Source organism: Anser anser (genome assembly GCF_964211835.1).
Source record: "Anser anser genome assembly, chromosome: Z".
In the NCBI taxonomy this organism is placed as follows: Eukaryota; Metazoa; Chordata; class Aves; order Anseriformes; family Anatidae; genus Anser; species Anser anser.
In genome coordinates, this window is record NC_139723.1 from 57,838,780 (window position 1) to 57,944,615 (window position 105,836).

General features: G+C 37.8%; 1 protein-coding gene across 6 annotated transcripts; it reads right to left on the reverse strand.

Annotated features, from left to right (window-relative positions):
* Positions 1-1,686: 1,686 nt before the first annotated feature.
* On the reverse strand, positions 1,687-94,710 carry JAK2 (Janus kinase 2). 6 transcript variants are annotated; one of them, XM_083819243.1, is made up of 26 exons: positions 94,544-94,695; positions 59,373-59,434; positions 53,112-53,256; positions 49,777-50,027; positions 39,310-39,433; positions 38,401-38,518; positions 37,753-37,898; positions 36,164-36,485; positions 33,980-34,099; positions 31,218-31,375; positions 29,685-29,796; positions 27,906-28,092; positions 27,070-27,197; positions 26,464-26,598; positions 24,840-24,927; positions 22,712-22,839; positions 21,710-21,848; positions 20,369-20,520; positions 19,158-19,308; positions 18,305-18,441; positions 16,357-16,546; positions 15,485-15,609; positions 10,633-10,805; positions 9,559-9,676; positions 7,619-7,732; positions 1,687-5,793 (listed from the first exon to the last, which is right to left on the reverse strand). In XM_083819243.1, the coding sequence occupies exons 4-26, from the start codon at positions 49,994-49,996 to the stop codon at positions 5,686-5,688; spliced, it is 3,393 nt and encodes a 1,130-aa protein (XP_083675369.1). In that variant the 5' UTR covers positions 49,997-50,027; positions 53,112-53,256; positions 59,373-59,434; positions 94,544-94,695; the 3' UTR covers positions 1,687-5,685. The 6 variants fall into 6 exon arrangements, with proteins under 6 accessions (XP_083675369.1, XP_083675367.1, XP_083675366.1 ...); XM_083819241.1 differs by lacking the exons at positions 59,373-59,434; positions 94,544-94,695 and adding exons at positions 53,340-53,459; positions 58,776-59,320; XM_083819240.1 differs by lacking the exon at positions 59,373-59,434 and having other exon boundaries at positions 94,544-94,710.
* Positions 94,711-105,836: the final 11,126 nt, after the last annotated feature.

Here is a 105,836-nt window from a genome sequence, read left to right on the forward strand (position 1 = left end):
AATTTACTGCCTATTACTAACAGCCTGAAACAGTGAGACACTAAAAGAAAACTAAAAACACCTTCACCTCCACCCACCCTCTTCTGTGTCCTCCCACCAAGTGGTGCATAGGAACAGGGAATGAGGACTGCGGTCAGTCCCTGACGCTTCGTCTCCGCTGCTCCTTCGCAGTCACTCTGCCCCTGCTCCACGCGGGGTCCCTCCCACGGGATGCCGTCCTGCCCGAACTGAGCCTGCGGGGGCTGCCCACAGGCAGCAGCTCTTCAAGAACTGCCCCAACATAGGTCTGTACCACTGCAGCACACTGGTCCAACACGGGTCCCCCATGGGCAGCAGTTCCCCCAGACCCGCCAGGGGCTCCTCCACGGGCTGCAGCGTGGAGATCTGCTCCGTGTGGGACCCATGGGCTGCAGGGGGACAGCCTGCTCCACCGGGGGCCTCTCCACAGGCCGCAGGGGAACTGCTGCTGCCTGCCTGGAGCACCTCCTGCCCTCCTGCTGCACTCACCTGGGGTCTGCAAGGGTTGTGTGCAGGTCTCGTGCTTTCCCACCACCCTTCCTTCAACCTGCTCTCCCAGAGGCCCACCCAGCACCGCTCCCTGTCCCGGCTCTGGCCAGCAGCAGGTCCCTTTTGGAGCCATCAGGAGCTGGCTCTGATGTGACATGGGGCAGCTGCTGGGCTCTGCTCACTGAGGCCACCTCTGCAGCACCTCCCGAACCCCCACCCCAGTTACCCAAACCTTGCCAAGTAAGCCCCAAATCATTATATTTATCACAAAGTACAGGCAGAACATCACACTATTTCAAGAGCATGAAGAGGAACTGAAGGCTATATCGTGCCACACTTACTACCATGCAATATATAATAATCACATGAGAACATCAGTATTTTCTTCTAACTTTTTGCTTAGCTAAAATTTGTTTCCTATAACAATTAAAGATCCTCAATGATCTTTAGTAGTTGTCAGGAGGAATGCTGCCTACAATAACCTTTAAAACTTCATTAGGGTGCTGTGAGTTGGAAGTGGTGACTGAAAAATGTTTTACTTCCACCACAGTATACCAGCTTAAGCATATATTTGTGTATTTATCTGCAGATTCTGTGTATTTATGTGTGTATTTTGTGTTTTGTCCATGCACTTCTCAAAATGTAATTAAAAAAAAATCTGCATCAGCTTTTTCCAAGATTAACTGGTGATAATCTTCATGTATCTCAGCAATTCAAAATTACAGGAAAATCCTATGATAAAGACAGTAAATTAATGAAACAATTTCTTGATTTGCATATTTGCATAATAGTTTACCAGTGTTAGAAATCCTGAAGAACTATACTCTGGCACCAGTCAGTCCGTTAGTTCTTCTTGGCTTACAGACTTGCCTCTCACTAAGTACTGAAGGTAAAGGGAAGTGCTTCTTCATCCCAAAATAACCAGTTTAATAAGAAGTAGATAAGATCAGTCTTGTTTAAAGGGCGCACCCAAAACTCAGCTTTTTCTTTGGTACATAAAGATTCCTTACAAAAACATAAACACTACAAACACTACATATAGCTAATTCTGCGAAAGTCACAAAGTTGTGTGTGCTCTATTATACCCCTTTAAACAGAGCAGTTCTCTTCAATAGCAACTTAAACACCAGAAAATAATTTTAAGTATTATATAAATGAAAATCTTGGCAGGCATATGCCTTTCATTGTATTTAGTTATTTTATTTTTACTAACCATACTCAAAAGAAATGCACAGTTTTCAGTTATTAATACACAGTTTGCTAGAAAATATCCCCTTCACGTTCTCTTCAATAAGCCATGTGCTCAAATGTTTGCAGTCCAACTACAAGTAGCACGTGTTTTCTTCTCCCTTCCCCCAAAGGGACTTTTTCTACTTTAATATAAAGTATTGTAAACCTCTTATTCAGAAAGCAAAATTCAGAAAAAAACCCTCCTTAGTCAAACATCTTTCAAAATTGCTGTCTGGCGTTGCATAACTTTATGCAGTTTCTTTTGGTATAGCAACCCTTGCATTTTTTCCAACAAGTTAGGTCTCTGTGAGTATTTTACATTTAAGGCAGACAATACACAGCCAAGAAATACATCATCAAATATTTGTCGTGATATGGCATTTTCAGTAGACGTTATCAGTTTTTCATAAATCATCGTGCATTTCTTATTTCAGAAAGCTTCTTTGTTGTGTAACATCAGCCTTTTTCTAACAGTCTTCTTGTTCTTCCGAACTTCCATTCTTAATCTCAGAAGTCTGTCCTCCAGGTCTATCCTCCAGATCATACATTCCTGAAAAGCTTGCTTTCTTTACACAAGAGTTACATTTCTTCATACCTTATGCAGCAACATCTTTTTTCACACATATCAAGACAGTTGGCCATATCTCAACCAAATGTAAAAATCAAAAACTTGATTTCTAAAAATAATTTTACATTTTTTTACAGTTATTTGTCTGTACGTATAATAATTATAATCTCAATTATGGAAGCTTTTAATCAATACCATGACTTGACAAAATTTGGGTTTCTTTTCTTGAAAATCCATTCCTCATCTGCCTTATTACATGACTGTTGCAAGGTTGTGGAATATGTTTAAAATGGATTTTGAAGCTTAGCATATTTATACCGATAGGCAACAAACCAATATTAGACAATACTTGTTTGCAGAGATTTTTTAAGATACATTGTGCACTTACTGAAAAATTCTTTCACTTCAAATATAAGTGCAAAGCAGTAGTTAGGATTTTAATTCTACATCATAGCAGCAGTCATGTATGCATAAAACAGCACTTTTCCTACAACAAATCACAGCATTTTGAGTAGCATATTGATTACACTAAAGTGTCACAAATGCAATGCCAACTGAAGAAAGATTCTAAAACAAAAACTGATTCCATTAATACAAAGACTATACAAAAATATGGCATTATACAACTCTACTGTAGATCTGAGAGCTTCTGAATTGCGTTTTTTTTTTTGTTTTTTGGTTTTTTTAAAAGGTTACATTTGGCGTTAGCAAATTCAGCAAATCACTGCATTTACATCTTCAACAGCTTTTTGAGAAAAACCATGATTCTGTCTGCACCAGGACCTAAACATTGACACTGCAGGTGATCACACATCCCCTGAGTCCTAAGCACTACTTGGTCCTATTCACCCAGCTGAGAATACTCATCCTGAATGATCAAGCCCTTTGCACAGACTTGTTACAATGGACTAAATATGTTCCTGACCAACAGCACACAATTATACTGCAGTGTAAAGATATGGCTTTCTCTAAAATTATAAAGTATTTAAGTAAAAAATCCACAAAAACACTTAAAAATTATCCTTGAGTTCCACACTATATCTAAGCAATCAAATAGACTATGTAATCAGTCATACTGTAGTAGAACAAGCAAAAGACTTTTTATTCACTTGAAAAAAGAGCAGACTGGAAGATCTCTTCATTGCATTACACAAACCTCCCTGAGATTTTTACATAAATTATGTTTAGTCTACTATATATTGGAAACCAATTGGCTATTCAGTGTCATACACTGCAAATTTTAGATAGTTCCTGCATATGTTATCCCAGCTAAAATGCTGTTTCAATGCTTTAAAGCTTCTTCTCTTGCTACCAAAAAAAAAAAAAACCACCACATACACACAACTGAGACTAAAAATTCAAAGACATTTCTTGCATGAAATTTTTAAATCATCTTGAAAGCAATGTATAGAAATAGAGAAAACATGTTAAATTGAACAAAGCACTTTAAAATTATTTGCAGCTTGAAAACTGCTTGTGAAATTAGTTTAAAAATTATCTATGCAAGTGTTTGGTGGCAAGAAAACCAACAGAAAATTTTATTAAATGCAATGGGCAGAAAGAGGGTTGATGTTGCCCCTTCACTACTTAGCAATCTCCCATATTATACAATCAGAATTTGGAACGAGTGATTGTGGGAGAGAAACATCATAGTGGTACAAAACTTTGCAATACTGGCACAATGTTAATTGAATAAGGAATTTTTACTTTTTCTTTTTAATTGAGGTACTTAAACTTCTGATAAGATGGATGTATTTAAATCATAAATCTTAAGGAGGCCTCACAGTGAAGTAACTCCTCTATTTCACATATTCACTGCCACAAATTTCAGAAATGAACACTTCATTTTAAATACAAATGTGCATTTCAAGAGTTTGCCAAGTTGTGTAGCTTTGATTGAGCCTCTCTCAGCAAACATCCAAGAAGAACCAGCATTGTTCTTTGCAACAATATCTAAGTAAAAAAAAAAAAAAGATTATTTGAATTTAAAATAAACAAAACCTGATGCCTTTACTGCTTTGAGATACGAAATTATTCCCCAAGTTTTATGCTTGGAGGCAAAAACCAAACAGTTGCCTTGTCTATAAATTTGTTAACTTATTTCAAAAGTGGAATTACACACAGTAATCTGTTCAAGTAGCTTTAACCTCCTTCCAGTTATCAATAACTGGGATCATGTTCTTGCCCCTAGCTGATTGTGGAGCAACTGCGCTTATATTTCCACCTTCCAAATGGTCTTACGTTGGGTTTCACCACAGAATAAAAATGAGATAACTTTGGGTCAATTCACTGGAAAATTGACCTAAGGTGTTTGCAACTGGCCATATCAAATACTGCGACATAAGCATTATTTTAGGGTACTGGAAGGAATGTATAAGATGATGATCATGACATCAAAGTGAGCAACTGGGAAAAGGAGGGCATTTTCTATATTTTTAATTCTGTTTTAAAGTTTCCAATTTATAGATACACTGAGAACTACATGAAAATTACAAAGATGGAAGGAATAAAAGTAGTATTTAAAAGCAATATGTTTGGCTTTTTAATACTCAGAAACAAACTGAAGACACTGTCTTGTATAAAATGGCTTCAGTTCTACTTGCTATATTACATCTTCAGATATGTAAAGGGTATCCAATATTTAATCAAGACAGGAAAAGAAGAGTAAGAAAAAAGAAGAATATTTGCTTTTTCATTTTAAATTAAAATTTTCACATGGATAAGTTTTCTGGCTGTCCAAATGAAAAACAATTTGCTCCCTTCCCCTAAAAATACTTACATCACACAGCCTATTCTGTCTCTTTGCATATATTGCTGACCAACAACTGATTCAGACAGGCACAGTAAAAGTTGCCAGATTACATAACCACTTCCATTTCATTATACAGAGAAGCCATTTCTGCATCAACAATGAAAGTTATAAAAGTGTATTAACAAACACAAGCCCTTGTGCAACACACAAAACAGGGTGCCAAGTCACTACAGACTCGTAGTGAGAAGACTAGGAGTCTTTTCTGTGCATCTCCGTTTCAACAAGGAAATACACTGTCTCTTCATTTCTTACTCACACCATATTTTCAGTCACCTCTTTTTTGCACTGCCAAGTAAGGCAAATAATGGTGTTGTAGACTGACCATATATTAGATTATTTTGTTTAGAAAAATAATTTCTCTCCCTATTGTTCTCATAGTAACAAATATATCCTGATAAAGAAAACCAGCAGGATTCCTCAGTTTGCAGATTCAGATAGGATATTTGCCACACAGATTTTACTCCCAGGAAAGATAGATGCACAAGTGCACATATGTCAATTATACACAGCAGACCAAGTACATTTTGTTCTGCATCACAATGCATCCTCTTAAGGAGGGACAGTTTTCTTATCCACCCATGTTGTCCCTTATATGATCCACTCGTTGAGCAAGATCCCTAAAGGTGGGGCGCTGGGTAACATTGTTGTTCCAGCATTCTTTCATGATAGCATAAATCTGGAGGAGAAACAAAGAAAATCAGTATTAGGCAACATTACAGTTAATAGTTACTCTGAACTGGTCCAAGAACTTTAACGTACATTTCTCCACATTCTTATATTAAATTCTTCATTATCCTTGATATCTAATCACAAAGACAGAACAAACTGAACCTACTTCTGGTAAAAATGGATTTGAGTGAACTTTTTAAAGATATTTCTATTACAACAGGCATTTGGCCACACTCTTTTCCTACATATGCAATTGATACCTGATCACAGAACAGGGTTTCTATGCCAGCCTCTTTATCTATACTCTTCTCACTAATTTAACCCAGATCATTACCAACTTCTCATACTTCCAACACTTTCTCAAGTATTGCTGAGGAACTCCCTGCAAGGCTCGCAAGACAAATGTAGCTTTCAGTTCTTTCGTTTTGAGCAAATCTGGAATTCCTGCATTGACCTGAAACTAAAGCAGCTTGTATGTTACAGACATCCAGAAGATTTAAGATCTGTTATGACTACCCTCTTAGGATCAAAATGGGAAGAGCAGTTTCTGAAAGAAGAGAGGCATTTCCATCTTGCTTTGATACCTGAAGTATTGCAAAGATTCCAGCGTCTGATATTTAGAGTATCAATAAAACACATTCTGTATTATCATATAAATACAACATTCAGGTTATCTATGAAAAGCTAAACAATTCAATAATTGTGATTCAACAATTGTTGTACTCATATGTATAATAGAAGAAAGGTTACTTCAGAGACTTCTCCTTTAATTTTCTGTATACTAGTTCTTTCCCAATGGCTTCTCTGCCCCATTTGAACCATTCTTTTTCTTCTAGATAACTTGACACTGATCTCTCTCCTGTCTCTAGGTTTGAATGAATTATTTCAGGACTTACTGCCAAGCGTGTCTGATCTTAAAGGGATGCAGGATTTGGTCTGAGCTAGAAGTTACACAAATAAAACATTCTTTCCTTACTGATTCACTTACCCAGCCCTACTAGTTTGACTCAAGCTGAAGTGCCCCCTCCTCTAAAGAACAGAGAATTAAAAGACTTAGAAATAGTAAGTATTTTTTAAAAATACCTGGAGTATTAGCAAAATAAAAGAACACTGAATTAATGTGTGTGCTGAAGATGACTTTACAGGCATATAAAATTCAATATCTATGAAAAACTTGCATACAAATCTAAAGGCCCTGACCATATAAAATCTGATTCATATACTTCATTGTGCCTACAGACTTCAGGTAGCTCCTGGCTGAGAAAGCTTGACAATGAATAATATACATGATAAACACGGGTTGTTTTCCTCTGCTTGAGGAGGAAAGAGCAAGAGAAAGAAAATAATCAAGATAAAGATTTTTTTAAATCTTGGAATTAAATGTGATTAATTAAATCTGAAGAAGCTTTTTTTTTTTTTTTGCTAAACTTTAAACATGTCAAAAAATCCACTGTGCACAATTTTCAACAAGAATGTTTATATGGAACTTCTATGGAAGAAATTCCATATGCTAGCTTCATTGCTTTAATAAATTTACATTTTTGCAGTAGAAGCCTGAGTGCTCCACTATAGCAGTCAGCCACAATAATCCTATTTTGTATATTTAGAAGGACTACATACTAGGCTCCTGAGGGAATACAATCTAAAGAATCATAAAAGAAATGTGATTATACTCATCATGTAACTGATAAAATAACAGCACAACCATTCAGGCTGTATAAATATTTCAGTAATCCGTGCAGAAGGAAACACAAGGTTCGCATTTACCATGTACTCACCCTTACTGAGCACCTTTCAGACTATAGTAATGCATTACTATAATAATACTTCACCTCATCAGGGCATCCATCTGGTCTTGGCAGTCGTCCATTATTCTTCAAAAGCTCTATCAAATGAAATACAATCATCTGCCCTTGTTTATCATTGCCAATCATGCGCATGAATTCCTGAAACAGAAGGCCAACTATTGTAAATAATATTTGAAGGGAAAAAAACAAGATCCTGAAAAATCATTACCAAGGCAAAACTCTTCATAAGAAAAAACTTAGAAATTCTATAAGTAGCATAGTATATAGCAATGATAAAATTATAAGTCCAGACAAATATTAATAATCACCACTTTTTTTGTGTGGAAGAAAATAGGTTTTACATGATACATGACTTAAAGCAATAAATGATACATGATTTAAAGCAATAAATTAAAATCTTCTTTAAAATATTGATCATCAACTGATGATTACCTACTTTTAAAAGGATAAATCTTACTGCTAATTTTAAAGAGCTTCCTGAAACATTAAAACAAAATCTTGATGCTTTAAAAATCCTTAACAAGCAGAAAACAGGCAATAACTTACTGATGTACTTAAAAAAAAAAGACAAACTGGATTAATCAGTGACTACAGGCCAGAAAGAATGGCATAATTAAAGCCAGCCAAAATGGTTTAGATAAATCTTGCTAGCCAAAATGAACGTAATCCTGAAAGTAGATAAAAATATTTCTCAGAATGTCAGAGATCAAAAGTAAATGAGCAAGTATATATAATATATATTATATAATTTCTAAATATTCTGAAAATAATTTCTAAGCATAATGTAATGGAACTGTTACTCATCCAATGCTACATATATTTCTTTAATTATGCTTGATATGAAAGTGTGAAATAACTGTTCGTAGAACATGCAAACAGACAACGTCAATAACACAATGAATAATCATAAAGATGATGAAAGACTGCTTTGGCTAATTGGTACAAATGATTTTTTGTTGATGCATAACAGAGCAACATAACCCAAAAAGTTGATTTATTCAAAGTACATTCCACCTGAGCCCATGACTTACTCCATTACTTTCCATAGTCCCTTTGAAGAACTCCAGATGTCTGCAATGTTTGTTCCTACCCAGGGAGAGCTGTCCTTGTTTTGAGAGCTCTTCCTTGATAGTTTAGTAATTGTATCAAATTACTGACAGGTCTGCTGAGGTCAATGCAGCAGTCTTCCAAGTACATTTTTACCTATAATCATTGTTGAGCTCTCAAAATTACATTTGCGATGACTGAGACACTAGCCAACAGTGAGGACAGCTCCACTACATATATAATACTCAACTCTCCTCTGTAATGCCTGCAGAGCAATGCTAGGTATAAGTAACATTGTGAATCTCACTTCCAACTGGAGAACTGTTCTGCAGTGCAGAAGTAATATTTTTCTGTTTAGTGTAAACTTGTCTTTAAAAGCATCTGTAAAGAGTCTGCAAAAATTATTCCCTTTCTTTCCTGAAATTCAATATATTATTAGCTTGGGTTTGAGTAACATAACAAAATAACTTTAAGAGTAACTACATTTAAAACAACTTAATGTTTAAGTAATTGTTTGGCTTAGCCTTCAATTAAAAAGCCTTTCATTAAAAATACTTGTCATGTTGCAAAGAAACAGTTGCATCTGGGATCACTCTCCATGATGGATAAGAAAGATGAATCTATACTTATGAGACTTTAAAATCTTTCCCAAACAGTTGGGAGTTACAGTGTGGATAAAATTTGCACAGACTATCAGGTGACTTTCCAGATCTCTTTTGCTTCTTATGCCTTGATAGTAACATTTCTCAGCATGCTACTGCTTCTGATTGGATGTGGTCTCAAACATGAAGGCGTCATCTGAAAAGGATCAGTAACTCTCAAGCTATTTAAGTACAGCAAAAATCTATATCTTTCATCTATCTTTCTGAAAAATTAAATAAACAAAAACCTCTGAGAACCATTCATTATGTACTTACAGCTGGTGGGCTTTTGCTCTTTTCAATATAAGTGAAGAGTTCATATAAGACTACACCAAAACTCCACACATCTGAGGCCACAGAAAATTTGCTCTCTGTCAGAGATTCTGGAGCATACCTGCAATACATAGTAAAAAAAAAAATATATATATACATATATATATATACACATATATACTGTTCTGTGTGACTTGTGGCTTTTTAGTTTTGAAGGTATTTCTTTTACTAAGACCAGTATTTTTCACAAGTATGTACCCTTTGTACACAGGCATTAGCATATTCTCGTTTCTTTCCATTACTTTCACTAGTAACTATATTGTTAATAGTAACTAAATGGTACTGAAAAACACAAACCAGCTTAAACTAACACAGCTAGTGATTACTATATCCAAGGCTGTTTTTTTGTTTGTTGAACAAGATTTTAATATGAAAAGGACTGGAAAGAAAGACAATTCTAGCCAGTAAGCACCCTTCCATCACTTTCAATAAGCTTTGAATTGTGTCCCAGGTACTTCTGAACTCTCAAAAACATCGACTGTGATGCCATTTTATATTATTTTATTCATCCTTTAAATATTACATTTTGACAGTGCCTACAGCAGCTATATAGACAAAAATCACAGGTATGAGATTGCATTTTCTTTCATTGTCAAGACAGAAGACGGTTTTATCACAATTATCTGTGAGAATATTTTCTAAGGTACTCCTGTGTCTTCAGTATATGTTCCGTATTCTGAATGTAGTTGTATAGGATTTACATGGCAAGGTTTTAGTAGCAGGGGGGTTGCAAGGGTGGCCTCTGTGAGAAGAGTCCAGAAGCTTCCCCTTGTTAGATAAGAGTCAGCTCCTAAGACATCTTTTAAATAACTGTTTAAGTATTTTTTTTTCATGAAAGTATGTTGAGAATTCCTACATTTATATGCTGTAGAGTCATATATCATGAGTGGGACCTTCGCAGTGCTTTCACAACTGACTTGGAGTTTGCGCTTCATAAGTCTACAATATGCAAAACTATTTGCTGAAAATACGAAGCTGAAAATGTGCCATTATTTCATATATCAAAAGGAAACTTACCAAAATATAGGGCTTTCACCAGGTTCTTTCACTTTGTAGTACTCCTTATCTTGTGGCAAGACTTTAGTCAATCCAAAGTCTCCAATTTTAACTCTGTTCTCATTCTCCACTAAGATATTTCTTGTTGCTAAATCCCGGTGAACGTATCTTTTTGTACCCAGATACTCCATACCCTAAGCATAAAGTTCACAGACACAATAGAAAAGAAAGTTACTTTTAGCATTAAGTGACTGCACTTCCCCTAAAGGGATGAATTAAGGACAAAGTTAAAACCAAAGACTGTTGAATATTTGTCCTCTCTAGTGAGTTACTCTTCCAAATGCAGGGTTGTTACTTAACTGATGGCAGCTACTTAGAGTACCTCTCAGAGACAATAGTTTATGATTACATAGCTAGATAGCTGTTACAGCTCCTTTCCATGTCCAAATGCAATTTGCCAGTAATAGGTAAAAGGGAACAAAATTTGGGCTAAGCTACATAATACAGGGCATATGAAAAGCCTTTGCTATTTCATTACCCATTTCTATTAATCTTCTTTCTTCGTTTTCCACATCCTGATTGCTTTATCAAACTTTATGATTCCTTGGATCTGACACCTGTTCTCTGGCTATATTTGCAGTTGCCTGAAGCCATGTCTTCTTTTACTGCTGTTGCTGTTCCCTTTTTACCAATACACATTCTTATTTTTGCTATCAATGAAGTGTAGAAGGCGGCAGTGAGTGAAGTGACTACCAGGCTAAAGTATTAGAGCATTACAAAAAAGAAAATCTTGCTTACACAGCTATAAATGGTGGACAGAGCACAGTGTTAAAAATGCCTGACTCTCACATGTGAAATAAAACACCAAGCAGACTGTCAATTTTACAAGACGACACGTCACTCCAGCAACCAAAAAGCAATAAATGATGCTGTAGTATTGCTAAACTCAAGTGTTTTGGACATCAATATTATAGATTTATTCTCTCCAAAAGATTTACCTCCCTTTTTGTTTTTTAAGTGAAAAACCTCAGAAAAATCATGAATCCAAGGTCTTAACTTTTCTCAGATTCTTGTACCTAGTACCTAGCCTAGTACCGCTAGATGGCATTGCTGTTTATTTAGAACATCTCATTCCAAAACAGGGTTCAAAACTGCCCTGTTCCCCATTAATCACCTATCTGCTGCCATCCTGAAAAATACCAAATCTAGCTTTTTTTCAAAGCCAGACTCCTGGGTTTCATATACAGTCAACGGAAATGCTATACCTTTTTATTACTATTAAATACTGCCCTGAAAACAGTCCTAAAATTTATCTGATACTAATAAGTTTCCTGTTACAACAGGTATTTTCCAGGCTCACAGAGATGGTTACTTGAAATGATGCAAATTTTGAGTGGTAGTCATAATCCTGTGGCATTACAGGAGTTGAGTTTAATTACACTGTTTCAAATGCTTCCATCTTTATTGTTTAAGAGCTAGCTGTGGGGCTCTTCAGTAAAGACACATGAAGTACTTTAAGCATTATGAGACGGAAAAATAAATTTATTCTTAGCTTCTTCCCCTATCAGCAAACATTAAAAAAAATGTGGGGCCAACAGAGCAAAAAAAAACCATCCCAAAAATCAGATGTACTGAGGGGAAAATATATATATATATATATATTTGCTGTTCTGTTGCCAAGATTCTTTGAAAATTTGACTGTAGAACCCTATTGCTTGCCATCAGACAAACAGCACTACTGACACAAGCCACACCCAACGATAGCTGTACTGATTTACATCTACAGAAATGTCACTACTAGCAAATGCCATCTCTGAAAACGCTGCTTTTCACAGTATGAGATGTGTACAAAAAATGTCATCTGTAAGTCAGGACAATTCTCACAGATTAGTAGTAAGGAACCAAAAATAAGCAACTACACTCAACTCAACCCTCAGGTATGGGCCATGCCTTCATTTCTCTCTCACATATTTGAGGCAAGAGCAACAAAGAAGAAGGAGAAACATTTTTATACAACAAAAAAAATGTAACAAATTCACAGCAGGAAAATAGATTTGAGATTCTGATAGTACCAAACATTGCAAAAGAAACAAATATCTAAAGGAAACAGGAAAAGATGTTAAGCTAAAAGAAGAAAAAGTATTCAGATTCCATTTTTGTAATATTAGGCACTCACTACATTTTTAATATATTGTCATAAATCATAACTTGAGTACTTTTGTCACAGTTCAACAACCAGCTTTGAAGATCCTTATTTTTTAATTCAGGATTCCAAATTAAGCACAGAACCACCAGCCCTCTAGATTTTATCGACAGTAAAATTTTGCATTAGATCCTATGAGGAAAAAGTTAAGATGTTTTGAATCACAGAATCATAGAACTGCCTGGGTTGGAAGGGACCTTAAAGATCACCTAGTTCCAACCCCCCTGCCATGGGCAGGGACACCACCCACTAGATCAGGTTGCTCAGGGCCACATTCAACCTGGTCTTGAACACCTCCAGGGATGGGGCATCCACAACCTCTCTGGGCTACCTGCTCTAGTGCCTCACCACCCTCTGAGTGAAGAATTTGAGGCAACAGAATACTGCAGAAATATTAGAGCAATCAATATAGCCTTTGCTTTACAGGTAGAACAGTGAAAAGAGGTCAAAGCAAAGTACATCCATTTTAACTCTTGGGCTTTGCCTCCCTTAGATGTTAGCTGCAGATACTTCTTTAAGAGTAAAAACTGCATGCGAACTTCCCAGTTTCTGGTACTGTGTGCGCCCATGCTTTGTCACACGAAAGCAGGAAGTTCTCACACTTAAGTATCTGCACAATGCATATTCTAGCTCCCTTCCTCCTGGTGTCTGCTACTTAGAAAAAAGTCATTCCATCTCCTTTCTGATTTTTCAGCACCATCCTGCAGACCTGTAGTACTTTAATGTTTCTCTTACGTATGTATTTATATATGCATACGTATATGTATGTACACACACACACAATGTTTTTCTTTATACCTTCTTGACCTTAATTCCTTTTCCAAAGTTTCCTGCCATACTTGCACTGCCTGCAAAAGCCAAAATCTACTTTTCAATCCACCTGTCTGATACATCTGTCTCAGAGGCCAGGGTCCCAAAAACTGTTGCCACTGTGGCGCTTTATTAAAAGCCTGAAGGCTTGCAAAATACAAGCTTTCACAGCTTCTTCTGGGAATGAACAGTGCAGATATCTTCTGATCCCTCAGGGTCTGCTGAGATGGCTACAGAATAAAACAAGTAAGCGGCTGCTGCCTTTGCCTGTTCAAAGATCCCTGATTATTCTATGAAAAATTCAGTCACCTTCTTCCTAGGTGGTGCTGAGTTTTAGACTTTTCCAGATCTTTGCTTGAAGGACAGTTGTTTAAGGTGATTTACCAGCACTGATACCAAGCTATTTTGTGGCAGAAATAGCGAGAGAATTTCTAATGCTTGAGACCTTTTACTAGAGAAAAACTTATTGTTTTGGACCCCTTGATCAGAGGACTTTTTGAACCCTCTTTCTGTGGATGGTCACATGTTCAACACTTCCTCTTTGTGAGAAGACTGACACTTGCCATAGACCAGAAAACATTTCCTGTTTTCAGCTATGTTGCAGACTGCTTGCCCATCTAGGTGGCTTTGCTGGAGACAACCCACCTAGCTTTATTTCAGTGAATACACGAATAGCTAGAATCGGCTGCTAAAGAAGCATGCAGCATCCACCTGTACATGCTCCAGGTTCAGTAGCTAAAAGGTTTACCAAGTCAGTCCAGTTACAAGAAGGAAACTATCAAGCTGTGTTCACCAGATGAAAAGTTTGAATGCCTGGAGAAGATCTTGCTTTTTGCAGAGACTCTCCTGCCTCGTTCTTGTCTAGGGATAGTGCAGACAGAAGATGCCCTGAATGTGACAGGATGCAAGTTTACTGTATGTAAAAATAGGTAGGGGCTACATACCCTGAAGAATACTCACTAAATAACCTATTCTTTCCATGCTTGATATGGAAAACAGGGAAAGGAAGTTTAAAAATATTTGTTACACACCTTGGGGAAGGGAAACAGGGAGGAGAAGAGTGTGTGTGGTGTGTGTGTGTGCACGCATGTCTATCTATTTGTCTGCTTTGCTCTTCTTTCTTTCTTCAAGCTACTGAACATGCAGAGAAATCTATAGTGTCCATAGTTCCTCATATCTCAAGCACAACAACAGAATAAAGCTAGGGCAGGTATATGCCCTGCTTCTGAGGAAACAAGGCATCTACAATGGAGATCAGATTTTTGCCTCCCTTTTCAGAATTTTATGAAGGATTTTCAGGGGCAATCTGTAAGACTAATTTATTACAGCTCTGGGGACTTCCATGGCCTCTATTTCTTCACACAAAAATCATATATTTTTGCTCCAGTAGATTAATAAGGTAATAGTATTTGCATTTTAAAGTAAATTCCTTAAGCGTATGCATGCTCTTAATAGATATTCAGCTATAAAACCACTAAGTCCTGAAAAATCAGTTACAGTATATCAAGAAGTGTTTGCTTGGACAAGTATACTAACTCTTTCAAAATTCTGTTCCAGCTCTCATTAGGGATAAAAGAGTTTTTAATTCTTCTGAATGAAAATATGAACTAAACAAACAGTAAAATAAACAAAAGTAAATGGCAAATATTCTCCCTCAGTTAGCAGATGGATGAGCCAATACCACTGAGATACTCAGAAATTTGTAAAGTTCTTGAATATATGAATGTGCATTGCTATTTTTTAGGGATATGTTTTGCTAGCAGCCCAACACTATTATAAGGGATACACCAAAACAATTAATTTCTGTACAAAATGGAGAGATATTGTTGAAAAATATTAATCATCTGAAAGCCCTCTTACTTTGCATATCTGAGATGCATACAGCAAAAGCTTCTTGTGGTCCAGTCTTTCCTTGTGTTTCTGCAGATAATCTCGTAAACTTCCATATGGTAAATATTCCATAATTAATCTCAGATTCCTACGACCTTTGACAACAGCAAAGAAAACATATAATTTTTCTGTCATTTTCCAATACAAAGTTTTTATTTCAGTGTGTTTACAAATGAATAAAAGTAATAGAGACGTCTTACTACCAAAACACACAATTTATTGTGTTCATCACTAAGCAATTTTTCATCTGTTAGTTAACTGCATTTGTTAAAGAAATGCCATTTATTTAAACATAGCAATTATGTGGATACACATCACCTCATCAGGACTTCATCTTCTATTGCTAAAGCTAAGCAGAAGTGCCACCCATATATGTCTGTGTTTTATATCATTCCTCTTCATTGCTGAGGTAAAACTCAGCATAGTAACTGACATCATCTGTTCAGCAATTTTGCCATCTTTAAAACTTAGTCAGATTTTGAACACAAGATTTTTTTTTCTTATAGTAAGACCTTGGGCAAAAAAAACATGTTATCACTCATTTTCAACACCATAAACAATTAACTCAAATACATCTGTTTCTGAAATTTCTTCCCGTCTTCTGTTATACAGGCTGTATGAGAAGTGGTATTATCCACTCTGGAACATCACATTAAGTGACAAAAAAGCAACCATTAAAAAATGGTTACATTTTCCTACTTAACCCCAAATTCACTTCTAGGAAGACTTTTGTACTTTAAGATAAAGAAAATGGGTTACTTTCATAAACAATTCTCTCTCTGAATTTCTCACAGTATGCATGCTTAGGTGCATAGCTGAAGGTGTATTCAGTAAGCACATACCTGCACTGTAGCATACTCCTTTGTATTTAACAATGTTATCATGCTGCAGAGATTTAAGTATTTCAATTTCTCTTTCGAAGTCCCTAAGGTGCTCTTCTGTGCTATGTTGCAGCTTTTTCACAGCCACCACCTCTCCAGTATTATCCTGTAGGGGGTCATATCGGCACATCTCAACACTGCCAAAATTTCCCTAGATCAGAAGTAGAAATACTTGAATTAAAAATGAGTCCACACCATTCTCTTTCTAATAGCCTCGGTGCTCAATGTACTAGCATTAAGTAATGCAATTATGTAATAAATTTCTTGTAATACCAGACAATTACTTAAGTGAAATACCACAAACCCTACCCGAAAAAAGGTAGGAGTGCAGGATCACAGGTCACAGCTCTGTAACAACTGTCTATAAGAAACATGCTCTATAAAAGGAAGCAAACAGCACTGGAGGAAAGGAGGGTGACCTACATGCATTTTCTCCCCCTTCTCCACAGATTTCTACCTACAATTCCATGATACCTTCTGAGATAGCTCTTTTCCTGAACTTGCAAAACCACATCAGATTAAGGCTTCTCCTGGCTGTTTTCTTTTTCTTTTTTTTTTTTTTTGTAGTTCTTCCCCAAGCTGTTTCTCTGTTTTACTTTCTTTCCTCTCTCTCTTCGTATTTTCTTTACCTTCTTTTTTGCAGTCATTACCTACAACTCTGTTCCTCTCCCTCTGCCATGTTGTTGTTTAAAGTCAACAATTACCCGCAAATAAAAGTAGTTCTGCTACTTTGCTTTCAGACTTGTTTTCTCTAGTACTTGGAGTTAAATGAATATGTAGCTATCATGTCAATAGCAATACAAAAAAGCAAGAGACCATTCCGGAAAAATGATACTTGGGTAACGCCGTCAGCTCCACTAAGTCATCTGTCTAGGCATGCTTTCCACAGCCAGCCTGCAATGACTTGCAAAACTAGCAATGAAATGATGATTTCTAAAGTCTAAAATGTTCAAGGTCTACTTATATCTCAAAGACACTACTGAGTTCAGAGACTGCATATGCAGATATCCCAGAATATGCACGTACAAAAAAAAATCTCACTAGTTCTATGCAAGAGTACTCTGGAACAATTTCAAATGAATCTCATCTGACAAAAAACAAGTTTCAGATGCAGCTGTCCTGGTTTGGGCTGGGATAGAGTTAATTTTTTTCCTAGTAGCTGATAGGGTGCCATGTTTTGGGTTTAGGACAAGAATAATGCTGATGTTTTAGTTATTGCAGAACAGTGCTTACACAGAGCCAAGGATTTTTCTGCTTCTCATGATGCCCTGCCAACAAGGATGCTGGGGGTGCATAAAAACACGGGAGAGGACACAGCCAGGACAGCTGGCCCCAACTGGCCAGAGGGATAGTCCATACCGTATGGTGTCATACTGAATAATAAGCTGAAGTGGTTGGCCAGGGGCTGGGGGCTGCTGCTCAGAGACAGGCTGTACATCAGTCAGTGGGTGGTAAGCAATTGCATTGTGCATCACCTGCCTTGTATATTATTATCATAATTATTTTCCTTTTCTGCTCTAATAAACTGTCTTTATCAGTTTTTCACACACATACACTCCACTTGTCTCCCCCATCCCACTGCAGGGGTGTGGAGTACACAAAAAGATGTATAGTGCTTAGCTGCCTGATGAGTTAAACCACAACAGTTCAGCATTATTAAGAAATAATTGGAGAAATTAGCCTTTCAGTGTGACTGGATTCATTGTAGAAGCCAGCCACATTTTTTCTATCTAATTACCTTGTGAAACTGAAAAAAAGACCTGAAAGGAACTTGAAAATTGCGTTGTGACTCAAAATTATTAATTTCTGTAATTGGAGTGTTCAACGTCACATGTATATGGGGTCATTAGAAGATAACTGAAAAAGATATCTCTTTTCTAGGCATTTAGAGAATTTCCAAACAACCTACCTTGCCAAGTTGCTGTAAAAACTTAAGATGTCTTTCTTCAAATTGTGTTGGGTCCCGATCTTCAAAAGCCCCAGAAAATCCAAGTGCTCCAATTCGCATATTTGGCAACATATCGTTTTCTGTCAATAACTCATAATCTGAGGGGAAGGAGGAAGAGAGAAAGGGAGAAGGAAGCACAGAGAAGCAAACAGGAGAATGAAAAAAGATATTACAATGCTGGCATGTTCTACCTCTGCTAGGCATACCCTGAGCTTAGTGGAATATTAACAATTCCCTTAATTTCTACATAGTAATTTCCAGTCATAAAGACAAAGAGCTATTACCAAACAGCCAAATAACTTCTCTTAACACATAATGAGTGTTGCTGTAATTTCCAAATACAATTTTTTACAGGCCCATTGTACTTCAAAGTTAGCAGCTATTGTGCAGTGACCCCACAGCTGTGGAGGAGAGAAATGAAAACCTTACAAGAGCTTGTGAGAATGCGCATCTTTCTCTTAGTAAAATAAAAAATGTCTATCTATTTTCAGAGACAAAACAGCTTCACAAGTATTCTTGGTTAGGAGATTAAACATTTATGATAGACACTAATCAAACCAAAAAAACTGTTTTGAATGTTTTGAAAAAAACATTCAAAAAACTGTTTGAACTGTTTTGAATGCTAACTTTTAATGTATTCTCTTAGAGCAAACTAAACAGTAGTAATATAATATTGTTAACTTAATGTGTTTGTGTTTGAAAGAGGTTGTAGATTAACATCCCAAAACTGAAGGCACTATGTGAAAATGAAACAACAGAAAGCAGGGTTCTTTTTCTCTAGTGCATTCTTGTTGTATCACAGACTTGGACTCACCTGGAGTGAACAAACTATTCAAGTCACGTATAATTGCTCTAAATGAAGGCCTGAAATCTGGCTCGTAATCCATACAGTTGTTTATAAGGTTTGCTAGCTCTGTCCAGTTTGGTGCAGGAAGTTGGTGTCTATCCTCATAAAACTGTAGTTTCTGGAATTAAAGAGATAAAAATCACTTTAATATATCACCACAAAGAGTTGCAGTAGCCATAACATTCTGACCAAAGCAGCCAAAAAATACAGCTCTCAACCTAGGCTTTTTATCTCACCAACATGCACTTCTGACCAATTTACGTCAAAAGCCAAGACTGACAATGTAGCAAAACTGGCAGAATTTAGAGTAATGAGTTGAAAAATTCCCAGGCAGTTACTGGTGGAAGGTAAGAGAGAAAGATAATGAGAAAGATGGAGTCTCCTTTGTTGGTAATTTCATGAAACCTAAATTGGATGAATCCAACAGAAAGATTTGTCCATCTTCGCGCTATGTGAGCTTCTTTAGATATAAAAAGCTTCATTGTTATTAAAAAAGCATGTGGATTAGTAGAAGAGAGGAGGGCAACTTCTGAAATACATAGATATCTAAAAGCTAGGTCTAAAGTAGACCTTGGAGTTTATTGTAAGAGCTGATTACAACACCTGAGAAATTGGATCAGACTTTGTAAGAAGTAGTAGTCCATTTATAATGATATTATAAATCATTTTAGAGAGTAGTAATAATCTTTTTCCTTCCATCTAAGGAGTAATTAAATACAGAAGTAGTAGTATTTTTTGTGGAATATGTTTCCCTCACACATCCCACCTCGTGTTGAGACAAAGTTAACAATTCTGGTTTAGATAAAATAGAATTGTCAGCAACACATACAATCTTACAGAATTTAAGGTGTTCAATTACAGCGTAACTAGAATAATGCCAATTAAAAGCCATGTACATTGTTAGGAATGCTTTTTCTTTAAAATTATATACTGTTGTAACAAAGCAACAGAAATGTGGGCAAGATAATAGTGGCAAAACTGTACTTGTTCCCATAAAAATCAAAAGCAACAACATAAAAACCATCCTCAAATCATCACTTCTGGTCACTGTCTACTAGCAAAAGTATACTTTTGCTTACAGTCATGGGCCACACCATTTTACATGCTGACTAGTTACAGCAGCAGATGTTTTAAATTATAAGTATCCAACTTACTACTGCAGATCCAGTAATATTTACCCTTGAAGAATCCAGTGCACTCAGAGGTTTGTCTCCTCCACTGCAGATTTCCCACAAAGTAGTACCAAAACTCCATTTATCTGTAGCCAGGCTTAATTGTTTGGGATTCTCAATACATTCAGGTGGAACCCATGGTATTCTTTCAAGAAGAACTGTGCAGTTGCACAATGGAAACATCATGTTAAGATCAACAATAAAACCAGAAAATTTTATAACGTATTTGATTCAGTAAAAATTATTTTAGTATACATAGATATTTCATTCTGTGAAATGTTTTTAATGCCTTTCCAAGTTTTTGTTCTTTCCTAGAAAATGCTACAGAATATCTATAAAAATAATACTTATGAACCCGAATAGAGAATGATTGATTTTATTGTCAAATTAGACTAATGTTCTAAAAATTTTTAAACCTTATTTTCAAATTATATTTTTGTTCTGAATTTAACGTTTTCCCCAATGTTATCAGGGTTTAGTAGCTGCCATGAAGTAACTAGATTGCAAAGAGCCAGAAGTACTTTACTAGTTGTCGATACATTATGGCACAGCAATATAAAGGAGCCATAGTGAGAAATTCCCTACTTTTTGATTTTTGAACTTTTGGTACTGAATCTAGTAACAGGCTAAAATATGCTGTAGCACTGATGAAGATTTAAAGCTTCTTAAAATGAGATCTTGTAAGATTAATGAAGGCTTCTTATATTAAAAGGGGGAAAATTCATTGGAAAATAATAGCACTATGCTGCTTATAGTATCTTAGATGCATTATTTCTTTTGGTATGTATAGAATCAACAAGTCCAAAGTATGTTCATCTTTCCATTAAAAAGACTATATAAAGAATAATGTTACTTCAATTTCATTAGCATAACAATCTTGCAAGCATAATGATTTGCACATACTACGTGTTTCTTTTAGACTGAATTAATTTTGCTGTTTATAAAGCAATGAAACAGCCTCAGTGGCAGAGGCTTACTTTTACCATTATCAGTGACTTCAGGTATTCGCCAAGAAATGCAGTGGAGATAATTTAACTTAATTTTCAATTTAATGCTGATCAATAATAGGATACCTACTCCAGCAGCAACCTGCACGCTTACTTGTGGTACATTATAGTATACTAATAGCACTACCAGTAAAAAAATACTTCTTCAGACTGAGGACAGCAGGAAACGCTTCCACAATGGGTAACTGTGTGACTGCTGACTAGAACTGCAGGGATTATTTTAAAGGGACAGAAGAATGAAGTGACTTATTATGACAGCAATGGTGACGAGAAAAAAAAACAACAAAGCTTAATTTTCAAGTCTTAAGCAATAAACAAGAAAGTTGACACAAAGACTTACTATCTCTTGGCAAAACTGTAATACTGATGCCAGGATCACTTAGTTTTATAAAAGGAAGGTTTCCAGACTTCCTGTCTTCCTCTCTGATAAGCAAGATGTTTTTTGCACAGACATTTCCGTGAACAAGGCCTTTATCCTCCTGATGAACAGAAATGCATCTTTTATATACAGACAAAAAAAATCAACCTTTGAAGAGGTATTTAAAAAAACAATCAGTACTTCACAGCATGAGGGAAACAAAACAAATAATGATCATAGATAAGGCAGATCAAATTTCAGAACTTTCCCCAGTTCCTCTCAAAGTTAACAGTTTCTAGCCAACTAACTTTCATTTTAATTATCTACATAAACTTTTGAGTTAATAGCTATCATTATGTACGATACGTATAAAATTATAAGGATTGGAAAGGACCTCCAAGATCCTCTGGTCCAACCGTCACCCTACTAGCAGTGACAGCCACTAAACCATGTCCCTAAAAGAACAGTTAAATTCCGTTAAAAGGAAAATTAATCTAATCACATATTCTGTTTCAAATAATGGTCTTTATGCTCAATTAAACAGATAGAAGACTGGTACCTAATGCACAAAAAGAATGTACTGGCCCTTTTAACAGGGAAATGCTTTTTCCTTCCAGTGGTTAGCTACTAACACTACCAGAAAAGAGTTTATATGTTCAGCATCATGAGCTGAGGTGGAAAATGCAGGAAGAAGATTATTGCTGGAGGAATAACTTTTCCAGAATTATTGCTGGAAAAGTGTTTTTATTTCACACTGAAAGTAAAAGTATTTTAAAAAATGAAAAAAAAACCAACTACATTTTGCATATGATACAAAGGTCTGTCCTTGGCTATTCACAAATGTCATCTTATTTTCATACACATCTTATTTTCAGAATACCCATTTGGTTTCAAGAAGTAGGGTAATGGCTTAGTCCCTCTATATACATTAACCTGGAACACTTGAATTCAACCACTAACAAAACTGAAGAATAAATTACCCACCAGGAAATGCATGGCTAATGCCAATTGTTTGGCTACTTCCAGCTTCCACACAATATTGATAACATTTTTGTTCTTTTTCAAATACGTGTCCAAGGATCCAAATTTCACATACTCTTGTACAAGGATATCTGATTTAAAATGTTAAAAGAGTAACAATTAACAGAAAATAAATGATATTTCAGGCAGACACATTACCCTAGTATTACACACCTCTTTCTTTGATACATATTGGTGAATTCACTATAAATTGAAGCTTATATGACATCTTAATATTGCCGTAAACGTTCTGTGCTATTTACATTTCTTCAGGGTGTGAAAGTTTGTCTAATTTCTTCTAAAATGCAAAATTACAAGACTTAATAAGTCCTTCTGTTGCAAAACAGGTTTCAGCGTTAACAAATCCGGTGAGCATCCATCCTCACTCCACAGGCACAATAAATAATGTAGCTTCTGATAAGCACAGTACTGCACAATAATATGAATGTAATAAGTCAAATAACATCCATTTCAAGTCACTCATTTCTTAGTTGCTTACAGTCCGCAATCTTACTGGAAAATGAGGTGTTTTTTTCTGAAACAAGATGGTCTTGAAAACAGACCAATAAAAATTTGCACTAAAAAACATGCGAATATGTATGACATATGTCTCCATGCAGTCATGCAGCAAATAACCCACAAAACAAGATCCTCTTCATACTGCTGCACAGTCTTCAACAGTTTCTATATAAAAAAAAACTTCAAATTGCATGACTGAACTCTTGTCTTCAGCTGCAAGATTAGGATAGAATCAGATACAACAGTTCATTTGGAAGGGACTGTCAAAGATCATCTAGTCCAACTGCCTGACCTCTTCAGGGCTGACCAAAAGGTAAAACATTAACAAGGGCATTATCCAAACGTCTCTTGAACACTGACAGGTATGGGGCACCTCTCTAGGAAGCATGTTCCAGAGTTTGGCCACCTCCCCTGAACCTCCCCTGGTGCTGCTTTGTGCCATCCCCACCTGTCTTGTCATCATTGACCAGGGAGTCTGGCACCTGCCTCTCTGCTTCCTCTCCTCAGGAAACTGTAGAGAGGATGCTCACATTGTCATGCTTTTTAGACTCTGAAGACACTAGAAACTACCAGTATTGTATTTAGTTAATGAAAATAAACTGATTTTCATAATGTTCATTTAATAGTTGGAAATTTTTTTAAAAAAGAACAACACAATTATATGAAGAAATTATTCTCAAATCTGTACATCAAATGTCTGACATGGGATAAAATATAACAGCTTCTCTTCCCATTTCTTAGTAACTGCCTCTTACTAAAACATAGCAAGCCTCTTGCCTTCAGAATTAAAACAGACTATGGAGGACAACTGTGATCTAAAGGAAAAATAAGCAACCACATCCATTCTTAGGTAACTGGTTTGTTCTTTTTGTTTGTTTCAAAACGATACACTCCTTATATCTGATTTTATATACTGTCCTTGTGCATGATTCCATGAATAAAGTAGGAAAGCAACTTATGTGTTTTTTTTTTTTTTAAAGAAAGTGGTATTTTAAGTTCTCAGCCACACACCATGCTGCCTTTTGCAACCTCCTAAGAGAAGTGACGTCCACTAAAACACCCCCTGCCTGCTTTGCAAATGCCCTCTCTCTGAATGGAGCCTGCTGTCTACATAATAAACAGTTACTGTAAAAATGCTTCAATTTGTTATAGATTGCTAAACACAGGAAAAAACGTGTTTTTACTGCAAACTGGCATCTCTGCCAAAGACTGAATTAAGACAGAAACCGTTAAAGTGAGATCCAGCAATGTGAATTCAAAGACAGCATACAAAAATTGGACAGCTGTCCAAAATTAAGATTTCATTATGACGACTGTTATTCCATCATCATATAGATGGATGTTCTACATCGGGTGTTTTTAGAAACATAGTAATAAATAGTTACAATGCAGTAGGTTAAACTAAACATTCTACTTCTGTAGAAAGTAGAAAGATTTTTACTATTATTAACGTTTGCAGAGTTTTTGTGCGGAACAGGTTGTTTTAATTTTTTCCTTGCTTTTACAAGGTTCCAACAGCAAACTAATGACAGCTGCATAAAATTACTGAAAAAGGCAAGTTATTTCTACTTACTCTCCTCTCCGCACACGCAGACTCCATAATTTAATACCAAATGCTTGTAAGAAAGTTGGCTCATCATACTTGCTGCCTCAAAGAAGGACTTAGAAAGAGAAAGTGAGAGAGAGAATAAATCAGTGAAAGCAAAACTGCAATACATTATTTCTAAAAACTTTGTTAAAACCATGTATATTTCAAAAACCATTTCAACTCCTACCTCATTGCAAAGACCCTGTGTTTTGTTTTTGTTTTCTTTTACATAACAATCCACACTCAGAGAGGTTAGCAATCTTTTTTTCTGCAGGCAGGTGTATCTCCACATTTTAAAGAGAATCATTTCTTCTACCTCAACTAAGTAAACAATGCACAAATCCATGATGCACTATTCAGTTTCCAATTTAATCTTTCATAATGCACTATTCAGTTTCCAATTTATTTCTTCAAAGAACATTATTAAGTTAAAAGACAAGAATTATTATATCATTCGTCCAATACCGTGAGACCTCACCTGACCTCGTCAGGAAAGTTTCAGACACTTTTATTTCTTTAGCCATTTTTTAATCTTTTCAGTTGTATCTCCAGCTAAGCTTGCTTGTGTACCGATTGTTTCCCCAGTAAGATGAGGTCAAAATTAGCTTGTTTTCCTTCAGGTGATTATATTTCTATATTCTTAAGGTACCTTTAACAACTGATTTTCACTTAACTTGAAAATGTTAACTTCTCTAAATTCAAATACAGGATATTGCTTATTATTTTCAAATGTTAAGTGTATGTCTATACATTGCTTATGAATATTAGCTATTGGAAATGTCTTTTCCTTTTTTGCTCACACTTTAATATAGAATTCGCGCTAAGCAGTTGAAAAGTTCACTGAATAAGAGATTGACTCTCTTGGCTTGCTGCAAATACTGCCAGGCTAATCAGGAATTTGAAACAATTATATAATCAAAATATATAATAAACAGATGTATAAAGTTACACTAATATAGTGAAAATTACCACATTTGTTAATTTCTTTAAAATTAAATTTTCCCATACAGAATCTTGAAATATTATATTACCAGAGTATTGGTTTATGCAGAAGAGCGTTTCAGGTTTGCTCACAGCTTCACTCAAACATTGAGAAGCCTAACTGAATATGGATGATTCTACAAACGTGTGTGTCATACATTAATATTTCTGATGTTTTATGACTTGATGTGAAATGTTTATTTTATTGGAGAATTTGTAAGATTCCAAAAACCTGAAGATAGTAAATCAAGAGAAAGTATTTTTTGTAAATGTTGGTACCTTGTCTGTATATAATAAATGTACTGATACAGGTAATTCTGTGGTCAAACTGTTTATCCTGTGCTACCTGCATGGTACAAAAAAACAAAAAAACAACAACAAAAAAAAACCAAGCAAACTACTCTCTGGCTGTCTGTGGCTAGCTATGAATTCTCTGAAAGTGAGGAGAGAGGAAACAAAGCACGCAGGTGTACTTCTCAAAGCAAGTCTCAATCCCAGCGTCTCAAGGCCAAGAATGAGCTTGGTTCAACAAACAACCCTCTACCACATAACATGTTCACGTTGTTTTTTGTAATAAAAGTAACACAGGATGGACAAATATTATACAGCAGCCAAAAATCACACCAACCTCAGAGTAGTTTCTATGCACTTTATCCAGCACCTTTAAAAGAACTTCAGTTTGATGGAGCTGGCCATAGTCTCCCACTTCTTTCCTTATACCTTTGAATATTTTAGTAAATGTGCCCTGTCCCAGACTCTCTTCCTGAAAGAAAAAAAAAAAAAAAAGACAGGGAAAATGAGAAATCTCTACCTGTTCTGTGAAAGGTGTACAACTTCCACTCTAAGTAACGCATATATGCAAAACTGTACAGGTAGCACACCTCTAGAGTCAGATTAAGGTGACAGAGAAGCAACCTAATCTTTGCTCTTTTTTTTTTAAAAAGTATTGACTTGTCCAGGGTCTCAGGAAATAAACTGCTGCAAGAATTGCTATTATGAAGATGTATTTAGACAGCCCTTGAAGTAAAGAAAACAACAAGCACTACCACAGTCAAAAGGACAAAATAATGTTAATAATAATAGAAAGGTTAAAAAATTCCTTTCCCCTTTAAGGAGAGATTACAGAAGAATCTCTTAGTTCAGATAATATTCTTTTAAATATATATTCAGTTCTAAAAATCTAGTATATACTAAACCAACCATCTGAAGTTAAAGAAGCAACTAACGGACTTACAAAAATCAAGTCCTCATTCCGGATTTTGTGAAAGACCATCTGGTTGACATTATTGTGCCTCTGTAGCGTTGGTGATGAAGGTACATCAGAGACACTATTACTTCTGAAGACTAGGAGATTTGACTTATCTGGGAGAAAAAAGAGGACAAAGAAAAGTTATACAACACAGAACTATTATATATTAATATATTGTTTCAGAAAGATTATTAATGAGAAGGTGTTATCTAACAAAAATAAGATATCTCACTAATACCAATTTATTCAAAAAGCCATATAATATAAAGGAAAACATTTAACATAAACTAAAGAAACATCCACTCCTCTGGCAGGGAGTATTCCATGTCTACTTTTCAGTGTTAAAGAGAAGATGAAATCACAGTGCAGCCTTGGCATTATTCAGCTAAGATGTCACCAGTCAGTTAAAGAAATTCACTGGAAACATGCCATTATTGTTTCTATTGCTTATGGATCTATCCACAGTGAGAAATGATACTTTTAGTAGTTCTTTCCCTTTGAAGACTTGAAAACACTTGATTGCAGAAGAAATGCTTTTGCACACAATCCACTGCAAATAAGAAACCAGTTTTACTTCTAATAATGAAACTGTGATAGTTACTACAATTTCTTCTGGAAGACCATAATGAAGTAAAATTTGGCAGACAGTATGACTGGAAACTCTGACCAAGAAGACGAACAAATAGTAAGTGAAATAATAAGAACCCATACAAGCCAATACATCTACATAACTGAGAGTCATTTATCTGTTGTTTCATTTTAAAATCTTTAACCAAAAACTTGAAAACACTCCTGTTTAGAAATAAGCTACGTTCTCTTACCTTTTGGTTTTGGTGGACAGCACTTGATGAACTGGAAAATTATGCTGTCTGAGCGGACAGTTTCTGTCTGGTAACAGGTCAACAGATCCTTAAGATTACCAAAACTTCTCTTGGTTCCACTAAGATTATATTCCCCATTCTCATTCTTTGTAATCAAGCAGTGTTTATAATCAGTGGCATTCTCACGCTGCACAGATTTTTTTCCCATTAAAAAGAAAATTGATCAATAGTTAGTACTTTAAAAAATATTTAAATGCACAGCTTTTTTCTAACTAAAGAAAGAATGCTTCAGCAAAATATTACCATGATTTGTTATTTTGTTCTCACAAGGTAATAGTGATTCTGAGAAAACTAGACTCTACTCCCATCACTGGAGTTAGTATGCTGATGCTAAGCACAAACATTACTGAATCTCCAGAGATGGAGCCGAGAAAACAGATAAAGAATCCTAGGAAGGTCCTTCAGACCTAGTAATGAAAATTTCTTCACCTTTTCAAGGTTGCAAGGGGTAATCTAAAAAAAAATTAAAATCATTGAAAAAATGTTGGAAGCAATAGCTTTTTCTGCTGTCTATACTGCATTTCTAAGGAATTAGTTCCTAGTACAAATTCTCAGTATGCACTGAGATGAATCTTGAAAAGATCCCATTAGGTATTTTTAAGCAAGAGGACCTCTTAATGGCACTTCCATGGTTCTTCCTGTTAATGCTGTGAAAAAATGTCCCAACAAATTCTGTATCTCAAATGCTTGCCCAGAAATAACAACAAGAAAAAAAAAAACACATGACCAGGTCAGTTAATGGCTGGCTTGATTCTCAGACTTTGACTCAAGGCATGCTCAAAGTGATATCTCAGCCTAAAAAAATCCTATCAAACACACTTCACTAACAGGCCATACAATTTTACTGAAACTGGTCTCAAAAGGGCTGTTTACTTCTCCATCCATGCATCAACATTATTTTGTCATTTTCAGAGATTTACATACTTCTGACAGTATTTAGTAAATTTTCTAGCTTGCTGCAAACAAGTAGGAAAATACATATATTTTTACCTTCCCTAGTTACAAACACAAGGTAGCTCTGTTAATTTAATTAAAAGAAGCCCATCCTTGGCACAAAATCAATACTGGAACAAGATCATGTAATTATGTAACAGCAAAATTAAAGTGCTGTATTTATCACTAACCGCAATCTCATAGAGCAGAAGTACATCTGGCTCTTTAGTAGCATGAGAAATGCAGGCATTTCAAGCATGGCTTCCACTCTAGCTTACACCAGATATCCCACAGGAGATCTGCCTTGATACAACAGTTGCCAGATAATCTGACTAGCCCAGCACAGGGGATGGGGGACAAGACCCAAACCTAGAAGAATCTCTGAAGGACAGACACCCTCAGATCACCACAGGAATCAACAGTGTCTACCTCAGTCTAACTATGGTGGAAAAAAAACCAAACCAACCCACCACCAGAAAACTACACACCACCACCTAAGCAATTACAACAGTACAGCAGTCCTAAGAGCCATGTCCCAAACCCAGAACTCCCTCTCCTGCTCTTCAGGGTGTATATTATGTGCCATTAGTGAATTCTTTACCATGAATGCATTTTCGTATGTTTCTCACACAACCCTGAAAGCTGGCCTGATACAACTAGCAGTAGAAGAAATACACACATCACACAAACATCTTGAACAGGACACACAATCATTTATTGCATGTCATGCTCCTTGTTGTAATGCAATAGACATTTTGCAAGTACTGTTTATGGCAGAATACAAACCTCTATAGCAAAGGTGAGGAAGTATTTTTTAAAATCTTTAGGACTGCAACGAAGAACGTAGAAGCCAGTCTGATTACCCGCTTTCTTCAGTTTACTGATAGCAAAGTCCATGCTATAGTAGAAAGAAAGTGTTTAATATTGCACAGTTTCAAAAAACAAGATTACATATTGACTGATGAACGCTATTATAAGATAACTAATATAAGGCCAATTCAAGTTCTTTGTTTTAGAATCTCCTTTAAGGTAATCTTTTTGTCCCTTTATCTTACAATAATCAGGGTGGGCTGCTTGCGTATAGAGGAATATTCTAAAAATTCTTAATACTGAAAACACCACAGTGATCTACCTGATGAGAAACTTTGCAGACTTAAAAAGTATTCTGCTAGGTTTATGATATGACTTTCGGCCTCTGTCATGGAAGAAGCTGTGGTAAAACTGCCTAACAACCAACCTAAAATTAGAGAAGTATTTGTGTGCACGGAAAATGACTAATTTAATTGGGAAAAGGCTAACAAGAAATAGGATATGAAAAAGAAAACTTCATTTATTACTACAAGAACTAATCTCGCCCTAACAAGTCTTTGCTAACTATTTTTATCCATCTCAGGGAATGAGGAACAGAATGGCTTGGAAAGGTCTACGCTCACTGCACATCCTTCTAAACAGCCCTAAATAAAGATCAATATACAGCATTAGTCTATGTTTGCAAGGTGCAAGAAACAGGATTTGAACTGTAGAAATCTCCATTCTTCTCTTTCTTCATCTCCTCCAAAAGGTACAGCACTTATTCTCTCACTGTCACTGGAAGAATTCCAGAAGCATTCTGTACTAGCAGAGTAGGACAGTGATAGCTTTATGGAATGTATCTTGCACTTATCTTTTCAAACTTCCTGCGGCTAAACCAAATACCCATTTTTTTCTATATAATAAAATATTTTTAAGTTCTCATGTGTGGCTCGGCAAAAAAAAAGGACAACATTATATGAACTGTTAAAAAATTTTATAAAGCTGTTAATTTCTTCCCTAAAAGTACAGCAAAAGTGAACAAGGAGACAATGAAACAAACCCTTCTAGTTACATGGTTAGCAGTTTACTGTAATCCTTGCTCAAACCCTGAAGAGAATGGTATTGAATTTGTCTTTTTCCCCTTTACTCCTCAAATACTGTAATTGCTCAAATACTGTAAATGCAGTGAAAATATAACATCCTCTATGACATTATACATTGCTGCCCTGGTTATAACTGTAATTTAGTAAAAATCAGCACCATGATTTTGCTGTCTGTCACATTTGAAGAAAAAAATGAATTCTAAGAGGAGAAATTAAAACTACAGTCTTTCATTTCATTTTTAATAATATATCTAGAAGGTATTGCATTCTGAAAAGTGAAAAACAAAAGCAAGAATGTAACGCATTTTATGTTACTTGAATGGAATAAATACGCATCTCAGGATGTCCATCATAGTTCACAATCAGCTAAAGTTAACCTTTCAAAAATCATAGCAACTTGTTATGCTGCTGAAAAAATGCTTACAAAATTGGTCCATGGCAGTTGCTTTGGATATTTTCAAGCACTGATGGTGGTGCCACTTCTTTACAGAGATAATGGTGGGCATCTGCAGTTAACCTGTAATATCCATCAATTAACGATACAAAGGAGAGAGCTTCTCTTAAAGACTGAAATTCAGCCTCCTGTTAAATTGCCAGGGGAGAAAAAAAAAAAAGAGAGAGAGAAAAAGAGTGGGAGAGAAAGAGAATGAGAGTTTAAATTCATAATAGGCAATGCAAAATTCCTGGATATGGCAATGGTATAACAGATACAAATGTGTGTACATTAAATATATCCAGAATGTTTTTAACTACTGTTTACATAGTTCTACGTCCCAGGTGCCCAAAACTTGTCAGCAATATTCAACGTTCAAAATTCAAACCCAAAACAAATCTGCCAAAAACACACACAAATAAAAAACCTTAGTCTAAATACATTGAATAGCAAGGGTTGCTGACAAGAGAGAACATTTGAAAAGGAAAAACTGAGGAGATACTGTTCAGCATGGCAAACACCTACTGTGCTGGCAGCACAGAATATTTTTTTTCCTAAAGGGAAGCCTCTACTTATCAAAGATCTATGGGGCTGCACTCGAGTAGTAAAGAAAAATTTCTAGAAAAGTATCTTTCTGAAAATTTATCTAGTCATCACCAAATCTAGTAACTTAAGCTGGACCACAGAGAGAAGCTGACCTTTGACCACTATGAAGAGAGGTGCAATGGAGGGAAGCAGAGAGGAGAATAACGTGGTCAAAGGAAAACCGGGTATGGTAAAGGTCTATACAGAATACTTTCATGGGTAAGAGCAGTACAAGATTAAATCCGTCACTACGTATTTATTACTACCAAATACATAAAAAACAAATAAAACAAAACTATTTTCCTTTAGTTACCCCTATTTCCTTAATCTTTTGACACTTGTATGAGAGCATTAAAGGCTCTCTTTACTTCAGCTGAGAAGTGTTATTTCATTATCTGCAAAGTTGAACTAGGTTTCATTCGGCAGCATAGCCAAATAGAATCAGCATTATTGGTACGTGCTGCACAAGCTTCCCCATGACTCTGGGGACAGACACACTTAGTGGCTGTGCATGAGTCCTCGGCAACTTCTTTGCTAGCCAGCAACAAAAAAGATGGTGCTCTTGATCCAGTGCCAAGAACTTGCTTGGAATCTTCGTATTCTATCTTAAAGTGGACCTGTAAACAACGGCCTTTCCAGTTGTTTCAACCGAATTGGAAAACCCCACAAACAACGTGTTTACAACTGCAGCGATTTTAATTGAGCCATCTATCCTAAAACTGTGTGAAATACATTTTTATAATGAATTTTAGTGATACAACAGGTAAAACTAAATCACAAAACGTAGTTTACACATCGGCTAATTCTGATGTGCAAAATGTCCACAGGAAAGTCATAAGCAACACAGAAGTTACTGCACTTCATTTTCCTACTCTGTCTTACTCTTCAGGAGCTGTTTTCGACAAGCTTTTAGAAAGTTACTTTTATCCTCAGAAACATATGCAGTCAAGAACCTTGCTCTATTGCTATTGAGAATTTAAGAGAACTTTCATGGCTCAAGGTTAAGGAATTCTCCTTCACCTATCCAAAATATTTTTATACTCCTGGCAACATAGATATATATCACTGATATCCTCTCTTTATCAATTAAAAACATTGAAAAGAATTTAAATTCTTAGTAGGTCATTAATTCTAAGCCATTAACACATGAAATGAATGTGAATCACAATTTGACCATAAATAAAACAAACCATATGCCTTCCTGTCCAAAGAATCATTAGAAATATATTTTTAAAAATGATTAATGCTCTTATTTTATTATTATTATTACTTTTACAATGAAGTGCATAAGCTGTACGCAGCTTTTTTACACACATAGCAGGAAGCCCTCTAGACACACAAAGTTAGAGATCGTAAGTCCTGGAGACCCATAAACCAGTCATGGAAGAAACAATTATGTAGCACTTGCACCTGCTGGAAAGTCTGATTCAAGAGCATTGCTGGAGTTCATACTGAAACAACTGACTTTTTTACACTCATGTATTCTGTTTTACACTCATGTACTCATTCTTTCCCAAGACCTTCTTCATATAATTTTAAACAGTGAAAGCAACAATGTTAATTTTGTGCCTATACTTATTTTCTATGTATAATCATTCCCTCAGAGCATCCTGAAGTCTTTTTCAATGTGTTGGTCACTGGCAGCTAGCTTACCATGACATCATACAAACAGTATGCTAGATAACTAAAAACACAGACTTGGGTTTAAGACTCTAAACGAAAGAGCCTATCTGTGTATCAGAAACCATCCTTAGCTGTAAGCATCTACTTCAGTCCATGCACAAGACCTTCAGTGTTCTAACTTCTGAACTTCATTGCAGTGAAGGCGACAGAGCACTGGAACAGGTTCTCAGAGAGATTGTGGAGTCTCCTTCTTTGGGGATATTCAAGACTCCCCTGGATGCTTTCTTGCTCAACCTACTGTAGGGAATCTGCTTTTAGCAGGAGGGATGGACTTGATGGTCTCCAGAGGTCCCTTCCAGCCCCTACGATTCTGTGCTTCTGAGTGATTTTGTAGTAGGCTGCTTATACTGCCAAAATGCATTTAGTTTTATCTCATGATTAATTAACACGGTGACTGGCTATATAATACCATAAATACTACAGCAATCAAACAGTCTGCTCAAAGCAACATCTATTTGAGAAAAATAGGCAAAGTATGTACATACCAGATTTTTGCTGTCTTGTTTGTGAATGGTCACAATTCTTCTCTCACTGGAGCCTTCTTGACTTGCTTGTTTAATGCTGACATCAATGATATCAGGAAAATCACAGTATGTTTGTAAATCCTACAATAAATGGTGGTTATATAAGGTTAACAACATCAACTTCAGCTGAAAAAAACCACACCTATCTGCAGCATTAGAATTCCTACAGCTCTAAACTTGTAAGCTAGCAATGAAGAGGGTCAAATAAACATGCTATTAAAACTTAAGAAAGGAGTCGTGTGTTTACAGGACCTTCACTAGAAGCACCAATAAAAAATGCACAATGATCTAGTAACTTTGAAGGGAAATATCCATATTTGCTCCGTAAAGTGGAATTTTGTGACAATTCACAATTTTTCTCTCACTTTTTTTTTTTTTTAAGCATTCTGACTGGATAGCCTGTTAACATTCCAAAACATCATGGCTTCATTCGCAGCGACACGAGCTGCAAAATCTGCTATCTGAGATGGATGTAGAATGGATGGAGAAAGGGTCTAAGAGAAGATTTTCCTCTCAGCCGCAGTCATCTCTGAGTAGGTAAAAAGGTTCAGGAAGAACCTGTCCTAACCACATGAGAAATCCACGACATTTTCCTTTAATGTCAAGTTCAGGTAGTTTTTGGTACTATGATATTCCATATCACTTGGACTGGTCCTTTTGTACGTCACGTAAGTCATATCTTATTTTGTTTTCTGTGGAACTTCAGATACTAAGTAACTGCCTTAAATAAAGATATATGTATCTATCTAAAATTATTCTTCCAAAGCAAGTATTTTATTCAAACCAGAATATCCCATTTATATGGCTGCAAGCATATCCTAATACATAAACAGGTATAATATCTCTACTGAGCCTTACAGCCATGATTATCTGCAGGCATAAATCAGCTCAAATGAATTGAAGTTCCTGAAGCTGTATTAATTTATCTGTTGGAAATGTGAACTGGCAAAACAAATTTCCTCATAACCTACCCTATGTATATCATTCAAACCTTCAAAAAAATTAAATTCTTGTTTCAATTCAGCATCTCAATAAACTTTCATCAGTACCATTTGCTGAAAGAAGAGTTATGATCACATTTACTGGCAGACACTCTTTTACTGAATTTTCACAACCAATTTTATAAATGGTGTCTGTACCAATGAAAATATAGTCAGCCTAGTCAGCCTACATCTTGTCAATAAGTGAGGATGCTAATACTATCAATTATGAAAAATAATTCTGAAATCTCTATACGAATAATGATCAATTTAAACACTATTCTGATTAAAGGTTTGGTTGCCATGCACAAACAGCACAGTATGCATAAATTCTGTACACCTACAACCAGAAGTTGCAGGAATATGGCATTTATATTAGCTCTTGCCCTCTGAAGCTACATTGCTGGTGCTTACAGGCAAATTAGGAAAGATAGAGGGCTGACACATAACGACTTTGAAGGAGGTAACTGGACCTAACATCAATCTACAAGTATTTTAAGAAAAAGAAACTTAGCAAATCTGGGAATGTAATCTTTTTTTTTTTTTTTTATGTTTTAGGAAAAGGTGGCGTTTTTGCAGATTATTACACACCATTAAAATGTCACTTATTTTGTAGTTTGGTCTTGAGTGCTACACATTATGCGTAAAAACAACCTATGTAACAGATGCAATTATTTTGGAAAACTGACATCTGCTTCACTTTGCCTTTAATTTTATCTTTAGAAAACTCCCACATTCTCAAGATATACAGCTGTGAGTTAGTACCAGGTTCTGGTAAATTTGACAAAAGAATAGTCATGCAGACAAACCATACACAAAAGAAACAATACAGATAAATAAAAATGCAATGGCATAAGGTTACCACAAGTTATTCATTCATTTAGTATATAATTCCTGAACAAAGAGTAAATAGACTGCAGTCATAGAAATGTCACTTTAAATTTGCTAGCTTAGATACTGGTAGGAGTCTAACTGCAGCAATAAAGAGGTACAGGGAAATTTATTCTTTTTTTTTTTTTGTAGCCCTTAGAACCCAGATTTCAAAGAGAATTTGAGGACACAATGCATTTCCATCTAACTAATTCTAACACAAGCTTATCAGTCTGTCATGTTATAAACTGCACAATTATTAAAATAATAAAGTGGATATACCCAAAGCAATTACCTGCTCTGCCAGGGTCTCACAGTCTTTCAGTTTTCCTCTTGAGCACTGAATTCCACCGTTTCCAGTTATTACAATAGTTGCAAAACTTTCCTCTCCAGAAGGATCTCCACCAGGTTCTTTTACTTCAAAAACTTCTGAATAGAAGGCGGACTGAAGGGTTTCCAGATTTATGAGATACTTAAGTTTCAAGTTTCTGGCAGTAGCTTTGCATTGGCCAAACTGTTGTATAAATTTGCGGAACCTGTATCTTATCCTCTTTCGGGTCAAAATGTGGTAGTCTTGGATTTTTGCTCGCACACATTTAGGCAAAAACATTTTGTAGCTGCGAATACATAACCGGCAAAAAAACCCTACTGATTTTACCCATTAAATCCAGCAAAGATATTTATTTCGGTGTTAAACAAGACAACATGAAAATATCTTCTCCACTAAATATTAAGACTTGCTTTTTAAACTCTAGGGCAAAAAGATCCTTTCTTCAGTCTGTAGTACATTCTTTCAAATACAGCCCCATCTCTTCTTTCATTTTCCTTTTCTCCCCCTTCAGCTTAGTTTCAACATATATTAAATAATGCATTATTTTCCATTAATCCAGACATGCCTGCTTTAGTCATTACTGAAGTTTGAGGCAAGGTAGCAGGAGAAAAGTCCAACTTACAGAGTTTCCTTGTTTAGCTCAGAAATTGTAAAGGGGATATTTCATAGACAGAGGCCAGATTTCCTTGCTGAAAATACATGTGGTAGAATACAACACTATGGCTGGTTCCTACTTAAGCTTCCTATTTCACAGTCCATATTCTATTACAGGGCAAAGGAGTAGTTTGACCAAGTCTATCTCATTCTATTTAACTCTTTCTGTTAGTTTTCATGAAAAGACAAACATTGAGCAATTAGTACCAAGTAGGGAGAGAATTTAACTCAGCTGGAGTGGAAACTGGTTATGTTGATAAATTGAAGTGAACTGCTAAACTGAAGGAAGTTTAGCAGAGAGCTGCTACAGATAGTTAGGAGCTTGATAAAAACAAAAAGATCTAAGAGAGCTTGATTTGTTCAGTGTGGAGAAAAGGCTCGAACAGGGTGTTCTAGTAATTGTCTCCAACTAACAAGTTATGGAAAAGACTGAATTAGACCCTTCTCAGACATGCACAGTAAAAGGACAAGAGGCAATGTACAAACAATATCACAGAGGGGAGACTGATGAGGTAACATTAAAATCCTCTTCAGTGAGGGTGATGTACAGGTCAAAGCTACCCAGAGATATGGTACAATCTCCATCCCTGGACATTTTTAGAACTTTGAAGGATGAGGCCCAGAATAACATCATCTAACTTTGAAGTTGACCCTGATCTGAGGCACACAAAATCCATGTATGGAAAAACATAAAGAATGGCTACTGTGATACAAGCTTTCTATTGATTTCAGTAGAAATCAATAACGATTCCATAATTATCATTGTAAAGTAAATTTATGGAATCATTATGCTAGACTAAATCAATTCTCAATAGTTGAATATCCCCACACAGATGCTAGTAAGTAAAATTATTGTCTTTAGATACCAGGTGTGACACAGTTATGAAGTATGGAGTTACCTGACCGAGTTGTAAATAGCCAGTGGGGTTTGGTCCCTTTCTTTTGCCACTCTCATCATATCCAGAACGGCCATTCCAAGGCATTCTTCCTGTGTTTCATGAGTAACAGGCATCTGTATCCATCCATTCAAAAAATCATCTCGCCACTAAAAAATAAAGATGCAAGAAATCTCTTTAAAATTGTAGCCATGCTGTTTAACAATACAGATTTTTTTTTTTTTTTAAGACAGTACTCTTCTGAATGAATCTTTTTTTCCCAGAAGATTGCATACATTCATATCGGATATCAGGTACCGTCACACTTAAAAACTGTTCTCAAAATATTTCATTTTCAAATCTTGACAATGTCTATATGTGGGAGATGTTATTCCACACTGTATCAGTCCAAAATGAAAAGTCACACTGAAAGAGTTCCACCTAGTAGTGTCAGCAGAATGGAGCTGCACAATCTCACTGCGCTCCCTACAAGTGCCATTTGAGCTTCACCTTTCCAAAACCAATATGACACACACTTTCATTTCCATCTTTAAAAGTAAGCTTCAAGCTGTCAAAAGAGCTTGCATAGCTACTATCAGAAGATGTGAAAGGGAGAAAATACTATCAACTTTTACTAATCTGCATTAAAAAAAAAAATCAAGCAAATCATACCTGTGCAAATAGGTAAGACATGACAAGATCATCAAGAACAGGGCTTTCTGCACCCCGAATAATGCCATACCGATATGCTCTGCTTGTGCCATTGCAATACCAGTGGGGAAAATAAAACCTATTAGGAAACATTTAAGCAAATATCAATAAAAAGATACTTTTTACCAACACAAAGACATTATTCCATTCATAGATATGTAATAGTTAGTGCTGACTGTTTTGGAGGACCAATATGAAGCCAACCAAGTGAACAGAAGGCTTTGGATCCAGTTCTTGATGTGTAGTACAACATTTAAGCAGGGTGAGAAGCTGAACTGGTAAGAATGAAGAGATCTTCAAATTTATCTTCACTAGTAAGAATACACAGAATCTTGTGTTACTCTTCCAGTTTCCTTTGAGACAATTCCTAAAGAAACACTCAGGCTACATTATGCAATAAATTGAATAAAAGAAATAAAAGTCTTTTCCTTAAGGAAAACTGTGACTCTAGCTTTAAAATTCCACATTCAAAAATCAGATCAAACAGAAGTGGTTCTGTTGCATACATCCTCCTGTCTACACAATTATTCTGAATTTCAGAACTCCTACTTACTCTAAATGGGCAAGCATGGAAGAGATGAGCTGTTTTATTATTAAGAAAAATATTATTTTAACTTTTGATAAATTTCATACATAATCGTTTCTTTCTTCAACCTGAAATGGCATATGTATGATATGTAGGCAACTGACAAAATAAGTCATTTAGGCCTACTCAATCAATTTTTATTCTTTTATCTATCCAAAATCTCACCCACAATCTGTCTGTAACTTCTGAGAGAAATTATGGTTCAAGTAAACACCTTATTGATTGTGTTTTCTCACATAATTTTGTATTAGCACGAAAACTGCATAATGTTTGCTTTAAATTACCTTATCCGGTACAGCAGGATGAGTCTGGTTGCTTCATCTACATGGAAGATGTGATTTGGGGGATACCAAATTCTCTCTGTTTCACTCATGAGTGCAAACATGTTATGATACACTGGCATGATACCTAAACACAGAACAGGGAAGCATACATTTATAAGAAATTGTTTCCATAGAGAATCAACTTTATTCTGAAAAAATAACTTGCAGGTTAAAAGTAACAGGTAGGCACATGTTCTCCAACTGTTCACTGCACTACTCTACCACTGTCAGCAATGTTGCAATGATGACCCCAAAACCTGCAGCATTTTTGCTGGTTTATTTTCTCATTCTTCCTTCATGTTCTCTGACTGATGACTGAATTCACTTGTTATCCCATATTTGGTTTAATTACAGGGCTTTATCTGTATGGTATTTAATACAATGTGTTCTTAGCCTCTCATTTCAATTAAGAAGTAACAGCCAACAACAGTACATTAACTTTTTCCTTACCTTGTCTAAAAACAGATGTAGGTATTGATTTCATTATTTTAGACTGATGAAAAATTAGAAGCCATCATGACTAGAACAACAACCTGACTTCCACGTTTTAGAAACTCAATTAAGAACAAAACCAAACATACACAAAACTGGAAAATACCCTCCTCCCTCTGCCAAAACAAAACAAAAACAACACCACCTATTTTAATGAGAACTGAGAAAGAATCTTACTTGATCACAAACTATGTAAACTATGTAATTCAGTTGAGCAGCAACTCTTCAGTAGCACAAGAATTATTATTTGGCTCAGGGGCTGCTAGCTGCAGGTACGGTCTAACACAAAAGACAGATGCTACAGCATTGTAATATGCCATAGCACTGTGCATCCAAGGAATGCCAATGGCATGATTTGGGGAACAGGTTAATTGTCTGAGACTTCACAGCATTAAGTGAAGAACTTCAACAACTGACAAAAAAAATTTGAAGACAAGGTGATACAGGTCTACAGGTCACATAGTAGGATGAAAATTTGCAGAGAGAAAGTCACAGTAGGTCATAAAGAAAGAAAACTATCTTTTTGTTAAAACTATATACTTTGGGGGAAGAACCCAAAAATATTTAAAGGAAGGAATAGATAATGACTACAAGAATAAATTAAAATGATGTTAAGAGACAAAAGAATTCTGGGGAAACGCTAAGTACTCACAATGCTCTCCTGAAGGCTTAGAATAAAATCACAGAAATTAACACAGAAAAACAGTAGAAAAAAATCCGTTACGTATTCCTATTCATAAAAACGTCTAAGTGTATATAACTGTTAGAGGAGGCAGACCTATATTTCTTTCCTCACGTCTAAAGCACCTGTAAGACAACTAACCAGTTAGGAACCAACTAATTGACTCCACATATAAAACAACATAAACTTGTACAACAAAAAGAAATTCACTCCTGAAGAACAGCAAGCTTAAACTTGTTACAAAACGGGGGTATGTCTCTGCAGGGAGCCAGCAACAGGGTTTAGAACAAGACCCCTATTGTGCAGCTGTCAGATTAAGCTGTTGAAGTCTACAGGTTAATCATCCGACACTTGTTTAAACTACAACTCACCAAAACATGCCAGAACTGCAGGTCCTGACACATGACTTTCAGAGAAAAGGAGTCATAGACTTACAGGAAAGTAAAGAAATGGAAAGAATTATGTAAAGTAATCAAAGAGAAACCAAAACTAAACAAAAACCCCACAGCAATAACCTCGAACGGATTAGTAATTGAAAGGTTGGCTGTAAATCAGGATGCTGCAAATTTAGTGCAGTAAGAAATATTAGATCCATCTGAGATTTGAGAAATACCAAACTAACTACATTTTATGGAGTTAAGAATACATCTATCCTATGCAACAAAATGTGGTCCTCGCTCAGCGTGTGAAATGGGATCAGCCAGATTACATGACAGATCAGTTGTCTCTAAAGCAACAGTAACTGCCTTAGCAGTTCTGAGGCTGTCTGGTGCCTGCACCCCAAATAATCTCAGAACAACTACGGTACAATGCATGTGAATCACCAACCTATTTCAGGATTCTAGCCAGATACCACTCAGGAAAGTGATGAATATTTACTTAGTCTCACTAATATATTAAAATATTAGTGACATAATATATTATCAAACTATTAAAATCCCATATAAGCACACTGAACAAGAAAAAAAACATGTAATTTTTAAATTCAAATGTTAAGGTGCTATATTTCATCAAATAAATTAGGGACAAAAAATAAATAATAATTAAAAAAACAACAAAACACCCACGAGTGCATTTCAATCATGCGTTTCAACTCATGATCACATCGCTGCCATTCTCAAAAGAAACTAACTGTTTTCGTAAGTAAGGAACAGGACTTTGGAACTCCTTCTACAAAGCAGAAATGTATTAACAAAATAACAAAAAAAATCCTCTTCAATTCCCTCCTATGCAGGAAAACTAAATTGTGCACTCAACCATTTATTATACTTTAGCATCTATAATTCCAGACGGAAACCAGCAGCTTTCACTACCGCTGCCTAATGACATACAGTTCACGCGTTTTTCAAGAAAAGGTGTTAATTGTCTTAATCCCCTCCCACCCACCACTTTTGTTTTCCTCCTTAAGAATTATGCATCAGTGCCAAAATATTGCCACACTTGAAGAAGTTCAATTGTTATACATATAGAGAAAATCCCCTTATTAAGGTCTTGAAAATTGTCCATACGGGGATGATGAAAACTGAGTGGTCAGAAACTCCCTTTTCACGTAAATTTTACCAGCAGTATTAATTGCAGGGACTTTTCAAGCACCTAATAACTGCAGCCTATAAGTGTTTTCTCCAGAAACAACGAAAACCAAAAGGGGTTGGAGGGAGGTGGGGTGTCAACACACTTCTGATGAAGCCTAGACAAGTAAACAATAGAGAACATTTCTGAGAAATATGTTTTCAATACAAGTAAAATCAGAAAAGGTCATTCACCAGAGGTACTAAAAACCTCCCCTGGATTTCTGCACTGCACTAATCATGTTAACAAATCAAACAATGAATAGTTAGGAGAAGCAACAATGACTCAGTAGACATAATAAATCAGAATTGTTCCCTGTTTTGCATGTCCAGCAAGGGCTATTAAAGAGATTTCCTGGACTACTGCAAAGGCAAAAACAGGATTGTCTCTTGGCAAAGCACTTCATTTAGTAGATAAGGCTAAATAAAAATGCCTCCTCACTCTATACGGTTTGTCAAGTAGCATCATGAAAGGCAGTAACACAGTTTTATTCCTTAAACATCTGCCTCAACCCAAAAAAAAATCCCACAATGATTTACATAGAGCTCCTTCCTTTCGTCTTTGTGCTTTTAGACCTCCACATCCACATTGGTCATGCTACTGCATTTACACTGAAACAGCCAAAGGAGTAGTGAAATACATATTAGTTATACACCTCCTTTGTTGGCATAAGGTACTTTTTCCCCCACACAGCACGATCTCATTTGGTAATTTCTCCCTGCAATGGGAAGAAAAAGAAAAAAAAAAGCTGTAAATCATAAAAAGCCATGACACCACCATACAATGTGGACAACACACTTAGTCCACAGCCAAAAGTGTCTTCTGACAGTGTCAAGCATATTAATAAAGCTTCTGTCTGTATATGTCTCACATTAGTTGCATGCAGAGTATCATTAAAAAATAATGCTATTTTCAAAGCCCAATACAAACATTAGTCTGTTCTCACACACAACGGTCAAGTAAACTATCTCAAACTTACAGAGTCTTACATGGAAAATTCCTTGGCTTTTCTTACCTAAAAATAGAATCTTACTCTTATTTTTTATACAATCTGGACACTTATCAAACTTTGACGTACCATTCAGTGTTGTTATCCCATCAACAAAATGTTTTCTCAATAGTTAATCAATCAAAGAACTTGTTTCCTTTCTTGCCAGAAACAGAAGAATGAGGGTGATGAGGCAGTGGCACAGGTTGCCCAGAGAAGCTGTGGATGCCCCATCCCTGAAGGTGTTCAAGGCCAGGTTCGATGGGGCTTTGGGCAACCTGGTCTGGTGGAAGGTGTCCCTGTCCATGGCAGGTGGGTTGGAACTGGGTGATCTTTAAAGTCTCTTCCAACCCAAGCCATTCTGTGATTGTAAGAATCATCTGGAGTTTCAACTACTGTATTTTCTCACTATATTTAAAAAAAAAAAAAGTGTTGGGAAAGGCTACCTAAAAAACACAACCAATGGGCAGATATGGTCAATGATAACTTTAAGGTATGTGAAAACACAGTGCTCTCAGCTTCCTTGTTTTCCTCTATGGCCATATGAATTCTGGAAATTTAATATGTTAAGGGTAAATCTGCTTAAAATTTTCCACCTACTAATAAGGAATATCCTCTGAACAATACAAGCAAAGAAAATACCATTACCTAAGGAGGTAAGACAGATCGCCACGATCATCCCATCACAAATACAAGTAGCTTCCTTGAAAACATTTGATTACAGATACTGTCAGTGTTTAGTCACACTAAATGTTTTGTAATGTTGCGTTTTTACTTTGATAAGGTTAAAAATTCTCTGCTATCTTATAGCTTTCTTCCCTTACAAACTGTGGTTGCCTACCAGAACCATGGAGCTTCCAATCAATTTGCAAATCAGATGGAAACGACTAAAAGGCTCCTGGGTGGAAGTTCAAGACAACTACATAAAACACACAGAAGCCAACAAACTCAAAGTCTTTTGGTAACTGCTAGCTGTCTGTAACCCAGCAACCCAGTCATGACTGTCTAATTGGTTCCCTCTTGGGATTTTAGATGCATTAAGAAGTTAAAACTTTGGGGTTTAATGATCCTAACAGAAGGGGAAAAAATAAATCAGAAAAAAGCCCTATCAGGAAGATGATAAAGTGAGATATGCCCTATAGAAACTGAGGGTTCATATACATTGGGGAAACAAGACACAGCAGAAATGCAGTAAGCTGAACAAAAAATTATGTTCCTTGGCTGATTTTGCCAAAACATTTTTTAGTACACTATATAAAAATTACAGTTACATTCCAAAGGTCCTATCTCTGCATACTTCACTAGTAATTTATTATTATTAAGTTTTTAGGAACAAAGATGTATTTGGCTAATGCTAAAGCAATGCTTTGCTTATAGTTGTAACTATTAAGCTATTTAAACTGTGATTTACAAACTTACTTGCCTACTGTAACATAAATATCCTCACTTTTTAACTTTAATTCAGTAACCACACAACTTGGATTATATGCATGTAATACACGCATTTTTTTACTCATACAATTCAGCTGATGGAATGAGTCAACAAAATGTTACTTTAAAATTTAAAAGAAAACTATTTTCCCATGAAATACTGATCTTGTGTATAATGTATCATCCTGGTTAATTACAGTGTACAGTCCATAGACTTTTGGAATTATTTTATCTGATAATAAAAAATCTAAAATCCATTTACAAGGAACTGGGTAATATCTTATTGAAAATCACAACTATTAAGTAATTATGCCAACATAGTATACAAAGCATCCCTATTTCCATATAAAAATAAATACTTCCATGATTCATATTTGAAGACTTCAGATGGTCCCAGCAGTCTGTATCTGATCTACCTGTACCACAAAAACATCAGTCCAATGATAGCTTCAACTACATCTTCCAATCTCTAAAGACAGATTTCTAGGTTTTTAACTTACATTTTGAGTAAAACAAACTATAAATGAAGTTTATAATTGTTCTTTAAACCACTCTTCTGTACAATGTCACATTGAGCTTTCCTTAATGCTGTCTCACAACATCTCTGGTGCTTTCTTCTGAACCATTACTACTTGTGTTTGTACAGTCTTGAATACTTGACTTTTTTTTTTTTTTAATAAAATGAATATAAATACACTAAAACAAATTAAAAGTAACTTCCTTTTAGATTGATTTGGAGGAAAGGAGAAAGTGAAAGGGTATAAAATGACTTATGAAAACAAGTCTCGGATACTGAATCTAGAAAATGAATCTAATACAACAATGCTATAACCTCTAGAACAATTTGTCTGTCACGTTTTGGGCTGGGACAGAGTTGATTTTTTTTCATACGGCTCACACAACGCTATCTATTGGATTTTTGAAGAAAGGAGTGGTGATAACACACTAATATTTTGTCACAGAGCAATGCTTACACAGAGTCTTTCCTGCTTCCCATGCTGCCCTGCCTGTGAGGAGCATGGAGGTGCAGCAGGAGCTGGGAGGGGACACAGCCAGGACAGCTGGCCCCAGCTGAGCAGAGGGTTAGTCCATACCATCATACTGGACAACATAAGCCAGGATAAAGAAAGAAGAAGGGGCGGTCGATGGGAGTGATGGTGTCTGTCTTCCCAAGAGATTGTTACACGTGATGAGCCCGGCTTTCCTGTCAGTGGTTGGACACCTGCCTGCTGATGGGAAGTACCAAATGAATTCCTTGTTTTGCTTTGCTTGCACGTGCACCTTCTGTTTTGCCTAGTCAACTGTCTGTATCTCAACCCAGGAGTTCTCACACTTTTACATCTCCGTTTCTCTTCCCCATCCCACCTGGGGAGGGTGAGCAAGCAGCTGTGTGGTGTTTAGCTGCCTCAGGGTTAAACCACAACACTGTCTCATTCTATTTCTACAGTCAGTTACTTCCTCTAATATTTTTTTTCTCAGGCTGAGGTCTGAGGCTTGTTTTTGGTGTGACATTTATAGCTCTTCAACATGGCAGACAACAAACATACTGGTACAGCTGATCCCTGAAAATGACTAATCAATTTAAACTTAAAATCAAGACACTTAATTATTCTTGCATTTCTGGTTAGAAAACTTAATTCTCAGTTTCATATTCTGACAGTATTTCATGTAAAAATCTGAACAACCTCTGAGAAGTACCTTATTTATTATATTTTTCCCAAAATGAAAAGTTTTTTTTGAATACAGCAAGGAAAGACTTAGCTTCTACATGCATGGCTCAAACTGGCAAGCAACTACAGAACAATATTTATGCAGACTAATATTTATATAGCCAATACATGCCACATACAACAGATCTAAAGCCAAGTCAGCAGAGATTGGAAAACCTTCAATTGTTTGAACTGTGTAAAAGGTACATAACCAGGTTGTCTCTCTGCTGTGTTTGCCTAAATCCAATCCTGCTTGTCACAAGTAACAGCCATACTTTGATGTAACCAGCTCAGCTGTCAAGAGATCTAGCAATTGCTCAAATCACGGAGAAAGTTCATTAACATTTACCAAGTTTATTGTATTTCAGACATTCCTACTACCTTCCTAAACCATTCGCATTTTTATGAAGTATACTGATTCACAGAAAATTCCTGAAAGAAGAGTCTTGCCAACATAAGCACTGTTGGAGTACATATGCTTTGCAGACCTACGTGTTCTGCCTTACAAGCATAAAAGCTCCTAGAAAAAAGAGAAAATAACAAGAAATGGTGGGTTGTGATTTAAGTACTAATGACTATTATGAAAGAGAACAAAAACCTACAGCCATCCTTTTCCAGCAACTCAGAAGGAAAAGTTACAAATTCCTCTGATAAAAAAAGGTTGTGTAATAATACCATAGCAGCAGCCAGGCAGAAACCACTCTTCAGAAGACTTTCTCGGCCTCAGCTCTACAAGGATAAAGCCTCAACATGATAAAACATTTTCATTTATAGAAATGAGTACAAAAGCACTACCAATGCAATTTACAACCTCTGGTGAATAATGATGGAACAATAGATAAAAAGTTAAGAAATGCTTAGTAAGGAGTACTACTCATACAAGATTATTTTTAAAAGAGTCAACTACAAAAGGATACATCTAGGAGCTAGGAACCATTCCTACAAAACAGGAGCAAGTACCCCAAAATGCTAGAAGACTTTAGAAAGTTTGATGAGGTCTGAGAATCTTCCTGAATTACCAGGAATTAGTTTTTATGTTTGTGATATGAGTGAGAAGAATATTGCACATTGCCTGGTCTGAACATTTTACTGGGAAATTGGAGATGGTGTGGGAGACAGACAAAAATGAAAACACTTAATACATTTAAGCTCAGGAAATCTACCAAAAAGCTTTAGCAAAAAGAAGATCTAAGGTAATTTGATGATGGTAATATAAGTATCTCCCGATATAGGTATTGGTGACAGGGAAAGACTGAAAAAAACACAACTAGAACAAATATCTGAAAATTAAGCAAGGCAAATTCAAACCTGAGAAAAAGGAAGAAAAAAACTGTGCAGACCAGCAATAACAGTAAGAACTGCTAGTCAAACTACCAAGGTAGTTACTATTCCAGTGAATTCAGACTAGGTTGGGAGCTTTTCTGGAAGGTGAGAGTTTTAATTAACTCGTTCATCAGAAAAGTTAGAAAGATTTGTGATTTTTCTTTTTATTCCCCTAAGACAAAACAACAACACACCATCGCAGGATAAAAAGCACAGGAAGCAAGGTACCTGATGTCATGGATGTTGATGCAGTATATTCCTTCAAGACCATGGTATTTTGAACATACTAAGTTTGATAGATATAAGACCTCATTGATTTAATATCCTGGCAAGTTAGTACATGAACATCAAAGTTAAAGAAGCATTTTTTCTCACAAGTATCTAGCAAAATTGTTCTCCAGTTCACTCCCTCAGCAATGCCTCATCACTACACCAGTATTTATTTTCACAAAAATATTTAACTAGCTAATGTAAAATCAATACCATTCTAACACTCAAAAAGTGAAGAACCTTCACACACACACACGCAGCACCAGCCTTACATACTTTTAGATGCTGTACCTGAGGGTCTGACATGCAACAGAGGCAAAACTGAAGCCCAAAAAGTGTTGTCATCAATGCCAAGCAATGTATTCTTACTACAGAACTCACGACAGTGGGGAAGTCTCTGAGGGCATGTTTTCCGAAGTGGGGGAGACAATACTTTTTTTTTTTTTTTTTCCTTCTAGTGGAGGAAAGATACTATAGCAGCTTGGGGAAACACTGAAAGATACCTGGAAGATATTGATCCAAGATACCATCAAAACGATACTTCAGTTTCCAGAACACTCTCAGGTCTATCTGTCATTAAAGCAACAGAATCTCACACTGCTACTAAAACTTTGCAAATCTTTAAATACCATACTACCTCATCATGGGTGTCCCAAAATGAATCCCAGTCAATGCTTCTGCCAAACTCATTAAAATGTGCCTATCTGCACAAAGCTCTTGGGCTTATAAAGATATCACAAGAACAACAACTGTACCGACTCAGCTCTTAGTTCGACTCCATCATGCCTAAACAATTCCAAGGAGCAGTGGGGCTTAAATGCAGAAGAAACTTTGTGAAAACTACAACATGCAAAAAAATCACCAACTCACAGCATGCAACTCAGTCAGTACAAGACATTCAACAGCACAGGAAAAACAAACAGACCACTGCCAAAAAAAAAAAATAAAAATCAGTAAAACCATGCTTAAATACAGTACAGCAATCAGAAGACAAAACCACCGAAGTATAAGACACTTTGAGACAACAAAATGTACAGAGTCAGCAGCTTGTGACTCACTGGAAAAGAAATATTTGGAATTATGATCCTTTCTTTTAAATTCACTTACACCTGAAACACAGCACCTGTAAAGCTAAAAGACAAGTCCAGCCTCATACCACTGACAGCCCATAAAAGATGTATAATGACTCTGAATATGTGTGTATGATGTACGTGCACACATGTGGATAACAAAGAATTGCTTTAATATCTGGAGTTTTTTGAGATTAATTTTCTTCTTCCCAAATAGCCCAAATTCACAGATTCAACCTACTTTTGTAGTGAAAGTTAAATGCCTGTACCAAATGCATGTTTGAATTATCTTACTACAGGTCGTAGCATCTGTTCGTGGTAAAGGTATTAACTATATATAGAATTTTTATTTATTTTTCAAGTTTACTACTGTTATATTTAGTTACTTCATTTCATAAATGATTAGGAAAAAATCATAAACGTAAGGAGCCGTATAATACTAATGGAACAGTTTCCATCTAAAAAGTGATTGAAGCATTTATAACAAATTATACATAATTGTCAGAACCAACCTCTTTTGCAGGGTTGCATCAGAATGTAATTCAACAGATTTCCAGCTCTTGCTGTGATTTAACTATCCAAGCTATATCTCAGCTCAGGGAAAACTTTTAGGTAAAGGATAATATACCTTCAAATTATTCGGAAAAAAAAAAAAAGAAAAAGATGGCAGTGACCTGATGACAACCTGATAACCTCAGCTTCACAACCCTTCCAACAGCAAGACTTTTACAGCCTTGTGCTAATTACTTCTGATATTGACTACTTCTAAAACATCAGAGGGATTAGCATTTCAATCAAAACACCACCATTTTGATGAGCTCTGGATTATTAAAAACTCTTGCATAAAGTTGAATTTCAGTTTCTCATTAGGAAACTTATTGTGTACATACTTACCACAGGCTTTACAGGCAACAGTGCAAATCTCTTCTGCAACATATTCTCCAGCTGGAAATTGAAGATAATCTCCTCCTGTCTTCCCAGGAGAATGATAAAGGTACACTTGAAGCAATGGTTCTGTCTGCTTGGGTGCACTGGTATTCCCAAGGATGTCACCATTCTGGTGGACGGTAGAAGTTGCTGTGCCTTCCATATTTGTCATTGTAAGACAGGCCATTGTTTGTTCTGGTTCTTTTCAGAGCATTTCCCTAAAAGAAACGTAAGGAATACTCCTTGACCAACTGTATTTGGTTTTGCTTGTAATACTCCTATCTAATGATGGTACCTTTCTGACACATGGAAGACATTAACACCTACTGCTGAGGACAGGAGACAAGTTTAGAAGGTTTACTGAGAACTGAGCTGCACTTTGACTTTCTATACAGCCCTAATTCTGAAAAATTGTATATAATTCAGTTTATAAGGCTTACTTTTATGATAACTGTGTACCAAGTAGCTACCACCTAAAATTCATAATTTAATATTTTTAAATGTGGAATAGGTATAAACAAGCCACCAGTTACAAAGAGTAGATTTTTAAAACGTTACTGTTAACTTAAAAAAGTCTATTGCCAGATGGGTGTTGCATTCCTAAGGTGCAATTTACAATAGCTTTTGTTTATATTGAACTATGTTGCTTTATCATAAAAGAACTGTTTGGAGAATGGTATTTTATTTTTTTTGCTCAAAACTACAATTACCGAGGAAAGGATGAATGTATGATTATACATTTTATGTAGGTTAAAGATGACTTGTTCTATGGGAAAGGATCATAGCTAAGTAGAAAAAAGGCTTAACATCATAAAGGAAGAATGCATTAGCTTCATGAACTATGTGCTAGATAAATATATTCAATTACATATACAGGAGAAGAAAATTACACTATCTTAATGGTAATTAAAACAAACAACCACCAATCCAACACCATCATCAACAGAAAAATACATCATTTAAATCCCCAGATTGAAGCAACACAAAAATCCAGTATATCACAGAAATATAAATCTGAATTTACAGGTGCAAGTGTCATTTAATACATTATTTGGGCCCTGATCCCCTAGGCCTGAGCCACAGAGTCAGGCACCTTAAAATGAAAATACTTGAGTTTTCAAGTAGCAAAGATTGCACAGAGGTAAGAAGTAAGTGTTCAGTGAAGTTCTAGAACTTCGTGTTTCATTGAAGAAAATAACAATGACCTCACTAGAAACATTGTCATGCTTATAAGATAGCTCACTACATCTGTCAACAATCTGGAAAAGAATAATCTTTGTGTTTTACTGTTCGCTTGTATAAAACTTTTACACCTTTAATCTCCAATGCAAGCCTTCTCTAACTACCAAGAAATTTTTTCTGAAATACTCTAATATTAATGATCTACTGAATTCAAACCTTCACCTAAATTGGCAGATACTTTTATCTTGGTCATTTCGTATTGCTTTTCTCTGACACTCAATGGATTGCCATCATCTCCCCAGTCTTAACAGGACTAACTGAAAAGTTGGCCAATTTGAAAATACTCAGACATGCTTGTGCCTAGGTCTCCTTCATAAAGCTTGCATCTTTACAACACATATGCCAATTCAAAAAAACTCATGACTCCTTGTTATGATATATTTGTTTAACCCCCCCCCCCCCCCCCCGGAACATTCTTGAATCATATCTAAGAATGGGAAATCAAGTATCAACAACGTGCAGTAAAAAAATTCAGAGTAAATACTGGAACAGACTACCCTACTTTCCTCTTTTCTTTTTTGCACTAATGTCAAAGCTTCCATGAGACAATAGTATTTTGAGATTTTTCACCTGCAATCCATTTCTGTCACCACTTCAATTTAATCATCTTTAAGTTCAAACTTTGTCTTTTATGTCAAAGCACACATGAAGCAGGGGAAAGTAAAATATCCCTGAAACATCATTTTCTTCGCTGAAAAATAGAAAACGTTTTCGTGGCCTTTGTCCTATAAGTCTAAGTAAAATGTTTCTAAGAAATTCAAGAGAGCTTCTCACTGAAACAGATGGTCACCACTCACAGGTGGTATGAAAGAGCTCACAATTAACAAAATTGCTTTCACTTATATTTCTAAACAGACAAGTCTCCAATTGCACACACTTTTCTCCCTTCTTTGTTCCATCCACAGATCACTGCTTTAGTGCAGCAGAAAGATTAAACGTGGCAAAAAAAAATATTAATGCATTAAATTCCACAATTGTCAGAACCAAAGGCCATGTTTTAAATATTTCCACATAGACAGAAATTAGAGAGTAAAAATACTGGGATACATTAATCTACCTGTTTGCACAACATATCCGAGTATCATTTTCTGGAGTACACAAAACAGATTTGTTATCATACTGTAATTCAAAAAGAATTTCTGTGTTTGTGTAAAGAATTTCAACATTCCCGTGGCAGCAAAGAAGATTTAATATACACAGAGTGGGACATTTGTAGGTACGTTACTCATGGTCCCCACAGAGGTATTTGTGCAATATACAAGGCCCACACTTATCTATCTGAAAGTTTACGTCCAACATGTAATTAGAACTCAGTGAAAGTCAAAAAATCACCTGTCCATCATTTATACACATAGCAAAAATGTTTATCAAAATCTTCATGGAATACGAACATCTTGATTGGGAGATCAAAGCTGGTAACTATAAAAGATCTGATTCTGGAACTGAGGAACAATGAATTTGATCCAATATTTATATTTCTAACCTTGATAATACTACAAATCTGAATTTTTAAAGGAGTAGATTAATTATTCCTCATATTGCTCAAACAACAATCACCATCATCTACAAAGCAATGTGTTTATATGCAATTCTCTATTCCACTCTGTGCCTCCGAATGCACCTAAACATTTAGGTGAACATTTATTTTAGCTGCCACACTGGCCTGCACTGATTCATATAGTCCTTTTAACTTCAACCAGGAAAAATGTAATTAACCAGACTGAAAACCACCATGATGCAGAAAACTCCATCAAAATGTAGAGGGCATACAAAGCCTTCATGATTTAGTAACGTGCAGCATTCACAGCCCAATTCAGAATATCACTGTTTTTCTTCTTACAGACAATTTCAGTTATGAGGTCCACTAATTTTTCGAAATTTAAACTCTCCTCTTGAAAATAATGCCCCCCTCCCTTTCAGTTTATGTCTTTTTGGTTTTGTGGGTTTCTAGGGAAACCTCCAGTGCCACCATCTGAAGCCATACCACTTCAAACATACACCTTTGAGGATTCAAAATCAGAACACTCTCACTACAGATGGCTCCCCTGGCTGTTAATTACCTTTTATCACTTGAGAAAGCGCCGTATGAAACATAAGAGTGATGAAACCCTTTAAATGAGAACATCACAAGTCACCCACTTGCTGTTGGTATCCACAGGTGGTCAGACAAAGCAGGCACACAGACTGTGGTAGAACATAAAGTATCTGCAATAGAAACATACTTAACATTAAAAAAAGGTTAATGGCTGTGAGCAATACATAATATGTCATTACTTAAGAATTCACACCCGTGTTGCATTTCAGTTAGTGATCCACTCCTATCTCATTTGCCTGAATTCTTACTGTCTTCTTCACCAGTAACTTTTCAAAAACAGATTTTTGGTTCTGGTAGACCTTGCTGCTCAGTCCTGTCGAGAAATTCCTATATGACATGGCCACTTGACTTAAAATACAATTCCTATTTTTTTTTGCAGTCATGTTTCTTCCCTTTCTGTAAATACAGCATCAGGTGAAGAAAACTGATAATATTATTACAAAGGAAAGATAGAGAACCAAAAATAGATTCAAAAACTGAAGGGGGGAGGGGAGAGAGACACGACAATGGAAGTTCAACGGGGATAGTATTCAGAAATTCAGAATATGAAAACTCTTCAAGTTTTAGATTTGGTGACTTCAGACAGAAATCTCCAGGACAGGAGCAAAGAGAAAGCAACCAACATCATTTCCTCAGCGCCATTTGCTGTCTCCTGAGTCTATCATCAACACCCTGAGAAACAGAACCCATCTCAGTGAGAAGTCAGACTGTTCTGGAAATGGTTAGTGGTTAGCGTTTCTCTCCTTGCAGTACAGGCTTTAGAGATAAGCAGTTATGCCTTGTCTGGACAGCTGCGCATTTCGTATGCACCTCCAGGGATGCTCCTTCAAATGCTGTCTAGTCAGCCAATTAAGATCTGATCCCAAGTCCAGTGGAGTCAATGTGAGTTTTCCAGAAGAAGCTGTCTGGGGACCGGGTGCAGTCTTTCACTAACCTTTTGAGCACGTGTTTCTTGCATGCTGATCTGACAGCCCCAGCTTCCAACGAAGCACAAGACCACTACCTACCTGCTCAAGCAGGCTTCAGACTTGGGGGTACTCTAAATTGCTTGTTTTAAAAGTGCTGCTTCACGTCGTAACTGCTCTGCATTCATCTCTCCTAGCCAGGTTTTTGACTCTGAGACACACCACATCGAGATTTACCTGACTGTATTTAACTGTGAACTTTTCCCACAAACTTCATATCAGTTGCACAATGTGATTAACTATGAGACAGCTGCCAATGAGGTGATGGAACAAACCAGGTCGAGCTGAGAACTCAAGCCACTTCCATTCTCCAGCCAGCAGTGCCCAGTAGAACAAGGGTTGCAGCATTTGAGTAAGCTCGGTAACACTGCAGCTTGCATTTCAAATGCTACAATTGAATAAAGCAGCCTAATATCAAGTCTCTCCTACTTCATGTGAGAAACAGAAAAATCACTGCTTGCTTTTGAAAGAACAACTCACAGCTCTGGACAAAAAGCATTGAAATTTAGGGAGTCAAAGCTGAACAAGCTTAGGGTGGCTTATCGTAACTTATCTCTAACTCTTGCTCAGAAGAATGAGAATCAATCACTTCTTCCACACGTGTTTGCAGACATACCTATTTACAAGATCTGCATCAAGGCCTCATAAAACTACCAGGTTTAGACACTTTCAGGCTGAGTAAGTCTTGTCTGACACAACTTGTTCTTCTAGCAGCAGAATTGCAAAGGATGTTACCTACATTCCTGGTCGCACCAACCTGAGAGCACACCATCTTGCCAGCAATCTGCCTCTCTCATTTCCTCTTTACTTCCAGTTTGTTCAAGTTTATACTAGTCCACATTTATGGCAGCTGCAAGGACTTAAATGCCCAAATGCAGAACAAACTTCAGAATCTAATGAAACCATCAAAACACATTTGTCCATCGTCTTCCAGTTGTCAGTACTTGCAAAGAATACAATACAGAACTTAATATGCAGTAGAAACTTTACAACCTGAGAGGTCACTTCTCAGCAGGCTTTCAGAATTCCCATAAACGCAATTAGTGTTTATTGTACCTGTGCTACTGTGCACCTTGAATACTCAATTTACAAGCAAGTGAGGAGAAAGATTATAATAGCATTTTCTATTATATTACATTTCTAAGGCCTTCAAGACATAGGTTGCCTCCCAACAACTCAAGATGTTTATTGCTAGTAAAGTAGGACATCCTGTGTAAACTTTAAAATACAAAAAACACACACACTTTCCACCTGCTTATACACACATCCTTCTTTCAAGAAATTTGAAAGAACACTGTAAACATCAGTCACTAATGCCTTCCCAAGTAATGGCAGATAGGTTGTTACAGGGTAGGTAAGAGTGTCACAAAAAAATCATAACAGATGTCCCATTAGTATGTACCAATGGGAGAACATCATTAGTAAGTTCTAATGAGTATTATGGATCTTATTACAAGACCACTGAAATAAATTTTACCTTTGAAAATAAGATTGGAGTAAGATGAAAAGTCAGTTTCCAACTTCTGATTGCTTTGGTTAACTTGTTTGGTTTACACATAAAAATTATACTTAATATTTATATTCAGAGTATCTTTACAGTTCAGTTTGAACATAAAAACAAACGGTGCACACAACTAGACCTTCTCATGACATGTGTCCAGCATGGCCTGTTACACTATGAAAACTTTAACATCTTAAACAATAACAACAGCATTCATATTGTGCATACAACATGCAGTATGCAGCAGTCCTTGCACATGTGGTGTGATTTGCTTTGTTGAAGGTTTTTTGGGGGGCGGGGTAGATGGACGGTGGTCAGAAAAGTATACTAAATTCAAGGACCATTGTTTAACTAGGATTGAAATGTATCTTCAAACCGTCAGTACATGCACAAGTACCACTAGTCCTTAAAGGACTGACAAAATCTTAAGTTTTTGTTCTGTCAGAACACAGTCATACATCAGCTAGTATTTCACAAAAAATTCACAGCAACAGATTCCTATCTTTCCACCACATGTATTCATGAAAAAAAAGTAAAAAAAATTCTTCTATTTTCATTAACTTTATCAAACTCACAGTATTCAGCAATACCTTCAAAAATACTTCAGTAACCTGGAAAATCTGAGAATTTCTTCCATTGCTTAGACAACAGATGCCATGTTTCCACAGAAAGTTAATTAGTGCTTTAATTGTATAATGTTCTAGAATAAGAAAACTCTGCTTTCCTTTCCCAGGTAAGGTGTTCCAACTTTTAAAACAGCTCTTACAAAAGTATAAAATGTGACCTTAAAATGTATTTAAAGACATTCTGTAGGGAAAGACCATCTTCAGTTATCATCGCCTTTTTCTCATATGCTTTACTTATTTGGGGGGAGCTAAAGTCGCCGCAAGGTTAAGCTACTAACACAAGGTAAACAACTGCTCATAGAAGAAATAACTGCAAAAAGTTAAGCAATTCCAAAGGAATTTTTCCTGTTTCATCAGCTGTACGTTAATATCACACAAGGATTTTTGATATATCAGAATCTGAATGCACTTGGTAACAAGCAGATACAGGACGAAGAAACATCTCTAACATACCAATAACAAAACATATGCTATAAAACCCAGAGAAGCAAAGATAACATTTGCTTACAGTTTTCACTTGGCAAACCACTGCCTGTATCAGCAATTCAGCAAGAGTCCATGAACTTTTGCACAAGGAAACAATAATGATCCTGGCCTGATCTGCCTGTACGACACAGGGACTAGCCAGACAGAAGCTGCTGGCATGATAATTTTAATCTTTTTCTTCTGATTAGAAATAAAACCTGGGATTTTTAAGTTCTTCACAACATAATGAAGCCCTGCTTTATGTTTTCGTATAAATAAAGCTACCTAGAGGTGCTGTATGAAAAGCGGAATGAAAAACACATCCTAGAAGCCTGGGCGTCACAGTAACCTGCCAAGTAGGTGCGTTGCCAGAAAAGTAATCAAATCAAAGGCAACAGCTCTGCTTAGGTTCCATCTGATCCCTGGCAAAAGTTGGTCTGTATCTGCAAAACATTTCAGTTTCACCATGCTGATAAATTTCAGCAAAAGACTATTTCATCAGAAAATTTCCAAGCAATTCAAATGGTTGCCTAATTGTTTTGGCAAAGATCGTCTCCTGAGACAGTGGCATCTGAGGATCTTTAGTACGTTCAGAGCCACCATTATCTGCACAGCTTTACATGCAAGGCAGACGTGGGAGCAGTAACCACAATAGGTCAAACAGACCTTTCGCATGAGGCATGTGAAAAATGTCATCAATTTCACATGATTCCCTTACACATTTCTCTCAAATTCTTACAAAGTGATGCAATAAGAGATGACAACAGCATGAACTAGGACAGAATAGAGCAGGTCAGTCTGTACGTATGTGCTTGCAACTGAAGTGGAGGAAAATAGGATCTCCAGAACATCCTCATTGTGTGATGGGTTTTTTTCTTGCAAATATAGCCTACCAGACCTGGAGACTGAAGTGGTATTTCCCCAACTATGCCACATTGTGCAAGACTTTATGTTCCGTGAGCTATACTGAAAACTGAACTCTATTTAATAGACCAGACCATGAAATATAAGGGTTAATTAGGAGAGTATAGAACTTTCTTAATAGATTCTTCAATTTCTTTCCAAAAGATAAATATATATATATAAAAAAAAAAAGGAATTGCCAATGTTCCTGTGTGCCTGGAACAACTTAATTCAAGGCAGAAAGTATTTTTGAAGGTTGCTGTTTGGTAGTCTCATTCTGCCTGGTGGCTTTTGGTTACAAAGTGCTGAACCACTTTGCTACATCAAACAGTCAAAGTACCAGCTTCTGCATAAAAACACGTACTAATAAATTACCAAGAAGTTAGGAAGTAATAAAGGTAAAAAAACAAAAACAAAACAAAAACACATTTCAAAGTGGAAAAAAAAATACTCTGACTCACCACTGAAACAGAAAGAAGTATTTTTCTATTAAAAGGCATTTTTGTCAAAAACACTGTTTAGGGGAAAAACCCGTCAACCAGCTCTGGAGCATACAGACGACGGTTATAGCTACATTCACAGGTTAAAATAAACATTGAAAGTGCAAACAAAAGCAAAAAGTACAACAGCAGCAGCAGCAAAGTCATCTGTCAAACTGCATGGGTTTCTCAAACACTGCGAGGTTCCTGGTATGGCCACACCAGGTAGGGGGGAAGCGATGCTGGAAGACACTTTTGAAGAAGGCAAGTTAACCTTTTCCAAAATGCAACTGCCAGCGTCACAACTGAAGAAGGATTTGTCAAAACACGAACTAACAGTTGCTACAGCACTGTGCTGCCAAAGAATAGCATCAACAGTTACAAAACAGATGCCTGTTCAGCAGATGCTGTCGAGAACCAAGCAAGCAGCACTACGCTATCAGAAGCCATGCACATTGCACGCTGCAGTCGGACAACACTGGCCATATCACGAAGGAAAAGGTCTCAAAACTGTCACTCTTCTCCCAGCCTCCAAACACCTGCCTCTCTCCTGTGGCAGGCAGGGATTTCTCAGGTAAGGAAATGTCTGCTCTCAACAGCTTAACTGTGGAAGAAACAGAACAGCCGAGACCCACCACTTGCTGTAGTTTGGTATTTCCAAACAGCAACAAACTCAAGAATGTTCTTTACCTCCTCCAGCTATGGGAGTGCTCTGGAGCTCCAGGTCTACAAAAAAAGGTATCTTCTAGGCATAGTACAACACAACAGCTTCATCAAGCAGAGTTATATCCTGGCAGAAAGCACAACGTTCTCTTCCTTCACCGAAGATAAAGTGTTTCTCATGACAAACAATTCTGTGAGGAAAACTAGTCATAACTCTCTCCAGCTACCATTGATGATCAGGATAAATTGCCCAGCCTGTGGTTCAGAAAGCTTTTCCCAAGACCTGGATTTTAAAAAGTTAAAGTCTTTGGGGCTTTCCTTCTGAATTCTGACATCTCCTTTTCTTGTCCTCTTATCTCACTTCCCCAGTTTGGCAACTTCCCTCCCCAGAGGTTAGTAAAACTACTGCTTCTGAAGTAACTGTCATATGCATTTACATGGTGTGCAGAAATTCACAAGGGTCGAGGAGCTAGAATTTCTTCCTGTGAAGGAGGAGCAGAAGACTACATGGGGTGGGGTGCAGAAGTACTGCCAGACTCTTGTGGGCAAGTAGGAAGCATGCAGAAAAAGGATGAACAAAAAAGTAAAGACGTAAAGTGTCAAAACAAAGCTTAAAGACCTTACTTCTCTCCCATGAGTTAAGCCACTTTTCTTTAGCTGTTTATTCTATTCCAACAAATCTAGTACTGTTAAAAAAATGGGAAAAAAATGAATCAAGTATAGAAAGATCTTGATTATTGGCCAAGCATCAGAATAGTCTAAGAAAAAGTGTTAATCAGACCTCAAAGATGGATTACACAGGTTTGCAGTCTCCTTAAGCGTAGTGAGAAGTCATATCACAGAACTGTACCGCTATGCCTCTGCTATACTGTCCAAGACGAATTGCTGACTCCAGGTTCAACAACCAGGGTATCATAACTGAGACTACTCCCCTGTTGCACTTCTGAACCTCTACCTCTAGAGGCTAAAAGTATACTTTCACACTTTACCATATGGGGTAAAGTATCATGGAGAATATCAACACACCCCCAACCACCTTTTCTGCATACAAAAAGAGAAACAAGATCAAACACATTCTTCACAAAATTCTATTTACAAAACATTCCCTCCTGCTGCTCCCATGTCTATGTGTTCTTTGGTTTCTTTCTTCTTCCCATTTTCGTAACTGGACAAAAGCAGAGGGAAAAGTGGTCTTGGACAAGAACACTGCATAATATGCTGCTGCCTGATAAACACGCCTGACCTTGTCTTCTCTAATATTTTTTCAGTGAAAAATGGGGGGAGGGAAAAACTAGTAAATCTGAGACGGCATCATCAAAAACGTGAAAACATCTGGGTGAATGAAGTTACCCCCTTACTTTTACAACAGCTGAAGAGAACCTGAAAACATGTGCTTTACCAAATTAGCCCTTTGCAGAAATAACTGTCAGAATGTAAACAGGATAACATTTAAGTCAGAGTGAATCAGCAATCTCCACAGAACAGCCAAGAGGAATAGATTCGCACCTTCATCCTCAGCCTTCCCTGCTTTTTCAGCTTCCCTTAATTGCCTCAGTTTAGAAATCATACATGAATAGATCAGACCTGTTGCAAATTTCATGCATGAATTCCCTCCTAAGTGTTTTTTTAAGGACTTTTAAAAAGTTCTTACAGTTTTTAGACAAAATAAAAGTATTTACAATGACATACCAGCTAAACTAACTAGAAACACTATTTTTATTTACAAGTGTTTAACTTTGCATTGTATGAAATTAAATTTTCTACAAAGTAAATTCAATCTAGATAAGATGCTGTATGTTCGTATTTAAGTCTTCTTTGGTATTGCAATGGCAAGTAAAAACCTAGTGAAGACTAGACCAATTAGCACCTAATCAGAAACCCGCCCATAAAAACAAACAAACAAAAAACACAGAACACTTCCCTCCTTGTTCCCCAACTTAGAACCTCAACAGATGCAATATGGCTAAAAATGTGCATTGGGCACAAAGCAGATCACGTATTCAAGTCCTTATGGAACCAGGGCCTGGCTACCTAAGGAGACACAACTAAAGACAAAGACCCTCTAAGACATCCAGGCTGCAATCTTGTGAGACAATGACATAGGAATAGCTGGAAAAAAAAGTGTTCTCTGTAAATGGAAGTTTAATACTAATACTCCAAAACCCAAACCCATATAAATGCATTCAAAAGCCTAACAAATAGTGATTTAGAGTTCAATTACCACACCTATAAGAGAATAACAGAAAATGCTATATATAAGCATTGAAATATGTTAAAAAAGGAATAAGTTCTTTTTTTAAACCATACTTTAATGGTTTACGTTGTTGAATAGTTTGTGATAGCAATGTTGACATTTTATCTTTATAATTCAGGAAAATGTACTTGCATGATAGTTTACTTAATGCTTCTTTAATCACCAATGGTCTGAGACCTCTCCACTTGTTCCTTATCTGAAATACCAGCCAGCTTCTGCAAAGATACAGCACTATATGCTTTGCCAAGATCACGTTATCTCTACAAACACAGATTGTCAGAAAAAAATTGAAGCAAAAAAAAAAAAAAAGGACTCTGAAAGTAAATAAAGGTTTGTCATAAAATATACCATTAGTGGAGACTGCAAAATTCTGATGAAAATGATCAACTTGTTTAAAATGAAGGGCAAAAATAGAAGTCTAATTAAGACAACCATATTTTCCCAATGCAACATTTCAAATACCCTGTGTTCTCTTGTAAATTAAAAAAACATCTGACTTTTCCTTTTGCACTGGAGAAGAAACAAATGCTCATCATATGCATCTAGTATTTACAGAACTGTTTTGAATAAGATTATTCCAATTTGTTTGCTTTACCTTTAAGTAAAAAGAAAATGTTTGGAAATAAGATATATTTATAAAGAGCTCCCTATATCCACCTTGCATATTTTCCCAAGTTCTAAGGTGATTGACACTTTTTTCATGATTCTTGATGTTAAATTCTGATAAAAACATTAAGAAACATTAAGGAAATTGCAGAAAGCATGAGCATGAGAACTGTGCCCCAATAATTCAAAAAGCTCCAGCAGGCTACCTGAAATGAATTCAAGGAAAAAACATAATGGAAAAGCAAGTAATGATTCAAATAGAGAATACAGTGGCTGAAGATTAAAGCCATATGAATGCCTATCTGAAATACAATTTTTCGTTCTCTCAGAAATAAGAATATCAAACTACTGGAACAAACAGTCAAGAAACCAGTAGATTCTGTAGTTCTTGATTTTAAAATATCACAAGTAGATACACTGTTACAAAATAGACTTCAGATAAACCCAAATTACTGGGCTGCACTCAGAAGGAAATCCAAAATGTAACTGCTCTATGATATACAGAAGATCAGATAAGAAGATAGGGTGCTCTTTTCTGGATTTCAAAATGTGTCGCTAGAGATTGTGGTATTATCAGTTCCTTTGCAAGAAGGCATCATAAAATAAAGATGAAATATTTATAGCATGACTGTATTTTTAAACCGATAAATTGTTTAATTGTTCATACCAAGTAACATTTTAAAATTCCCACTGAACTTTTAAGAATTCAGCTATTCTTAAAAGTCACTCTGATGACACAAAATCTGAAAAAAATAATCAAGTCTCTCATTATATAAATTCCAGCAAAGGCTTTGCCTCTGAGCCATTAACTTTGCAGCTTCCACCTACGTTTCAATTTCAGACGAGTTCCCACTACTCTAATGAAAATTCTGTGGATGTAACCACTCTGCAATGCCTTCCAAGACACATCAGTTCTTCCTGATAAACTCCACTCCCAATCAGAAACCATGTTGTTTTATCCTTGCCTGAAGGTGTTATTTTCCCACCAACTGCCACTCTACAGTGGACAGAAGAATATCCAGATCTACCTAATGTGATCTGCTCAAATTTTAGGGTATTATACTCTCTAGATAACAGAATGAGAAGGACTTTTTCCTAGATCAGTCTCAAAATCATGAACCACTTCAGTTTTCTATAGAACTTTTCAGCATAATACACAATACTTATTTGTATAAGTATTATACACTCAGTTAACTTAACTCGGTTCTGACAAGCTACAATTTCAGATTTTGCTGCAAGGGTTAGGAAGGAGCTGCTACAAAGGAGTAGACCTTCATGGACTTCAAGAACCACATCCCAAGGCAAAACAGAAGACTAAGTATTAATACATAGCTAATGAAGAGATTACAGCAAGCTATGACTGTGATGCAATGATAAACTCAGCTAGCCCTCCCGAAAATGCCTGTCAAAGGCACAGAAGCCTTTTTGATTTATTTCATTGAGTACACTTACTTTTAGTTAGATTTAATTAGAAACTGGATTCTAGATCTAAAAAACAAGACAATACATTACACCCAAGGTTTGGGTTTTTTTTTTTTGAACTTGGAAACTGAACAGAATAAGACACGTCTCCAGATGAGCTAGTCACTAAGACATTTTTGTGTATATGTTTGCAGATATAAGGCAAATTGCTGAGACCTCCTGAAGTCAACTGGGAGTTTTACAAATGACCACGGTATCTAATCTTTATGCATATTTTGGGCTCCTGAATATCTACCCTACATATGCAACAAAGCAAAAATTGCTATAAATACTGTTAGAATACGTATATTTATATATATTTACATTAGTATAAATACTAATAGTAATTAGATTTTGTCAGCAAGCTCAGTCCATCTGACATCCTAAGCAAGAATTAAAATTGTCTGAATGGACCACTTCTGACAAGGCATTTCAGTTGCTATAAATGGACATCCTGCTACCCCTTCCCACCCTAAGTGTTTGCCGCATCTGGTCACCTACCAGTAAATGACTTTTTAAATAGATTTTTTCATTTCTTAATTGGCACATAGTAAGGACTTTGACTGCCAGTACATGCAAGAAACAGTCCACCCACACCTAGTTCCAAACCAAACATCAAGATATCCATCTGCCAATTCATCAAATAACTGAATTGAGTTTCATTTTGTTAAAGCAAGTAAGAAGGTCACAGTGGAATTACGTCCTTCTGCCTGGTACACAGAGAAATGAAAAATGTACAAAAAAACACAAATCAGGAGAAGCCAGACTATGTCTTATTTTTTAAGATCAGTGATAGCATTTATTTGGTATCAAATCTAAAAACAAAACACCACAATGCAGCACTATTGTGATGACAGAACACGATTCTGTCACTAACAGCCTCAGCTCCATCAGATTGCCTAGAATAATGTTAAAGATTACCTCCAATTTGCACAAGTGTGTGATGATGTATAGTTATTTTCATATTTCTAGTCTGCATTGCACTTCAGTACCAGTGTACTGAAAGCAGAAATATAAGGAGTATGAATTATTTACCTAATTTCACACTGTGAGACACTGGTAGCAAATCAGATATAAAGACAACTCTTTGTCTTACAATATAGATAATAAAATGAATTTCTATTGTAAAGAAAGAACTACCTCATAATTCCTTTCAAGGAAGATGAATAGTTGAAAAATTAAGTAACACCACAAAGGAAGTGCTGTTGAAATCTCCAAACTGATTAAACATTGCAAAAGAAAATCCATTTTAAAATTCAGCTGTTACCATAAGTCTCTCCATACACAAGGTCTCAGTTTCATTTTTCAGTTTTAGTATATAGAAGAAACCTCAAGCAGGGGAAAGAAAAATAATCTTTCCTGAATGCACAAAGTTCAATATAAAGGGCATGTGTAAGAAAAAAATGAGCTAACCTGTACCAAAGAAAAAGCATTAAGAGGGAAAGACATAGATGAGAGACATTTAGTATCTCAAAGCAAGGAATATAATAAGATGATTCTGCAAACTGTTTCCAAGATTTCTGTTCTCTATTACTCTTTAGAGTTCAGTAAAAAGAGAATTATATAACAAAAGCGACACTACTGTGAATATCTCTATCAAGGGCTGTGGGTGTATTGTTCAGTACCTAACAGATGACCAAAACATTCCTCATGCCTTCAGCAGGAACAGGATTCTTAGTGCTTCTGTGGTACTGATTCAGCCTAAACGCCCTTACTATGAAGGCCTAACTCTGCATTAAATATCATTAAATTAAACAAGGTCACAGAAATGGGCTCTTGTTATTTTTCCATTCCCATTAAGGACTGATGGGTACTAAATGAAGTGAAAGTTTATCTCCTTTACCAGATGCTGTATCTGCTCCCCTCAAACTGTTCATAGACAGTATCACCATTTAACACTTGACCTCATCACCCTACTGGCATAAGCAGCATACGTCACCATGACCACATGTAAGGGTAGTACACAGTGGGACAGATCATGACAGTCACTTCAGACAGACAGTCAGAACTCCATACAGCGGTATATCAGTTTCTTTTTGAGAAAAGGAGTTAAGGTAGTTTGAAGACCCTCATACACCATAAGGTTTGCTAGTGACCACTCTAGAAGCAAAGTAACAGAAGAAGTGTCAGGGCACAATAGTCCTCTTTTCGCACTTTATCAGCCACATGCTTTTGTTGACAGCAAGACACTGTAACGTAAGGACTCATCCTCTGGAGAATGATTCCATCTCACCTGATGCAGAATCTTTCTAAAGCCAAATTATCCATCTCTCAGACTATCTTCTGTTAAGCTATGCATGCACAGCAGCTGAGTCACACACAAAGACTTCAGCAGGCACTGTGTCTGCTCTTTGCCAGAAAGAAGAAAAAGAATGAGCAACAAGAAAAACAAGCAAATCCCTGGGCAAAAAAGAGAGATGAGAGCAAAGAGGATGGTATGAAATGTAACAGAAACCGGCAACTACAGCAAAATGCAAAATCTTCCCCAGATAAAGACAGAGAATGCCTAGCTCTAAGCATAGATCAGTATGCCGAGTCTGAGCCCAGAGGTCTCAGAAGACAGCAGCTTTTCTGCTCCCCCCATCCTTCCTCCTCTCGCTAAGCTTTCCCAGCAGGGAAGACATTCTCCTTTGCTCTCTTACCTTCCTATCTATAACTGCATAAAACCAGGTTCATACTTCTAACGGAAATCAACTCTGTCACTTACTATTTACTATGCCTTATTTAAAATTAATTGACAGTGTATTACTAATTAAGTGACAGGCATAACCTCAATACGCGCAAAATGAAACATATGATTGTGCATACGCAGATGCAAAATGTAGCAGGTTAGAGCCTGCTTGACCCCAGAAAGCACAAGAAAATACACTAACTACTTAGCATGACCAGAAGTCTAGACTCAATTCGATTCCTGGAAAATTTCAGAAAAGAGGAAGGAAATGAAGGCATCCTGCCACAATCAGCGACTGCGAAAGCATTTGTTTTGTTAATGAAAACTTGGGAAGAAGTTTAAACTACTACTGAGAAGAAGATAATTTCTCACAGTGATTACTTGCAGTGACAGACGCCAGATGGCTGAGATATTCCATGATGGGAAAGGAAGTAAAGGCAAGAGCCTCAGTTCAAGTGGAAGATAGAGACAGCACACTGAGTTGGTGGTACAGAAATCAAGAAACCTTGCAAAAGGTGGTTGTCTGTCCCACTTTATCTCCAGCACCTCTACATTCCTGCCTTACAAGAAAGCTTCTTCCTTCTCCTCCCTTCTCCAGCAGAGAAGGATTTGATCACATTGCAGAGCCTCGGTGGATGGTGGTAAGGATCTTTATGGTGATAAGAATCTTTAAGCCAAGGATGGATTTCAATAATTTCTTCCTCTCTAAACATGGGTAATAGTTGTGAGACATCTCCATAGCCACTAATGCCAAGTATAAAACTGCACATCCCTCTCCTGTAGCTGACATTTGCAGCCCTTTTTCTTCTGATGGCAGAACAAATGAAACCTATGAAATCATATTTTAAACTGACAGAAAATGAGAAGCAGTAGGAGAAAAGGTATTTTTGAGAAAATCAGACCATCAGGGGTGATTCACAGGAGAAGGCTTAAAGGAATCTTTCAGTAGAACACTTGAGCAAGACTAAGCTAATACAGATCTCCAAATTAACTTATCATGGGATCACAGAACGGCTTGGGTCGGAAGGGACCTCAAAGATCATCTAGTTCCAACTGCCCTGCCATGGGCAGGGACACCACCCACTAGATCAGGTTGCTCAGGGCCTCATCTAACCTGGCCTTGAACACCTCCAGGGATGGGGCATCCACAGCCTCTCTGGGCAACCTGCTTTAGTGCCTCACCACCCTCTGAGTGAAAAATTTACTCATAACTTCTGAACCTTCTCACTGTTTTGTGCTGTGTCTAAAAAGTAACAGTGAAGTTGACTGTTCCTCAACAAACTTGAGATAGAGTGGCACATGGATGTGTATTCCCAATGAGAGAACAAAGAATGTTTAGAATATCAGCTGTTGACAAATGTATATCTGTCACAGAGCCAACTGGTCTTATGGAAAGAAATCACAGCAAGTAATACTTGTAGCAACACGCTCCTCCAGAAGAGCAAATCTAAACTCTGTGGTTCCAGCAACATCATGATCTGCCACTCTCAAGCAGAATGAACTGATTGGGAAGCAGGGGTATTTTTTTCATTCCACCTGGGATGCACAATGAGCCAAACTTGAAACGTTACTATGCATCTGCCTGTCCCTCAAACACATACAGAGCAGAAGAGAACTGAAGAAATGGTGCTGCAGAGACCACCAGCTCTCATGTGGGAATTTCAGAGGTGGACAGCGAACTGTTCAAATTTTTCCTGGACAGCCTACACAAACATCTGCTCAGAAGGAACAGTTTTGCATCTTCTTGGACAAGGAATTACCTGGCTTTCCCCAGAGCTTTTACAATGTGCAGCCTGACACAAATGAGTTTCAACAAGGTGTGCCAACTATTCACATAAATCTTTGAAAAGGGGTGTAAAATACACCAGTGTTTGCTAGCTGGTTTATTCTCCAGCCAAGCAGTCATACAGCCAGCACTAAGAGTTCCAATGGGGTACTCACTGGTGGTGTTCTTCACACCCAGCCAGCTTTCAGAGCAGCTCCTCACTTCCTCCTTTCTTGCCCCTGGGCTTCCACTCCCACCCCGCCCTTGTTTTTGTAACACGAGTCTGGAGGCTTTGGTACCACAGGGAAGGCTGAGAGGTCGAACGAAGCACAGGCTGAAGACACCTGGATGTTGAGAAGCACTGCAGGCATGGGCAACACAATTAGCTGATCCCCACCTGCTGATGCTAAATTAATACTGGTCTTTCTACAGCCTGATTCCTCAGCCATGTGCTTCATTTAGGTTTGAGAGAGGTTGCATGGTATCCAACACAGCAAACCCTCCCACACTCAGTGGTGTATGTTTCACCTATTCACTGAAGTGGCTGACAGAGTTAATTAAATACACTTGTGGTACCTCTCCTTCCCTGGGCTGCTTTACCTATCATTATGTATACGGCAGATTTATGAGAAAGTAGAGATAGGTACCTGCTGTTTAAGCAGTTCTTTTTTTGAGCCTTTGGAAAAAAATCTGAGACCTGCATTTTACCTCAAGCACTTGAGTACATTGTAACACTAGTGATTTTTTGGTTTTAGTAACAGTAAATAGTTTTTACAAACAGTAGGTATCACAGCAGGAGACAGTTCATTACAAATTATTTTGTGATTATTAACCATTTTCCCAGACTACCAATGTGATGAACCTAAAATTCTCTTTAATTTTCTTTCAGTCAACAGTACACGATGTGAATTTCTTACTGCCCAGATTCAGCTACCTAGTGCACAGGAACAGGAATTGGCACAGTGATGCCTGGTAAATTCCTAATTAAGACTTCTCTGGATGTTGCTCACAGCAGTTGGTAGAAGCCCAGTGACCACTGTAATCATACCAAACAAACAAAAAAAAAAGCTGTTATGGTTTAAGAACTGATGGGCAGCTAAGCTCCATCACGCTGCTCTCTCACTTCCCCTCCTCAGAAGGACATGGTGAGAAAACATGATGAGAAAAAAACTTGTGGGTTGAGATAAAGGGCAGTTTAATTAGAATTACAGAATCACAGAATGGTTTGGGTTGGAAGGGACCTTAAAGATCATCTAATTCCAACCTCCTTGGCATGGGCAGGGACACCTTCCACTAGACCAGCTTGCTCAAAGCTCCATATTTGGGGCTAATTAAAGGAAGAATAAAAAAGCCAAGGTCATGCAGGAACAAAAGGAAAACAAATATTCTCTACTTTCATCAGCAAGCAATGTTCAGCCACTTCCTGGAAGGCTGGGCCTCAATACTGATAGCTGTTGCTTGGGAAGACAAACACTTTCATAATGAGTCCCCCTTTTTCCACTCTAGCTTTCATTGCTGAGCACGACATCATATGGTATGCAATACCCCTTTGGCCAGTTGAGATCAGCTATCCTGGCTGTGTCCTCTTCCCCCCTCTTGCCCAGCCCCAGCATAGCGGCCTTTGATGGGGCTGGAAAGCCAGCCTCAGTGCTGTGCCAGCACTGCTTGGCAAGAGCCAAAACATTGGTGTGAGATCAGGGCTGCTCTGGCTACAGGTGCAGAGAACAGCACTGAATGGGCTGCTGTGGGGAAACTTAACTCCATCTCAGTCAGACCCAGTACAGCGAGCTTTTGAAAAAAAACTCTAATAGACTGATACTGTGATTGCAAGCATTTCCTTCGTTGAGACTGAAGCTATTCTCTACTAGAACAGAGAGCTCAAGAGAAATTAACTAGTGCTTGTGGCCATGCCATTTTCAAATATGTGAACTTACAACAAAGATAACAAATGTGGGCCATAGTTTTTGAAAAGACACATAAAAAGCTGTTTTGTTGCCCATATTCTGCACTACAGCTATTGCCTAACAGCCTGCTTTTCATCCATTTCCAATGAGGTCTCAGGACATTCATATTCCTTGTTTAAAAAGCTAAACTCCTATATGTTTGCTTCCTCCCACGTAAGGCCCTTCTCTCTTCTTTAATACCTCTTGATCTCTACAGTCCAAGGTGTTGCTTTTAATCCTAAAACGAAGGAGTATGAGTAAATATTTCTAGAAAACCTACACTCCATGATAACAATAACTAACAATGAAAGAAATGCTCAGTTCTTCACGCTCACTGTTCCTGGAACAGTTCTTCTTTAGCCTATCACTTCCATTAGTTTTAGCTATTTAAAGCATTAATTCTTTGTTTTCCTTGTGGACTGCTATATATCAACCATTCTAGACCATCTAGAAAACTAACTACGGTATTGAAATATTTTGAGAAAGTTTAGATACAGCAATTGAAGCTCTTTTACATCTTTATGAAAATACATTTATAGCATTTTTGAAACAGTTTTGACTCTTTCCCCTGTTTACACTCAATGCAATGAGTCATCTTTGGCTTTCCATAGCATTCTGGTCTTAATACACTTTTTGCTTACTGGCAGACATGAAGACAGCGTGTTTCAGAATCACCTGTAAGACCAAAAGTAGAGAGGTCTTTCCTCACAGCCTCAATGTTTTGCACATTGTGTGATTTCAAACTAGTTTTGCTTTGCAACTGATCACCAAACAATTCTGTTACTTGTATTTGTTCTGCACCCAAACAACAATAGGAGTACATGATTTTCAGAGTTAATTCTCTCTCAGTACAATTTTTCCAAGCCATTCACTTGCCCATTTGTTTCAGGAAAAGTAATTAGCAACAGACCAAAGGCACAACTAGCTCTTCTTCCAACAGTGGCCAAGAATAAATCCCCACAAACATGCACGTGAACAGGACAAGCCTGCAACAATCCTTTACCAACATAGTTGCACAGGGATTTGAGATTCACCAGCTTCTTAAGCCCAGAAGAATACAAAATCATCTTTATGATCATTATAAACAACACCGGAAAAGAGGTAGAACAAACAATTGTTTATCAGGTTCTTTATAACTACTGAAGTTCTTGTTAACACCACACTCAAGACTTCCTCACATTCCTGTAGGTTCAGGATTAAGCTGTGATTAAGACAGAAGGGTATTTAATCATTTGCAGGAATTGCCTTCATACATCCTACTCATTTCTTTCTTTCCTGACTTTAGAAGAGTCAGATTTTCTACAGTAAATGTGTTTTATTTGAGCATTAAGATCATTATTTTCCCCCTATATTTTACTTCATATCTACATGATCTTATACATTACATTTTCCACCAGTATCATTGTTAGTAATAGAAGAAGAAATAATACAATATTGTTTAATATGTTACATTTGCGATGTACTGTTCCGAGGCTGCGCTTGGAAGATACAAAATATATGTGCAAGGGTAACATGAGAATGCACCAATTCATGATGAGGAGTAAGGAGGATTAAAAGAATGCTCAATTTGCAAGACATCTAGATAACTGGGGCTTCTTGGACCCTGGGAACTGGATCAAACCAACCTTGCAGTTTGGACTGAGACCAAAGGCTCAGAGAGCATGCATGAGAAGGAAAGGTTAAAAAGTTCAGCTCTGATGAAGACATCTTACTTCATCCCGACGACCACCCAGACGACCACCAGAGAGTAGTACGCAAGCGCAGAAGGACTGATAAGATAATTAGCATACGAAGCAAGGCTAGGCAGAGTTAGGAAATGAATATGCATAGATGAGTTGTGAAACCTAATGCATATGTAATATCTTAGGAAATAAAAGAGAACTAAGAGAACAAATCAGATGAAGTTAGATTTGGGCAGGCATGCCCCTAACTTCCAGCGCCTAATAAAGCACCTTCATATAATCACTTTGTGGATTATGTGTCTTCATGAACGCTAACATCATCAGTATCATTCTTATGTCACTGCCAAAAGCCTATAGCAATGTTCTGATAATCTAAAAAAAAAAAAAGCCCACATTCCCACATTTCATTTTCTTTAGTCAGTTTTGAGTGAAAAGTGACTGACCTGATGAAAATTTCTACTGTTATGCTATTATTATATATATTTTTGGTTATACGATACAATTTTTTTAAAAGAAGAAAAAATTCATTTTATTTTTTGAAAAAAAATCTTTTGAAGTGAAATAAGATATATTTTTACACAGATGGATTAAATTAGCCTGAACTGTCTGATCAATCTGTGACTATAGTGAACATTAAAGAATGTTCCCAATTCCAAGCATTTTTTTAATGCAAAATTATTAATATAAAACGTTTCCAACTTAAAAGCCCAACAGATTATGAATTTGGTTTGTGTTACCTGTATGGAGAAGAGATTTTTATGCTGCTGTACAATGCTCTATGCCCTGCTCTTAGCATCTATAATACTCATCACATCTTTCCAATCCTCAGCTTCCAATCATTTCAATTCCTTATTGTAATATCTGCGCCCATAAGCAAACAGCTCTCTATAGTTCTCTTCACAGCCCATATACTTTCCACTTCTGACCCTTAGTCAGCTTTTTTACCACATCTCTCCTCTACAATCAGACAATCAGACAGTTCTACCCATCAGACATTCCGAACTTCACTCCATCAGCTCTTGCCAATTCTCATTTGATCTTCTTTCTGATCTGTTGTTAGTCTAGTCATGCACTGGACACTTGCTATTATAGGAACAGTCCCTAATATAAGACAGACATAAAACTATTATAAAAAATATTATACCCAAAGGACATTATTAGTGTGTCCAAAGGAGAGCAAGGGCTACAAAGATGGTGACGGGTCTAGAGGGCAAGATGTATGTGGGGAGGCTGAGGCCCCTTGGTTTGCTCAGCCCAGAGCAGAGCAGGCTGAGGGGAGGCCTCATGGCGGCCTGCAGCTCCCTCACGAGGGGAGCGGAGGGGCAGGCGCTGAGCTCTGCTCTCTGGGGACAGCGACAGGGCCCGAGGGAACGGCATGGAGCTGGGACAGGGGAGGGTCAGGCTGGGTGTGAGGGAAAGGTTCTGCACCCAGGGGGTGGTCGGGCACTGGGACAGGCTCCCCAGGGCTGTGGTCACAGCACTGAGCCTGCCGGAGTTCATGAAGTGTTTGGACAATGCTCTCAGGCACATGGTCTGATTTTTGCTGGTCCTGTGCAGAGCCAGGAGTTGGACTCAATGATCCTTGTGGGTCCCTTCGACTCTCTTTCTCTGCTTACCCCTTTACTTGTCCCTTTTTCATTACACACAACCCTCCCACATTAGCCCTCTCACTCTCACCTCACTTCAGCATCTCAACTAACTTCTGTTTCCACTCTTAAACTAAGGACCTTAACAGTATTATAGTTTTCTACTAATCTTGATCTTATTTTATTTAGTTTCATATAATTATAACTTTGTTTCAGTTCTAACTTCTAAGGCAGATGATGATGGCCTTTCTGAGGCCAATAATACAAGTTTAAGCACTACTCGATTTCAAAAATGTACCTGTTTTTCTGCTCACAAAAAACGATGACATGGAAAAATAAGAGCTAACATATTCTTACTGGGATATTTCTAATCTGCAAAGTAGATTCAACTTTTTTATCCATTTTCCTGATATAAAAGAACTACACATAGCAACACTCCAGTCAAACACATATCTATCTATATGGGTTCAGCAGGCTTTTGCAAGGATTTCTTTAGTTTCCACTATATTCCACTTCAAGAAAAGTTTTAGAGACTGCTATGCATTCTAACTAGAGCCTCAAAGTAATTAACTGGTTATTCAAACATTTTCTTTTGTGTAAGAAAATACATTGTTTCCATATAGGAGCAAAAACGAAAGTTGCAACTATTATGCATGAAGATGCCAAAGGTCAATATCATGTCAATTAATAACAAGAAATCAGAGTTTGAAAAGGACCTCTGGTGGTCATTTGGTCCAATACCCCAGCTTAAAGTAGGGTAAAACTGTGTCAGGCTCAAAAACCTGTCTAGTGAAGTTTTTAATATCTTCAAAGATGGATATTTCACAACCACTCTGAACAAATTGTTTCAACATTTGACCACCCTCACGCTGAAACAAAATAAATAATAATACCTCACAAAAGCATCTTGTGTCTCTCATCCAGTCACCAAATATACTCCAGTTGTATCTTCTTTATACAGTCTCCCATTAGGTAGCTGAAGACAGCAAACAGATGTCTACTCAGACTTCTCCAAACTGAACACACACAGTTCTCTTGGCCTCATGGGCTCCACCCTGAAAATCTTTGGTGGCCCTTTGCTGGACTCATTCCAGCACGTCAATGTCTGCCTAGTACTAAGAAGGTCTGAACTGAAATAGCATAATCAGACAAAACGACTGTCTTTCTCACATTAAAAACGAAAAATTCATTTCAAATCCAACCTTAATGATTCTATGAAATAAAAAACAGTTCATTTCAAAAGAAATACATTTTAATGATACAAATGCAAAGTTAGATATGCAAGAATAATGCAGGCTACACATAAAAAACAATCCGGTGTCCTGAAAAGTAGTAGTTATGATAACTGAAAAGACATAGTGAGAATGAATTAAATAAAAAATTTCCAGTATAATTCAGCAGAAAGCATAAAAATGTGTACGTGCGTGTGTGTGTATATATATATATATATATAAAGCAAAATAGACATAAAGAGGCATTAAGGGAGGAGATAATTTTATCTTTACACACCACGTGGCTGAAATCAGAAACTAGATTACAGCTCTATAGTCCCACAAGGAGTGACACTTATTTAACATTATTCTAGTTTGAAGGCTATGTAGGCAATAAGTCATAAATATTAAAATGCTTAACATTTGCAAAAAATTCAAGGACTACTCAAAAGAAAAAAAAAAGGTCATTTATAGGAATTCTGGAACCACTGAGGTTGTAGGCATTTCACACAACCACTGAACTTCCCAGAACAGCTTCTGATTTGCAGAATTCTGTGAAACAATTACAGGGCCTGCACAAGAAAGGAACAGTAACACAAAATTCTACTCTTAAGTAGGAATGGTGCTATGCAAGGAAAGCAGACACAAAGTGGCTGGATCAGTTTTAAACTTTCTTTGGACTAACACAATTGAATAATGTTTTCTCATGCAGTGCAGACCAAAATTCACAGTGAGATTATCCCACCCCTCAAACTTGAAGGAAGTTTCATAGTACTTTGCAATACACTTTGATAAACTACATGAGAAACTTATTATTTTACACACTCTAACATAATGACCAGCAAAGTTAATTGGGGGGGGGGGGGGGGGGGCGGAGTTAAAGCAGAGACAGAGACTAATTCCTGAATATGCATGGTAGCTTTTGGGATTCTAGATAAGGTTTCTTACATAAAAAGGATTCAAAACCACTCTTCCTGCATTTTTGATACCTGGAATAGGTCTTAGGATGGTTACAGCCAGTACGCTCCATCTGACAATAAAATGAAAATGATTCTTCTCTGAAATTATTTAGTGAGAAAGCGATGTTCCTAATTGTGAAGTGTTTGGGGATTAAAGGACTTTCATCACTTCACAATGGCAAGAATATATTTGTCTATCTCTGCATATTTTGTCTGCCAACAAATACAAGCAAGGCCTACAACATTTTCAGTTTCTGCTGTCCACTTAGAATCAAAAAAGAATACTTGAATCATAGAATCATCTAGGTTGGAAAAGATCCTTGAGATCATTAAGTCCAGCTAACATTACCAAGCCCACCACTAAACTGTGTCCAAAGCTCCACATCCATGCGTATCTTAAATACTTCCAGGGATGGGGACTCCATTACTTCCCTGGGCAGCCTGTTCCAACGCCTTACCAGGCTTTCAGTGAAGAAATTCTTCCTGATATCTAGTCTAAACTACTGCTGGTGCAACTTGAGGCCATTGGCTCATGTCCTATCACTTATCACCTGAGAAAAGAGGCTAACATCCTTCTCACTGCAATCTCCTTTCAGGTAGCTTTACAGACCAATGAGGTCTGCCCTCAGCCTCCTTTTCTCCAGACTAAACAACCCCAGTTCCCTCAGCCTCTCCTTGTAAGTCTTATTTTCTAGTCGCTTCACCAGATTTTTTGCTCTTTGCTGCTTATGTTTAAGCAACTCAATAACCTTCCTGTAGAAAGGGGCCCAAATCTAAACAGAGTACTTGAGGAACATAGCACTGGTAAGACCATACAAGGGGACAATCACCTCCCTCGTCCTGCTGGCCACACTATTTCTGATGCAGGCCAGGATGCCACTGGACTTCTTGGCCACCTGGGCACACTGCTGCTGTTCAGCTGGCTGTTGACCAGCACCCCCAGGTCTTCTTCCACTGGGCTACCTTCCAGACACTCTTCCCCCAGCCTGTACCCATCTCACATGGTTGTTATGACCCACGTGGAGCACACATGTTGCATGCCGTAAAATCAGATGTGGCTCATCACTCCAGCCTATCCAGGTCCCCCTGCAGAGTCCTCCTACCCTCAAGCAGATCAACAGTAACACCTAACTTGGTGTTGTCTGTAAACTTACTGAGGGTGCACTCCATCCCCTCAAAAATCATTAATGAAAATGTTAAGCAAAACTGTCCCCAAAACTGAGCCCTGGGAAATACCATGTGACCAACAGGATTTAGCTCCATTCAGTCCTTTGGGCCCAGCCATCCACTCAGTTGTTTGTTTTTTTTCCCCAGCAAACAGTACATCTGTCAAAGCCACGAGCAGCCAGTTTCTAAGCCAGAAGTGGCTGTGGAAAACAGTATTGAATACTTTGCTAAAGTCCAAGTAAGCAACACCCACAGCCTTTCCTTTGTCCACTAAGCATCTGATCTTGTCATAGAAGGAGATTAGGCTCGTCAGGGAGGACTTGCCTTTCATAAACCAAGGCTGACTGGGTCTGATCACCTTGTTGTCCTGTATGCAGCATGTGATGACAATCAAGACGACGTGCTCCATAACCTTCCCTGGCACCAAGGTCAGATGGACAGGCATGTAATTCCCAGGTCCTCCCTCCTGCCCTTCTTGTAGAACAGAATGATGTTCACCAAACTCCAGTCAACTGGGACTTCCCCTTTTAGCCAGGACTCTTGGTAAACTATTGAAAGTGGCTTGGTGAGCACTTCTGCCAGCTCCTTCAGCACCCCTGGGTGGATCCCATCCAGCTTCACGGATTTGAAGATGCTCAGTTGGTGTAGTAGGCACTAACCACTTCCCTTTGGATTTTAAGGGCTTCATTCTGTTTCCTGTCTCTGTCTTCCAGCTCAGTAGGATGGATACCCACAGAACAACTGATCTTACCAATAAAGACTGAGGCAAAGAAGGCATTAAGTACCTCAGACTTTTCCCCGTCTCTTGTCATTATGTTTCCCCCCATATCCTATATATGGTGGAGTCCTATATATAATGGTCTCCTTTGTCCTCCTTATTTAAACATTTTTATAGTCTTACACTGTAATAGCCAAGCTAAGACCTAGCTGGGCTTTGGACCTTCCGATTTTTTCACTGCATAACTTCACAACATCTTTGTAGTCCTCCTCAGTTGTGTGCTCCTTCTTCCAAAGGTCATAAACTCTCCTCTTCGTCCTGAGTTCCAGAGGCTCTCTGTTCAGCCAGGCCAATCTTCTTCCCCACTGGCTTATCTTTAGGCACATAGGGGCAGTGCTTCCTACTTTCCTACCCCTAGCCCTCCGTCATCATTGGAGGATTCAAGTCAAGTGGAACAGTGAGTTTTCCCTCACCTCTTCTCAGCATTTCATTTGCATTGTAAAAAAGATTTGGGATAAGGAAGCTGTTAGACATACACCAAGAACCTAAGGGCATTAATAACAAACAGCAGGAGTTTGAAGAACAAAGAAATGTTCTTCAAAGTAACAGACCAAGGCATACTAAATGTTTCCATGCCTCAAAAAAAGCTATCTTGTATCTAGTATAACTTTTTAATTTCCTCAGCAATAACTCAGAAATCAACCTTATTAAAAAAAAACAACAACAAAAAAACACTCCTGCTACATAAAATCTGCTTAGATTTATTCAGCTGCCAGTTGAGTCACAAATATTACTCAAACATTTTTTTCATCATGTCTGCATAGCTCAAAATGAAAATGGAAAAGCATTCAAATTAATTTGGTTGATTTCATAAGGCTTTGACTAAAAGCCAAAATAGCAAAAAATATTTGAATCCTGACAGGAAAAAAAAAAAGATAGATATCAAATGAAACAAGCTGTAGCTCAGTCAGATTAGGCAGTCTAACATGATTGATTGCTATGCAAAAAGGAAATCTATCTAATGCATTTTGCAATTTGAGTCTCAGGTGTTGGATATTTTAAACTAGGTAAACATCAGAAATTAGGTTTCTAATGATAATATTGAAACTTTTGAATACCTGTAGCTTTAATATATGCAAGAGGTACAGTCAGGCTAGAGATCCTCTTTAATGGCACCCAAAATCTATCTGCTTCAAGAGCTTTAACCACATAGGCATTTATAATGGTTTTGCTCTCAACATACTGTATGCATCTTATTTTATACTGTATGTAATCAAAATAATCAGTACTTTGAAGACAGCCACCTATATCTATCTCCAGAACAGTATTTCCTTGAATTCCTTCAACAACTGTAACCATATTGTATAATTGGGTGAAAGACTTTGTCAACCTAATGCCTGCCACTTGTTACTGCAGCAGCTCTTCTAGATCTAGATTGCTCTTATTAGCAATTCCACTCCATAAGCAAACAAAAACAATAAACACGTGTGCTGTTTTTCTCCTTTATACTCTGTTTTTGTGTGTTTTGCATAACTGACATTTCTCATAGGACACTTTTGTCACATCATTAATATGAGAGTTAGAGCTAGACAATCAAAGGCTTCAGGTGTCAGTGCCCTGATCCAGGTGAACAGACAACATGCTTAATGAAATAAGTATATTTTCATCTATGGCCAAAACAGTCGAAGTGCCGTCACATCTTTTTCCTTTCACAAATTCAAAGTTGTCCCACACAAAGTCCAACCATCCTCCTGGGGCTGCAGTTACTTTCAAATCAGTCCTTTCTATACTCAACTGCTGAGGAACCCCTTTACGTGCAAGTAATTAATTTTCTGAGTTTTCCAATGCAGTAGCATGACACGAATCACAGAATCGTTGAGGTTACAAGGGACCTTTGGAGATCATCTGGCCCAAGCTCACTGCCAAGCAGAGTCACCTGCACCCACGTTGCACAGGATGGCATACAGGCAGGTTTCAAATATCTCCAGAGAAGGAGACTTCAGAACCTCTCTGGGCAACCTGTTACTGTGCTCCGTCACCCTCACAGTAAAGAATTTTTTTCCTCATGTTCAGACAGAGCATCCTGTGTTTCATTTTGTGCCCATTGCCTCTTGTCCTATCACAGGGGACCACTAAGAAGTATCTGGCCCCATCCTCTTGACGTCCTCCCTTCAGACATTTATACTCGTTGACAAGATTTTCCTGAGTGTTCTCTTCTCTAGGCTAAACAGGGCCAGCTGTCTTGGCCTTTCCTCATATGAGAGATGCTCCAGTCTCCTGGTCATCTTTGTAGAACTCTGCAGGACTCTCTCTAGTAGCTCCAAGTCTCTCATGTACTGGGGAGCCCAGAACTGGACACAGCACTCCAGGTGAGGCCTCACCAGGGCAGAGTAGAGGAGCAGGATCACCTCCCTTGACCTGCTGGCAACACTCTTCCTAATGCACCCCAAGATCCCATTGGCCTTCTTGGACACAAGGGCACATTGCTGGCTCATGGTCAGCCTGCTGTCCACCAGGACGCCCAGGTCCCTCTCTGCAGACCTGCTCTCCAGCAGGTCAGCCCCCAGCCTGTACTAGTGCTTGGGGTTACTTCTCCCTAGGTGCAGGACCCTGCACTTGCCCTTGTTGAACTTCATGAGGTTCCCCTCCGCTCAACCCTCCAGCCTGTTCAGGTCTCTCTGGTATATCAGCCACTCCTCCCAGTTTTGCGGTAAGTGACTATTTCTCCCTCTACCACCAAACAAATACATTGCCTGCAGATACATTGCCTATACTGGGCTTGCAAAGCCTCACAATACTCTTCAAGTTGAGACTCCAGTCCAGCAGTACTGTAATTACATTGGCAGCTAGATCCCTTTCAACCTTTTCCTCTGATTTTATATTCTTCCCTTCTCTTCTGTACAACATAATTCACTTCCCACCCCAAAAAGCAGAATGAAAAGAGAGCAGACATAGAAAGAAAAGAACATACACCCCGTCTTCTGTCCCGTCCTCTTTCACCTGTCCCTGCTCTATTCTGTAATGTTCTCCACTTTAAATGTCCTTTCTGTTATTTATTTTGGGCAGTCTCCATTTCCCCTCTCCTTTCCACTCCCTTTTTAACATCAGGATTCCTCAGAGGAATCCATTTTCATCTTTGAAAGTTTGTTTTATTCCTTCTGTAGAAGACCAAAAAAAAGCCAGTTTTCCCTAGTATTTCATTTTGTTGTCACTCAAGAACAAGAAGTTGCTTTTGGAGTTGATAATCTGCAATGTCTTCTTGTATAACAGTTGTCAAGTCAGTAATTAGAAATAATCCATTAGAAGCATAAATTATTGATCAGACTATTTATGTGTGACCACAGAACTTCAGAAGATTATCTGCAGACAGTATCCAGTCAGACTGACTTCTACATAAATTTCTATGTTGTTTCCCCATAAAACCCTAGAAATACTAATATGAAAGGGTTCCAGTAAATTAATGTTACCATTAAAGATAGTGTTGCCAGATTCTTCTTGCTGCTGTACTGCAAATCATTTCAAATCAAACCATGATCTAGTTTAGATTAGTGTTACTTTTATTCACTACACCAATATTAGTGAGTTATGGAAACACAAAAAAGTGATTTTTTTTTCAATCTGCTACTTTCCATGTGAAAAGAACAGATTGCAGATCTCAAATGATGCGTTACTGTTACTGAGTCTAGATATCATGCATTTGTTCCAAAGAAACAGGCTAATTATTGTAGTAATCTTGACAGTAAACAAGATGACTGGAGTTCTTTACTCAGCCATGATTTCCACATTGCAAATGCAAAAATGAAAAGATAGACAAATGAACAAACTGACACTCCCACACAGACTGTGTAATCTACAGTTGACCTGCCATTTCTTTCACTGCCTGTAGACACCATTTAACACTTTAAATATGGCTGTAATCATATAATGAGATTTGCTAAAGCCGGGCTTTGTGTGAACTAGTCCAACTGGTATCTTGATGATCTACTTGCTAAACACGAAGAATACTTTTCAGATATTTTGAAACTAGCAGAAGCAGTAACATTAGTAATAACATTTTCAATGCTTTGTTCAGATTTTGAAAGCATGTCAAACTTTCTAACATCTAATCTGATGCAGATTACACCCATGTTCCATAAACCAGAGATACGTTATAGTTTTAAATATGGAGTAAAAATATTTATATTCATGCATGCAATGGCACTACACTAGAGATTCCCTCTCATAAATATCCAAAATGCATAGTATTTTGCTGTAAACATTGCATGCGTAATTATGTATTTCTGAGTATAGGGTTGCTTAAGTAACTTTAAAAGTTTTACTGTTCTTTAGCAATTCATAACCCACCATTCATGTGATGTGATATTTATGCCTCCAAAAGGACCTCACCCATTACAAAGATAAAAGCAAAATATAAGTATGTAGGAACAAACAGGAAAGGAGAGATCACAAATAACGATTGCAAAAACTAAACCTGTACAAAATCTGTGACAGTAAAACAGAGATGTGAGAAAACAAAAAGGTTTGTTAAACTACTACTTTATTCCATCCCACAATCTAAATAAGGAAAGGACTGTAATCTGAAATGTGTCTGCTCATTTCATGGTTAAGAAAATAAAAAGCTACTGGTGGAAAAGAAGCAAGGGATGCGTGCATGCATGCTAGAAACTGCATTTGCTGAAAGATTTAATTCTAGTTCTTTTTAGAGATAGCTTTACCTTAAACTATGAATTTTTAATGCTCACAAATGGTCAGTGTCTTGCCCTCAACCATCATGAATCAAAAGCGCAAGTGACACTCATAATGAACAGCAGCCCCCCAAACACTACCAGTATCAATCTTTTTCCAGATCAACTGTCTCTACTGAAGTCACAAAAGAAAATTTCCAAATTCTTACCACAACAAAACTCCTATATTCTCCATTATCAGCCCTGCTGAAATTTGAAATTACACGGTACTTTTCCAACTGCTATAATAACCTCTAGAATAATTAAACTTGTACACAAAACCTTAAGATTAAAGACACACACAAGGACTTGCCCTGTCTGCATTTCCAGTACAAAACCACTCATCCACCCACACTTTCTTGTACCCATTTCTCATGTTTTTCTTATACATAATACATTTTGACTTTGCCTTCCATCATCCCCTCCATTTCACACTAAACATAAATTCTCTTCCAGTCTACTGCCAAGCCACCTGCCAGTCTTGCTTCCTTCCAGAAAAATATTGATTCTTCTCATCATCACTTTAAATTCTAATCACAATACCACACCCTTCCCTACTGAGACTAACAGTGTCAAGTCTCCTCACAATCTATTTTTCACAGTTTTTTTCTTCTACTAACAAATCAAAGTTAACTCCCTCCAAAACCATCAAGAGTTCTCCTCCAATTGAAAATCAATTTTCCAACTACCTAGACAGTTTCAATATAGCTATAAGCTGGGCTAAACAGTATCTGGCACACAGCTTCTGATCTTAGCGTTTCTTTTATGCAACTGTTCTTTTGGGTTATTTTTTTCCTATTTTCCCATTCAAATGCACTCACAATTGACTGGTGAGTTGGACCGAGGAGAAGTATTCTGTCTCAAATGGTAGATGCCAGAAGTCTGAAGATGATGGATCCAAAAGGACAAAAGGTGGTATCAGCAAGGTAAACAGAAAGTCTAAATGCTTGGCCCTGAAGTTTGGTTCCAAGTAGGTCAGACTACTATTGAGATCAGGAAGGTGTCTTAAAAACTTCTTGACTCCAGGATCAACTCAGCAGCTAACGGCTCTTTTATTAATGGGAGGAGAAGAAGGAACAAGAACACAACAAAGCAACCCACAGTAGGAAAGAAGCCACTGAATACAACAGGAAAAAAAAAGTTCTGAAAAAGAAGAGTACAGATGCAGTAAAAGGCAAAAGGCAGGGAGATATCTGGAGGGATAAAAGGATAAAGCTGTTTACATACTTGCTCCCTCCTTGCTTTAAACCATTTTGTTTCCAGAATCCTACTGAGTTCCCGCTTCTGCCTGTAAACTCACCTGCTGCTTCACTACCGCAAGGAAAGACAGCAGCAGTATTTTTACTGTTGTGGGAAAGAAGGACAATTCCTTTTTACATATCACAGGAAACATATCCACTTAGAATAAGAAAAGAGATGTTATGTCCTCCCCACAGTGTCTTTGACTGATTTTTTTTTTAAATTTGTCAGTTCAAAATAGTTATTGTGTACGGTGCAATACCATTCATATCAGAACGTCGGCCTCTATAATTTTAAGTGTTTTTTTGTGTTTTTTTTTTTTAAACAAATCTGCTATGCAAGCTTACTAAATGAATATACAAGTCCACTTAACTCTGTTGCTACATCTTGTTTTTGCCCTGGATTTTATGTTTTCTTGCTCCTTTAGTCTTTCTTTCTTCTCTGTAACGTGTTATCAGGAAGGATGATTTGCTATCTTATTCTCCTGACAGAAGGTTGTCCATGTTTTGTTTGCCTTGTTTCTTTCTCTAGAGGCTCAATGAGTAACTGGAAATGATGACAGGATGAAAAAGACACTGTACCAATCAACAGGTTTGTTGTTCTAAGTTGTTGTAATGGTTTACAATAAGTTAACAGCTAGATGAGAATTTATATTTGCTTTAACTGGAAATAAGCAAAGATGGTTTCATCTAATAACACCACAGAGGTAATACATGCATGCTTACTGCTTCCAAATGGATTTATTTATCAAATGAAAAGAATTAAAGAAAGGTATTTGGCTTAACAATTAAATTTGTGATTTCTTACATTGCATCCTCCTTTTTACTAACATTAAATTGTTAAAAAAAACAGCCTAGTACTTTATCTCATCTTAATTTAACAATAAAGTAAGTGCAGCAACATGGTATTTAAAAAGCAATACAAAATAAAAGATACGGAAACAGAAGGCAGGTGTTTCACATATATAACATGCTTCTCAAGTACAACAGTTAAGTCTCTGAGAAACAAAAACTTCAGGAATACATAATACCAATGATACAATCTCTTATTAAACAACGGTTTCAGCCTGTAGAAGAAGAGGCTGAGTGGAGACCTCATCACAGTCTACAACTTCCTTGCGAGGGGGAGTGGAGAGACAGGTGACCTATTCTCCGTAATCACCAGTGATAGGACCCGTGGGAATGGTGTCAAGCTGAGGCAGGGGAAGTTTAGACTGGACACCAGGAAGAGGTTCTTCACCGAGAGGGTGGTCGCACACTGGAACAGGCTCCCCAGTGAAGTAGTCACTGCACCGAGCCTGTCTGAATTTAAGAAGTGTTTGGACTGTGCACTTAGGCACATGGTCTAAAATTTTGGGTAGACCTGTGCGGTGCCAGGAGTTGGACTTGATGATCCTTATGGGTCCCTTCCAACTCAGGATATTCTGTGAGTCTATGAAAGGTAGTAAAGTCATTAAATGATACATAAGAGGGAATACATTTAGGTTCCTTGAGGTGAGAAGTTGACATTCCACAATTAACTCATTTCTAATTTACTAGTACAAAATAGCTTACAGGGCTACTGTTAAAAAATACAAATACTAAAACTAACTTGATTTGTGAATTCATAACCAAGAATTCAGAGTGGTAAAAGAACCATCTCCCACTGGAATACCCCTGTAACTAACTCTAGATAACATCCCAGAAAAGAAAGCATATTTGTCTAAAGTGGTTGAAGTCTAACGACTTGACAAAAGCAGAAGATTGTAATACTCCAAAAATTCCAGTTGGCCTAACAGTCCATGAATCTTAGAGAACCAAAGAGAATTAAAAAAATAAATAAATCAACTATAAATATACACACAACTGTATAAACTCTGTACAATTAAGTATTCAACAGTCTCAGGGCAAGACAGATTGATTTATTCAAATTAATTTAAAATTGCTTAAGTTATGATTAAAATTGGAAGGAACATTTGTTATAAATCATTTTTGGTTTGCATTTGTGATTTTTAAGCTGTTGTTCTGCAGTTAACCACATTTAATCACTGACCCAGTCAAATAATACTTCTTAGCACTAAACTTGATTTATCTTTTTTTTTTTTTAAATTAAAGAAGACACATTGCATTCCATTGCTTCTTACAGGAAAATGCAATGTAATGTGTTCAATCTAGACTTGGGTGTTTAATTACATTATGCTCACAAGTATGTTGTCTATGATTTTCAAGACAATGTTTTTAAACATATCTGGCAAGCTACATTTGGAAAATAGAAATATAACAAAAATACATAAATCTAAAAGACATTTTTAAGTTGACTTTAAATACGACACTTCTAAAGAAATGACACATAACCAAATACAGTTGTCAGAACACATTTTACACTTCAAACTGAGCAGTTCATTACAGAAGGGAAGCACTACCCTTATGTGAACTGAACAGATTGTTTCTGGTGACACTGTCCTTCAATGGCTTAAAATGAATACATTTCATCATTTTATGTTTTTTGTTGTTGTTGTTTGTTTTTGTTTGTTTGTTTTACACATAAATGGGAAGAGTAAAGTGTTTGTCCTTTGGTTGTTGGAGAGTCCTTGACTTCCTATTGTCTTGGCTTTCTCCAAAACTTGGACAATGTTCATATCTTATCTGAATTTAAAACTCATGTGCTCGGTCTCTGTCTCAACCCATCTCACCGCTACAGAAAAAACACTGAGAAGCTGGATAGAGTGAGTTCACAGCAGGGGCCACTGACATGGGCACATGAGGACAGACAGACCTGGGGAGCTGGGCATGTTCAACCCAGAGAAAAGACAACTTCAGAGGACCTACCAGCAGCCCCCAGTACCTACAAGGAGGTTAGTGGGAAGACAGAGCTTGGCAAGGGCTCTGACGGGACAAGAGGCAAGAAGCATAAGTTGAAACACAGGAGATTTAGACAGGACATAAGGAGAAAGCGTGTCATCCTGTGGACAGCCCACCAGTGTAACTGGGACACAGAGAGGACGTGCTGTCCCTGGCCTTAGAGTTTTCACGACCTCACTGGATACAGCTCGCCATTACTGATGCCGCTCTGGATGGGAGCTTGGAGCAGAAATCTAGTGAGGTCCACTCCGCAGTCCATTATTCCATGATTCTATGAATACAGTATCTTTATTTAACCAAAAGTTACATTATTTGATTAATGTAAAAATTAAAATTAATTAAAGTTCGGTGTTAGCAGAACCGTTTTAAGGAAAACCATTCAGAGGCAGCTATTACAAACAGTTATTTAAGGAAATCCTGTTCATTCATATTAACTGTTTGTCCACCCAACATCAGGAATGACATGCTCTTGTTTTCCTTCTGTTTGTCTACTTAAGGTGAAATGAGACAGCCACTTTTCCTGGCTCTGCACATATTTAACCTACTGTTAAATAAATTAAATTTGTTTGTATGACAAAGGGCACTGAAGGTCCCTTCCCCTTAGGCATTCTCAGTCTGAAACACTTCAGCTACATTGTGGCATGTCAAAACAATACCGGGTTTCCTAGCCAAGACAGATTTCATACAGGGAGGAAAGAGAAAAGTAATTTGACATATTAACACAAAGCACCAATTTAAAACTAAAGCTTTTCCATATTTCCTGAAAGAGTTTCAAGTAATCTAAATATAGAGCTGCTCAAAGATATTTCACAGAAGTCACAAAGAGCAGCCCACACAGCTGCTTTCCAATAAGAAACTAGACAGACGACACTGAAATGCGGCTATTTGGCGATATCCTTTCAAACAACATAGAATAAATACTTGAAAACAAGTAGCTCATAACACTTCTGCAGCTGTCACATCCTAGCATATCACGACATGTCACTAACTTGCTGCAACATCAGGTAATAACAAAAAAAAATCTAAAAAATCTGACAGTAAGAAATGCCACTTCACCAGCAGGCTCAGTCTTCGAATCACAACGTAATAACATCTTAAGACAAAGCATTCTGTATTAACAACTTATCAAAAAAAAAAAATCTCACAAGTTCAAGAGCTCCAAAAAAAGTGTCAGAACTCACAGAACCAGTATAAAACTGACGTATAAAACAACGGTTTTTACAAAACAAGTAAATAAATAAAATCCCTTATGTTGTAATGTTAGCTTAGAACTTGGTCTTGTGAGTCCACAGGCAAAAACATTGACAAGCTATCAGTCTAAGCAAATGGCTGACCTCTAGGAAGACAGACTTGGAAAAGTACCAAAACCCAAGAAAATTATGGTACGGTTTAAGTCTGCTGCAGCCTACAGATACCCTTGTAAACACCATTAATGTGCCAGAACCAGCTTTGGTAGCAAAAACAGCATGAAATTGGCAGTGTCCTGCACAATCCCTCCCGCTTTCAGCTGCTGAAATATGAGCTTGTTCTACCTTAATCCACATGTGTTAAAATCACACATGCAACTACATTGCAGAAATAGTTTCTAATTGATATGGCTCTCACTTATACCGATGTAATCTCATCAACCTCAACCAAACAATCCTCCTTTATCTGTTCTATGCTGTGGTCTGAGTCTACTTCATCACACTGCTTTTACGTCTGCAAATGTGTAACAATGAAAAGTGAAGATTCTACCTCATTTTTTACATCCACCTTGCTCAGGCCTGTAAGTTCTACCAACAGTTTTACTTTCCCATCATCACAAACTTAAGTAAAACACAGTTCTACTCAATTTCTGCAAGCATGCTCTCAAAATGTTCGTCAGAATTCAGTGCAACTTCACTATTCTTTCAATGTCCGAAACAATTTTAGTGTGCCAGTCTCCAGTTTTAGGGATCAAAAGACTTTTCAAAAAGAACATCCTAATTGTAGCTAGTTACCTTGAAATCATCTTTAATTGAAGCCAAGTTAAGATAAAAGCAACCAGAAGTATTTAATCATAAAATCCCTGATAGACAGCATAGTTGCAAAGGGTTATGAAGGCACAACTGTAGAGCAATTAAAAGATAACTATGCACCTATTTACACAGTTGTTAGAATAGTTCCAAAGTCTCAACCTTTTGGAAGCCAGCTGTTGGACTGACACATGCTTTATTGCCCACAGCTGAGCATCTGTGTCTTGTGCAATCCCATGTCCTCAGATTCCACTGGGAACCCAAACTTTCTTTTGTAGCTCAGTTCATCTTTGGGGTTATCCAGGATGTGGTTGCACAACGTTTTCTCTGGCACTGTAAACCAGTTTAAGAAGTTACCCTGTCCATTCCCCTTCCCTCTTGCCACTTGTTTCAAAGAGAGAAAAAAAAGTCTTAAACTTAGGTCACAGTTGTGATACAGTTTACAGCACAGCCCTACAAAGAGCTGTTGTGTTTACAAAGCTGATGGAGCAGCAAATTCCAGAGTTTATGAGAGGCTGAGGAAAGAAACTTCTTGTGTGGCATACACTTAAAACATCAAGAAACTCCAACCCCTAGCTTTCTGTTAGATCTCTGGGATTTCTTGGCGTATAATTTCTGACAGAAAGGCCAAAATTCACTTTGTCTGCTCAGATTCTCATCCATTTTTCTTAGCATTAAGAACTCTCCTATCCCTTGGCTAAGCAGGTAGTCTGCTTCCTGTCGCTCCAAAGGGCAAAACCTCAAGGTATCAAAATACATATTAGGGGGAAAAAAAAAAAAAAAGAAAAAAGTGTCACTGTTTACTTAGTGCAGAAATCAGAAAAACTTGCATAGCAGAAGATTTGTCAACCTAATAAATTAAATCAGTTGCTTAAAAACTGCATAATTAACACTGATCTCAACTCACAAGAGTAGGTATCCAAACTTCACACAAGCGATCTTAGACTCTGAAGAGTACAGTCTTGTAAAGCTGTATTAAATCTGACTGTACATGACAACAAAAGCTGCACACATTTCTGTGACTATATTATGATATGACTAATATATTCTACAGTAGAATTTCTAAGGGTTCAGAAATAATCCAAAGAGAGAAGTTGTACCAACAGTACTATAAAGTATGTCAAAATAGCGTCAGAAATAAGGCCAGAGATGCCAATTATAATTTCCAAAGTCAGTCTGTACAAGAAGTACTTGTCTCCATGTGAGGTACATTTCATTGTGAGAGAAAGTATCTTTCTTTAGTAGTTTGATGATAATGTTGAAAAACAGTCAAGCTTTCAAGTGCATGTATCTTCTTGGCAGCCTTCACGCAACGGCCAATAAAATGGAAGTAGTTTGGCTTTGTGTCCAATTGCGATTCTTTCAACTACAAGGAAAGAGTTTTAAAAAGCTTTCACTTCATTCAACTCCTTTTACTACCCCCATTTACAGAGGAGAGCAATGTTTTGCCTTCTTTACCTTTGCAGTCTGTAGGATTGGAATAAGACTGTTTTTGATTCTGCTTGTCCCTGCGAGGATGCCAGCTCATAGAGACCAGTTGCTATTTGGCTTCAACTCCAGATTTCCCAGCACATTGGAGTACTCCTTCGTACAGATGGGATATAACAAACATGTAGGTGGCTTTATTTCCCCTCTACATTTCAGTAAGCATTTGTTCCGTTGCTTCACAGAGAAACATGCAGAGAGTTGGGTATTACTGTCCCTTGCAACTATATTCCATTTAGTTTATGAACAAACATAACATAAACTTAAGAAACAAACAGTATTGCTACCTTTTGTAGAACCAGAACTAAACATCACAGCACGTCTGAATTCTTCACAACTGAGAAATGCTGCAAAAGAAAGGATCTTTGCTGGTGTATACTCTCCAATGTCATAAACAGTACACCAACTATGCCACACATAGCAGACTTAATTTTATGTTCTTTTTCTGAACATCATTCTCCAACATGAGCCTCCACTTGAAGGCTGTACTGTTAAGAGCCTTTTGTCTTTATAACCTCAGCAAAGCTTCCTATGTTATTTGACTATCATTAGAGCTTTCCAAAGCATCTTTAAAAAAAACAGACAAAAAAATCTCTTTCATCAGGAATTAATAGTGTTTTTTTTTCCAATAGCCTTAGCCTTCAAATGTTCTTGTGTTAGGCTTGTAGTCAAGTTTTACCGATATACTCAGAGAAATTCAGACACCACCTGTGACCCTGTTTCTATAACTGAGCCCATGAAAGTAATCCCATAATTTCATACTGAAGTCAACAGGGCTCCCAATCTAAATGCACTTGAACAACTGAGGCCTCCCAGGATTGCTTGAGAAATAAAGGTAGAAAATTTACTGTATATTTTTATGTAGCAAGATAAGATATTTAAAAGTAAAAAGATTTTTTTCTTATTTTAAAAATACCTTACAGTTCTGGAAACAAAAGGAGCAGCACAACACGCCAAAGAATTACAAACATCTTGCTCGTAACTAAGAAGTCCTTAGCTGTTGACCAAGATTAATGGAGAACAAAGACTGAAGATATTCATTTAAGGCATATTAGATTTCATTAAAGATCAGTTTATTTCATACATGCAGAATGTCAATGTTAGGACTAAGAAATGTTAACACCGTTCTTATAAAATATTAAAAAAAGAAATTTTTTTTTCATACTGTTTTTCAAAGACGGGCTGACTGCAGAAATAAAAAAGTCTCACTAATTGATTTAAACTGATTTCCTAATTATTCTTAATAAATACTATAAAAACAAATCTTTAGGACCAGTAAAGTCAAAGAACCATTTTCTGATTTGTAGTTTATATATGCAAATAACTTTAATTGCATCACTTTGAACATACATAATGTTTAAGACACTTGTAAAATACGTTCTTAAACCCTGAAATCTACTGCAACCCCTCGAGCACATAAGCAAACTGATAAAGATTCAGCTAAGCTAGCTCGACTAGACTGTCAATACAAATTTCACATCAAGAACACATAGCTCAGGAACCACAATAAATACCAGAACAAGTTCTACGCGGGTATGCACACAAAGCAAAAAGCACCATCCTATACACACGTACGCAAGCATATAAACTCTTTCAGAGTTCCAGCCTAAGTAACCAATTTTTAGTTTCTTAAGGCTGTAAAAAGCTCCAGTTCTATTTCCCAGGCCTGGTACTGGGTATGTTTTTCAACTTTCACATAAGTACTGAACAGCAGCTTCAGGACATCAGTGGTGATAACTGGTCAACTTAGAATATCTTGATTTTGGTCTAGTCTTAACAAAATTGAGAGCTAGCCAAATGAAGAACAGAAGACAGATAACATTTTATGTAAACAAATACAGACCATTAAACTCCTAAAAGAATAGTGTGCAGCTATTCCCACATGGCACTGAATTTTAAGTCAAATGTAAGCTGTTAAAACAACCATGCAGCAGGATATGCAGTTCAACACTCTCTGCTAAATATAGGCACATGCAAGGCAAGAAACAGTGTTCCAATGAATGAAGAATGGGATCAAAAACATTCAAATTTCATCTGACATCTTGTCTTTTGTGACATTACAGAAAACAGAAAAACAGACTCAATTCATAGAAAAGCAACACAGATTTATTTAATCTATGGACAAATACTAATGATTCTAGGAAAAATACAGAAGGAAGTGCAGAAGAAGGGACAGAGGCATGGAAAAAAAATCAAAACACTGAATACTAATGCCTCTCTTCCTAACACAAGAGGATGTTCAACTTTGACTAAAAAGTGATCTATTAAAAACATAAGAAACTGTGTAATAGTACTGTAGAAGTCACTGTCATAAAGACAAAAATGCAGAGACAACTCACATCATAAAAGGACAACATCTTTACTGGTTTAAAAGAAAATACCTATAGTTAGGCTGCACCCTTCAGGATTTTTTTTTCCCTACAAGTCCAATTTAAATAGTTACGTTTGAATGTTTAATACAATGACTGCATAACCAAAATTACAGAGGCAAATACCCTCCAGGCAGGTCATTCTACTTGCCTACTCAATAACCACCTACGCTTTCCACCAAAGATAATTGCTTTCCAGTACAGGTCAACAAGCAGAAGTAAAGTTAGAAAATACTTTTACAGATCAAATCAGCTGTACTCAATACCCATGATAACACTATAGGATTCTACTTTTTTTCCATTTGATTCAGGTCTCTCTGTGTTCAGTACTGTATAACAAGAGAGTTGGTTATGGTGTGAGGAATCACCTTTTTTGTTCCAGCATCAGACAAGTTACAAACGACAGAACCAAGACACCTTACATTCGAGTCCTGTAGCTCTCAGTGTATTCCGATGGTCACCCAAGTGACAGATATCATGAACTGCGTAGATCAACTCAGCAATACAGCCAAAAAGCACGTCTGTGCGTGTACCAAATAACCGACTACAGTTCTACCAGCAGAACTACTATAAGGAAACTTTGTAGTGTACATATGTTTTCACTTTGCTTTTCAGGTCTCCAAAAAGATCTACCATATCGAATAGTTTGCAAAATCTCATATCCAGAAATTCAAGAAAGCTGATTATTTATCTTCTGATATAGAAGTCACATCTGAAACAAGTTAGAGAAATACAAATACAAGCCTGAGCTCAAATGTTGACTCAGATCTTGCTAGTCTTACTCATATTAGTCATCTTACTGGGCTCATGCTGAGAACCCTGTGGGTGGACACATGAATTCATACAGAACCCACTGAAATCAGTGCACAGACAGGATCAGATGCTCTGAAATAGCAGCTCCATTAAGTTAAATGGAAAAAGTATAACTGTGTATTGCCTAATAACAGTGTTAATGTTTGCATGCAAGCCTTAGTGAAAAGAATGCGGGGACAGAAGGATGTTTATAATAGAAATGCTAACTTGTAATAGCACAGTACCACTAGCACAGGATAATTCAGGTTAAAAGGTACCTCACGAGGTCTCATCTAGTTCAACCTCCTACTCAAAGCTGCAGTTATTTTTATTTTAAAAAGCCATGAGGTTTTGATTGCTTATTCAGTATCAGTTGTTCTTTTTTCAAAATCTCATTGCTACAGATATATTTTAGTTGATGCATGAGTAATTATTTTACCCTGCTTTTCAATGAAAGTTTCATAACTTCTGATAGTAGCTCGCTTTTAGGTACAAGTTACACGATTTAACTCACGCATTTGTTTAATGTTAGTATATATGTGAATCTTGTTTATTTCCCCTCTTGAGGTTCTTTCAGCCAAGATAGTCGAACATTTCCTGTTACTGCATACATTTTCTCCAAGCTTTTTGTTTACTGTAAGTCATACAGGAAAAATGCCCCAGAACTGAGATAAAGAGACCAATGTCAAAAGTTACAACCCTGTTCAGTAACTGCTGCTCCTACAACTTCAGCAAGAGGATGCCACTGCTAGTACAAGATGGCAGTGACATTCACTTCAGTCATACTCCCGGTCACGCACAACACCAGCTCCGCACAGTTTAGAAATGGTTATTCTATTAGCCCAATCACCACTCCTAACAGTTACACGTGAGAAGCAGTAGTCTCCTTTCATTTTCCATTCTGCAGTTCTAGTCAATCCAATTCCAGTCAACAAGGATGTTGAGCCATTTTCCACCTTCTGTAAACTTCTTGCTCATTAAAATTTCCCCTCCAGAAGCAAACACTACTTCCCTGTGTTGTTGTCATCAACATTTATGAAAACGAAAGAGCTCTTGTAAGTGGTTCAGACTAAAGGCTTCTCAAGAAAGCACGCCTGCCGCCACTACCACTTCATACTGTAATACTACAGTTACTGAATACAATATTATTTATTCACACCTCTGAAGTCACTGGGGACTCACTGTCTTCAAAGCAGAGGACAGTAGGAAAAAGGTAGCTATCACTGAGTCTTCAAACTACCATGTCATCGACTCTAGTCAGGGAACAAAACCAGGCACCTCTGAAGAACATCACTACCATGTTACCCCCGTATCAGTTACGGGAAAGAGTGAGCAGGGCAAGGAAAAAAAATTAACCCACATAATCAGTCCAAGCTACCACTCCACACCGTGAACATAACCTCTCTACAATCTCCTGTCAATATTGATTTTCTATAAAACACACAATTCAGAAATACTTCTCTCACCTGAACTGAATTAGTCAACATTAACTGTATTAATGCTGGCTAACGTCAGAAACAATGGAGAGCTAGATGTTAAACTGGGAAGCTGTACGGGGCTAAGATGTCAGAAACACTGGCTATTAACCAGCTAGTCCTACCTGCAAAATCGCATTTGAGACTTTAAGCAGCCTTCCCGGTTATGTTTCCCTCTGGCAAGCAACTAGAAAGGATAGCCTACGTCCCTCTGAACACAAGGATTTTACGGAAAACCAAAGCAAGGTGTTGTTTTCTCCCCTGACATAGAGAGAGTTGGGAAAGGAAATTTGAAGACAGAGCCAATTAGGCTGACACTAGACACACACAAAAAAAAGGAGGGAGAAGTTTTACGCGCAGTTTTTTACTTCGTAGTAACAGCAATAATAGTCATTCATCTCGTGGAAGTTAATGAAGTTCACCAACAAGCGAGCATTTCCGCGCCCGGCTGCCAGCGCAGCGCAGGCACGCCGCGGGAGCACCCCTCCGCTGCCGCCTCCCCGCCGCAGGCAGGCAGCTCCCCGCCGCGCCGCGCCGCAGCCCCGCGCTCCCGAGGCAGCGCCCCGGCCGCCCAGCGCCGCTCCGACAAGGTGCGGCGGCCGGCCGGGGACGGCGGCGGCGGACTGCCCGCTCCCTGCGCCGCACGGCCGCCCGCCCCGCAGCCCGGGGCCGCTCCCGCCGCCCAAGAGGCGAGGCCCGCCGTGCCCCCCGCCGTGCTCCCGCCGCAGGTACGGCCTACCCGCCGCCGCCCCGGCCCCGGCCCCGGTCCCGGTCCCGGCGGCGCCGTCCAACCGCCCGCCAACCGCCCCCTCCGCCGAGGCCGGCGGACAACCGCCGCCGGCCCCACTCACCCGGCGGGGGCTCGGCGGGGCGGAGCGGCGCACGCAGGCGGCTTGCCCCTCAGCGCCCGCTCGCTCTCCATGCACGGCGCCGGGGGAGGCGGCGGCGGTCGGCGGCGTGGTGCCGAGCCGCGCCGCGCTCTGCCCGCAGCCTCCTCGCGGCCGCCCCGCCTCCCTCCCCCCCTCTTCCCTTCCCTCACCCCCCTCCCAGCAACGGGCGGGGGCCGGGCCGCGGGGCTCCCGCCGCCTGCGTCATCACGCAGCTGCTAGGCGACGGGGCGGGGCCGCCGCCGGCCGTTACTCGCCCCGCGGGGGGGGCGGGTTGCCCCGTGGCCGTTGGGCGGCCGTTGGGCGGCGGGTGTCGGGCTCCGCCTGGGGAGCGGGGCGGGGTGCGGCGGTAGCCGCGGGGAAGGGTCCCCCCGCTCCCGTGCTGTTCCTCCGGGGAACGGAAGGCTCTCGTCTCTCTCAGGTTTCCGTTTTCCGTCGCCAACCGGAGCCGCTGTGAGGTGAAAAGTGAAAGAAAGCGAGGTAAAGAGCCGCGGACCGCGCCGCCGGGCTGACCTCGCCTTGGCCAGGCGAAGTAAACAGCAGCTCCCTTGGCAGCCGTGTGTGTTAGCCGGGGCAAGGGGAGAGTGCGCCTTTTTTTCAGGCGATGTTTGTATCTGCTATTTCTGTCCTAGGTCTGGGCTTATTGCACAACCCTTAACTTTGAAAAAGTACGCTTTTCTGTAACTTGTGTGATGACTGTGCTCCTTGTTTTCTTGCCCGTGCCAAGTAAACCTGCTTCAATTAAAACTCTGAAATAGGTGAGCTAGGTTGTCTGTTGGAACAAGCAGAAAGAGAAGGAGCTTGACTGCTAACCTGAAGAGATAGCGAGATAAGGAAAAACGCCAGTATCAGAGGACTCAATCTACAAAAAAGCACCATGAAGTCTTTTCCCAGGAGACAATCGAGAGAAGGACTGGGAAGAACTAAAAAGACAATTTGATCTGACATAGATTATGACTGAAAACCACCAATAGATGCATGCGCAACTCTGACCAATTCCAAAGCAGACTGTTACCTGTCTGCTAACAGAATTTGGTACTGTTAAAGAAAAAAATGTTCTTTAAGGCAAACTTATCACTGCCATCTCCACAGTGACATGTTTTTAACTCTTTAAGCAGAAGAAAAGTGTCGCCTGTGTCATATGACATCATCTTATGGAAATCTAGGGCAATTCAGAATTAGAATTTAACTCAGCGTGTACATTGCTTTGCATATTTGGCTTCCTTGAATATGCAGTTTAAAGGACACTCAGTGATTTTGAAATAAAATCTATTATTTCTTATATCTGTCTAGTCCCCTATCTCACTGGAAGTCTCTTTGGTACTACATCCTCTAATAATTTGCCTTTCTTTTTTAATGCCTTTCTCTCTTTCCAGGCTGTCATGTTGAAAATTCACACAAGCACCTACTCCTGTGACACTGAAAACTTCTGACAAATTGCAAAATAAAATAGTTCTAATTCATCCAGAGTATAATTGCCACTGGTATCCAGACCGCTTAAAAGATCAGGAGAGTAGTGTAGTATGTTGGTTGTGCATCAGTGCATATCCAAGACTCTGCTCATCAAGATCTCTGTGGACGGAACACTGCAAGTGCAAAGAATTTTACAAAAGTGGATGGGAATTCCTTAAATTATTGTTTGTAAAGCTTCCACATTTTAACAGTGTCAGGTATGGTTGGACCTTGAGAATCTGCCAAACTCTTGACTGATAAGAGAACACTGTCAGTTGATAGAGATTACAGAAGTCCTGTCTACATTATGACTCCCAACACTAGTTTACCTAGCAATACCAGACATTTTTGCTTGTTTGTGTTCCATTATATTTAATCACAATATAGCATATTCTGCTGTGAAATGTCTTGTTTTTTTCACTAGGCTGTTCAGGGTTGTTCATTATTTTCAACAGTGTTCCTGCTACTATGTTCATTTTTAGCAAGCCCTTTCAAAGGCATCTGCACTGAAAACAGAATTTCGGATTTGCATCTTACTCTCATTAAAGCATTCCCCTTTCCTTTTGTCTTTGCTAAATGACCATATACACTTCACATACATTTGCATATTAACATGGGTACAATGGTGTCAGCCTGTGACACATGGCAACTTACTCTTTTTAAGAGTGAACTATGATACAGCTTCATCCTGTTTACACCTGTCATTCTACATTTCCATGCTAAATCAAACACAAATATGTGTAAGCTGTACTAACAGGCATAACCACAACATTCTAAATTAAACAGGTATGTAAAACACTCAGAGACAGAAACTTCCCAAACGTCCTCAAATAATGGACAAAAGTAACACTAGTTACATATGAACCATTAAGTTACAACTTTTAACAATTTCCCGTCAGAGTTAGTCTGTTTGTTAAAGCAAGTTACAATTCTTGCCACCTTTGCAGAAGACTTGGTTTTACTTCCTTGATACTTCTGTGTTCCAAATTCTGAAGTTCAAATGCAGACAAGGAAATAGATTTTGTTTCATTCTCATGTTCAAACAGCTAAAAATGATAGAAGCAGTTTCATCGTAATTATCGCAAACATTCTGCTAGTTGTGGTTAGCTTTGTCATTTTCCGCTGAAATTAAATTCAAAGTCTGTTCTTTATTCAGGAGGTTTTGGGGAATTATTTGCAAAACTTTCATGACTTAGAACAAGACTAGAGAAGTTAGTTGCTTGTTTAAGTAATTTCTATGAAGTCAGAGTGCCTGTATGTCACTTTTTCTTCTACTTTTGGAATCTTTCAGGATGTAAAGTGCTTAACGGTAAATACATACATTTTTAATGGTTTTCCTTCCCCTGTTCTGGTAGGCCCAGCATTTGAGAGAAACAAATTCTGTTTAGAAACGTGCTCTTTCTTTAAATATCAGTCACAAAGAGCACTTCAAAGAAGTTTTTTCAGTATTTTTAGTCATTCTCAGAAAGCTATTTTTTTGAGCGATATGAGCAAATACCCCGTTGCTGAAGGAAAAATAAAATAAAAAAGAGGAAGAAGCACATGTAAATACGGTCTTGCATTCCTGAAAAATAGATAAATAAAATTCCTGAAAAATAGATAAATAAATAAATAAATAAATAGAAAGAAAAAAAGAAAACACCACAACTTTAATTCATCCACTTCGAAAATAAAGACTAAGAGAAAAGCCATCTCTTGGTTTTGATACTCTCAGTTTACACCTGATTTTGTCCCATTTTAGACACGGTTGGCCCTCCTGGCTGCCAGGGCATGCTGCTGACTCACATTCAACTTGCCATTGACCAGAACCCACAGGTCCCTTTCTGTGGGGCTGCTTTCCAGCCTCTTTTTCACCAGTCTGTGACTGCCAGGGTTGCCCAGTCCCAGGTTCAGAATCTGGCACTTGCTCTTGTTGAACTTCATACTGCTGGTGATTGTCCAGCTCTCTAATTTGCCAAGATCTCTCTGCAAGGCCTCCCTACCCATGACAGAGTCAACAGCTCCTCCTGATTTAGTGTCATCCACAAACTTACTCGATACACCCTCAAGTCCTGTTTCCAAGTCATTTATGAAAACATTGAAGAGAACTGGTCCTAAAATGGAGCCCTGCAGAACCCCACTAGCTGATTTTAATAGTTTCTGACAGGTTTTATGCAAATAGAGAAAGATTTATTTATTTTTTTTTTATTAATTCTTTAACAAAGCTGACTGCCTCTTGTGAAGAGCAATGCCCACACCTATCTCCGTGACTCTTTAAGTGTCCCAAGACTTTGAAGCCTGGCAGTCGTGTGGCTCAGCACATGTTGGTGTGGTTCTGATCTGGTGACAGAGTAAACTCATTTCTTGCCATGTTAGTTGAGTCACAATTCAGTAGCAGCTTGGGGAATCCTTATAAGGAGCATGCGCCTTTCTCCCACTGTAGGATAAAACTTAGTGTGCTGCCAAGAGTCGTGTGGATGAAAAAAGACAGCAGGCAAATGCAAGCAATTGTGTTAACTACAGTGCTTTTTGAATTTTGAAATACAATTCACTGATGGGAAATGGCTTGGTATAATTGGCATTACAGGGAACCATAAAATGCTGTCACTCTGACTTTCAGAGCTTTTTGCTGAGTGTCGGAGTGAACAGATAATGTATGCTAGCACCACCCAGCAAGGGAAAGTGTCAGAAAGAAATGCCTGAGGTTCTTCTTCCTTAATAAAATCTACACACAGAACAAAACAAGACAAAAAATAAAACTGCAACCTGAGTTGAAAGAGAAGACACAGACAATGAGAATCTCAGCTTGCAGTGTTTTTTAGTGGATCTGAAGTAAAAACTCCTGGTGTCCGCAATACAGACTCTTCTGGAGTCCACCGGAGTAGAACTCCATTAAGTCATTGTGGAGTCCGCCAAAGTAGGTCTCCACTGAGTTAAACACACACTTCATTTTGTATGTAATCAAGTTCTGCTTTTATACAAATAGAATATATTTATAATAATGAGGAGCTAAAATTGTACTATATTGGATCTAATTATCACCAGGAAAATAGAATATAATGCCAACAAAATGTCTTATTTGAAAATACTTTGGAAGTAGGGAAGTCTACTGGCTTGAACATCTCTTGTAGCAGATTTGTGGGCCTACAAGTTTTTGGTTGGTGTTTATGGTGACAATGATGTTTTTTATGTTTTTGTTTTTTAAATCTAAGCAGAATCAGCTTAAATCTCCTTAAAATAGTCAAGCATGGAAAGCTTCCTTCATATGAACAAACTACACTTCTTGTGTTCAGCCCTGAGTTTCCATTTATAGGGATTCAGAAATTGACATGAAGTACTGTAATGCAAAATTAAGGTTCTAGACAAAGTTTATGTAAATACATTCTCATCCTGGACAGTATTCAGGACTGTATAATGACTTGAATGCACCTGGGATCAGTTTGTGGAAAGGAAGTTTGTTATTTGAAAATAGATATTTTCACGTGTACATACGTTCATTTTTTTTTTTCTTATGTTTCAAGATATTTATGGACAGTTAGATGGAAACCTCTCTTTAGTACTTTTCAAATTGAAGTTTCTAGAAGTTAAATATGTAGTGAGTAATGATATTGCATTTTAAAATGCAGTAAACTGCATCTCTATCCAGGTTCTTTTTGAACGAGTGGTGTTCCTCAGGGGTCAATACTGGGACTGGCACTATTTAACATCTTTGTTGGTGACACGGACAGTGGGATTGAGTGCACCATCAGCAGGTTTGCTGATGACACCAAGCTGTGTGGTGCGGTCGATACACGGGAGGGAAGGGATGCCATCCAGAGGGACCTGGACAGGCTTGAGAAGTGGGCCTGTGTGAACCTCACGAGGTTCAACAAGGCCAAGTGCAAGGTCCTGCATCTGGGCCAGGGCAATCCCAAGCACAAATACAGGCAGAGAATGAATGGAGAACAATGCTGAAGAGAAGGACCTGGAGGTGTTGGTTGGTAAGAAATTCAACGTGAGCCGGCAATGTACACTTGCAGCCTGGAAAGCCAACCGTATGCTGGGCTGCATCAAAAGCAGCAAGGCCAGCAGGCCAAGGGAGGTGATTGTACCCCTCTACTCTGCTCTTGTGAGACGCCAAGGTGAGAGGACAAGGACCAATACAAACAAGTCCAGAGGAAGGCCACGAAGATGATCAAGGGTCTGGAGCACCTCTCCTGTGAAGACAGGCTGAGGGAGTTGGGGTTGTTCAGTCTGGAGAAGAGAAGGCTCCGGGGAGACCTTACAGTGGCCTTCCAGTACCTAAAGGGGGCCTACAGAAAAGCTGGAGAGAGACTCTTTGTCAGGGAATGTAGTGATAGGACAAGGGGGAATGGCTTTTAACTAAAAGAGGGGAAGTTTAGATTAGATGATAGGAGGAAATTCTTCAGTCAGAGGGTGGTGATGTGCTGCAATAGGTTGCCCAGAGAAGCTGTGGATGCCCCATCCCTGGAAGTGTTCAAGGCCAGGCTGGATGGGGCTTTGAGCAACCTGGTCTGGTGGGAGATGTTCCTGCTCATGGCAGGGGGTTAGAACTGGGTGATCTTTAAGGTCCCTTCCAACCCAAACTATTATATGATACTATAATTCCATGATTTCATGATTCTATGCTTCCTGAACTTCTTTGGCAGCACTTATCTATCTGTGAAAGTCATGAAACTTCAAACGTTAATGTTTATATAACTTCATTTCAGCCAAACATTATTTTCTCATCCAGTTTTTTTTAATTATTTTTATTTTTTTATTTTTTATTTTTTTCATGTTTATATAACCTGTTCTTGTAATTTAATTTGCCGTAGCTGGTGAGACAGGGTGTGAGTATCATAGTGTCATACAGCTAGTAATAAAAGGGACAAAAGACAATAGAATTAACTTCTGTTAATGGTGAGGGTAACTAAATCCTCTTAAGGTCTACCATTGAAATTGTGGAATTTTCTCACTGGAGAGATCAACTTTCATGATATTTTTAACCACTTTTTTGCACTTCTGTGTACAAGTAAAGTACAATTACCAGGTTGCCTGAATGCAATATGAAAGTTAACGTCACAAAACTGCATCAAGCTTATCTTGTACTTTTTCCATACTGCCTACAGTGTCCACATCAATCACCAGAGACCTTGTAGAACAAGAGCCTTTAACACACACACACACACACACACACACAAGTATGTGAACAAGAATTATTCAGGAACTGTTTCTAAAACTCTTTAAATAGCTCACAGCAAAACCAAAGTAGAATATGTCATTTGTTTACTTATAATTTTTCCGTTTACTCTTCTTATCTTCATATTAGACAGTGAAGCTAATCAATTTCACCCTTGTTTCTACTTGTTTTTATTTCTAGTCCTTAGTCCAAAGCAATAGCAAGTTGTGTTTGGGCTCCCAGTCCTGGAAAAACAATGCACAGACTTCAATTTAAAATCAGAAACATATTTCAGTTTGAAATAAAGTTATAACAATATGCATTGTGCTGATTTTTCACAAGCGTTACTTAATGATTGGTCACATGACAGTATGTATTAGACACTTTGCTTTATAGAATCATAGAAACATCGAATCATTTGGGTTGGAAGGGACCTTAAAGATCATCTAATTCAACCCCCCCTGCCATGAGCAGGGACACCTACCACTATCATTATTTCTGAAGAATTGACTTCATTTTGGGAGCATCTAATATCAGTGTTGGTATCAAATGAGAACACAGTGGCAAAACTGTAATATCAAAATACTTTAGAGTAAAAATAAATTACTACGTATCTTTAACATAGCTGTTTTCCTTTTGAATCTTATGGCCAATTTCAATTAAAAATGGCAGAAGCGTAGGTGTTCCACAAATAAGTAAATTTCCACAAGTTTTGTGGAATATTGTGTTCTCATCTGATTAACAGATACCACCAGACAATGAAGAATGACACAGAGGAAAAGTAACAGGGAAGAAGACCAAGGAAGAAGATACCTTAAAAATATTCTTACATGATATGCTTCAGTTAGATTTCAGAGATGTAAGCCACTTGATTTTAATGCTTCTGGAAGTGCTGGTGAAAGATAAATGGAGCCGGCACATTGCTGGCAGACAATGGAGGGACTGTGGATCTTTACCATCTCTAAAAGAACTTGGGGCTCAGAACCTCTGTATGGATTGGATATGGGTCTGGACCTCATAATCAGCTCAGAGCCACCCCATCTTTTGGAAGCCACCAACTGCTGCCCAGCTGGGGGCTTACTGCCAGCCCCTCTCCAGGTTCAGAAAGGTGCACCACCCGTGACATGCACAAGCCAGCAAAGAAGCATTTGTGCTAAGGAGAGAGGTCTCTTCCCCTGGCCACCACTGGAGTAGCCCTGCTTTAATTAATTAATTGTGGGGTCAGGCTCCACATCATTTTAATTAACTACTAATTTTCACTGTTGCTGTGGAACAAACTGGTACAAACATCATCAAACCTGTGTTAGTCCCTCTTCTTTTTCTCCTTTTATTTCTGAACTCCAACCACATTGGCTGGGTCTTTTCTTTGTAACTAAAACAATAAATTAGCATTCAGCTGTTTTCATTTCTCATTTCCAAAGAATGGCACCCAGCAGCTATTACATTTAAAAACATAGGTTCCTCATTCCACTTTTGTAGTGTAATGGAAATAAACCACATGGTCAAGCTCTCAGGGAGAGCATTTGGGGATTCAGAAATAGCTTCCACAATCTCCTCTTCCTGGAGGAGGAAGGATTTTTAAATGAGCAGTTCCAGCAAGTGTTCCCTCACAATGAGGCACAAATGCAAAATAAAGAACGAGAGGTCTCCCCGAAGCAGAAAGGTACATGTCATCAGCTGTTGGGCTTCCTGACCTGACTTCTAGTCGATTACGGAAGACACCGCTGAGGCAGTTGCATGTGAGGTGTGGAGGCAGAGGCAGCAGTTAGCTCTGCTTGATCATCACAGGGAGTATTCTCCAAACATTTTTTTCCCAGGGAAGATTTTGTGCAAAGGACCAAACAAATTTCAAGTGTTTACCTAATTGCATGAAAGAGTACAACTAGTTCTCATCCAGAGAAACGAGGGAAAGCTGTTTTTTGTCATGTGTTAAATGCCATGTCCAGCATGGAGCAGCATTGAGCCTGGCTCTCCTCTGGCCAGAGGAGCCACAAGAGTGAGGCTGGGGCACCTTCTTCCAGAGGGATAGATCCGAGGACAAATCAAGCCCTCACAGGTGAGTTGAGCCCTGTGAGCCAATCCCTCCTCATTTTGGATGTATTTTCTCTTGCATCCTCTGCTGCTGTGCAATGGAGTTAGCCAGAGGTGGAAAGCCCAGAGCTACCAGCAACCTGGCTGGAGATATTTTTTGACAAGCAGAAGGAATATGCCACTACAATTGTGAACAAGGGACCCACTTTGTGTAGAAGAGATGCTGCAGCAGGCAACATAAATATTCTACTGATTTATGGGAGGGTTACCATTCAGTAAACGACAGAGGAAGCAAGCTGAAAAGATTGCCAGGAAGGCTGCTTTTACTCAAAACCACCATTTTTCTTCTTCCCCTCAAAAGTGAAACTAACATTATGACACACACACTGCTTGCTGAACGGAGTATTTGGCTAGCAGCTGCAGTAACACCAGCAGGAATGTCTTGTCCTGAGGAGGGTGGGTGAGATACAGCTACTGAAATCCTACTGAAATTGACATTTCTTGGTTTGTTATATGAGGGGATGCTGCAAAAACATTCTGTCAAGTGTTGTGAATTATTTTTAATCCCTACAAAATGTTAGTGGGATAAAGAGCAATATTTTAAAATAGTTTAAAGTATTTTAAATATGAGGAGATAATGGAATCACTAGCACGTTTACCCTGTTTTCTTTCATTATGCGCTTTTGTATCTTTGTGATATTTTTCCACTCCCCTACCCCCCCACCCCCACGATTTGTATTCCTGCCCTGCTTCCTTTGAAAAGCAAAGAACTACAAAGTTGTGTTGGTCCCCAAAAGTCCTACTCTTAAACAAGTGCCGTCTTTGTGTAGGAAATAGTCTTTCCAATGACAGTGGTATAAACCTTATTTAATGAATACACAATGTTAAAGAGAGAAAACTCCACAACATTGCTAAGAAAACACAACACTAGGTAAGCTTCCATCACAGAGGTTCCCAAAATAACAGAGTCTTTCGGCTTTGTAAGTGTGGACCAGATTTTAAGATTTTCTCTTGTGCAACACACAGCCCCTGGACTTTACAAGAAAATGCCCATTGTCTGTTTATTAGTGTGATGTGCCACTGATTTTAAAGCAGACCATACATTTTAGTAACTAGCGAGAAGCTTTGATTTTTGCTGTTAGGTAGTTTGGTTTCTTGGTCCCCTTTACAACTCAGAGGATTCATCTAGATGACTCTTAGTTTCCTTAAGTGTGTCAGATACGTCTTTCTGATACCGAAGCGGAAATCTTTTTACTTTGAGGTCTTTCAAAGAGTCAAACATACAGGATACCAAGGGCTCTCTGGTGTAGTACAAACCAGGAGCTGAAAGCTGACCAAGTAAAATAAGTACTTGCTTTTAAACAGTACGTGATTAAATGCTAGAACAAATTTACAAAAACTGTGTAAAGGAAATGCCATATCTCAGTTTTTCTACTGAAGACTTGAGGCCCTCCTGAACACTGTAATTTCCTTTGAAAGAGGAAGAATGTACTAGTATACTCTAATATACTCTGTACCTGGAGTCTGGAGGCCAGACTCCATGTAATTAGCAACCCCTCTTCATCCTAAACTTGACTTCAAGATGACAAGCCTTCAAGGAGACCTCTGAGATGGAAGAGATGAAGAGAATCCTTTTGTTTCCACAGCAGGGATCAGTAAGGCACATTTAGTTATGCAGAACTCCAATGTATCTGGCAGCTTTTCCATTTTCTAAAATCTGGATGAGAGTCCTCACAGTGATGCAGATAAGTGAACAGTATTCGTTACAATTTAATCACTGGACAAAAGAGACATGCATTGGCTGTGTGAGTGGCCAGAGACAGCCTGCAAAGAAATCCATGGAAGTGCCAGCAGACAGAAGGGAGATGATCCAACAACTCAGAGCCCTGCAGCGTCATGGTGGAGGCTGTTCTTCCAGCCTGTATGATGGAGGAATGGCCATGGAGATCACAGAAGTAGGAAGAATGGGTCAGCAGAGAAAGACGTCAGCTAGCACTTAGGATGCACCACAGAGGAAATCTTTCTCCAATAAAAGCCGCAGGGTTTAGTCTTTACAAGAATCTAATACAGACAAAGTAACACAAACAAATCCTATGAATAAACCAAACGAATGAACGAACCAAATGGACAAACAAACAGACAACGACAACAAAACAGAAAAAGAGCAGAAATAAGCCAGAGAAATCTGGGCCTGTAGAGATGCAATCTGTTTATAGCGCTCCTAATGTGAAGAAAATACTTAGACAGTTCTGAGAATCTGTGGATCTCAGTGTTTTCTAGTCCAGCTCCCTGTGGGATACAAGAGAGACATTTCATTCTTCTGTACTCTAGGCACAAAGGCATTTCTTCAGAACACAGACTTAGGAACAGAAGGATAAAAATCTAAAATGCCAAGAGATTCATTACATGAACGCAAGCAATGCACCTTTTTATGTTTTTATGCTGAAGGCTTGGGGAAAACAATTCAAATATTTCATTAATTAAAAGAATTACTCTTGCCTGGGGAAGACACATAGTGGAAGAAATCAATGAGGGATCTCACCAAAATGTGAATAGGTGTGAAAGCAGAAGTTTCAGTCAAGTTCTCTCAGAGCAGCTCTTTGAAAGCTGGGTCAGTAAAGAAAGTGCCGTTAC

Coding starts and splice junctions, on each gene's coding strand:
- JAK2 (XM_083819240.1), bottom strand. CDS start 49,996: ATGGCCTGTCTTACAATGACAAATATGGAAGGCACAGCAACTTCTACC. Junction 38,519..39,309: donor ATCCTGCTGTACCGGATAAG/GTAATTTAAAGC, acceptor GTTTCCTAATAG/GTTTTATTTTCCCCACTGGT. Junction 34,100..36,163: donor GTGAGACCCTGGCAGAGCAG/GTAATTGCTTTG, acceptor CATTTATTGTAG/GATTTACAAACATACTGTGA.